General features: G+C 50.0%; 5 protein-coding genes across 6 annotated transcripts; 3 read left to right on the forward strand and 2 right to left on the reverse strand.

Annotated features, from left to right (window-relative positions):
• The first annotated feature begins 773 nt into the window (after window positions 1–773).
• On the forward strand, window positions 774–43,095 carry BCAR1 (BCAR1 scaffold protein, Cas family member). Of its 2 annotated transcripts, none has more exons than XM_077309876.1 (7): window positions 774–1,048; window positions 29,938–30,591; window positions 35,819–35,965; window positions 36,723–36,830; window positions 38,284–39,417; window positions 41,256–41,345; window positions 42,211–43,095. In XM_077309876.1, the coding sequence occupies exons 1-7, from the start codon at window positions 1,037–1,039 to the stop codon at window positions 42,727–42,729; spliced, it is 2,664 nt and encodes an 887-aa protein (XP_077165991.1). In that variant the 5' UTR covers window positions 774–1,036; the 3' UTR covers window positions 42,730–43,095. The 2 variants fall into 2 exon arrangements, with proteins under 2 accessions (XP_077165991.1, XP_077165992.1); XM_077309877.1 differs by having other exon boundaries at window positions 38,284–39,291.
• A 3,480-nt stretch (window positions 43,096–46,575) lies between these two features.
• LOC143823481 (chymotrypsinogen A-like) lies at window positions 46,576–53,589 on the reverse strand. The gene is made up of 7 exons (XM_077309855.1): window positions 53,474–53,589; window positions 53,268–53,371; window positions 52,457–52,536; window positions 50,939–51,017; window positions 49,679–49,859; window positions 46,973–47,106; window positions 46,576–46,802 (listed from the first exon to the last, which is right to left on the reverse strand). The coding sequence occupies exons 1-7, from the start codon at window positions 53,523–53,525 to the stop codon at window positions 46,641–46,643; spliced, it is 792 nt and encodes a 263-aa protein (XP_077165970.1). The 5' UTR covers window positions 53,526–53,589; the 3' UTR covers window positions 46,576–46,640.
• A 2,502-nt stretch (window positions 53,590–56,091) lies between these two features.
• On the forward strand, window positions 56,092–63,974 carry LOC143823510 (chymotrypsinogen 2-like). Its single transcript, XM_077309890.1, has 7 exons — window positions 56,092–56,151; window positions 56,579–56,682; window positions 57,527–57,606; window positions 59,280–59,358; window positions 60,926–61,106; window positions 62,451–62,584; window positions 63,765–63,974. The coding sequence occupies exons 1-7, from the start codon at window positions 56,100–56,102 to the stop codon at window positions 63,924–63,926; spliced, it is 792 nt and encodes a 263-aa protein (XP_077166005.1). The 5' UTR covers window positions 56,092–56,099; the 3' UTR covers window positions 63,927–63,974.
• A 1,378-nt stretch (window positions 63,975–65,352) lies between these two features.
• LDHD (lactate dehydrogenase D) lies at window positions 65,353–78,124 on the forward strand. Its single transcript, XM_077309785.1, has 11 exons — window positions 65,353–65,519; window positions 67,311–67,423; window positions 68,028–68,169; window positions 68,766–68,907; window positions 70,183–70,342; window positions 70,453–70,652; window positions 72,321–72,449; window positions 72,560–72,687; window positions 74,028–74,118; window positions 74,849–74,960; window positions 77,576–78,124. Exons 1-11 carry the CDS (start codon window positions 65,457–65,459, stop codon window positions 77,739–77,741), a joined length of 1,446 nt encoding a protein of 481 aa, XP_077165900.1. The 5' UTR covers window positions 65,353–65,456; the 3' UTR covers window positions 77,742–78,124.
• A 2,094-nt stretch (window positions 78,125–80,218) lies between these two features.
• Window positions 80,219–110,999, reverse strand: ZNRF1 (zinc and ring finger 1). Its single transcript, XM_077309787.1, has 5 exons — window positions 109,893–110,999; window positions 88,403–88,498; window positions 83,486–83,591; window positions 82,589–82,677; window positions 80,219–81,381 (listed from the first exon to the last, which is right to left on the reverse strand). The coding sequence occupies exons 1-4, from the start codon at window positions 110,368–110,370 to the stop codon at window positions 82,620–82,622; spliced, it is 738 nt and encodes a 245-aa protein (XP_077165902.1). The 5' UTR covers window positions 110,371–110,999; the 3' UTR covers window positions 80,219–81,381; window positions 82,589–82,619.
• Window positions 111,000–113,901: the final 2,902 nt, after the last annotated feature.

The raw sequence follows: 113,901 nt of genomic DNA on the forward strand, positions 1-113,901 counted from the left end.
TTAGTTAGCGAATCCCCTGTTTTGTTGATTGTGCAGACTCCCTATGTCCCTGTGAAAAAGGTGAACTATGGCTGACTTAAATAAATATATGCAAACCCTCTGATCAGGATGCACGTAATTAAGTAGAAGGGGGGAGTCTCTTTCCAGTACATGTGGCATGATTCATTATTTCTGCATTAGGCACTTAGTATTTCTGACACACAAAAAAGGCCCGTTCCAGCTGTGGCAAGGCCATGCCCTCCACTGTCCCCCAACAATCTAGCAGAAAAAGAGAACCTTGAAAATGGCTCAAAAGCACTTTGCATGCCTCATCTGGCCAGTCCACTCAAAGTAGCCCTGCACGATTATTTTCCATCTTGTGCAGGGCAGGTGGAAGTCACTGACTTCCTGAGTTCCTTAAAGATTTAGTTTAAAATTTAGATTTAGCTTTAGATTATCTCCCAGTTCCCTGCTTCTAACCCCCATGCACCCAGCAACTCCCCGCTGGGGGCACCTGCCTGTTTCTCCTTTGTAAAACCAGGGGGCGCGGGTGAAGAGGGGGACAGGTGCCTTCCGATGGGTACTCTGCGCATGTTCAGAGACACGTTTTCCGGCTTGCTTTCCAAGCGGCTTGCCCTCGGTTTGCAGCCGCCGGGGTTGCCCGGGTCGGCGGGAGTGGAACGAGCCCCTTCTGCCCGCCCCGGCGAGCTCAATGGGGCCGCCGTGCGCGGGGAGGGCGGGCCATCTGGCGTCAAACAACCCGCCTCTTTCCCTCCGCACGTCCCCGCGGCCGGGCCGCCATCGGTGCAGCCCCCTTCGGTGCCAGGCGGAGGCCGCCTCGTCCCTCGCTCTGCCAGCGCCGCCTCCTTTGCGCCCTCGCAGCGGCCGGGCAGCCAATGGCGGCGGCGGCTTGAGGGAGAGCGCTCCCCCCTCCCCGCCAGGGGCTGGCTCCCTCCGTCTCCGCCTGCAGCGGGGGACTCAGTCGGCGCTGCCAGCGCCAGCGGGATCATGCGTTAGAGCGCACGGCCGGGCACCGCGGCCGCGCCAGGCTGGGAAGATGAACTACCTGGTAAGCAAGTGAGCCAGCGGGCTGGCGCCGTCGGAGCAAGGGACGCGCGGCGCCGGTGTGTGTGTGTCGGGGGGATGGATGGATGGATGCCTCTTTCGGGATTCCTCCCTAGTAGCCGGCGCCAGAGGGAGGCTGGCAGAGCCGCGCCGGAGCTCCACGCTCGGCTTGGGCTGCCTCTCCGACGGCGCGGCAATGAGGCTTCGCGGAGCCCCGAGGCGGTTTGCGGGGCTGGGACCAGCGGCAGACGGGAGAAGAGGGGGGAGGGAGACGTGGCTTGGTGGGCTGGAGGGGGCGCGGAGGACGGAGCCGGCGAAGGGGAGGGGGGGCTGCGATCCGTCGCCCGTTGCCGGGGGGGGGAGGGGGGCTAACTTTCGAGGAGGCCCGGCTCTTTGGAGAGGTGGAGAGGAAAAGGAGCCGCAGCGGAGGGGATGGCCCTGGGGCGGTTCTGGATCGGAATCGGGACCGGGAGAGGAAGCGCCCAAGCTTTGCTGGCTTCTTTTTCCGCCCGGGAAATGGGATGGGCCCGGCCTGCTCTCGGACGTGGATGCGGGGGAAAGGGAGCCAGCCCCAGAGCCGGCCTCCTTTTCCTTTCCCCTCCCGTCCGGTCTCTTCTCCCGCGGCCCTGCTGGCGGGGAGAGTTTCCCGAAGGCTTCCCCCCAGCCCGGCAGCTCTGCTCTGCTCGGGGGCTGTTCGGCGTTGAAGCCAAAGGGGAGCCCCGGTGGGCATCCAGAAGGGCACCCCGGAGGGCAGCGTGAGCGGCTGGCGCGCTCTCCAGGGAAGCGCCACGTATGTGGAAGGGCTGGCTCAGGAGGAACTCTGCAGTTAATTAACCCGGAGCCACTGCTCTTTCGCCTCCCCCCCTCGTCCATTCCTCAACTTGCAGGGATGGGGGGGGGGGTTAAGAGACTGGAATCTCCCCTCCTCCCGTTGGAATCGGGTCCCCCCTCCCTGTTTTTCGCATCTGGGTGGCTGCTGGGAAGTGAATCTTTATTGATTTAAAAACATTTCTCGCCCCTAGTCTCCTTGGGCTCAAGTTGTGCTTGTGTGGGACCTCGCTGGGATGTTTGGCCTCTGTGTCTGCTCAGGATCTGTTTAGGAAGGAGTTCTTTAACTCCCCTTCCCATTCGGTTGACGTAGCTCGGGGGATGTGCGTGCAATTGTTGTTTGGCCATAACGCGGTTTGGCTCGCTGCCTTGAGTCACCTTGAGCTCTTTTCTGGGCGGCCCTTATCTGAAGGGGGCATGCCTGTGTTCTCCTTGAGGCATTCTGGAGCCTAGAGCCAGTAAGTTTGGGGGGGGGGAGAACGTGAATATAGATTCTTGACTTGAAGCTGATAGACCACGTGACCCTTCCACAACTGAGCCCAAGCCTGCCCAAAGCCAGAATTTTAAAATCCCATTCTGTTCAGTTGGTAAAACACCACCAATGGGCCCCCTTAACTTGGAGGAAGTGGGGCATGCAATCTGACAAATTACTGTGGCCTTTGACCTCCCTGCCCCATGAGAATGGCCTTGGGCCCTTTGGAATTTGCCTGACCTCATCTCCCTTTTGGCCCAAAAGAAGAGCCACTGTAGTATAGACTTTATATCAGAGGTTACTATATCAGACTAAGGCTAGAAGGGACTGGGTTCAAGTCCCCGGTCGTCTGTGAAACTCCTTTCCTTGGTGTCCATGTGTCAATTTCATTCTCTGTTTCTCTCTGCCTGGCTCCGGAGTAGTCAAACTGCCGCCCTCCAGATGTCCATGGACTACAATTCCCATGAGCCCCTGCCAGCCGCAGTTTGACTACCCCTGTGATTATTGGAAGGGTACAGGGAAGGAGGAGGGGAGAAGCATGGGTGCTACTCTGAGAGCCTGGGAGGAACGACACATGGTGTGTTTGTGCACCCAGGTCTGATATCAGAGATTCTTCAGAGTTTTTGCTAATGAGTGAGTCTCAGACAAATCTAATGGTTGGCATTTGAAGGAAATCTCTCAGTTGGACATCTTCTGCTCAGGTTAAATCATTAAGCCCCCCAGCCCGGTGACTTAGTCAAACTGCGGCCCTCCAGATGTCCATGGACTACAATTCCCATGAGCCCCCGGCAGGGGCTCATGGGAATTGCAGTCCATGGACATCTGGAGGGCCGCAGTTTGACTACCCCTGGTATAAAACAACATGCTCCCTGATGGCTTGTTCAGCCCAAGCTTGCATTTCTTCTGCAATAGGCCTGACTGGGTGTTCATTGGAGCTGACATCTTGCAACTTCGCTGGAGATTTTCAACCTTACCCTTCTCCGGGAGGCCTCCGGGTACTTGAGATTTCGCGGGCGCCGGGGCCCTCCGGACAGCATCGGTCAGTGGCGCAGTATTTGCCGAGGGAGACAAACGCTGTGATTTGTGCGTTTGAACAGCTCTTCCTGCGTCAGGGCTCTGTGGAGACGGCCAGCTGAAGCAGGGAGGGACACTCTGCCTTAGCGGCCTGATAGATTTGCCTTTCGCCGCTGTGCCAGTGACCGCTAACGGCAGGCCTTAAATCTGAGCAGAGCCATTGCTGGTCTTTGGGAGTCTCCAGGAATGGGTGTTTAGATTTTGAAAAAAAAAAAAAATTCCTGGGCACTCAGTCAGATGGAGCCTGGTGCTTCCGGAGGGACAAAAGTTATGCGCAGCTTGAATGAAAGATAAGGAGCTCTGCCATAACATTAGCCAGTGGAAAGATGGACAGAGGAACTGCTGCCTTAATGTTTACCTCACATGGAGAACATTAGCAAGCCATGCCGGTGAACCCTGTGTGTTTCATTGCTGGTTTTTATATGTACCTGTTCTATATTGCATATTGCTATATTTCGGTTTGTAACTTTTAATGTCTTCATTTTCACCGCGTATATTTTATACTTACAATATTGCTCGTCTTGCACTGTCATTAAACCGGTTGTTATTGTGACCTCACGTGGCTAGGTCCACGGAGAAGATTATAGCGCAGCAGCAGCAGCGTGGCCCGCCAAGGAATTCCGTGTCATGCGGATCCTTGCACGTGCCTTTGGCCGGCAAAAAGGTCCCTTCGTATACGAAACCCTCTTAGCTGTTTTGGTATTTCTCACCTGTTGTGTTTATGTTCAGGACTGAGGAAACGACAGCATGGGATGCTCATGGAATGGTGCTTGGGGCCTGAGTCACCAAGAAGGCCTCTCTCTTTGAGGGGCTCCAGAAGGACCAGTTTGGCAGATGGCCTTTGTCAGGGGGCTGGGCCAGGATTTTAGGTGCCTGCTGCACCTGGTAAATCCTTCGTCTCTTGCCTCCCTCCTGGCTATTGAGGTAATGCGCAAGGAGATCCTTATCCATACCATTTTATGTGTCCTATATGGCATGTGTGTTATGTAGTCAGGAGATCCTGTGATGGCCTGGTTGCCAGTCAAGAGACTTTCGGAGGTGGTTTTCCCATTGCCTGCCCCACCTCATGGCCCTGCTAGTCCCTGGAGGTCGCCCTTCCAAGTGCTGACTAGGGCCGGCCCTGCTTAACTCCCAGATCTGACAGGATTGGGCTTGCCTGGTCTGTCCAGGTTGGGTCTCAAAGAGTTCCTATATTTTACTGAGCCTGGAAGGAAGGTTCTTGTTTCAAGTGTTTTGGACCCGTGAGTAAATATTGAGGCAGTGGCTGGATCAGAAAAGGATCGCAAGCAATATACAGCATGGGGACGAAGTGGCAGAGAATCAGATTGAAAGTCTAGGATTGTCTGGACCAGGGGTAGTCAAACTGCGGCCCTCCAGATGTCCATGGACTACAATTCCCAGTAGCCCCTGCCAGCGCTGGCAGGGGCTACTGGGAATTGTAATCCATGGACATCTGGAGGGCCGCAGTTTGACTACCCCTGGCTGGACCTTCACAACTCTTCCCAGTGTGAGCCAGGTCTCCTGAACAGGCAGGGTTGCCCTCCTCCTTCCCTTGTGGTCAGGGGAAGGAGGGCTGATACCATTTCTCCTCTGGGCCTTCCTTTGTGTGTTACTCCCTCCTGCCTTTCCTGTCCTGGGTGTTTTGAATTGGCAAAGTGATCTATTTAGGCACACAGACACCCCTGAACTCATCCAAGTCCATTTGATAAACCCATGGCGGTGGCCAGACAGGAAAATGTAAATGCCTAAATTGAAGAAATCACCCTAATATTTTTCCCCCTTGATTGTGCTGGCTTGAGCAGGATTCTCTGTTTGTGGTTAGGATGGTTACAGAAATGCTTTTGAATTTCTCTCCCTGCAATCTATTTAATGCTGCCTGGTCTGCTTTTGTGGCTCTGCCAAAGCCAATCTAGTTTCCAGCATCAGCCAGCTGAGTCCTCTGAAATAAAAAGTGCCATTCTCCCCATTCCCATTGCTCAGTGTTGCTCTCCAGGGTCTCTCAGTTAAAGGCTGGCACCTGCTCCCAGAGATCCTTTAAATAGAATTGCTGGGGATAGATCCTGCGACCTTCTGCAAGTGAAACAGATCCTCAGCTACTCATCTTCAGGCTTTTGGGGGTTCTGAGAATCTCACAAAGGGAGACACGAAGGCTGCGGAGATCTCTGGCCTTCAGAAGATGGCTGCTTTTGAACATGATGTCTGTACCTCTGCCAATTGGGGAGTACACCAGTGGCCTGGGGGTCATGGTGCAAGCTGGACAGGGACCCCGGATTATTAAGCCAAGACTTCTAAAGGCGCCTGTGTTCGATGGGGGCCTCAAAACCTCGTGATGGGGATGAATTGATCCTCTGAGAATCCATGGAGGTTGGTGAGACCTTTGCATGTCAATGTATGCGGGAGAAAAATAAGAGTTTATGAATTTCTGAAATTTTGGGTATTTCTACCCTGCTTTTCTCCCCAATGGGAAGCCAAGATGGCTTATAACGTCATTCTTCCCTCCATCGTTTTATTTATGTATTTCTATTTATAATTACATTTATATCCCGCTACTCCCCTATATCCTCACAGCAACAACCTTGTGAGGTAGATTAGGCTGTGGGAGAGTGAATGGCCCAAGGTCATCCAGCAGGCTTCCGTGGCAGAATAAGAATCCAAGCCTGGTCTTCCCCATCTCTGACCATGACACTGTCCTGCATCCCTCCCAGTAAGACTATGCAGAGCGGTCGCTTGGCTTGGAGATGGAGAACCCCGGGCAGAGAGAGGGAGGGACAGAGACTGGGGGCTATGTGTGAGGGTCTTCCCCAGGTGGAGAACCTTCTCAGAGCTCCCAAGCACTGTGTCCAGCATGCCTGGAGGAAGAAAGGGATTTCTAGGCAAGTGCAGAGTTCCACCCTGAATACCCGTAGTGTAGAGAGTCCTGCCCTGGAGAATTGTCAGGGAAGGAGCTCGATAGCCGGTGAGGTCCAGCACCAGACTAGAGGTTCAAAGCCTGATTCTGCCGTAGAAGGTCGCTGGGTGTCCTGGGGCCAGCTAACCCACCTCGCAAGGTTGTTGTGAGGATCAGACCGAAACGTGTGTAAGCCACTGGGGAGAAAAGAGGGTTACAAATTAAGTGTTTAAAGAAGTGGATTCTGGAGTTCCTAGGCCGACTTGAGCCTGGGCCATTCTGGCTGATTTCTCTTTGTGGAAAGAGGCGCGCCAGCCATGCCATTCCTTCCCCCTCCCCCACTCTCCATGCAGCTCTCCCTGCCATTGGTTCCCCTGGCTCTCCTCCCTCCTTTGGCACCAGCAGGTTCACTGCACGCTGGCAGTGGAGGAGAGGCTGAGCCAGCTGAGTAATTGGATGGGCAGAGTATGCCTCGGAGGAGCCAAAGAGCAAGCAGGCTGGGCTGCTGCAAAAGGGGGGGGGGGATTAATGATTCTCTAGAAGAGGGCTGGAGCAGCAGTCAGCCACTCTCTGGGCTGGTGTGCGGGGAGGGGGGGGCTGAGGAACCAGAGCTTGGGGCCTTCCCCGCTCAGTATCTGTCTGGCTTCTGGCCAGCCTTGGTCTGTGTGTGGAGAAGGCTGGTGCTTGGCTGCCCCTGCTATGGGTGTCACTTGTCTAAAAAGAGAAGTGGGGCCGTTTAGTGCCGTGGCTGACCCGGAAGTGTGGTTTTCTGCCTGCAGCTTAATATAAGTAGACATATCTTTAGGCATACCCGCGGGGCATAGCAGTTAGCATGTCAGACTAGGATCTGGGAGTCCTGTGTTCAAATCCCTGCAGAAGCTAGCTGGATGGCCCTGGGTCCTCTCAGCTTGATCTACCTCAGCGCGGGAATGCTGTAAGCCACTTGGAGTCCCCATTGGGGAGAAAAGCAGGATGTAAACTGGATGCTACCCTGTCATCCCTCCCCCCCCCCAATTAAACCAGCTTTTCGATAGTATCAAAAACCTGCTGATCCTATTTTACTGGGGGCCAGCAGTCAAAGTCAACATATGCCTGTGCTTTTCTTAAAGCATAGTCAATTCTCCTTGAAAAGTATTACTGCCGCAGCTGCAGGAGGCCAGAGGTGAAGATGCAGTAAACGTGGAGTCAAGATTCACTGCCTGAAGCGATGTCTTGCTCTTGAACCTGCATTAAGGGGCGTGGCCGGGAATCTCCCGCTTTCATGGTGCGTGTGAGTCTTTGAAGGAAACACCTTCATTATGCACCCACACAGAGATGAGGACTGTTACCTGGGGCCGTAGGAGGTGGTTGTGGATAGCTTGAGATCCAAGGTTGAGGTGTAAAGGGAAGCAGGGCAGGATCTTTCTTGGTTGCTGCAGGAATAGAGATTCATTGTAGTGTTCAAGAAACTGGGGGGGAGATCTTTGCATTCTGCAAGAAAGATTAGACACAGACTTTGTGGCTTGGCAGGTGGATTTGAACCCAAGTCTTCCCCATCCAGCACTCCAGCATAGGCTGTTTCAACCTTTTGGCCATGAAATATTTTTCAGGCTTCGAGGAGCTGGGGCTCTCCCAGGACTCCAGAGAACCTGGTTGGGAATCCCTGCTCTAACTGCTACCCTCCAGTTGAGGCTGAATTATTTCTAGGGATGCAGGATTGCAGATTGCATGGTGACCTTCTGGCATGATCCACCCCCCCCTTCTTGCACTGCAATGGGGAGAGGCCCCCTGCCACCCCATTCATGGTATGAATGCAAAGTCAGACCAAGTGTGACTAGTGACAGCAGTGTGGGAGGGGCGACGGAGGGAACAATGCTCAGGGTTCACCCTCGTCTCCTGTCACTCCCAGCATTTTTCATGAGGGTGGCCACAAAGCACGCAAACATCTGTGCTGGGCTTCAAGCAAGTCTTAACAGGAACAGAAAGGGAGGTGCTGGTTATTAGCGGGGTCAGATGCAGTGCAGGGCAGGCAGAACCCTCCTGCTGAGGACTGGGGGTTGCTCGGGGCCTTTATTATTTCGTGTTTCCCAGCGCAGCAAAGCCAGGGGGCCACCGTGGTTAGAGCTGGAGCAGGCGGTGGCCAAGTTCCTGTTCAAGTCACCAAATTTATTCCAGTCCGTGAGTCAGAACAAGTTCCTAGGTATTCACCTTGTTTTCGTATTATTCTCCCACAGCGACTCTTCTGTTCTAATAAAGTATTTTCTGGACCAACAGAGTTTTCAATATCTCTTGTCTGCTAGTATCGATCCAACCAAAGGTTTTTTTAGCCTATTAAACAGACATAGGGGATCCAGTGGGCATCGGCTATACGGTCCCCTATACTGTTCTTGAACCGCTAGTTTCATCTCTCCTGTCCTCATTAACTGAGGGGTGGTTGTCGGGAGGATTAAAGGGAGGAGAGGAGACCCACGTAAGCTACTTGGGGGTTCCTGTTTGGTCAGAGAATGGATGAAGAAAATAAACATTGACAGTTTTCTTTCCCTGGATTCAAAGCATTGACAGTTCCAGGCTGTTTGATGTGGCTAACCCTGCCTGGAATTCATTCCCACCCCTGCAAGGCCTGGATTGTTGCAAGATGCCTCCTGGGTGTGGATTCTTTGCTAGGACTCTGATAGTGATCAGCTGCCTGCCTGCCACCCCCTCCCCCCAAAAAAAGAAAAAGAAAAAGCAGGAATAACTGCTCCATCAGGCAAGAGAAGAAGAAGAAGAATTGGTTTTTATATCCCGCTTTTTACTACCCAAAGGAGTCTCATTGTGGCTTACAGTCGCCTTCCGTTCCTCTCCCCACTACAGACACCCTGTGAGGTTGGTGGGTCTGAGAGAACCCTGACAGAACTGCTCTGTGAGAAAGCTCTAAGAAAACTGGCTATCCCAAGGTCACCCAGCTGGCTGCATGTGGAGGAGCAGGGAACCAAACATGGCTCACCGGATTAGAAGCCACCGTTCTTAATCACTATACCAAGTTGGGGTATGAGGAAGACAGGGAAAGCTTGACAGGTAAAAGGAATCTCTAGAATCCCTTTACCCTGATATTTTATTAATTTAAAACAGTTTTATGCTGCCTTTCCAACAAAATAGGGCCCTCCACAGAGGCAAACATGAAAACATTTGAACATTAAACAGTTGCAGTTCAAATAGTATGTAAAACAATTAAATAAAAACCAGAGATCAGAATCATTAACACTTATGGATTTTGGGTGGGGAGGGGGAGGAGGGTACCAAGTGAAACAAAAATGTCTTCACTTGCTGGTAGAAGACACCAAGAGAGGAAGACAAGAATTTCCTTGGTGAGGCCATTCCGAAGTTTTGGTGCTGTGACCAAGAAGGCCCTGTCTTGGGGCCTTCAGGGGACACCCAAAAGAGGGTGAAGATGACTGGGGTGGACAGGTAGATTCATAATGTGGTCCTTAAAGTGTGGTGCCTGCAAGCTCTATAGATCATGGGGTAGTCAGCCTGTGGTCCTCCAGATGTTCATGGACTACAATTCCCATGAGCCCCTGCCAGCAAACGCTGGCAGGGGCTCATGGGAATTGTAGTCCATGAACATCTGGAGGACCACAGGTTGACTACCTCTGCTCTATAGGGCTTTAAAGGTCAAGGTTAGCACATAGAATTGGGTATGAAAACCAATTGGGAGCCAGCGCAGTAGACTGACAGGCCTGGAGTGATACGGTTCTTACAGCCCATTCCAGTCAATAGTTTTTAGCACATTTCTTTGCTGCCTTTCTGGGCCAGAAGCTGTTAGAGTGAGCTAATAACACCAAAGCAGCATAAATCATTAAAAAGCTCTCAACAGCACAATTAACCAGCCAGTAATAAAAGTGATAAAGCACCCAGATCAGCAGGAATAATTTCAAACTACTAAGACCAGCTTAAAGCAGTAAAATGAAACTCAACAGCAAAGCACAGAATCAAGCAGTGAAGCAACAGTTCAGCTGCAGAAACACCAAAAGCTGAAAGAGCCCGAATCACCCCAAAAGGCGGGAAGTCATAGTTAGCCGTAAAGCAGATGTTAAGAGAGGCAGCGTGGTGTACTGGTTACTGTTAAGCTAGGATCTAGGAGACCCAGGTTTGAATCCCTGCTCTGCCATGGAAGCTTCCTGGACTAGACTACTGTCAGCCTAGCCTACCTCACAGGGTTGTTGTATGGATAAAACCGATAGGGAGAAAGGTGTAAGCCACTGGATTCTCATTGGGGAGAAGAACTAGGCATAAAGGAAGTAAATAACAATGTAAAGGTAAAAGGTAAAGGTATCCCCTGTGCAAGCACTGGGTCATGTCTGACCCATGGGGTGACGCCCTCTAGCGTTTTCATGGCAGACTCAATACGGGGTGGTTTGCCAGTGCCTTCCCCAGTCATTACCATTTACCCCCCAGCAAGCTGGGTACTCATTTTACCGACCTCGGAAGGATGGAAGGCTGATTCAACCTTGACCCAGCTGCTGGGATCGAACTCCCAGCCTCATGGGCAGAGCTTTCAGACTGCATGTCTGCTGCCTTACCACTCTGCGCCACAAGAGTCTATCCTGCCTTTTAGGGTGAGGATTAAATGGAAGACAGTAGAATGATCTTGTAAACTACTCGGGAGGAGACAAGTGGGGAATGTAACAACCCCCCCCCCAAAAGAAAGAAAATCCTTAACCAGGTGCCTGAAAAGTCACCAGAACTGGAGGGACCTGCACAAGTGGAATGGTACGATTCTTACACAAAGTGCCATACCTGGCAGGGCATAAGCTTGAGAAACCCTAAATGACTCAGTGATGTGGAAGAATTTTGCTTACATTCCAGAGCTGAAGGGGGAAGTGACCTGGTCCTATGGGAAGCCTTGTCGTTTCCTCTTTCTAAAATTCAGGGGCTGTAATTGCATTCCTGTTGGAAAGCATATTTATAACTTGTACTTCTTGGGCTGGCTTGAAGGGCAGAATTCTACACAAGGACTGGGGTGCCGGTCCGAGGACTGCATTTGAGCATTAATAGAAGGGAGCAGAGTGTGACGGACTGAATGAAATTGGGCCGTGTAGAACAGAAGTGGCAAAGTTCCCCGGCTGGGCTAGTTGGTTCAAACCGTTTTTTGCTTGCGACTGCTGTGGTTTGAGATGCACTGAGAGCCAGCATGGTGGTGTGGTTAAGAGCCTTTAAATGGGAGAAATGGGCCTGATTCCCTACTTTTCCACACACAGCCAGCTGGGTGACCCTGGGCAACTCACAGTTCTCTTAAAGCTGTTCTTGCAGAGCCATCCTCATAGAACTCTCTCAGTCCCACCTTCCTCACAGGGTGTCTGCCGTGGGGAGAGGAAAGGTAGGCGATGGTAAGTCGCTTTGGGATGCCCTTGGGTAGTAAAAAGCCGGGTACCCAAACCAGCTGTTCTTCTACTAGGGAGCACAGAGGAGCATCCATGAGTGGGGCAGGGAAGGACGGGGCCACAGCACAGTTTAAGCCAAGCGATGCTGACTGCAGCCAGAAATTGGCATCTTGTACTTGCTGTGATGGCACATGGAAAGTTGCACATGCCTCTCAGATATAGTTCAGGGTGGCAGAATGTGGAAAGGGGGAAGAGCCGAAGGTGGGGAATGGAGAGGATGTAGCTTGCTTCCCTCCACTCTCCCCCCCCCCCGCTTCCCCATGGACTGTCCTTCCCCCAAGTAGGATAAGCAGAGGCATGCTGCTGTGTGTACAGTATTGCTAGCCTGCAGCTACAAGCTGAGGAATGGCTTACGCAGCACAGCATTCATGTTGGGACAGGCTGTTGGGAAGCCGGCATGAGGTCCCGGACCAGCTGTCTTGCTGGGAGCTTTCAGCCGAGTTGGTTCACCTGGCCTCACCGGGCACGTGCCCCTGGCTCCTTTTCATCCCCTCTGGAACGACAAAAGCACAGCGAGAGCTGTTGGGCCTGTGATAGTCCGGACCATCGGCCTCAGTTGGGAAATGAAACGGGACTGCAAGAAGGTATGTCCCAAACAACTACATCTGCCACGGCTATCCTGATGTTATGGCAGGGGTTTTCTCCTGAAAACATTTGGACATATGCTGGGACTCCCAGGTGTGCCCGTTCCACTTCATGTCATGCCACTTGGCATGTGATTCCTTGCAGAATTCTGTGCTCATTTGGTTGCCCTCCACCCCCCCAAAAAAGACATCACACAGATTTTGTTCTTGTTTTTCGATTTTGCACTGGCTGACTGGCTGCATGGCTGTTTTGGGCACTGTCTCTTGCCACGTTTCCCGTCAGTTCAGTTGTTTCTTATATAATGGACTCACAAACGGAGACCATGAAGCCATTCCACTTAGCGTGGCCCACTCTTACCTAGCCATGGCTTTCCAAGATCAGCTGTTTGCCAGGATCTGCAATCAATTTTCATTTGACTGGTGATGTCAGGGAATCAAGCGTAATGCCTTTGGCACTTAAAGCATCCCCTTGTCACCCTTTTCCTTGGGTCCTTGCATGGTCTCAGCCATACACCTGCTTCTAATTTCCAGTCCTGAAGCGTCACTTGTCCCTTGACCCCTACTGGGTGTCTTCTCTTATCTCACTTGGCAGGGGCTCATGGGAATTGTAGTCTGTGGACATTGGGACAGCCACAGTTTGGCCATCCCAGATATAGGGCTTACCAGTTTTGATGTGCTGTGGCATCAAGGCATCAGGAATCCATGGCACATAGCATGCCAGCATGCTAAGGCCATAGGCGTTGGAAGTGGGAGCATTAGCATGCTTGGCAGCATGCACCCTGGCCATCGACTTCCGGAGTGCTGCTGCTACAGATATCAGAATTTGTGGTCCCCAGTTTAAACACATCCAGCATCCTCTTTAAATCTGACCAGTGGTTATCAGCACATCTTGTGGCTGAGTGAGTTAAAAATGTTCTCTGTATCCAAATACTGAATGTGGTTTGATCACTTTCAGCAGGAGAACCTTCCTCCCCTCGCACGCATTCTAGTATTAAGAGAGCGGACAGGGTACCTCCCTTGGGTCGTGTTGGTCAGCTTATCACGATGATGAAATGGCTTCGGCTGGGTCCACAATCCCCTTGGAGAGATGGCCGAAGAGGACTGGTGGCACATTCCATTTAGAGATGTGCAGCTGCTCCTCTGGAGCATATCTGCATTTGTGCCATCAAATCACAACCAACTTACAGGGACCCCAGCAGCGGGCTTTCTAGGCAAGCGAGAAACAGTGGTGGTTTGCCATAGCTTTCCTCTGCAGCACCTCTGTTTCTCTTTCTTGGAGGTCCCCCGCCGGTACTTGGATGGGAGACCACGCTGTAATGTGTCACCTGCCCCCCCCCTTCCCTGGAGCTTATCTGACCTGCTTCAAAAGCTGAATGAGGCAGCCCCCAGTTCAGGGGGTGGAAGGAGGCAGGTGCTCCCCTGTGAGCTGCCCCACAGCCGATTGCACGGCGCCCGGAATGCCTCAGATTCCAGCAGCATGTCTTGTGAATCAGTGTGGTGGTGCTGGAGGTGTTCAGACGCTCGGCTGCCTCATTTTCTGACTCACAGAGACAAATCCAGTTTGAGGGAGTGAAGTCTGGGTCTCAATGCTTGGGTCTTGCCCTCAGACTCTTAATCCCAGCCTAGGGGAGGCCAAGTGTTTGTTTGTGTTGCAAAAGTGTTTCGTGCCGGTTGGGAGGGCCAGCGGCAGAGGAAGTGAGGTGTGTTCCAGGGGCAAAGCCGGACCGTCTCTGTGGAGCTAGCAGAGGCAAGAACTGCCTGGGGGGCAGAATGAGGCGGTATTGTTTTAATCCATGGAGTGTACCACGTCAGACTTCAGGTGGGGCTCCAAAATTGTCAGTCCTCCCCATGGTTGACTGAACTCCCTGCGAGTACAAATTGGGTAGGTCGGGTGAGGCATCGGGCTCACATCTCTCTTCAGATATAGTTTTTCCAGTTGTGGGAAAACCTTTCCGTGGGGGGAGCCTTAATCCTGTGATTTCCTGCCACCTTCAGCCTGAAGTGGGTTGTGCCTCCTCGAGGTGGTGGTTTTTCAGATTTCTTCAAAATTGCCCAAGCGCACTAGGCAGAGAGCTGGACTGGACAGATCCAAGTTCAAGTCGTGCTCCTGCCTGCAACACATTTTGCAATCCTAGGTAAGTTGTGATCGGGCTTCCCCTGTTTGCCATTGGCAAAATGGAAATATCTCAGGAGGTGGTAAAGAGAAACAATTGAAAAGTCAAACACCATGCACGTGAGAGAGTAGAGTAGCTACGGGTTCCCTGACACAATCCTGTGTTTTTGTTTGCATGTGTGGCAGCCTGTGGGAGTTGCATGAGACAATTCCATGGCCTTGTTCCCAAGTTCCTGCGAACTCAAGGATAGTGTGGGTGCAGCGTAGCCATGGCTCTTCTCTGCACGTGTGCAGAATAATTCTCAAGTTACAGGCAACACTCGTGAAGCTGAACATGTGATCCAAACCCTGCATTTATTCAGGTGCTGCCTCCTGGTTTACTGTGCAAAGTGAACACCTGTTGAGTCTTTCTTACAAACAGATGCAGGCACTGTAACGGGTGAATCGGGTGCATGATGCAGTGAGGGTGTTTGAGCCCCCCAGGATCCCTGGAGCTCCTCCACCACACAGCAAGCTCTGACCTGGGCTTACGTTGGAACCAGCCTACTCAGGCATACTCTTCGTTCGCTAATTTAGGACACTTTTAGCCTGCCTTCCTCCATCTCATATGGACCCAAAGCCTCTTGAAGTTGTCAAAAGATAGTCGGTTTCACCAATATGCAAAATAACCCAATTTCACAATTGCTTCTTACATTCATGAGCTATTTCATAAGGCACAGCAGGTGGTGACATCTTTGTCTTTGCTGGGAGGGTCTCTCCCTAGGCAGGCTGGCTCTTCTATTATTATTATTATAGATTTGTTTCCCACTGCTCTCGTGAAATGGCTTGCGGTGAGTTACAAAATACTACTGATCCCTCTAGCCTTGCATTGTCTGTCTTGTCTGGCAGCGGTTTCCCAAGGTGTAGGGCCGAGAGAGGACTTTCCCTGCAGCCACAGAGCAGCAGGGGTCTGATATGTGACCAGTGGGGAGGAAGGCTTCTTGCATTCCCCTGCTTTCCCCCCCCCCCCCGAGGTGAAGCAGGAACGAGGGAATAAGTTGCCCACAGCTCCCATACTCAGCTCATTCAAAATGTGTGTATTTTGGTTCTGAGATCATCTTAGCTGAAGTAGCCTGGAATTGGGCCCTAAGGCGGGAGGGCAGGAGCATGATCCCAGAGGCTGGGATGGGAAGTGCTGGATGGTTTCCATCCAAATGGAGGTATTGAGCTTCCTTGCAAAGGATGCGGGAGGTGGAGCGATCCCTGGGGGGACATGCTGGGCTGATACACCCAGAGACAAGGTCCTGATTAGCAGCCCGATTCGTATCCTTGCCCAATTTTCAGCGATCACAGAAAGCTGGTGAAGACATTTGCGGTTGCTGGTGCCCCATAGCAACTGGGATAGCCTTGCTGGAGAGCTGGCTCTGAGGGGTCCTTCTGCTCTCTCTCTCTGGCATTCACACACCAGGCCTTGTGAGTGCGCAGGTATTTAAACATCTCCCCACACCCCTTTTTTCTCCTCTCCCTCCCTCCCTCCCCCGCCAAGCCTCGGGCCTTGCACCGCCAGCTTCCTGGGACAATCCCCGCGCTGTCTGCAGTGACTTGGACACAAAAGCACATTGTTGCGCGGGGGCCCCAGGAGCTGGTGGGTGAATGGACGGATTGCGCCAGTGCCTGCAAGCGGGCTCCAGCCGGGACCTGAATAACCACAGCTGTGTTCTAGCTTGCTGAGGAATGCGTGGCTGGAGAAGACAGGAGAAGGAGCCGACGCCTCGCCATCCATCACAGCCGAGCGTCTGCTGTCTTGGGTCCTTTGCTCACGGTTAGTCTGGTGTTTCCCAAGCTTGTGAGTCATCCATTTCCTGGACTGAGAACCCACTTGGTTCTTGCACCCAAAACAGTCTGGTCAGAGGAAGAATTCCCCCAGCCTCCGTGTAGCCCGCCCCCTCGTCCGTTTGTGTGCGAGTCATTGTTCAGGGCACAGCCGGAAGGAGGCAGGCCTTCCATTCACTCTTGTACTCCCACGGTGCTCGTTCAGAGATGGTGCGCTTGTACTCCCACGGTACTCGTGCAGATGTGCGACGGGCGGTCCCCTCGAAAGGCCTATGTTGCATGACTGCATCCCATGCAACTCAGCCAGGTAGACTTACCCACCCCCTGCCAAAGCTGGATGCAAAGTCAGGGCAGTGAATCATGCAGAGACCCATTGGGCACCCCTCTCCCACTCCCTCCTTTGCCAGGGAACTGAGTTCCCGATGTGGGTCTTACAGCACACATCTGCGGGAAGGCCCTTGTGGTGGGCATGAACATGATACAGGAGGCTCTGTAATGGATAATTAGATTTTTAATATCACTGCCTGATCTGGGGAGCCCCAGGCAAGCCCAATCCTGTCAGATCTCAGAAGCGAAGCAAGGCTGACTCTGGCCAGGATTTGGATGGGAGACCTTGAAGGATTTGAGTGGTAGTTCCTCCACCGAGCACTAGGGGTCATGACACAGAGGTAAGAAATGGCAAACCACCCCTGAACATCCCTTGCCTGGCTGCGGGACCAGGGATAGTCAACCTGTGGTCCTCCAGATGTTCGTGGACTACAATTCCCATGAGCCCCTGCCAGCAAACGCTGGCGGGGGCTCATGGGAATTGTAGTCCACTAACATCTGGAGGACTACAGGTTGACTACCCTGTGCCAGACCATCCTTAGATCTCCCGGCTGCACTCCACATGCCCTACGATAAATGGTAGCCATTTCCAAGGTGAAAAGAGTGTGGCGCATAGTCTTACTGCTCCGTTGGCTGCATGGAGCACGTCTGAACTTGAACGCAGATCCTTACCACATACATGACTTAGGAGGTGAAGCCCCCAGACTTGCCCCCACCTCTTGCTTGTTTACGACAGCCGGGGATAGACATCAGAGACTGGCTCTGACTTTTGCAATCGCTGCTATCAACACTAGCCGATACTATCTCGCGTCTCCTAGATAAGTGTGGGCGGGGTCCACGGGTGCACCAATGAATAACTTACAGTCCGTCCAGCAAGAGGCTGTGGCGGAAACACCTTTGGAATTCCCGGTGTGTAAACAAGAGTGGGTGTCTTTGCAGAACAAGCTGGAGGAGAGGACAGTGCCTTCGTTTTATCTCTTGGGAACCAGCCGGTTGCTTTTCTTCTCAAAGAGGCATGAGGAGAGAGGAGGATTTGCAGGGAGCTGTTCTAGGCCAAAGGAAAGTGGATGAGGCTTCCTGGCTGATGCTGCCCCTCCTGCAGGGTTCACAATCCATGCCTCAGTTCAAAGTCTGCAGCTGGAGTCTTGCCTGGCGGGAAAGTGGATGCTCAAAGGGGAAGGGAAGAGTGTTACATTTCCTTCTGCTTATAAATATGGTTCTGGGATTCTGCTTGGAAGAAAAGCAGCTCCAAAGGGGATTTCAGGGGGGACCCAAATTCAGATCTTCAGTCTGCTCTGGGAGCTCCTGTCTCTCGGCCTGACCTACCTCACAGGGTGGTTGTGAGGGTCAAAACTAAGGCAAGGAGACTGATGGTGTGAGCTGTTCTGGAAGAGAAAGGGGGCATCAGTATCAAAATGGAATATAATGTTAGGGCGGGAACGTTCCCCTTTAGCTATGACTATGGCTTTGGAGTCCTGTTCCAGAGCAAAATGCAGCTGGAAAGGGAATTATTGGGGGAACTGCCTGTTCACCCCTATGAATTGCAGAAGGATGGTGCCTGAGACACACTAAGGAAGTCCCAAATGCACAGTTAAAAATCTTCAGAGAGTCTTGAAAGGTTTTATCAAACTCCTAAGCCGGAGGGACCACCAATTCCTGAATCACAATCCATGGGAAGGTGACCAGTCTGGTGCTGAGTCCAGTTGGGTTGGGTTAACGGATCCTTGGGGAATAGCTGGATGCCAACAACAGATTAGGATATATACGGTAGAATCATAGGGAAGGGCCAATCATAGAGCTCAGCAGAGTGTTGTAAACTTTATCTTTCTCATTCTAAGCAGGCAGCTGCTCAATTAGAATTTAATAAGAGGTTGAGGGATTGCATTTCTTCAGCACTGTCCTGGCATTGTTGGTTAGCCTAAAACCAGCCTCCTGGTTCCAAGCGATGAAGCTGGATCATGAATATGGAAATTACTTATTGGATCCCATCTCAGTAAATCATTTTTTTTGGGGGGGGGGGAGGGGGAGAGAGCCTCGAAAGCTCCTACAAATATCAAACACAGCCTTGGCAGATAAGAGTGTCCCTTGCTATCTGAGACCTTTATTTGCAACAAGGGTGTTTCATAGGATGTTTCCCCACCATGCGGTCCAGCTTTAAGGGGATAAGCAGACTCTGGAGCAATAATGATGAATGGGGAATAAAGATCTTTTAAAGACTGAAAGGTACTTAATGAACAGAGGAAGTTTCTATATTAGATCACAGATTATTCAGGCCTCTCAGCTGCCTCAAGGACTTTTCATCAGACTACTGTGCCTGGAAGCCTATTTTCGTAACCTGAAGTGACACAGACAATCACTGTTTACCCATTGAGGAATTTGCATGGAAGAGTTCCCGAAGTAGTCTGGATGCCCGCCCTGGGGTGGGTGGGTGGGTGGAAGGATCCGGGCTGTTGGCGAGAAATTTGGGGGCAGAGGGGGGCAGCAGTCTGACTCTTCCTGCTGGGGCTGTGTTTTCCTTGCAAGAGACATTCCAAGGAGGCTTGTCGCTGCTTGCGACTCTGAACTTCCTTGGTGGTTTCCCATCCCAGTGCTGAACCCTGCTTAGCTTCAGAAAACGACAGCTTCAGAAGGTGGTCTGGATGGGATCCTATTCCTGCTGAGCTCCTCCTCCTCCTCCTCCTCTATTCCTGCTGAGCTCCCTCCCAGGCTCCCCCCCCAGATCCCCAATAATTTCTCAATCCAGGGCTGGCAAAGTGGCTTTTATAAATGACTTTTACAAAGAACCATTCCCCCCCAGACTAAAATATGACTGCTGCACAAAGACTACAGAAGCAGCAGAGGCTATATAATGTGTTGGATTTGCAGTAGACCTAACACCAGGAAAGAGAGGTGTGTTCGTAGTGTGGTGAGATACTAGGGATGTAGCCTGGGAGCCAAGGGGCAGCAGCCCCAAAAAGTTTGGGAAGCCCTGCTCTAAAGGCTGTAGGTACATTCCCCCAATAAGGCTGTTGCTGGGTGCATGGCTTGCTTCCTCTCTCCCTGCACATCCTGAACTCAGTCTGAAAAGTTCCAAGTAGGGGACTCCAGGGTCTTACCTGTCAGCTGATGTGCGGAAATGAGGACCTGATGAGGTGTGAATTGGCCCTGATGGGCAGTTGTTCTCCAGGGACTTGTGACCCTGCTAGCTGAACTGGGACTGTCTGGGGCAAGAGTAGTCAAACTGCGGCCCTCCAGATGTCCATGGACTACAATTCCCAGGGGCTGGCAGGGGCTTCTGGGAATTGTAGTCCGTGGGACATCTAGAGGGCCGCAGTTTGACTACCCTTGGTCTGGGGTTTGAACCTGAAGGCAGTGGTGTGCAAGGGATAAGTTCTGCTGAACCATGGCCCCTTCTGTGGAAAGTTGGACTTATTTTCACATTTTACCCACAGTACCAATTGAGCCCCAATTTCCTGTTTTTTCGTCTCGGTGCTTCCCCCTACCTAGTGAGCTATTGGAGAGGTGACTTAGCTCCTAGCAGCAGAACCCAAACCAGGGACTTCTGACATGTAGCTAGGCTCAGACTCTTATCCATGGCACCACAAGAATGCTAGCTGTTCTTGTGGTGGATTGATTGCGATCAATTGACTTGGTTACTCCTGTGCGGACTGTTTTGAGGACGATTTAATGTAGTATCGTCTGTCGCAGCGTGTATGTTTATCCTTCTCTTGGCTGGGGGAGGTTTCATAACAATGTGGCCATTGAATGCTACACTGTTGTGAGAGGCATTGTCTGTTGTGCTGACGCCAGATGCAAAGTGGTGGGCTTTTCTGTAGTGCAACCAGCTGTCCTGAGCGAACTTCAGCAGGGTAAGTGGCTTGCCTGCTTACCAGACTATTGGAGCACAAACTCACCCTCACTCTTTGGTTGGAAAAAGCCACCCTAGAGCTGGCTGGGGGAGAGCCTGCTATTGTGCAGCTAATTTCGCACACCTATTAATACGCTGGCTCCCTCCGCAGATTTATTTAGAAAAATGTCAAGTACTGACCCTGTAGGGCGCTACGCTGAGACAGCTCACAGGGTAAAAACAGCATTGTTGTAGGACTGCATTAAAAGTAAAACCGAAACAAGTGTTACAATTAAAACACAAAACACTCAGCTATACAAAACATTGGGTTGGATTCCCACCTAAAATTCCTGCAGCGGTTCAGGGACTGTTTTGGGCTGCGTGGGGAGGAAGGAAACAGAGGAGTCTTACTTCTTGGAAAATTTAAGAGGGAGCCAATCCAGTGTATTTTGGAGGAATCTAATATGATCCCAAGAGAGCCAGCTTGGTGTAGTGGATAGGAGTGCAGACTTCCAATCTGGCAAGCCAGGTTTGATTCCCTGATCCCCAAATGCAGTGATCGTGGGCTAATCACAGTCCTGATAGTGCTGTTCTAACCAAGCTGTAATATCAGAGCTCTCTCAGCCTCACCTACCTCACAGGGTGTCTGTTGCAGGGAGAGGAAAACGAAGGCGGTTGTAAAAGAAAAGCAGCATATAAGAATCAACTCTTCTTCATATGCTTGCCCAACACTGAAAGAATGAATAAAAACATTGTCCAGCACTGAGCCTAAGTCACAGGCCCCATAGCTGTTGCCTTCATCCATTTGGGCACTTTTGCATTGCTTATGCACTCAGCTGAAGCTGCCCGTCCACAACAGCACTGTCCATTGGAAGGGCCATGGCTCAGTGGAAGAGCATTTGCTTGGCGGGTAGAAGGTCCCAGGTTCATTCCATCTCATCGCCACTTCAAAAGGGCAAGGTTGTTGGTGATGTCGAAGATCGCTGCCTTCTGGAGACCCACTGCAGGAAGAATAGACGATGCTGACCTTGAAGGACCTTGGCTCAGTGGTAGAGCCTCTGCTTGGCATGCTGAAGATTCCAGCATCTCCAGCTTAAAGAACCATGGAGTAGCTGGTGTCAAAGACTGACACCCTGGAAAGCCCCCACCTGTCAGAATAGGCAATACTGACCTGGGTGGACAAATGACCTGATTCAGTATCAGGTAGCCTTGTAGATCCATTTTGACTGGCACAGCTCTCTCTCTCTAGGGGCTCGGGTCACCATAGAGGTCTTTCACATCGCACCACCCATTAGCTGATGCTTTTTACTGGAAATGCTGGGAGCTGAACCAGGGACCCGAGCCACACCCCCAACAGCTAATGAATGAATGAAGCTGTCATGCTGAAACAGTTCATTGGTCTAACAAGGTCAATATTGTGTACTCTGACTGACACGGCTCTCTGGGATCTCAAAATTCCTCAGGGCCTGCAAAAGGGAGCTCCTCCACCAGGCATTTGCCTGAGACCGTCAACAGGTCCCCCCTCAGACATCCCTCCATGGCTTGAACCAGTCTCCCCTCTTTGGGGGCCTTGGCTGGGTTCCGTTCCTGTTGTATTGTTTATGATCACTGAAACTGCGTTATTGAGTTGTTGTTGTTGTTGTATTTGTTTATGTTATGTATTAATTCGTTCCATGTTGTATGTAAACCGCCCTGAGCCATATGGAAGGGCGGTATACAAATCAAATAAATAAATAAATCCTACATATCACATCACATCATGCTTTAGGCTGATCCTGCAGCTTATTCTGTGATCTTCCGTCCTTTTAGCAGGAGCGGCCAGGGATCGAACCTGGGACTTCTCTGTAGAAAACAGATTCTCTTCCACAGAGCTATGATTCCTCCCCTAACTTGCGTCTATTACTCAAGAAATTGACGCTCAGCTTTCTCAAAAACGTCAGGGGGAGGGAGGGCCGGAGCGTAGAAGCCAATGGACCTTCCACTGGAAGATCCTTTTTTGGAGAGTCGGACCTGACAGGAAATGAGGCTCCTGTTTGAAGAAGAGATTTTATGGAAATGACTCACTTCACTTTTTGCAGTCGTGCTCCGCCGTCTGTCGTCCCTCCCCTCCGTGCCGCCACTGCCATGTTTGTGTTCACAAGATGATTTAGAAAGTCATTGCATGAGTCGGGAGTCTTGTGTTATAATTCCTGCTTGGGTATAAGTCCTGCTTGAGAAACCGGCCCTGAACGTGCCTTCTGTGAATGCCGCCTGGGTTTCTCTTTCTTTCAAGGGCCAAATTGCTCAGACCTTCCTTAACTCCCTCAGCCCTGCAAAGAGTTTTGACAGAGAGGTTCAGATGGAGAAGAGCAGTGTTACCGCCTCTCTTGCTCTCTCTCTCTCTCTCTCTCTCTGGCATTTGTTCTATTCATAGAGCAAGGCTGGCTGCTTTTATTTTGTTTTCTCAACGTCAAATCCACAAGACAGGTTGTTGACTCTCATAATTATGGTCCTAGTAACAGAAGCTCTTGCAGGATTCTATGTAAGGTTTTGGGGCAAAGATGTGAGTCAGCAGATGCCACGAATGAAGGCATTGTGAATGTGTTGGCATCTCTTTTGACGCTTGAGAGAGCGTCCTTTTATTTATGTATTGAAATGGCTGTCTTTCTTTCAACATGGCCAAGGCTCCTCACAGTCAAGAAATGCAGTCCAGCAATATCCCCTCCCCATTATAAATGTCAGCTTTCCTATAACCTTGGCCTTAAATAGTAGCCGCTGTATTCAAACATATTAAAATATAATTGGCTAATGGTAATAGAAACACAGGAATATGAGGCGTGTTTACCTGCATTAATGGAGAAATCAAAGATGAGACATACTGAAAGATATTTTGAAAGGCTGGGTCACCCAGGTCTCAGGAGGATTGTCTGAAATGCATGGTTTCGTGTGAAATCAAATACCGGCAAGTAGCAATTATATCAAAATGTGGGGAAAGGTCGAGCAGCAAGGAAGCGGAGAAAATGTATGGTGCCGGGTAGGGGAGGCTGTCCCCCCTCCCCAAATTAATATTTATCAGATCTTAAGGGGGAAAATGTTTTAAAGATTATGCTATGTGGTTCCATACGGGTGGACGTGCTTCTACGAGTACAATATTCCTATAGATGTATTCTAGAGATGAAATGCTTCAGGTGCGGATTCATGCCACTCGTTTTGGATGTGCCTCGTTTATATAAAAATATGGGATTCGAATTTGAAGTTGACTGGTTATGAAATCCCTTTAAATCCAACGGTGATCTTGCAGGTCAGCTCTTGATTACGTTTGCCTGGAGACCTCCTCCTCTGTGGCTCCGGGGAGGGTAGTCATTGTCCCTGCTTATTTTGTAACCCCCTGCTCCTTGGGATGCCATGGGACTTGAAGGTCTCTGCTTGGCAGGAGATACGGAGGTGCAGTTCTTTCAACAGACCGAGTATCCCCCACATTCCAATAAACCACCAGGATGCTGGCAGAAGTGCTCACCTTTGCATGCCCCCCAAAGGTCTTGGATGTTTCCCCAAATTGCCAGTTCTGGGTTGGGAAATACCTGGAGACGTTAGGGGTGGAGCTACGAATAGGCAAGATGTGCAGTGGGGAAGGGCCTCTATGGAGTATAATGCTCTGGAGTCCACCCTCCTAAGCAGTCATTTTCTCTAGGAGAACTGATCTCTATTGCAGGGAAATGAGCTGTAATACAGAATCCCCAGGTCCCACCTGGAGACTGGCATCCCTACTGCTTGAAGACACAGCATGGGTCACTTTCTGTCTTCCTGTCAAAAGGGCAGTATTCAGGGAAGAAAAGGGAGTCAGGAAATGGGTGTGTGAATGGAAAACTCTGTTTACAGTTCCACCTGGTTACAAAATCCAATCCTGTTATTGTTGGGAAACTCATTTAATATGAGGGAAAACAGAGCTTTCCTATAGAAACTGGGTAGGGGCAGCATCTCTGCCTGGCATCAGGTGGCATGACTCATTTTCTTGGGGGGGTATCGAGATTTCATTGCTTTGCATTCCTTTCCTACAAGGCACCTCTGCACCTGACACACCTTGGTCCTTTTGTGTGGTATTTCAAGATAACGCCAGGTGAGAGAGTTCAGTCAGGTCCTTTGGAGCTGCAGGAAGTCCTTTCAGCTGCTTCAGTGGATGTATTTAAAAAACAACAATAAAATATATTCTTTATCTTTAAACTAGGATTTAACTATGAACCCGTCTTTCTTCTCTGCCAGAAATAATAACAATACCTCATGTATCATTTTCGTAGCCTTTTTTGAATTTTCAGAGTGCTTCATTTGCTTTAGCACATTATACCTCTCAACAACTCTGCAAGGTGGGCCGGTGTGCTCATACCTGTGCCGCAGGTGGCCTAAGAAAATCAGTGGCTTGCCTCAAGCGCACAGAATGAACGTAGACACACTCTCCCCCAAATCCTAGTTATTCTCACTTGTTTGTTGTGACAGAGGGTCAGTAACATTGCTGTTGACAAAGCCAGTCGGCTGTGGGGAAATGAGTTCAGAAACGGGGGGGGGGGATGCTTAGGCCCCTAACGTTAACTCCATGAACCTTTTCTCTCCCACTATGGCCAGCCAACGGATCGCTACCCGTTTGAGGCCCCGCTTCCTTCTGCCTTCCGTCTCTTTCCCATGGGACATGTATTCTGCTGCCTGAGATAGTCTAGCTTTCGGATTCAGCCTTCCCCTCCGGAAGGCCTCTTTTGGTACTGCTTGGTCAGGCCGGGAAAATATTTCGCATTCTTGAGAGCCAGCTCTGCCGTACTTGGCGTTTCTCCAGCTCCGGTTTGTGTGTGTTGTGTGGCACATTGGGGAGAGGTGTTCCGTTGTCGGCTGCAAACAATGGGGTCAGTTCAGAGTTCAGGAAGAAGGGGAGCAGTGATGGTATTTATTTTATCTTTATCTCCTTATGGCCCCATCATTCCATGTGCAACAAAGATAGATGTCTGGGGGGAAACTAAGGGCATTCTGGGAAAGAGTGTCTGCCATGCAGAAGGTCCCAGGTTCGATGTCTGGCACCTACCTGGAGAGCTGCTGCCAGTCTGAATGGACAGTACTGACTTTGATGGAAGAAAGGTCTGATTCGGTAAAAGAAAGGTTCATGTGTATCTCAGGGGTTCAAGAGGTACTTATCTAACAGCACAAGGTGGTTTTTCTGATGTGGCCACATCAACAAGGTGGTTCTTAATATTTGTTAATGCGTTTGGTACTAGTTTTATCCTAAGTTTCCTCCAAAGAAGTTCAAGTGCATTGTGTCTTCACAACAGCCCTGTGAAATAGGCCAGGCAGCAAGACAATGGCTGCCCCTTGAGCACCCAATGAGTTTCATGTCAAAGAGGGCTTTAGAAATCTGTTTTTGGAGGCTGTCTTGGACATTTTAACCTAGGGTTACCAGATGTCCTCTTTTTAGAGGACGTCCATCCTCTTTTGGGGCTCTTTTTTGAAAAAAAACTGATGAAAATGTCCTATTTTTGAGTTGGAAGGTTAGGAATATTCCAAGTTAGTAGTAATTATCACAGCTTAACTAGTAGGGAATATTTAAAATAAGATTTGTCACGGTGATCACTTATTTCTCGTAGTCAGTCAGCAAATATGTCCTCTTTTTTTGTTAGGGATGCCAGCCTCCAGGATCCTCCAAAATTACAACTCATTTCCAGACTACAGAGGTCAGTTCCCCTGGAGAAAATGGATGCTTTGGGGGGGGGACCTTAGGGCATTAGACCCCCCTGAGGCCCCTGCCCTCCCCAGACTCCACCTCCAGGGGTTTCCCAACCCGGAATGGCCACCCTATCTTCCAACCCCTTCTGGTTGTGTGTGTGTGTGGGGGGGATCCTTAGTCTGAAAGCCCGCTGACCTTCCCAGAGTTGTGAATAAAACACTCTCTCCCTGACCGAACTGTAGGTCTGGTCCCCTGAGAGGAACTGCAGTCCGGGAAGCTCGAAGCAACGTAAAACTAGAAACCAGATTAAAGATGGGCAGCCTTGCGAACAAAGCCCTCTCGCGAAACGCCTGGCTGCAGAATCAAGTCCCTAATTCCCTATAATAACACTCTCTTGCAAGCGTTTTAAATGCCATCAATCTACATATTTCTCCGTATGCCGTACCAGCGTACTTCCCAACACAGTAATTTTCTGAACTAGCAAACGTGATACGTCTGGCAAGTAAGCCAGACATTTTTTTTGCTTGGCAGTCAGGTATGCTCGAGGTTCCTGTTGGGTAGAGAGAGAAAAGGAAAAAAAAAATCAGAACATTTTACCATCTGCTGCAGAGTGAGGGAAATGTCCCGCAAGGACCCTTCCCCTCCTCTGGCTCCATTACAAACATCAGTGCTGGAAAGCGGGCTGTAAATCTCGGGCCCCTGAGGCTGCCAAGGGAGGAGGAGCAAAGGGGATTCTCTGATTGACTCACAGTTCTGGCACTTCCTTTGGAGGGGGAGGGGGGTCTTGGAGCCTGCTGGGAGGAGGATGCCATTCCTCAGCAAGCAGGCAGGTTTCCCAATAAGTGGCTGGGGGTGGGGGAGAGATTAATTCCTGCCCCCCATCTGTTAGGCATTTAATACTTCACGTTAAAAAAAATGAATGCTAATATTTATGGTAATTTACTTCACATCTCCGAGTTTCAAGGAAAGCATATGATGGTAAAGATGCAATGGAAATCAGGGCCAGAGGCTTCCCAGTTCTGGTTGGGAAACACCTGGGGACTTTGGGAGTGGAGCCAGGAGTGGGCGGGATTTAGGGCACAGAAGGACCTCAGTGGAGTAGGATGCTAAGGAGTCCTCCCCCCACTCCCCAGTTCAGGGGAACTGTGCTTTTTGGCCTGGAGGTGAGCAGTAATTCCAGGGGATCCCCAGGTCCCACCTGGGGGCTAGCATCCCCATGTGCAGAGCCAGTGTGGGATCCTGGCTAGAGCATCAGAAAAGCTAATTGTGGGCCGGTCGTTCTCTGCCAGCCTAACCTACCTCACAAGTTGTTCTGAAGATGAAACGGGAAAGGGAAAACTGCCCTGAGCTGTTTGAAGGAAGAGCGGCAGGGAAATGTGTATATATGTATGTGTGTGTGTGTGTGTGTGTGTGTGTGTGTGTGTGTGTGTGTGTATATATATATATATATATATATATATATTTCCCCCCCTCCCAGCTGTTTGCCTTTGCTCCTGTTGAATGCAGTCTTCTTCGGTTTGTATTTTTTATACTGCTTGATCCTGAGTGGGCTGTGTTCTCTTGCCTTAGATGGAAAGCGTCCGGGGGGGGGGGGGTTCCTTGTTTTGATGTGAGGGGTGTGCGTGCCGGCAGCCCCTCGCCTCTCTCCCATGTTCACTGCTACGACCCTTGCCGAGTCCGTTGGTTCGAGAACAGGGCCTGTCAAATCCGCCTGCAAAAGTTACTGGTGCACGCATCTTTTTAAAAGTCATCATTGGTGGCATGAAAGGAAAGCAAGAAACTAACTTATGTAGAACCCGCTGTCTTATGTAGAGTCCCTGGAAATTTTGGGGGTGGAGGCAGGAATGGATGGGATTTGGGACAGAGAGGAATCTCAGTGGAGCGTAAAGCTATGGGGTCCCCCCTCCACAGCAGCCATTTTCTCCAGGGGAATTGTTCTCTTTAGTCTGGAGACGAGTGGTAATTCCAGAGGATCCCCAGGTCCCACCTGGGGATTGGCATCCCTTTGCTAGCTCCTTGGAGATGTTTTTAAAAAATCTGACACCAGCAGTGCCATTCAAAGCACACTTACTCCATTCTAAGCCCATTGGCTTCAGTGGGCATAGAAGGATACAATTCTCTATAGCAGGGGTAGTCAAACTGTGGCCCTCCAGATGTCCATGGACTACAATTCCCACGAGCCCCCTGCCAGCGAACGCTGGCAGGGGTCTCCTGGGAATTGTAGTCCATGGACATCTGGAGGGCCGCAGTTTGACTACCCCTGCTCTTTAGGATGGCAGTGTGAGGCTGTTCAAAAGATGAGGAAAGACTTATGAAAGATGATCACGTGTTGGTGGTTTACTTTCACTTATTAATGAAACGCAACTTCCTATTTCTTCAAGGAGGGATATACGTAAACATTGGGCCCATTTATTCCCAGTAATCACCTCTCTTCCTCCCACGATGGACTTCTTTTTCGGATGTAAAGATAAAACGTGCCTGTCATTTTAATTGGGGCAGGGGGAGTGTCGCACAGCCACCTTTAATTTGGTAGGAACAGCCCTGTCAGTGTATGTGACCTAATCGCGTATGAAATAGAGCAGGAGTGACCAAACTATGGCTCTCCAGGTGTCCATGGACTACAATTTGGCAGAGGCTCATGGGAATTGTAGTCCATGGACACCTGGAGAGCCACAGTGTGGCCACCTGTGAAATAGGGGGTGGGGGAAAATCTTTTTCTTTTTTTTCACATCCCAAAATGCATACAAGTGAGGGAGTGGAACTCTTCCCCTGACGCATACATTTTCACATGGTTGTTCATGCGCTCCATTTCAAGCATTTTTCTCCCCTCTGGGAGAACAGTTCATGGAGCAAGGAAGAACCGGAAGGAAATAGGAGGGAGAGCTTAGCTCTCCCTTCCTCCCTGCACAATTGTCAAAGCTAAAATTAAACCCCGTCCACCCACCACTTTATAAACGAGTAGTGGGCCTTGTAGTGAAACAAGCATGGCTGCCCCGTGACATCTACTTTAGCTGTTGACTTTCAGGAGTTGTATCTTGGGGACATTCCCAGATCTTGGCTTACAGATGAAGGGTCAGGTCATGCTGCGTAGCACCTGAGGTCAGCTTCTGTGGGCACAGCAGGTGCACCTAGCTACCAGAATGCCCTCCATCTTGGGGCTTGTGTGGCACCTGCCTGTCTGCCCTTGAAGTGCCAGGCCAACACATTTCCCTTTACCTGGGCCCTTTACCACTGCAAAGTCTAATTTTTCTCTTAGCTGTCGGTCTCTAGCATGAGGGATGTTTCATGGAGCTCACTTTATTTATTCACTTTCACTTCTTTATTAACTTCACTCCCCGTAGGTATCCAAGGCAGCCTCTGTTCTCTTTTTTATCCTGTCACTAACCCTGTGAGGCAGGTTAGATGGAGAAAGAGAGGATCAAGCTCATCATGCAGCCATAGGCCCTTACAAAGTGCAAAAAGACAAGCATAAGCAATAGAAACAGGTCACTAGATAATACCACATCCACTGCTATGCATACAACAGAACATCACAGGCCATCAGAATCAGCCATAGCCTTTGCTAGCAGCTCGACCAAACAGTACAACCCTATTGGAAACATAGGGATCGTTATCAGACCATAGAAGAATCACCTTCTCGGGATCTGGAATGCCAGGGGCCGTGGGGGATAATCTTTTGGTTAGGTATGACTTAAAGCACTAGAATTTCCAGCTGTGTTCCAGGTTGCCTTTGATTCAGTGGGCTGCCAGCTGCTGACACCCCCTTTCTGAAGGCTTCCACGTAACATTTGAATCCCTTCAGAGCAGCCGCCTTGCTCAGCGGCCAGTGACCGCTGCCGTCTGTCTCTCCTTCCCTCCTAACCGTCTCTCTGTCTTGGCTTTTTGCAGAACGTGTTGGCCAAGGCCCTCTACGACAATGTGGCCGAGACCCCGGACGAGCTCTCGTTCCGCAAAGGAGACATCATGACAGTGCTGGAGCGCAACACGCAGGGCCTCGAGGGCTGGTGGCTCTGCTCGCTGCATGGACGGCAAGGCATCGTCCCCGGCAACCGCCTCAAGATCCTGGTGGGGATGTATGACAAGAAGCAACTGCCCGGGACTGTCCAGGGTGCACCTCAGCCTTCGCCACAGCAGCAGCCTCCGCCACCAACCGTGGCGCAGACCTCTCTGGCCTACCCACTTCAAGGGGGGTATCTCCCCCTGTCTCCTGCATCTCAGTACACACCTATGCACCCCTCCTACCTGCCCCAAGAGGACAATGTCTATCTAGTGCCAGCACCAAACAAGACCCAGGGGGGCCTGCACCAGGGCACGGTGCCCACCGGCCCATTCCAGACCCCTCCAGGGAAACAACTGCCCGTTTACCCAAAGCAGAGCCAGCCTCAAGGCCAGGAAGTGTACCAGGTGCCGGCCAGACCTGCCAGCCCACCCCAGGAAGTTTACCAAGTCCCCCCAGCCCCTGCTGGCCTGGGGCAGGATGTCTACCAAGTGCCCCCTTCTCTGGACGGTCGGGTTTGGGACGCACCCAAGCCCCAAGGGAAGGTAATTTTGCTGAATGCTACTGGTCCTTCTTGACTTAACAAGGAGCTCTGGGGTTGTGTCTTGTACGGTTGACAAGGAGTCAGTTGAACGTGAGAGGTGCTGATAGGGAGAGGTTCATAGTTAGCAGCTTGCTTGCTCTTCAGTCGAAGCTGGGCATATAGATGGCAGCGAGGCTGTGGCAAGCATCATTTGCTGATGTTTTGCTGTTCAGGTTGCTTTGACAGGCAAAGAGCATTTGAAAAGCTGGCCCCTCTAGGTGGGAGATGTTGGTGATTTTCCAATGAAGAGAGGGCGGAAGAGGAAGAAGTAAACTGTAACCCCCGTTCCTCCTCCTGTTGTCTGGCTTTGTTTCATGATGGGTGTATCAGAAGTGTATCAGAGCACGGTGAGGCAGTCAAATAAGATAGAGATTCTCTGGTCTGTGTGGCATCTGTTAATTATGGGAACTAGCTGCCAAAGTCCTTTTCGACATCTAGGATGCACTCGGAGTGTCCCTGTAAGGGCTCATGGGAATTGTAGTCCATGGACATCTGGAGGACCACAGGTTGAGTAGCCCTTCTCCAGCAGACAGGCCGCCATCTTGTAGCTTCAAAGGCACAAGGCTACGGACAGGCAGGGTGGTGTAGCGGTTAGCGCATTCGGCTGGTGTCTTGGAGACCTAGGTTTGAATCCCAGCCCTGCTATGGAACTCGTTGAGTAATTGAGGTCAGCCACAGCGGTGCAGCCTCACCTGCCTGTCACAGAGAGATGGAGACAGGTCTCCGTCTTAGTCTGTCTGCCGCCGCAGAAAGGAGACCTGATGCAGAGGACAGGGCGTGAGCCTTGGTGAGTCGGTGCTCTCTTCTTCAGTGACTCACTCAGGCTCATCCCCTGCCCCATATTTTGTCGGCCTTTAAGGTGCTATTGGACTCTCGCTCTTTTCTGCTGCTACCTCGCACAACGAAGGAGGAGAGAACAAAGTCAGCGGCTTTGGATCCCCATTGGGGAAAACAGCAAGGTAGAAATGAGGTGAATAAATAAGGCTCTTCTCCAGAGGCCGTGTTGTTCCTGGATGATGGGGAAGGAGCTTGGAGATGCCGGTGGCAGCTGCCCCTTCCAAGACAAACCTGCCATTTGCCTCCGGCCAGTTTGTCCACTGCGGGATTCATTGTCACATCCAATATGTGTATGTCGGTGGTGGGATTGTTTGCGCCAGCATGATTTTACCATGTGCCGGGCGTTGCAGTCGGGTGTGGTGAGCCATTTTCCTGTTGTTTCCCTGGGAAAGGAAATGGCCTTCATTAGGGCGAGAGGCATCCTCCGTAGCCCATGTCAACAGTTTCCTGGCTAGGGCAAACTCTAGCTGACCTGGATCCACTAGGCTGGGCCGTCTTTTGTAGGCATTTGGACTAAACATGCCTGCACAGCAACTTCCCTCCCTAAAGGTCTGGGCCTGACACACTACCCTCTGAGGAGTCCATGTCTGCCAGAGTCTCCCTGACCCACCCTGTTGTGTGTTTGTCCTCCATTCTTTGGCTGCAGCTGCCTGACCTTGAAGTGGATTTGGAGAGAGCACGCCTGGCAGAGCAGTCGATAATTCAGAAAGAGCTGCTGCAGGCTGGCACAGGGCCAGGGCTGATCTGCCAGGTTCCTGCTTCCTGGTCACTGTTGACCTGGTTGCTTTTTTCTGCCTTTGGCACGTAAGCCAAAGGGCATCTAGAGGTGCAGGAGGGAGAAGCAAGTGGCAGTTCCGCCAGGAGACCCTGAAAATACTGAAAGTTTTGGAAGCAAAGGGAGGCCTGGATTCCCGGCCGAGGAAAAGTATTGCGTCTTAATGATCTCTTCTTGTTACTTACTCAAGGGAAATAATTCAAGTGGGTAGCCGTGCTGGCCTGAAGCAGCACAATGAAACAAAATCAGAGTCCAGTGGCACGTTTAAGACCAACAAAGATTTATTCAAGGTGTGAGCTTTTGAGTGCAAGCACTCTTCCTCAGTCTAGGGGAAATGAGCAGCATGCCTCTCCTTTTAAGACTGGACATGTGGGGCTGTGCCTCAGTGTAGCACTGGCTTGGCATGCTGAAAGGCCCAGGTTCGGTTCCCAGCATCTCCAGTGAAGTGGATCAGGTAGTAGAATAGCCTATGCCTGAAGCCTCTTGAGAGTCGCTGCCAGTCAGATTCCAGTGGGTAGCCACATTGGTCTGAATCTTATACCCAAAATTAAACTTTTTTGGTCTTAAAGGTACTCCTGGACTCAAACTTGGCTCATGTGACACAGACATTGCAATGTGCTGCTGTGATCTTGTTGTTGGAATCTGGCACACTGTAATGGCTCTGGTGCTATAGAATGTATTTCTTTTATTTATTATATATTTATACTAGATTTCAAGCCCATTTTATACTGTCATAAAATGGGCGCTAGACAGCTCCCCCCGAGAACGGCGAACGGCGTTCTCTCAGCTTCCGGAGCGCCCTCGCTGAGAGAAGGCGGCCAGGCCCACCCGCCCCCCAAGGCTCTCCCAAGCCTTCTCTCCGCCGGCTGAGAGAAGGCGGCCAGGCCCACCCGCCCAGGCCCACCCGCCCCCGAGGCTGTCCGAAGCCTTCTCCCGGCCGGCGGGAGCTCCTGAATACAGACAAGAAGAAAGACCTCATTTTTTATACACCACTTTTGACCACCCAAAGGAGTCCCAAAGTAGCTTACAAACTCCTTTCCGTCCAATCTCCAGCAGTACAGGATTTGCTTTGTGGAGACAATTATATCCAGCTGTTATCCCCACTGGGGACCCAAAGCATGTTGCCTCAGTCTCCCTTTCTCGGTTTAATCCTCACGACAACCACCCTGTGAAATAGGTTGGGCCGAGAGGGAGAGCAGAACGGTTTTCCAAATTCTAGTTCAACACTCTAACCGCTGCTGCACACAGAGGAGCAGAACCGGTAGTAATGAGTTTAAACCAGGGGTAGTCAACCTGTGGTCCTCCAGATGTCCATGGACTACAATTCCCATGAGCCCCTGCCAGCAAGCGCTGGCAGGGGCTCATGGGAATTGTAGTCCATGGACATCTGGAGGACCACAGGTTGACGCCTCCAAACTACCTGTAGAATGGTACCAGTTAGATGTCCTGAAAAACATTTCATAGTCAGAGTAGTTCAGCTGTGGAATCAACTGCTTAAGGAGGTGGTGAGTTCCCCCTTACTGATATTCTTCAAGCCGCAACTGGACAGAAATTTATGGATGCTTTGGGCTGATCCTGCATTGAGAAGGGGGGAGGACTAGGTAGCTTATAAAGCCCCTTCCAACTCTATGATTCTGTGACTTTGGGGCTCAAAAGAAGGAGGCTGTTCCCAGAGATACCCACTGTGAAGCAGTGTTGGCATGTTTTGCTGAACGCCCAAAGGAAGCCTGACCCACTGGCCTCTAGCTTGCTTTCTCCTCTGTTGCCAGAAAGCGTCCGAGGAATCTCTCTGAGAGAGGCATCTCTTGGGCTTGCCCATATCCTGTAAAATGGGGAGAGAGAAAAGACCCGGCTCTTTCCAGCAGCTGCTAGAGATCTCTGGCGCTGGCCTGGGATTATTTTGGGCATGCCAGGACAACTTGATTTTTTTTTTTTTAATTTAAAGGGGGAGTGGACAAAGTTGTTTAGCAGGAAAGAAATATATTGGCTTTTGTCTGCATTGCTAGTTTTACTAGCAAGTGTCTTTGTTTTGTAAGCCCCTGGAACCAGGTTGACCTTGCAGCACAGTTTAAGGTGCTTCGTGGGGAGCCTGCCTGTCTACAGGAGCCTGTACCAATGCAGGCACCCGTGCAGAGGGCACCTGGCCCCGGGCAAAACTTTCAAGGCTGTGATTCTGTGCTCATTCTGCATTTCGACGGCCCATTTGTGTACCACGAGCTGGGCCTTTTCTCTGCAGGGGCTCAGCAGCCAGGAAGGCTGCTCCATCTCTCCCCTTCCTCCCCTCGGGGAGGGGCCGTCCACAAGGGAAGGAGCGCTGATTGTGCTTCAGTCTCTAAGCCCCTCATTTATTCGGATCCAGAAATAGAAGATGATGTCATCGCCAGCCCTCCTTGGAGATGCAGCGCCTGCTACAAGGTGCCCCGGGTTGCTTCCAGCCGATCGCTCCCTGCTTGTGAGCGAGCAGCGCCCTCCACTGCATCGAGGGGTAACTGCAGCCATAGGCCTGGAAAAGGGGAATTTTTAAAGAAAGGAATGTTGTCTCCATGATATATTCCCAGTCTCTGTCGCTCTGGACTTGGGAAGGCAGGTCAGTGACAGTCGGACATCAATAAGCGATCAAGGGGAGTCCAGGGGTCTAGACGGTCTTTGGAGTAGGTGTTATGGATCATGCAGTGTAAAGTTTACAAGACCACAACAAAGAAAAGCTAAGCAGCAAGAGGATTTATTTAGGATACATGTTTGCAAGCATGGAGAGAAAGCTAATTGGTGCATTCTCTGAAGTCTGCATCAGTGCAGCTCATTTTTAAGACCTTGATACGTCATCATGAGGTATCCTGACGCTCACTCCCTCACTGTCCCTTTGACCAATCAGGTCGACGACGAAGGGCGTACAATCTGACCTATCACGGATGGCTATGTATCTTCTTACAATTTTCTCTCTCTTTGTTTCAAAGAATACATTTCTTTATATGGAGAGATGCTACATTCAGCAGCTATCTGCTTTTGACAAATTGAAGGTTACTTTGAGAGACAAAGAAATAACTATACACATAGTGCCACAGCAGCCAACAATGAACTCAAGATACATTCTGCCTGACCTAAAAATAAACCATAGACAGACTGTGGCTAAAGTGTGTGTATGACTAATTGTGTTCCACAAATCAATATAATCTATATCAGGTGTAGTCATCCTGTGGTCCTCCAGAAATCCATGGACTACAATTACCATGAGCCCCTGCCAGCATTTTCTGGCAGGGGCTCATGGGAATTGTAGTCCATGGACATCTGGAGGACCACAGGTTGACTACCCCTGATCTATATCACAGGGAAACCAGCCCCGCCTGAATGATCTTGGTCCCGGTGTCCTCCTTCAACCTGATCTATTTCATAGGGCCAGTACCCATTCATCCATTCATTACGATTTGGGTGACCTTTCACATGTAGGTAGAGATTGCACCGTGCTTGCTTACTTGGCCTTGAATGGGGTCCTTGAATTGGGTGGCATGGAAATGTTTTAAATAAATAAAGGCATTCCCACCTGTTTGCCTTGCAAATGTGATCTCCTTCTTTGGCACAGGTGGTCGTCCCCACGCGTGTAGGGCAGGTCTACGTCTACGACTCCCCTAAAGGAGAACAGGATGAGTACGGCTTTCCCCGCCACCTCCAAGAAATCTATGACGTGCCGCCGACACGGGGCCTGCTGGCAAACCAGGGCAGCCAAGAGGTGAGTGGTACCCCATCCCCAGGGGGCGCCCAGAGGCAGAGAAAAGGAATGCCGTGTTGGCAGAGCAGCATTGTCACTTTGGAGGGTGGCAGAAGGGGGGTGACCCTGAACCCATGTTGCTAGGCTAAGAAAGAATGTTGAGTTCTGAATTCTCCTCCATATCTAAAAACAAAAAAAACCCTGCAACTCCCTTCCTGGAAGAAAAATGACATATGGGAGGGTCTCGCTTGTCCAGTTTTTTTCCTGTCTGTTTACGCAGAGGAGTTCTCCCCCACCCCACCCCATATATTTAGTTATGAATAAAATTAATATTCAATTAAAACTTCCAAGCACTTTATTGATGTTGTGGTTAGGAGTGCCGAATTCTTATCTGGGCAGCCGAGTTTGATTCCCCGCTCCTCTTCCACATGCAGCCAGCTGGGTGACCTTGGGCTCGCCACAGCACTGATAGAGCTGTTCTGACGGAGAAGTAATATCAGGGCTTTCTCAGTCTCACCCACCTCACAGGGAAGGCGGATGTTAGCCGTCTTGAGACTTCTTTGGGTAGAGAAAAGAACCAACTTTTCTAAGACAGAAATGAAGATTCTAACCAACATCTAAAAGTGGCAAGACAGGTTAAAAAGTGCCCGCCCCCCTTTTTTTTTTGCCATGCTGATTCTCACCTGTCTAGCCCACACCACTTGGAACAGGGCCTTTGTTACAGAGCTAGTGTTCAGTAAGAACAAACACCTGTATGTCTTTCTCCTTCTTTTGCCAGGTATATGACACGCCCACCTTGGCAGCAAAAGGCCTCAACAACCGGGACCTGTCTCATTCCCAGGATATTTATGACGTGCCACCCAGTGTGGAAAAGGGCTTGCAAGTGGTAAGTGACGGGCATGGAGTTTTCATTGGCTTAGGGGGGCACTTTAGTTGGGGGAGGCAGAGAAATCTGGAGGGAGTCTGTGATTAGGATGATGGGCACAAACCTGACCACAAACCAAATTTTCACATGAAAATTCCCCAGTTTGTGCTTCCCGAACCAAGGTTCTGGAGAGTTGCCTCCCCCGAGCATTTCATGGACTTTTGTCCAGTTCGTGGATTCGGCTGGCAGCCATTTTAGGCTTACAGCAGACTAGTGTATACACCGCTGTCCACCCTAAATTGCTGCCAGTCATTTCAGCTATCGATTTTTCTCCCTCCCGCTTGGAAGCACACGTGTTTCTCTGCTGTAGTTGCACGCCAATTCCATGCACTTCTGAGCAGGGTGAAGAGAAATGGATCAGTTTGTTTCGGGAGGGTTGGATCATCTGGGTTCGAGGGGGTTTGGGTCGGAAACACCCCGAAAGCCAAACTGAAATTTTCTGGTCCATGCCCCTCCCTAACCGGGAGACCTGTAACTGTCATTCTGCAACAAAAAAGTACCGTTGGGGAAACATAAACTATACTGTAGCCCTCTGAAGATGTTATGCTGGCATTCCATTCACGCAGAAACCCACTAACCATCCGTTTCAGGGCTGTGATTCACACATTCTGTGAATAGGGCAATGAATGAATTTTCCACTCAGGTACAGCTTTCATTCCAATGAGCCAGAACCCTGATTTTCTATTGTTTTGGTTCATATAAATACAAGTTGTGACCCCATGGGAAATCCATAACTTTCCCTATTCACATGTCATAACAATTACATGCATCATGGGCCCCCTATGTTTCCTATACATGAAACATGCAGGTTTCTGCTTTGCCTCAACACCAGCATAAGGTTTTCCGAGGTCACTGAAACTGACTTTGAGAATGAATTTCTAACTCTTGAAGTCCTCACTGATCAGTGTAAAAGAGGCCTTCCACTGATGTCTTCCTCTCAGCCAGCGATATTCAGGGGTATGCTGTTTCTAAACGTGGAGCCAGTAATGAACTCTCATGGCCAACAGCCATTAATCTTCCATGAATTTGTCTAATACTCCCTTTGAAAGCCACTAGCATGCAGCAAGACTATAACATTTTTGCGGGCCAGCCAAGGCAGAATAAATTATGCAAGAATGGGAAAATATATGGAGATCTTCTTCTGCATACTAATACTTAGGTCTGGGAATCTGCCTCTTCTTTGTGTGGCGTTTGGTACATGTAATCTTGGCCTCCTAGCTAGGCCTGGTCAGCCCTGAGGCTTTCCCCTTGCTACCCCAGCTGTCCCTAAGATTGTGCAGAGCTGGTATCCTGAGTCTGCTTGGCAGCTTTTCAGCTCCCGCCATTTCCAGGAGTAGATGCTAGAGATTTTGGGAACCCGAGGGATGATATGGAACGCTTGCTGTTCAGCGCTGCCTTTGATATATCCCTACAGGTGTACGACATCCCCCCGTCAGTCAGCAAGGACGTCCCCGATGGCCCGACACGTGAGGAGACCTATGATGTCCCCCCTGTCTTCTGCAAGCCTAAGCCCTTCGACCCATCCCGACACCCGCTTATCCTAGCTCAGCCTGTAGCGCCACCAGCAGAACCTTACTTGCCTGAAGATGTCTACGATGTGCCACCAGCTGCCAACAAGGGCGTGCCCGAGGCCCAGGAGATCTATGACGTTCCCCCTGGCTTGAGAAAGCTAGCAGGCCAGGAAGTCTACGACATCCCACGAGAGCTGCCGGTGGGCAGCAAGGACGGGGAAGGCGATTACATCTACGACGTGCCGCCCCAGGTGGACCGGGAGGGCAAGACAAGTGACGGCAAGCGGCTCTCGGCCTCCAGCACGGGCAGCACCCGCAGCAACCTCTCCAACTCCTCTCTGGACATGGTGCCCGTCAAGGAGGCCCCAGACAAGGAGCTCCACCTCGATCAAGCAGTCGCCATGGAGACGCTGGCCCGGCTCCAGAACAACGTCAGCACTGCCGTCTCCTACCTCATGTCCTTCATCAGCGGCACATGGCGCAGCCCCGAGCAGATGGAGGCGCAAGCGGCCAGCATCCAGGGGGCGGCCGAGAGCATCAAGGGGGCACTCAGGGAACTGCTGGAATTTGCCCGCGGCGTCGTGAGCAACGCCGCCCAGGCCTCGGATCGCTCCCTGTACTCCAAGCTCAGCAAGCAGCTGCAGAAGATGGAGGAGGTGTACCAGGCACTGCTACGGCACAGCCAGGCGTTGGACAGCTGCGGCTGGGCACCCAGTGCCCTAGTGCCCGGCAAGCCCGGCGCCCCTGACGACCTAGAGCATTTTGTCATGTGCTCGCGGGGGGTACCCGACGACACCAAGCACCTGGCCTCCTTCCTGCATGGCAATGCCTCCCTGCTCTTCAAGCAGACCAAGGCGCCCCCTGCCTCCCTGGGGGACGGCAGCCTCGGCCACGGCGCCCCAACCGATAAGGCAAGCAGCATCCAGTCCCGGCCCCTGCCTTCTCCACCCAAGTTTCTGCCGCAGGACTCGCCCGAAGGGCAGTACGAGAACAGCGAGGGCGGCTGGATGGAAGATTATGACTACGTGCACCTGCAGGTGGGGTTGGGGAGGCAGGACGGGGAGGTGTGGCCGTATCGCGGGAGGGGAGGATGAGACCGCCCTCCGCCCCCTCCATAGTGCGGAATTACGGGGAAGCTGGACTCCCCTTGTTTGTCCCTGGTTCCCGTTCTGTTACTCCCAGGGCATTTCGCACAGCCAGGTTATTTGTTCTTACTTTGTTACGTTCCCCACTTGTCTCCTCCCGAGTAGTTTACAAGATCATTCTACTGTCTTCCATTTAATCCTCACCCTACAAGGCAGGATAGCCTCTTGTGGCGCAGAGTGGTAAGGCAGCAGGCATGCAGTCTGAAGCTCTGCTCATGAGGCTGGGAGTTCGATCCCAGCAGCCAGCTCAAGGTTGACTCAGCCTTCCATCCTCCTGAGGTTGGTAAAATGAGTACCCAGCTTGCTGGGGGGTAAACGGTAATGACTGGGGAAGGCACTGGCAAACCACCCCGTATTGTGTCTGCCATGAAAACGCTAGAGGGCGTCACCCCAAGGGCAAGATATGACTCGGTGCTTGCACAGGGAATACCTTTACCTTTACCTTATGAGGCAGGATAAGCTGAGAGAGAATGTCTGATCCGAGGTCAGCAGCGAACTTCCATGGCAGACTGGAGATATGAACCTGAGTCTCCCAGATCTTAGTCTGATCCAGCCTTTCTCAACTTTTTGACTGTGGAGGAGCCCTTGAAATAAATTTTCAGGCTTTAAGGAGCCCTGGAAGTGTTGTTGGCTGGCCTCACCTCCCTGCTAGGCCCCTGAAGTGACATAACCACCTATATTCTTCACCTTCCTTTTGCTCTCTCCCCTTGCCTTTATTACTACTCATGTAAGATGGAATGAAAGGCAGGAACAGAGAAGACAGCCCAGAGCCCTCCATACCATGCCACAACTGACTCTCCTCCCCCTTGATTTTTGCACTCATGGCCTACTCACCGAGCCCTCTGGGTAGAGGCAACCAGTTCCCTAGTTTGTTGTCCAAGTCTATGAAGGCAGATGGAGAAAGGCTGTGGACCCCCTCTGGAGTTCCCACGGACCCCTGGTTGAGAATCCTTTCTTTGACCACTACACCATGCTGCCTCCTATCTCCTAAAAGTGTGGCTTGGGTGTGATGGCCATGAGAATACCTCTTCCTTTGGACATAGGTGCTCAGTAGTGGACAGCTAATGTCCAACCGTGTGCCTTCTGCTTCTCCACTGTCAACAGTAACCCATCTCTCCATCTGAGCAGTCCAGTTATTCACTTTTGATCCCCATCCAGAGCTGGATGGCCCAGACTTCCCTGATCTCAGAAGCTAAACATGGTTGACCCCAGTTAGTACTGTGATGAGCGACCATCAAGGAAGTCCAGAGTGGCTACACAGAGGCAGGCAATGGCAAGCCACCTCTGGTCATCTCTTGGATTAAAAACCCTATGGAGATACCATAACTTGGCTCTCCTCCACCACCAGGTCTTCTGGTTGTTCCACCACCACCTGGTCTTCTGGTGCTTCTGCTTCCTTGTTCTGGGAAGCCCTTCTGAGAGGCTGAGCTTCTCAGAGGTTACTGTCTGAAAGCATTGTTCAGAAGTTTGAAGGAACTCATTTGGGTGTTGACAGCTCTTTGCTGGGGTGGCAGTTGACCCAACTGACCCAACAGGCTGTGTGCAGTCTTGGCCAAGTCTGTGCTTGTGATCTTTTGGATCTATCACCACCAAACACAGTCCTGTATAACGTGTCACATTGCAAGTGACATGTAGATAGGGTAGGGTTTCCAACTCCGGTTGTCTGGAGATCAGTTATAATTCCGGAGGACTCCAGGCCCTGCTGACTTTCTCTTGTCCTTTGAAACTAGGGGAAGGAAGAATTTGAGAAGACCCAGAAGGAACTGCTCGAGAGAGGCAACATCATCCGGCAGGGCAAAGGACAACTGGAGCAGCAGCAGGTCAGTAAGACGGACACGCGAGGTCCCAGAACTTCGCAGATGATACCCGGCTGGTCAATCCCTGCTGTGCAAACCCAGCTTCAGCCAGAAATTTGGTTAGGTGTCTCCTGAGCTTGGCTCAGTTAGGAAGGTTGTAGTGAGCACAGTTCCACCAATGACTTGTCTTTACTGCTTTGTGAATCTGCCCTCTCCTTAGGAGATGGGCCAGGGGTAGAATATGCTCAGTTGCAAACAGTGGTGTACCACTGGGTATCATTTTAGGCTATGCCTGCTGACTTAGTAAGTCCCATTGCTTTGGAGTGAGCCTGCACGGGATCGGGCTGCAAGTTAATAGGATGTCTGAATATCCCACCTGGGCCAATGTAACTTTTCTAGAGCACAAAGCCTAGTGCAGAAACATGCCTGTCATCCTCTACGGCAGGCCTCTTCCTCCTGGTTCCATAGGTCCCCTTCTCATCCCAAGGTTCTGTCCCCATGCTGGCTGGGAATGGGCATGTGTGTCAACGGCCAGTCTGCTTTCTTGGGCTCTCTGAATCTTCCACCCCTCATTTGGGCCTGGTGAAGATCTGTGGCTTGCAGTGATGCTTGGTGCTTATGCCCAGGTCTCAAGTTTGCTCTTGAGATTGCAGAGACAGCCAGGAGGCTTGGAGGGCCCAGGACTCATTGGTAGAGGATCTACTTTGCACACAGAAGGTCCCAGGTTCAGGTCCCGGCACCTCCAGTAAAAAGCCTCTGGCTGTAGGTGATAGGAAAGACCTTGAGCTGAGACCGCTAAAAGTACACAAAGCTGGCTTTGATAGGCCGTGAGTCCCTCAATGCATTCATTGCTGCTCCCCAACCAACCGCCTGCTCTTTCTGCCTGCAGCTGAAGCAGTTTGAGCGCCTGGAGCAGGAAGTCACGCGGCCAATCGACAACGACCTCTCCAACTGGACGCCGCCGCAGCACTACGCCCACATCCGTGGGGGCGGCACCGCCCTCTGCCCCTCTGACCGGCAGCTGCTGCTCTTCTACTTGGAGCAGTGTGAGGCCAACCTCACCACTCTGACCAACGCCGTGGACGCCTTCTTCACAGCCATCAGCACCAACCAGCCGCCCAAGATCTTCGTGGCGCACAGCAAGTTCGTCATCCTGAGTGCCCACAAGCTGGTCTTCATCGGGGACACTCTGTCACGCCAGGCCAAGGCCCAGGACGTGCGCCACAAAGTCACCCACTACAGCAACCTGCTCTGTGACATGCTCAAGGAGATTGTGGCAACCACTAAGATGGCCGCCCTCCAGTACCCGTCGCCTGCCGCTGCCAAGGACATGGTGGAGCGGGTCCACGATCTTGCAAACAGCACGCAGCAGTTCCGGATGGTTCTGGGGCAGCTTGCATCTATGTGAAGCCCCTTCGTCCTCCTTGAAGAGGAGGCCTGCTTACAAGCCATTCCCTGTAGATACCTTACTGGACAGCTGCCTGCAGCAGAACTGACCTTAGGTAGAGGGGTGGCTTGGTTGGCTGGCTGGCTGCTCCCTCTTCCTCCCCTTCCCCAAATCGTTCTGTTGACACAGACTCCCATGCCAGCAAGTTCCAGAGAATCTGATGCAGGCCCTAATCCTGTTCTGCTGGGAAGGAGTAACATTTATAGTCCTGATGGCAGGCAGGGGCTGGTCATAGAAGGCAAATAATTATTTTTTTTTCCTGTCTGATTCTGAAATTGTTTGGTTAATAGGCACTATTTAAATCAAATAAAGAGACATAGAATCCAAGCAGTTAGAGGGGTGATGGGGAAAGATTTGTGTTGTGCGTTTTTGTTACTGTGTGTGGTCACGAAGACTCGTGCACCACAGAGTGGATGAGGACCACTTTCCAGTTTGAGCGAAGGTCACAATGGGGTCACCTTGATGGCAGAAAGTCTCCTTCCACGGTACCTGTTTGGGCAACGATGCCCATGTACATCAATAAGGGGATCTACAGTGACAAGGTGAGGCCCCTGTACAAGCTGGGAAACAATGCTGGGCATCTGGATGTCATGAATTTAGAGGTAGTTTATTGAGGGGAATCATATCTCTCATTCGGAACCTGGCCATAGAGTGTGGATTAAGAGATCCACAAAATGGAGCTAAGGACTAGGGATGGGCATTAACCAAGACAATGTGGTTTGTTTTGGTTGGTGGTTTGTGGCATGCCACCATCGAGAGCCATGAATCATCAAGAGATGAACTAACTGTTTGGGATTGTGATGTAGAGCCCCACCCCCCACAGGTATGCTAGAGACACCAAGCTTTCAGGGGATCTCTGACTGACTCTCCTCTACCTGCCCTCCCAGGTTTAGTGAGGATTGGATTTACGGGGTCCAAATTACAGCACCACCCCTTCCAAAGATGTCCCATCCTCCATTGTCTCTAATAGAGGGGGGGAGTAAAAAAAAAAAAAAGCAAGGGCAGCAGGAGCCCAAGAGAACAGAACTGACGTCCAAGAGAATCTCTGCAGTAGAAACTTTAAGGGAGACATTCTGGCAAGCCCAGCAGAAACAAGTGGCCAGCCATGAACTGGCCAAAATTCTTCACAAACTTTGATTTGTGAGTTAGTTCCTGCCTGTCCTTACTAAGGACAGAGAGAAGAGAGTTCTCTAAAAACCTGAAAGTTTGCATAAAAACCTGGAATGTTAAAAAACATACACCAGGGCATTTAAAACCTCCAAAATTATAGTAACAACAGCTGTAGCTGTAAGAGAACAGTGCCCACTGAACTCTTATTTGATGCCTGGGAAGGGAAAGAGGCAACTGTGAAGGAGGGGATTACAGGAACAAATGAGGGGTCTCCCACAAATCCTTGCAGCTTCCACGCTTGTAATTAACAAATTTAAGTATTCATGTCAGGCTTAGATCTCAGATGGCTTGGCCATTCTGATTCACCGTCTTGTAGCATCACAGAGCCACTGGGCTTGCTGCTGTTTGCTTTTAACTTGCCAGTCCATCCCTGCATGTAACAGTACTACCAGAATGCCCAGCTTAATGGGCATTTGGGGCGACGCAGCAGACAGGATAAAATTCTCACCAAAATATGGGTAGTTGGGAGAAAGTTAGATGTGAACTTTGGGGCTGAATTCTGACTCCAATTATAGGTCCAAAGGCATATGTGAAAAAATCGTTTCGTTCTGACCTGGTGCTTGGGGGACAGTGATGGGACAAGAGAGTCACCATGTAGCCAAGAATGGAGTCCTGGGAATATGCAAGGAAAATGCATGGAGATCTTTAGAGGGTGTTGGACAGAGACCATCCTAATTACTGCACTGAGCTGGGTTTGCAGTTGGAAATCCAAACCAGTCCCAAATGGACCAATTTAGACTCAGAAACTCTTACTGAATCAAAGTGGGGTTACACCCAATTCTGCCCCGTCTCTCTACAGGATCTTCCTCCCAAAATTGGGCACAGACTGGAAAATTATGTTGCAAGGAAATGAAATGGCCTTGATTCACACAGCTCTATAATAAAGGAACAGATGCAAATTTTAAAAAGACGCTTCTGTTGTAAAGAATCGAAACAGGACTGTTTTAGAATCTACTCCAAAAATAAAGTGCAGCATTTGAACCAAAGCCTGAAAATAGCCACAAATAGGAAGTAAAGAAAGGAGCATCTTGCAGGGCCCCAAGAGCTTAAAAGGAGAGAAACCAGCCTTGTTAAGAGATTTTCAACAACTGGGTTGCTGATACATGTTAAAAAACAAGGAAAGGGCAACAATAATCCTTGTTACCTTGAAACTTGGCTAGCATGATGGCTTGGTTCCCGCTTGCTAACATGGCTATTCCTTAGGTGAGTCCACCACCTGTATCTCTGTGAGAATCTGACAAAGCCAAGTTCTTAACAGAAGACGTGCCCTGGATAGCATCTCCTGCATTAAGTTTCCCCGCTGAAAGAGATGGATTGTGTTCATAGTGTTGTTTGTCATCTCGTCAATAAGGAGAAATGGGCAGTTCCTAAGGCTGCAGGCAGCGTGTTTCCTCTCAGGAAGACTTAGCTGAGCAGGTTTTCTTCTCCACCCTCATTTTAACTAAAAGCAACTGAGAGGCTAATGAGATGGGAACCATTGTAGTTCACCCTTTACCTCATGGCATTTTGGGTATTTGTCTCTTCCACACACACACACACACACACACACACACATGGTTGCAATATTCTCTGCAGAGGGTAACTTAAAGATAGCATACGAGTATCTCATTTCCTAATACAGACCATAACAGGTTCAATTAGGAGTGGAGTTAAATTGGGAAACCCACGTGGGAAAAGGAATCCTTTTCTTCTCTGTGTTGTCCAAATTCAGTTTGTGAGGCCTGGCCATAAAGGCCTTCTGTAGTGTGGCATTCAGCTGAGAGAAGAGCTAGTGGTCAAAGCTTAACTGCTGGGAACTTGCCCTCAGCCTAAGTGCCAGCCTGGTGGTGTGGTTAAAGAGCAGTGGCCTCTAATCTGGTGAACCTAGTTCGATTCCCCGCTCCCCAGCCAGCTGAGTGACCTTGGACCAGTCTGCTCTCTCAGAGCGCTCTCAGACCCACCTGCCTCACAGGGTGTCTGTTGTGGGGAGAGGAAAGGAAGGCAATTTATGCCACTCTGAGACTCTTGGGTAGTGAAAAGTGGGATACAAAACATGAACGTTTCAGGAGACTGGCAGGTACCTTTAGGTAGGGCCATAAGATCTAGAGTTACAACTCATCTTTAGACTACAGGGATCAGTCTTTCTGGAGACAATGATCTTTTTTGGGGGGGAGTGGACGGTATGGCATTCTATACTGCTGAGATCCTTCTATCAACACCACCCCCCCGATGGCTCCATCCCAAAATCTCCAGCAATTATTTTATTATTTATTTTTATTATTAGAATTATATATCACCCATCCTGGCGAACCAGCTCTGGAGATGTCAGCCTAGCTTGGGAAATTGTAGCCCTAGCGTACAGAATTTCAAATTTCATTCTCCTTCCAAGGGATAAGGATATACCCCTTTTAGCAATGCAAAAGCCCTGAAGGGGGCCTTTGAAGGAGCAACCTCCAGGAAGGCCTCCTGAGGCCTTTCTGGCCTGACCACAAAGATGGCGGCCATGTGGGATTCTCAGGCCTTGGCTCCATGCTGTGTGGGCAAAAGGGGTGTGTGTGTGTTTGGAGGGGGGAGGATGACTGGCTAGGTTGCGCTGCAGCCCAGGTCTGTGTTTAAGCTGTGTTGTGCAGGAGGTAGCATGAAAAAGACACAATCAGGTTGTGAAGGAAAATAAGCTTTTATCAGACTCCCCGCACTCTTCTGCTGTTCCCAGCTCAGGCTGCTCAGTTCTCTGCCATGACTTTTTCGGCCCATTCACTGAGGGCACTGACACGGGCGTACACAGCAGGGGTGGTGATAGAGCAGCGGCTGCTTCCCCAGGACACGATGCCCACCAGCTTCCAGACACCTGCATTCTGGCACACGAGGGGGCCTCCGGAATCACCCTGCAAGACAACACAGTGGAAACATTGTGAGGGAGGGGGGAGTCCAAGACCATGATCCATCCTTACACTTGGAGCGCCCCCACTGGGACGAAGGTATATTTCGTGTCCATCTCTGGGAGGTGCCAGCCCTCTGCTGTCCCTCTCCAAGGGAGAAGGGTGCAAGCGCTCACCATGCACGAAGAGGAGCCGGCTGCACCCGCACAGATCATCAGGTCCGAAATGTTGCTGCCCCAGGATTCCTTGCATTGCTCATTCGAAAGCAGGGGCAGGGCAGTCTGCTGCAGCTTGTTGGGGGTTGTGAAGGCTGCAGCAAAGAGAATCGGGTCAGGACACACGGCTTCCGCTTCCGCATTTTCAGTAGCAGCAATAACAAAATGTCACTGTCCTTGGCCAAAGGCCGTTGCAATACACCAGGGGTAGTCGAACTGCAGCCCTCCAGATGTCCATGGACTACAATTCCCAGGAGCCCCTGCCAGCGAATGCTGGCAGGGGCTCCTGGGAATTGTAGTCCATGGACATCTGGAGGGCTGCAGTTTGACTACCCCTGCAATACACAAACAACCACAGAAGGAAAAAGAAAACTGGAAAATACTACAAATAACAGACACAGATGTTAAGACGATGAAGACTCTCCCCGTTTCCCACGCTCAGACACACAAGTACCCAGCTTCCAGCATGCGTGTCCAAGCAAATGGAACTCTGTCAGTATTTTCCGATTTCAGGGGCATGGAGTTAGGACTTTACTTAGGACAGCTTTTGCTCTAACCTTCCTGGCAGCCAGTGCATTCTGTTAGCGACATAAGGATCGCTGTCCAGAGGCACAAAAATTGATTTATCGTATTCTGACACGGCAGGATAATTAGGAATTATCCTCATTGAGGACTGAGGTTCAACATAAAGTGAGCAGACTAAAATTCATTTCAGAGAAATATTCCTGCAGGGGGGTGTTAAAAGAAAACAGCCCAAGCTGCACGTGCCCCCCTGTCCCCTTCCCAAGAATTCCCCCTGTCTTTAGTCCTCCCCCCCCTCCCCACGGCTGAAGACTAGCTGTTAGCAAGCAGACCAAGCATACCCCTAGGACCAGCACGCCCTGCTCGGGGTCACATCAGTGTTTGCAAAGATGACAATCCCAAATCCACATTGAGAGAATGGGAGCAGTGAACTGTTTGCTTATTCCTCTGAAGGCTCATCTTGGTAAGAACAGGAAATGCCCCGAGAAAAACAAGCCCCTAATTCCCCAAGGACTCTCCACCACCCCAACACACACGCTCCTGGCTGCCCTGTTCATAGGTCACAACGACTGCATGTACAATCCATGTACAGTGTGCACCTGATTGTTTTTTTAATACAAGTGCTGAGTCGTTCTCGCGTTATGTTCGACTCATGCACAGCTAAATGTGATACAGGCTCCACATTGCTCCAGGTATGGTCCCTAGTTTCACCTGCAAACGAACGTGTGTTGGATCTTTTCTTACAGACAGATGGATGTAAATACGTGCCAGATGTACGTGTATTCGCTGCAATATAGGGATGGGGCTTCTGGTGAATGCAAAACAAGCCTGCTGGACAACTGCATGGCAGTCACACATGCCAGGCTGTAAACTCAGTGAGGTGGAGTGAATGGATGCAGCCAGCAAATCTCAGCTATGTGAGAACAGGAGACAGAGTAGCTCTCCATGTCCCTGACACAGAGGCCATTTGGAGGACCCCTCAGTCTTTAAGCAGGTAACCCTCTTCTCCAGGGATGGCTTTCAGCACCCCTTTTCGTAGAGCTTTCAGAGTTCCAACAATTGGCCAACTGCCAACTGGCCAGCCTTGATATGAAGCCAAAATATTGAATAAGGCAGAAGAGGCTGTATCACTTCTGACTGTAATTCAAGGGGTGGGGTGTCGGTTTTCACCATCAATACAGCAAATTAACATAAGGGGTTTTGCTGCATACAAGAAGATTTTTAAATGTGGGGCAGCCTCTGACAACACGTCCTGCAATTGGACATGGTACAGTCCTGAACTCTAGCACTGAGGTCTATGTAAAGAGTAGATCAGCTCTTGGCATTCTAGAACAAGCTTAATTAAGTAGTCAGGCCAGGAGCATATAAAACAGCTTAAAGAAAGAGATGGAATCCCTTTGTTTAAAAGCTTGGGGAGATAACGAACATTTTGACCTGGCATCTAAAGGACAATAAGGTAGGTGCCAAGCAAACCTCAAGGGAGAGGGCATACCCAAAGTAAGGTGCCACCACTGAGCAGCCACTGTCTCTTATCCCCACCTGCTTCATGTCCGTAGTAAGGGACCATGAGAGCAGGGTGTTAGAGGTAGATCTTAACTGGTGGGCTGGGGAATATGAGATGCAACAGTCCCTCAGATACTCTAGTCCCAGAGCTGTTTTTTGTACTCTGCTTTTTGCTACCCGAAGGAACCTAAAAGTGGCTTACAAACACCTTCCCTTCCTCTTCCCACAACAGACACCCCATGAGGTAGGTGGGGAACTGTGACTGGCCTAAGGTCACCCAGCTGGCTGCATGTGGAGGAGCAGGGAATCAAACCCGGCTCTCCAGATCAGAGGCCACCCCTCTTAACCACTACCCCAAGCTGGCTCTTAAGGCTAAGAACATGTGCTCAGTTTGGAAACAGATGTGCAGTCAAGTACGATTTTGTAGGCCAGCCTAGATCAATGTTAGCTCCACTTCTCCATCTCCTCTGGAGGTGTCCCTCCCTCCTCCCTGCTACTTCAGAAAGCATTTTACCCTGGGATGTGCTGTGGCCAGGGTCTGCCACCTTTGGCAACCAACGCATCTCTCTCAGCCTCAAACTGGGGCCAAACAGCAACCCCCCTGGCTCTGCTGGAGGCAGGGAAGCCTGTGGCCAGACCCACCATTGTAACGTGTCTTGCCCCATCCGCTGGTGGCACAGAGGTCACCACTTTTGAACTCATCTGCAGCATCCGTCAGGCACACGGGGGACACCGTGGCGCTTATCTCGGCAGGCGTGCTCAACTTGATCAGGGCAATGTCATTGTTGATAGCCACGGGGTCCCAGTCTGGGTGGGTAAAGACCTGGTTGGAAAAGAGGCACACTGTGCATTAGTCCTGGAGACAGCGATGTGGGGAGGGGGCTTCTATTCTCCTTGCCCTGCCGCTAAGTCTTGTGTCTCAGTGTGTGTTTTTTCACACCAGGGGTGGTGCTGCACCCTTTGCCCCGTGGTGAAAGAGAGCTGTGAGCAGATTTGCGGAGGAGAGGTCCAAATCACATCTGCAAGACACAGCGAGTAAAGGGAACCTCCCTACTCAAAGGCAGCCAACCTCTGAAACCCAGCACTAGAAGGCGCTCTGTGCCCTGTTTGTTGGCCCTCCAGGACAACTGGCTGGCTGCTGTGTGAAGCAGGAGGCTAGACTAGATGGACCGCTAGTCTGAGCCAGCAAGGTGCTTCTTGTGTTCTTACACCCCTCCTTAGTTAGGAACCGGAAGGCTGAGCGACAAGAACAATTTTAAAATGCAAATATTTATTACAATAAAGTGCACAAGTTAAAAAATTAAAAACATAGATAATTCACAATTGTATACCATATATCATTTCACCACTACACATGGAACTGAGACCAAACGTGTTTCATAGATTCATAGAACTGGAAGGGATCTCCAGGGTCATCCTGTCCAACCCCCTCTACAATGCAGGAAGTCACAACTGCCTGCCCACCCACAGTGACCCCAATTTCATGCCCTAGTGACCCCTCCACCAAAGATTTCCAGAATCCAGCCTGGCCTGGAAGAAATTCACCTATTATCCCACTCTGTGTCATTGCACCCCCTAAGGTCCCAGTCCTCCACAGCAGGGCTAGTCAACCTGTGGTCCTCCAGATGTTCATGGCCTACAATTCCCATGAGCCCCTGCCAGCATTTGCTGCCAGGGGCTCATGGGAATTGTAGGCCATGGACATCTGGAGGACCACAAGTTGACTACCCCTGCTCCACAGGTTCATTTCCCAAGTCTCCAGGAATTTCCCAACCTAGATTTGGCCATCCTACCCCCATCCCCCACTGAGGCCAGGGTTGACCTGATGGTCCCAAGGAGGGATTCCTGCAACAAGCGGCTTCCTCTCTGCTGCCTAGCGAGCTACAAGACTTCCTCACCCACCTGTTGAATTCCCAGTTTTTGTATGTTCTCTGCAGAAGAGCTCCGGTCATGTTCCCCAAGCACTACGACGTTGGACTTCCTGGGGGACAAGACAAAGGCAACCACTTAGGGGCACAGTTAAGGAAACAGCCACCCCAGAGCCAGTTGCTATGGGCCCTGCACTTCCAGGGCCCCTGCATGGTGCCTCCCACCCCCACCCGCCCCAGATCAGGGCTGTAGCCTTTTTTCTCGCCCATTTTCCCTCTTTAAAGATACTTGGAGCTCTTTCTACTAGGAGTCCCTCTGCCCTCCTGCTGCAATTGTCCTTTCTAGGGCCCCAGAATCCCTAAACTGGCTCTGATGCTATGGCTCCGCAAATCCTTAAAGTGCTCATGAGCAGATCAAGGCCCTGTCGCCACTTTGCGGGCCATAGGGAGCCACGGCCACCTTCTCATGCCCTCCTGCCTGCCGCCCCTTTCAAAGCCCATTTTTAAAATGGGCTTTGATTCTAGTATATGAACATAACATCCAGGTCCACAGTATCGAACTAGCCTTGATTCTGGGAGCCAAACCACACTGGCAGTTTCTTCTGCTCCAAATCACACACAAACACACACAGACACACACAAGTTGCATCTGGCTCCTTTCTCTTCTTCCCTGTGGAGGTCCAAAGAGAAGTTGAAACTGAGTAGACACAAGAGCTGGAGACCCCAGGAAGGATAAAACAACCAGGGAACGATTCAGAACAGAAAAGCAGCCAACGGGGAAAGACTGGGTGTTCTGCCACTACTCCACTCAAAATTGCTTTTCTCCCGAAGCCAATTTCTATTCTTTCTTTTTTTTAAAGAAAGAAATCCAATCAGGACTTCCTTGCATGCATTTGTTAAGCAATGGCCAGAAACAAATTGGTTTCAGCTCAGTGCGATCCATTTTGGATGGGAGGCAGGCAATTCATCACTGACCAGCAACTGGATGCTGGTGCAGCATCAGGAAACAGAACGCTCTGGCCTAGAAGCAGACATATTGTTCAACTGAGGACCATGTTGGTGTCTCCACATGCTTTGGGGGTCTGCTACCCCTCCCCCCCTGGATAGCTCCCTTGAACGAATATGAGGCCAGTCCAGGAGGGTGAATAGGCATCTAGCCTGGCCCCCTCTCCCATTTTGCAGCTTGGGTTGTCTGGCTCTTCATGTCCCGCAGCTATCAAGCTGTTTAATGTTTCGTTGGGAACACAGACCCACCGGATGAGGCTGCAGAATGGAAGGCTGACCCTCTGGACGAGCTGTGGACCCGCTCAAGGGCAAGACTAAACATTCCCTCTGGCGGGACACAGCCCTTGAGCCCCTGTTTGTCCACCTCTGCTCTCAGCTAAGGACCCTTGTGAGAAAACTTTCAATTCACCCTTGTCCTGGTTAGACACAGCAGGCAACCCCACCTGGGGCAAAGGGCTGGCTACACTCAAAGTCCTTTCCCTTGCCGATATTTCTGGGCTTTTAAAAAAATATATGAACAGCGCAGAGGGGCAAAGTCTGTACTCACGTCACCCCGCAGTGGGCAGCGGTCACCACCCAGTTCTCGCTGACAAGAGACCCGCCGCAAAAGTGCCAGCCACTCTTCTCCTGCAAAGTAGGCCAATAGAAGGAGATGGTTAGTGTTGCCAATTTCCTGGTGGGGGCTGGAGTCCCCCTGGAATTACAGCCAATTCCCCTGGAGATCATGACAGCTCCTGAGCGGGGACTGCACAGCATTCTATCCTACTGAACTCCCTTTCCTGCTCGGAAACCCATCTTCCCCAGGCACCTGGACTCTGGGCAGGTGCATAAATATTTTGAATAAACAAAAGTGTGGGATTCAAACTATCTCCACTGGGCAACCTGACTGACCTCCTAGTCAGCTCTCTGCCATCAGAAATGGGGACGGGTCTAAGAACGGGGCAAGGGGGAAAGCAGTGCAGTCCAAAGGATCTGTATTTGGAAATAAATCCAAATTCAATGGGATTTGGTCTCTGGTGAGTGTGCTCTGGATTGCAACCGACGTCTGGCAGAGCTAGGAATGGGAGTCAGAGCCCAAGAAGAGACAAATTGTAAGGAATAAAGAGTATCAGGATCAGTGGGCAATTGAAGCGAGAGGGGCAGTGAATCATTTGTTAAAATGGAAGGGCGTAGGCTTTGAAGCCCAGATATTTAAGTACAAGTTGGCTGTTCTTGCTCTGTACCTGGAGGCATTCATTCTGTGCTTGATCAGAAGCACTACCCTTTTAAAAGCATAATTTTCCAGATCCTGGGGCTCAATTCTGTTTTTCTTCAGAAGGTCCAAACAGGATCCTGAGAAATTCCCAATCCGTTTTTACCTGCAACGAGACCTGCCAAGGCCAAGATCCGGGCACTGCCTCTTCTCCGTTGACAATGCGAGTGTAGCCGCTGATGACCGGCTCGATCGCAGGGACGCCGCAGTCTGGAAACAACACGGAATTCATTAGCCGTTCCCCCCATTTCTACACACGGACCACACAGCAGCCACTAGACAAGCTGACCAAACTCCAGCCCACAAACTTACTTTGTGCTGCACTGGCGAATACCACACAGCTGAGAAGCCACAAGATACTCATGCTGGTTCTGAAGGGGACACGTTCAGGAAAGTGGCAGGGGGCACCATCTTTTTTATACTGAATGTCCCCAGAAAAAGGGGCAGGGAGCCAGCTGCTACTTGGGAAGAAAGAGGCCTGGCCTTTGATAACGTGGTCGATAACTGGCAGGAGCTGGCCACTGTGCCCACTTGGGGGAAAGGGAAGTTATTTTTAGACAGATCCCAGCTGGAGGGTTTCCACGGTACCATCTTTTAGGGACACTGTAGAAGCCAATCAAGAGTGTAGAACCCAATGAGGAGTCAAAATGATTCACATTGGGGAGATTTGTATTGTTTTCTTTTGCCCTTCAGGGTGCCATACAAGTCTATCTTGCAGTTCTACACTTTATTTTATTTATATCTTGCTTTTCTCCCTGCCAGGGACCAAAACTATCTACATTTCTCTGTCTCCATTTTATCCTCACAACAACCCTGTGAGGTAGGTAGAGCTGCACAACAGGGACTGGCCCGAGGTCACCAGCAAGCTTCCATGGCAGAGGAGGGATTCAAACCTGGCTCCCCCACATCGCAGTCAGACACCCACGACACCATGCTAAATGTTGAGGGCCTCTGTAGCTTTATAACTGGCAAAGCTACTGCCTTTAGTTCCAGGAAACCACAAGCCTGGTACAGTAGGTATTTATGTGGACCTCGGCTGCCAGTCCACCGGGGAAGAAAACAGGCACAGAACCTGTTCAAAAGGTTCAGCTGAGCAATGGCACCAGATGCAGCTGTGACTGCAGCTGGAATCCGTGGGCACCCTGTCTCTTGGCTCTGGCAAGTTCTGCAGGGCCTGCAAGACAGAGCTCTTCTGCCAAATTTGTGTCCCCAACTAAACACGACCACAGATACATCCTAGCCTGGAACAGAGCTGCTGATGGTGACCAATCTTTGGGAAGTTTGACAAGAACTGACTCTGCCACTGACCATAGAAGCTGCAAAAGGTTTTAACTGTCTGTTTTATTTTATTATTACTATTTAATAGTTGTTGATTACATGCCGGTGGTGTAGCGATTAAGAGCAGTGGCTTCTAAACCAGCAAGCCAGGTTTGATTCCCCGCTCCTCCACATGCAGCCAGCTGGGTGACCTTGGGCATGTCACAGCCCTGATAGCGCTGTTCTCATTGAGCAGTCTCCCTCAGAGCTCTCTCAAACCCCTCTACCCCACAGGGTGTCTGTTGTGGGGAGAGGAAGGGAAGGCGACTGTACGCCGCTTTGAGACTCCAACTAGAATAGAAAAGTGGAGTATAAAAACCAACTCCTCCTCCTCCTCTTCTTCTTGTTCTTCTTGTTCTTCTTCTACTCTGACATAAGCCAGTTTCAGGAGAGTGGCATAGAAATTTAATAATTAATAATAATATTAGGCAGAGAGCAGGGCTTGTGAGGAGGACCTTAACTGGTGGGCTGGATAAGATGGGGGATGATCCTTCAAGTACCTTGATCCCAACCACCACTTTAGGGGTTTAAAGGTTTTTAAAAAATGCCTCCAACAGATGGAAAGTCAGTGCAGATCTTACAGCCCCCATGTTTTACTGCACACACACACACACACACACACACACACACACACACACACACACCTGGTACCCTATGAAATGTTGCCAACCTCCAGGTGGCACCTGGAGACCTGCTGCTATCTCCAGACAAGCATGATCAGTTCCCCTGAAGAAAATGGCTGCCTGGAAGGGTGGACTCTATGGCAGGGCTAGTCAACCTGTGGTTCTCCAGATGTCCAAGGACTACAATTCCCATGAGCTCCTGCCAGCAAATGCTGGCAGGGGCTCATGGGAATTGTAGTCCATGGACCTCTGGAGGACCACAGGTTGACTACCCCTGCTCTATGGCATTATATCCTGCTCAGGTCCCTCCTCTCCCCAAACCCCACTGCTCTCAGCCTCCACCCTCAAAATCTCCAGGTATTTCTCAATTCAAACCCCAGGGGATCACCCATGTTTGTCTAAGTTATGTGACAAATATGATTTTCAGATCATGGCCATACACTCCTTGAAGAAGGCTGCTTGAGAAAAGTATAAACCGGTTGCCTGTTGGAGAATAAGATCCTGTTATATGGGATAATTGAGCGTGCCTCAAGGACTTTTATTGTTTTGATGGAGAAAAATATCCTATTGCATGGAATGACTGCACATATCTTAAGGACTTCTGCCTTTTGTTATATTGAGGAATGTCTTATGTCCCATAGCAGAGACATAATATTGCATCTGATATAGTAACACTTACCTCTAATCGTACGATAAATAGTTGTGAGACCATATTCATTGTGTGGCCTTGTTAAAGACAATCACTTTGATGGCCCCACTTAACCTTGTTGCCCAGTGGTCAGGCCAGCCCTGGCTCCAATCCTACCCAGCTGCGACAACAAGGGGGGTAAGACTGTCCTTGTGACAGGCCACCTGGGCTACACGCTATTTTTTGCTTATCGTCAAGGTCCTTAGATAAGAGGTGGGGGAAGAAACAGATTCATTTTTCCACCCTTTGCCAGCCACATATATAAGGGCTTCTCACTCTTGCTTCATTCTTGACTCATTGAGATAACAAGATGGCCACCATCTGGTTCCTGTCCTGCCTGGCTCTCCTTGGCGCTGTCCAAGGTAAGTGCCAGGAAGGCCTGTTGAGGGTGAGGCAAGAATTATAAGTGGACAAAGAGGCAGCTTTGCCCCCATGAGCTGCTAAAAGACCTGCCAGATGGGAGAGATTGGACCCTTTTGACATAGCTGAAGAAGGAACAAGCAAACTCCCTTGAGGAATGGTATCTGTGGGGAATGGCCTCTTCAAGCTATATAAGCCAAGTCTGTGTCCTGCTTGGGTCCTGTTGGTCTCCATCCCAATATTGGTAGAAATGGATGCTGCACTTAACTATCCTTGTCTTTGCTATGAGAGCTAAGCCTGTGTTAGAAACAGGTTTTGTGGCTAATCCCAAATGCAACAAGGTTCGCATGAAGCCCAACCCGAAATTCCCCCTCATTCAGGCCAGGGGATCCTTCCAGGGTTAATCCCTTGCCCTTGCTTCCTCCTCAGGTTGTGGCGTTCCTGCCATCCAACCTGTGCTCAGTGGATATTCACGAATCGTCAATGGAGAGGATGCAGTGCCTGGATCCTGGCCCTGGCAGGTTTCTCTGCAGGTAAGAGTCCAGCACCGTTAGAGTGGAAGAGCACGGAGAAGGAGACGGGGCTGATGATCGTGAGGCTCACGGGTATCTAGCAGAACCGGTAGACTGTGGGCTCAGTTGTAGAGAGTGCCATTCAGTGCGGTTCACATCACCCTCACCCGTTGTGAGCAGGAAACCAGTTTTTTTTAGTGGGCCGTTGAGACGGCCCGACCTGTTCATTCTGCACATGCTGGATAATGCACTTTCAATGTACATTTGCAGCTGGGTTTCCCTGTGCAGAACAAGAAAATCGACTTTTAAAGTGCATTGAGAGGGCATTAACCAATGCACACAGGCTAGCCCAATCTTGTCAGATCTTAGAAGCTAAGCCCTGGCCAGCTCTGTCAGTGCCCCGATGGGAGACCAATCATACAGAAGCACAAACAGTCAACCTAATTTTACTTATTTATGCTTTAATTTATAGACTGCCCCTCCCTGCCAGCAGGCTCAAGGTGGCTTACAGCACACATTCACATTCTTTAAAAATGCAACGTTTTAAAATCTAACAGATCATAGTTCTGTTACCACCATGGCTTCGCTGGCTATTCTGTTTTAGTATTATGGTGGCAGTAATTCCTACAGTGTGTGTGTGCGTGTGTGTGTGTAAGCTGGCATAGCTGGGGGGCAGGGACATGAGATGGGGAAGGTGGAAGAGGGCCCATTGTCATTCCTTTGTTCATCCTGACCTCAGACTTAGGCCTCAATGGACCACATTTGCTGCACAGCTTGTGCACCGGACAACTGGCAAAAAGGATAACTGCCCTCAACATTCACAGGATCCTTTCCTGGTACTCACTTGCTCTCCTCCTCCTTCCAGGACAGCACTGGCTTCCATTTTTGCGGAGGTTCTCTGATCAGAGAGGACTGGGTGGTCACTGCTGCCCACTGTAATGTCAGGTAGGAAAGTTGTTTTCATTCAAAGAGTGGGACAAGGGATTTGTTCCAGAGGTGCGGAGTCTCAAGATTCTGGAGAAGTTATGCCTCAGCCCCAACCTCATGTGTGGGAAATTCTGGAGTAAGAAGGTTGCAATCTATAATCACAGAATCATAGAGTTGGAAGGTGCACACAGGCCATCGAGTCCAACCTCTGTTCAATGCAGGATCAGCCTAAAACATCTATGAGAAGCATCTGTCCAGCCAGTGCTTGAAGACTGCCAGTGAGGGGAACTCACCACCTCCTTAGGCAGATGAACTCTTCTGATTGCGCCCTCCTCTAAGTGACAACCTCTCAAATACTTAAAGAGAGGGAACATGTCCTCTCCCAGCCTCCTCTTTTCCAGGCTGGACATTCCCAAGTCCCTCCAACTTTCCTCATAGGCCTTGGTCCCCAGGCCTCAGATCAAGTTCGTTGCTCCCCTCTGCACCCTCTCTGTTTTGTCCACGTCCTTTTTGAAGTGAGGCCTCCAGAACTGCACTCCAGAACTCCAGGTGTGGTCTGAACAATGCAGTAGACAGTGGGACAATGACATCTTGTGATTTTGATGTGATACCTCTGTCAATATAGCCCAAGACTGCATACCTCAGAGCATCTCCACACTACTCAAAAGGTAGCACAATCCCCTTTACTTGTCTTTGCAGTGATGGTAGGATGGCTTCCAGATGTGGTCGCCACCAATCTGCCATCCCTCTTCATGCTTTGGCTGAGAGCAGATTTATTGCAGTTGTCAGGAGTGGGGTCTTGCAGACTAGATGTGCAGTCTCTGTGCTGGATGGATAGTCTTTCTACTACCATGTTGCCATGTTCTCACCCCTCAATGCTGTGCGCTTTGGCATGTGTTGGAAAGCATAGTTCCAGCTGTCAGTCACCAAACGGCTTGCTACAGTCTCTGTTTTATTTTTATTTTTTTTTTAATCTCCATTGCATCATTATACTCAGGTGAATTGGCACCACTTCTGTCTGTTACAACAACAGTGTAGGAGACACAGTGGAAAGTTACCGCCACAATCGAGAGAAACTGTGTCCGAAACACGACAATCTTAAGATGCAAAGAAAAAAAAACGCGCTTGCTGTCTTTTTCTTCGTTTTATTTTGCTTGTGGCAACAGCAGCTGATGTAACCTTTAATTGGAACGCAGTGCAGCCTTGAGAGAGAACAAGTATGCTCTTAGAATATCTTTAAAAGTTCATTGACTTACAACTAATGAAAATTGAATGGACTCTTTAGTGCTTATCGATTCCTACTAAGTCTTCTTTTATGGTGACCGCAACGGATGAAGGCCGTTTCGCAGAAATGATCGTTTGGGGTGTCACCACAAGCAAAATAAAATGAAGACAAACACAGCAAGCAAGTCTGTCCGTTGCTACTTCCGTGTGTCCCATTAGGCGATATTCCGATTTATCATTTGTTCTGATTAAAACATGTAGGCCTCGCCTCACTTCATGGTTCAAGGTGGCTTGCGGTATTAGAGCCACTGTCTCCTGACCCAGCCCTCGGGCAACGTGAGAATAACAGCACTGACCCCCCCTAATGCAGCTGCAGGAAGAATTACGCTGCTGCAGGGAGCGAAGGACCATCAGCATTCTCAGGCACGGAATTAACTCACCTACCCTTCTTCCCTCTCCCATTGCAGGACAACTCACCAAGTGGTGTTGGGAGAATTTGACCAAGGCTCTCCTTCAGCGGAAATTCAGGTGCTAAAGATTGCCAAGGTAATACAGGACTTCCTATCTCCAGTGTGGGGGGGTACTCTTTTAGGGTACAAACATTCTAGGTCTTCCAAGCTCAAACGCTGCCCAGTCCTCGTCTTCACAGAGCTTGCCGCAAACTTTCCACCTATGGTTGCCAATCCCAAGATGGCGGCTGGAGATCTCCCACAATTACAATTGGTTACAGAGATCAGTTCTCCTGGGGAGAAATGACTCCTCTGGAAAGTGGACTCATTTCTATGGCACTGAAGTCCCTCCCCTCTCAAAGCCTGTATTCCCCCAGCTCCACCCCCAACATCTCAAGGTATTTCCCAACCCAGAGCTGGCAACCCTAGGAGGCTGGGCATGACTGTCAGTTGCAACAATTGTGCATAGTCCTGCCTGCCTGGCTGGCTGTGAACCTCTCCTCCTGTCCCCCACCTACATCTTTCTCTTCCTGGTCTTCTGCCATACTCTCCTGGAGCGTTGAACTTGCGTTCTAGTTTCAGTACATCTGTGCTTCCTCGTTCCAAAAATAACCGGACTGTCCTTGTTATTTTAGTGGCAAATTGATGGTTTACTTGGTTAAAAAAAAAAAAAACACAACGCCACCATGCCAACTTTACATCAGATCAGCCACATGCCTCTTTTCTCCATTGCTAAATTTGCAGGCATATGCAAAGGCTGGCAGAGAAAATGTGTTCGCGTGCGTTGCAAAGGCATCTGTGCAAGCTACTGCAAAATGAACAGAATGTTCATGCTGTTCAACACAGAGATCTTGGGTTTTAAAAAGAAACTTTAAAAGGGGACGGAGAAGGGGCAGGGTTAGGATGGTCAGAGCAACAAAAGGTGTGTTTTGGTGGGGTGTCTGTCTGAAATGACTGGTGTGATCCCTAAAGAGATAGAATCATAGACTCATAGAGTTGGAAGGGACCTCCTGGGTCATCTAGTCCAACCCCCTGCACTATGCAGGACACTCACATCCCAATCGCTCATCCACTGTAACCTGCCACCCCCTTGAACCTTCACAGAATCAGAATACCCTGGTAAAGTTAAGGATCTGCTTTATGATGTTCTCAAACTAGGATAGTGTGGGAGGTTAGCTATTAGCCAGAATGTAGTAACCCTTCCTAATTTAATCCAGAATTAAGCATAGATTTCTCAGACATGTAGAAAATCAAACTGCCTTCGGGGTGGGATCTTGAGGCAACTACCTTGTACCAGACACCCTGTGAGGTAGGAGGGACTGAGAGACCTCTACGACAATTGCAGCTCCATCTTCCCTTGCCACGGGGCAAATAAGGACCTGAGTCGCTCCAGGCCTAGAACTGCCCCGGAACAGTGCTGACGTCATCCAGAAGTAGAAATTAGCCCCGTGATTGGATGAGCGCTGCACCGGGCTAGATTCCTAGTGTGGAAAGGGTCTCAGAGGGCAGCTTACCTGCAAGCAGAATCATTCCAGTTTGATCTCCATTTAACAGGAGATGAACCAGTGGCCGGATTCGACATAAGCTGGCTTTCTGTGTTCATAGATGCGATTGGTCGTCTTGCTGAGACTGGTCGACTCGAACAAAATTGCCTTCTCTGGCAGGTCTTCAAGAACCCCAAGTTTAACATCTTCACCATCAAAAATGACATCACTCTCCTGAAGCTCGACACTCCAGCCAGGCTAACGGATCGTGTGTCCCCCGTGTGTCTCCCAGAAGCCACGGACGACTTCCCTGGGGGCCTGTCGTGCGTCACGACTGGATGGGGCCTCATGCGCTACAACGGTAACACTATCCCTCTTTGGCAGGGGTAGTCAAACTGCGGCCCTCCAGATGTCCATGGACTACAATTCCCATGAGCCCCTGCCAGCGTTCGCTGGCAGGGGCTCATGGGAATTGTAGTCCATGGACATCTGGAGGGCCGCAGTTTGACTACCCCTGCCCTTTGGAAATTGACAGAGGGAACTACAGGGGGGCTTGAATCCAGGTCTCGCTCAGCTGGTCTTTTCAAACTCACACTACTATATTCCTTCAGGAATCAGATGGGTTATGGTCACTATGAGGTCTCCACTTCTGATGGACTTTAGGTCTTTGTACTCAGGACACCTCCTGGCTCTGCAAAACTGTCTTCAGAAATAGATGGATTATCCTTTGGGGATGTCTCTAGGTGGTCCAGCCTGGCGTAGTGAAGGGGTGAGCAAACTGTGGCTCTCCAGATGCCTATGGACTACAATTGCCATGAGCCTCTGCTAGCATGTGCTGGCAGGGGCTCATGATAATTGTAATCCGTAGACATCTGGAGAGGCTCAGTTTGGCCAGCCCTGTATTGGTGAAAAGTGGTGACCTTTAATCTGGAGAATTGGGTTTGATTCCCCAACCTCCTCCGCATACAGCCAGCTGGGTGACCGGGGGCCAGTCACAGTTCTCTCAGAGCTCTCTCAGTCTCACCTTCCTCACGGGGTGTTTACTGTGGGGAGAGGAAGGGAAGGCGATTGTGAGCTGCTTTGAGACAGCTTTGGGTAGTATAAAGTGGTGTTCAAAAATATTCCTTTTCTTTCTGGCCATCATCTTCCAGGCTAAGGCCGGCATGAGGTATTGCCTAATGATGAAAGAGGTGACAGGTAATTTTGGAAAGGCCTGTAATGCTTTACGGGTTCACTAAGGACATATCTACAAAAAGGTCTGATAGTCTCTCTCTCTCTCTCAATCTTAGAAATGGTAGTTTTAGAAGCTAGAGTTCTCTTGCAGAGAAACTGTGACATTCTCACTAGCAAGCCACAATTCTCGGGGAAGAGCAATGACAGTTAATAACCATAATTGTGCCATCAAGTCACAGCTGACCTATGGAGGACGCCTCTTGGGGCTGTGAAGGCAAAAGAGGAGCAGAGGCTATTGCCTTCCTCTGCATAGCAACCTAGGATTTCTTCCACCCAAGGACTAACCATGGCTGACCAGGTTTAGTTTTTGAACTCTGCCAAAGGTTATAAAATTGCTCTGTTCCTTATGGAAATCATGCCAGTGAATGAAATGTAATATTAGAAAGCTGTATTATATTTCATCTGGCATGCCACAGCTTTCGAACGCAAGACCTGTCCTTGGGAACCGTATTTGCTATCGCGTCTTTTGCAGACAAGAACACCCCGGAGAAGCTACAGCAAGTGGCCCTTCCCCTGCTGACCAATGAGCAGTGCAAGAAATACTGGGGCAACCGCATTGCTGATGTGATGGTCTGTGCAGGCGCTGCAGGAGCTTCCTCTTGCAGGGTAAGTCGCCACCTGGCATGCTCAGGATGTGCCCTCTCCATAGTTCTCCACCTTCCTCTGTGGACACTCATCAGCATAACAACTCTTGCCTGGCTCTGAGCTGGCCTCCTCCTTGCTTCCACCCATCTCTGGTTTGGCGTGGAGCTGTGGCTGTGGCCCAACATCTGCTTTGCATGCCGAAGATTCCCTGGTTCGGTCCTCGGCATCTCCAGTTAAAAGGATAAGGCAGGGCGAAGGACTGTAACCTGCCCATCAGAGCAGGCAACCATGACCCTGGCCAACCAAGGGACAGGCCAGCTGCTCCTTAAAGGGCCATGGCTCTGTGGGGGAGCATTTATTTGGCATACAGAAAGTCCCAGGTTCAATCTCCAGCACCTCCACTTGAATGGACCAGGTGGAAGGTGACATGCAAGACTTCAACCGGAGACCTTAGAAAGCTGCTGCTGGACAGAGTAGCTGTACCAGTGTAGCTGTGTTTCACAGGTCCATGTGTATTCTTTTGTTCGTCTTACTCCCTAAGTCTGTCCTTGCTTCCTTCTTTCCTTCCTTCAAAGCAGGCTCAGAGCTGTTTACAATAAAAATACATGCAGATAAAAGCAATACCCCTCCCCAGTTGTACCAGATGCCCTCTGCCAGGTTAATCAGATTGGAGGATCTAAAAACAAGAAGAGGGGGCAGCCAAGGTGACCAGATGACCCTGGTCTCAGATACAGACCTGGCGTTAAAGTGCCATCTTGTAGGTCCCTGTGAACCTTTTCAACTCAGCCAGGGCCTGGATTTCCAATGACCATTCTTGCCACTAGGCTTTGGTAGACTTGTGCTTCATTTCTGAGAGCCATTTCCTTGCAAAGGAAATCCTGAAGTCTAAGGGAAGGAGGGCAAGCAACACACATAGTGTTATTATCTGGCTCTAAGGTTAAAAGGAGATTCCAGCGTCACTTATTAAGTCCTTCTACAGCAGGGGTAGTCAAACTGCGGCCCTCCAGATGTCCATGGACTACAATTCCCATGAGCCCCTGCCAGCAGTTGCTGGCAGGGGCTCCTGGGAATTGTAGTCCATGGACATCTGGAGGGCCGCAGTTTGACTACCCGTGTTCTATAGTGTGTGGCTGCATGTATGTGAGGCAAGGGCCTTCTCACCGGACCTCCCGTGATGCTCTGTGGTGCTTCCTCTTTGCAGGGAGACTCTGGTGGGCCCTTGGTGTGCCAGAAGAACGGTGCCTGGACCTTGGCAGGGATCGTCTCCTGGGGCAGCAGCACCTGCTCAACGTCTAGCCCTGGTGTCTACGCCCGGGTCACCGAGCTCCGGGCCTGGATTGACGAGATACTTGCAAACAATTAGCTCGCTTGGACTGTGGAACGATAAAATCTGGAAAAATAAAATCTGGATCGGACATCCTTTCTCTGTGGTACTTTTTGGACTCCAAAAGCACGCACATGCACACACACACAAGATCATGCTGCTGGATTTGTGCAACTGAGTTTATAATCTAATCTTGTACATTTACTTGGAAGTAGCTCCTAATGAATTTAATAAGACTTACTGCTGAGTAAACATATATAGGACCACAATATTGGTTTGCTGGAGGGTGACAGTAGTGCAAGCCTGCAAACCTGGTCTTTGCACAGTTTGTTTTGCTTACCTACGTGCAAGTGAAATATGGCAAAAGCACAGAGTCAAGTCCTGAGCACATCCCAAGAGAATTGCTTGTGCAACTGGCCCCCAATGCGGCCCTCTCGTTAACCCAAACTGGATCCCTCAAAGGGAATCGTGGAGAATCATGAATATAGCAAACAGCTGGGTAACGCAAGGTCTTTTCTACCAATTTTTACGGAGTCCATTCCTTGGGAGAAACCCTTCCTAAATGAAGATGACAATTAAGTTTACACTCAAGGGGATTTAATTGGGGAAATACTGGGGTACATTCAAAACACACAAACAAAAACATACATAAACTACATTCTACAGGGGGGAAAGGTCAGGGAAATACCGCACCTGCCTTGGATCCAAGTAGCAAAGCCACGTGGTTGACCTCAGGGTGGAAAGAATGCCGAGTGTGGGGGGATCAACACAACACAACACAACACACACACACTGTTGGGGGTGTGCAGGAGCTGATATAGTGTTGGAAATTCCCGGGCCAGCCCAGTGACTGATAGGATGGTTAGCATATGAGGTCACTGGAGTGGGAGGTCTGGAGTAAACTCATGAAGTGCAACATTACCTTGGCTGGGTGTCATGATAGTCCAGGGGTAGTCAAACTGCGGCCCTCCAGATGTCCATGGACTACAATTCCCATGAGCCCCCTGGCAGGGGGCTCATGGGAATTGCAGTCCATGGACATCTGGAGGGCCGCAGTTTGACTACCCCTGTGATAGTCTAATGGCCTTTGGCTGGGAAGGGAAGGTTTTCCATAATGTGCACGTTTAGCTGTCAGTTTGGCAAGCAGGGCGTAGAAGTTAAGGTTCTAGTCCAGCTCAAACCAGATGCGGGGCAACAGTGGGCGGACTTCTGCACCCCAATGGGTCCCTTGCAACGGGACGGGGGCCTCCCGCGGAGCACGCAGAGCTCTGCACCTGGGGGAAGAGCCTGGCTTTCTTCTTCCGTGCCACGCCAGAACGAGAAACGCTCCCAGGGGACGCTCGGCCCGCTTGCTTGGGGTTTGAAGGGGGAGAGCGTGCCGCTAGGCATGCACAGAGCGCGGCTGGCGGGCGGGGAGGGGCTTGATCCGGGAAGTACGCACGCGCGCTTCGCTTCTCGCCAGGCACCGGCGCTTTCCTCCGAGTCGGTCCACCTTAAGCGACGGGGCGGCTCCGCCTCCCTCCTTCCCCGGAGAGCCGCCGTCCCCGTGCCCTTTGCCTGCGGGCGGCCATGGCTCTGCTGCGGAGGACGCTGGGCTTAGCCGCCAGGCCTTACTCGCAAGGAGCCGCGAAGGTAGAGGCGGCGGGAGACGCAGGCGAGGCGGGGCGAGGCGGGAGGAACTGCCCGGGGGCGCATCGTGCGTCGGCCGAGCCCCTTGCAGCAGAATCCAGGAGTCGCCCTTCTAGCCAAGCCTCCCTGTTCAGGCGCAGGGTACCTGAGGCTGGGAGGCGTTGCAGTGGGGCGAACCAGGGGGTCGTCTGGGCAGCATACTTAGGCCCCTGTGGCAGGAGGCTGGAATAGGCATGCCAGCCTCCCGGTGGAAGCTGGAGATCCCCCGGAATTACAGCTCTTCTCCAGACTGAAGAGCTCAGTTCCCCCGGAGGAAATGGCTGCTTTGGAGGGTGGGCTTCATAGCATTATGCTCCACTGGCGTCCCTCCCCGCCCCAAATCCCGCCCACTCTTGGTTCCCCTCCTCGAACGTATTTTCCAAACTAGAGCTGGCAACCGTAGCCTGAACTGGAAGTTTTGGTGTGATCCTGCAGAGCATGGTTTTGTACAAAGCTCCTGGCAGCAGTGATTGACCACAGAACTGGCCACTGGAAGTAGAGACACTTTTTGGGGCAAAAAGGGATTTCCAAGATCCTTTGCCATGTTCAGGATGGTGGGGGCTCTGCCCAAGCAGTGTAGTGTTACAGCCTTGGATGGGGATCTGGGAGAGCCAGATTCGAAACCCCACTGAGTAATCTTGGGACAATCACTTTCGGCCTAGCCTACCTCGCAGAGGTGCTGTGAAGGTAAAGTTGAAGAGAATGGTGTAAACTGCACCTCCTTGCTGCCAGTTTGGAAGGGGATGCCTTAACATAGATCCAAAGAAAATTATGGAGGAACAGAAGTTAGCCACCTTCTGAAGGCTGACTTTGGACATTTTTAGACAGAATTTAGCCTTTATTTCCTAAATGAGGACTGCTGGGTTGGTTTACACGAGGACTTGGAATAAACAGGTGGTGGTGGGGGGGCATGTTTGGGTCCCTTGGTCCGATCTAATAGATTACTTTCATTGAAGAAGAAGAAGAGCTGTTTTTGTATCCCACTTTTTACTCCCTGAAGGACTCTTAAAGTGGCTCACAATTTCCTACCCTTCCTCTCCTCACAAGAGATACCCTGAGAGATAGGTGGGGCAGAGAGAGCTCTGAGAGAACTGTGATTGGCCCAAGGCCACCCAGCTGGCCGCATGGGAAGGAGAATCAAACCTGGTTCTGCAGATCAAAGGCAGCCGCTCTTGACCTCTACACCAAACTGAAACGAATATGCCTGCTGCAGATCAGTTGATCCACTGAACTATCTGTCTAGCATCCTTTAGCTTGGCAATGCTGCCAATTTGAACTACAGAGTATGCATGCAAAACATCCACCAAGGCAAAACACTTGTTTTGCCCCTGGGCTTGGCAGGGTGGGCATCTCATGTTTCAGAGAGCTGGGAGCCCTCCGGGGTTCAGTTTAGGAAAATAGGAATGCTCATAGCCAAGCAGCAACATACAGGTCATTCGCATGGACTCTGGGGCCATAGGCATGTCAAAGAATTCAACGAACACCAAAATATATACTATCATTTTTAGGTATTGTCTGCTCTCAGTTTTATGTTGGAGGCATGTATTGTTCCTATGCAAATTAGTTGTGAGACCCAATTCCTGGGGAGCCTTGTGCCAGAGGGTGGCAAGTATTTACAGGAGCACCCAATAAAAACACAGATTATATGATACTTTTGCGCAAAGATCAGCTTGCCCTGTGCACAGTCCCAGGTGTTCTTTTGCAAGCCCTGCTCTCCATAATATTCTCTCATCCACCTTTTACCTTATCCTGCAGGACTGGCTCACGGAGGATTTCCTTGACGCCCTGAGAGCTGTGGTAGGGAGCACCAACGTGTCCACGGCCACAGTGGTCCGTGAGCAACATGGCCGTGATGAGTCCGTGCACAGGTACTTCGGGTGGGAATTTTGGGGGCTTTCATTCCCCCGTTTTCGTGAAGAAAGGGTAGCCGCCATTTTGAGCCTATGGGTAGCTTTAGAATTCTGACAGACGGCGTGTATGTATGAGCACAGCCACAAAATGACTGCTGTGGCAGGCACAGCTACCAACCCATGGAAGAAGCCCAAGCAGAGAGGAGGATAATTTTTAAAAAATACCCTGGGAAAGAGCAGTGAGAAGGAGAATGAAACCAACGTGGGGGGAGCAGCTGCCCCTGCAATATTTTTAGAAATATGCACAGCCAACAAGATCGCCAATGGCCAGTCAGGCTTTCTAAAAACACTTGTTGGACTCACAGGCACCCTGCTGGCTCCCTCGAGGAGCTGTGATGGGAGAAGCATGCAGTGAGAAATGTGGGAGGTCAGGCAGGAAAGGAGTGTAAGTTCAGGTCACCCACCTGCATGCACCTTTAATGTTAAATGCACACATCCCTGCTTTGTATGTGTTCCTCCCCGTGTGTAATCCTGCCCTGGATGCTCTCCCCCTCCCTAGTCAGTCATCTCCCTTGCTCCTAAGACAATTGTATCTTGCTCTGCCTCTCCCCCCGTGTCTTAGGTGCCGCCCGCCGGATGCCGTGGTGTGGCCGCAGAACGTGGAACAGGCCAGCTTGCTAGCCACGGCCTGCTACAGCAGGGGAGTCCCCATCATCCCCTTTGGCACGGGCACAGGCCTGGAGGGGGGCGTGAGTGCTGTGCAGGTAGGGCAGCTGGCCAGTGAGAAGGAGAGAAGGTTGGCCTCCAGTGGCTAGTAGGGAAGGGGGTCCCTTCTAGGGGCTAGAACGGAGGAAGATTGAAAAAGCCCCGAGCAAATCCAGGCCTGTGTCAAGTCGGTTTTAGTGTGCTCAATCTTGGCATGGGAATATGGCAAGACCCAGAAATTCTCTGTAGCTATCGTCAGTGAGGGACCACAAACAGATCCTGCACTTTTGGGCCTAGAGGGGAAACAGTCCAGGTTTGATGGTGACGCTTCCTGATGGGCTTCAGCCCCAGCACCTATTTCTTTTGGTGCTAGAAGGAGCTACTGCTCTCCTGCAAGAAGCTGACAGGAGAACACACGACTGATGCTGGCATTTTGGCTCCTTGGTGCAAAAAGTTTGCAAAATTCCACTTTTAACTACCGCCTGCCCTCTTGAGAGTCCTGCTGAGTCAGGAGATGCAAAAATGGGCTCCTGTGCAGAAGTGGCAGGGGGAGTAATTGGGAGGCTTCTGGGTAAAAAAAGTCCTGCATGCATCAGACCTTCCTCTCTTGTCCACTTTGTTTTGGGCTAATCATTTTACCCTTTCTGTGGGACAGGGCGGTGTGTGCTTTAACCTGACCCGAATGGACCAGATCTCTGCGCTGAACACGGAAGACTTCACTGTTGCTGTGGAGCCGGGGGTGACCCGGAAGACCCTGAACAACTTTCTGCGAGACAGTGGCCTCTGGTTTCCTGTCGGTACGGCTGGCTTGGAGATGGGTGGTGGCCCGAATGCAGCTCTGTGGGCAAGGCAGGAGAGGGGGGGGGGGTTCCTGTACAGGCTGCCAAGACACTGCAGCTCTGGTTTTGTCTGGAATCAAAGGGTGGGTGAAAATCAAAATGGCAACCTGGAAACAGGACAGCTGTGCATCAAGGACCAATTTGGAGCAGCTGCATCTTGCTTTACCTGTCCCCAATGCAGATGGCACAGTTCTTCATTTAGGTACTTATACCTCAGTTTTGATCCCTGGTGGGGACCTGAAGCTTTTTACAACACTGGTCTCCATTTTATCCTCACAACAGCCCTGCACATTTAGTTAAACTGCTAGAGTGACTGGGCAAAGGCTGCCCAGAAATCTCCCGTGGCAGATTGGGCACTAGGGTTGCCAGCAGGTGAGACGGTTCAGTTCCCCAGAGAAAATGGCAACTTTAGAGGGTGGAAAGTAACTGGGCCATTTGTTCTGCTTTCCTTAAGAAAAGTGCTGCAGGACCCATAGATTGTAGGCAAGATCTCCAGGGCCGGCCACCCCCATTCTTAGCAGCCTGTGCTGGGTTTACAGTTTGCACTGTACCCGAGGAGGGAAGAGAGGAGGTGCAGCCTGATCCTGTCTGATCTTGAAAGCTAAGCAGGGTCAGTGCTTGGGCGAGAGACCTCCAACGAAGACGCTGCAGAGGAAGGCCACGGCAATCCGCTGTTGTGTCTCCTGTGCCTTGAAAGCGCTTGTGCTGGGGTCACCATAAGATGGTCCCAACTTATGTACGGAGTATGCCGACCCACCTGGTCAGCACGCCTGAGTTGGGGCGCCAAGAATAAAGGATGGGTCATGCTGATGGGTCTAACATCTGGTCTCGTGTGATCCATTTCTAGCACCCTTTTGAAAAGTGTCATACTCTGGCCTAGGCTTGGTTGCTACCTGTAGGTTGTCACTATGGGGAACCTCCATATTCGGAGACCTCCAAATACCAGTGGCAAGGAGGGAACATAAGGGCAGGACTCGGTTTCTATGCCGTTTGTTAGTACCTGGTTGGCGGCCAGTGAGTGAGCTAAATGGACCTCCTGGTCTTGTCCAGGAGGGCATTTGTTATGTCCTTGTGATCTTCCCTGTGAGGCCTGAGCTTTGTGGAGTTTTCTGGCTCAGTTCTAGATGCTGCTGGCCGGACCAGAGAGATTTCTGCCACTCAGTTGGCTGTGTGGAAGGACTGGGGGGTGGGGGCTTTTGTTGCTGTCTCAGTGAGTTGCTTCTCCTTCTCCAGACCCTGGGGCTGACGCCTCTCTCTGCGGCATGGCAGCCACTGGTGCATCCGGCACCAACGCCGTTCGCTATGGTACCATGCGCCACAACGTGCTGAACTTGCAGGTGGTGCTTCCTGACGGGAGGGTGCTCCACACGGCTGGGCAGAACCGGAGGCCGAGGTATGTTCCCCAGCTGCCTTCTGGAAGCTACGTCACACAGCATGAATATTATTTTGCCCGTCACTGAGGAAAGGCATTCTAGTTCTCTGAAATTCACTTCTCCCTTCCAGGAAGAGTGCAGCTGGTTACCAACTCACAGGCCTCTTTGTAGGCTCGGAGGGGACCTTGGGTCTGATCACCCAGGCCACCCTACGCCTCCATGGCATCCCCGAGGCCACAGTGGCGGCCACCTGTGCCTTTCCCAGCGTGCAAGCTGCCGTGGACAGCACTGTGCAGGTTCTGCAAGCTGGGATCCCCATCGCTCGCATTGGTAAGACCAGGGGCTGTCTAGGTGGGCAGAGCAGGTGGGGCGTGGTGGAGAAAGATCGTGGCAGATTGCATGCTCAGCAAGCCAAGAAACCTGGGATGCCTCTTCTGTCTGCGATGCCTCTTTTGCCAGTCTGTCTCACAACAGAGGATGCTATAGTCATGTGACAGGAAGAGGGGGAGCCAGAGAAGTCAGGAAGAAAATTTCTAGGCCACTGCTCTGGGGAATCCAAGTTTATAACCTTCCTGCTGGTGAGAGGTAGGGAACTCGATACTGCAAGGACAGGGTTGCCAGCTCCAGGTTGGGAAATTCCTGGGGATTTTGGGGGTGGAGCCTGAGGAGGGTGGGGTTTGGGGTGGTATGATGCCAGAGTCCAACTTCCAAAGTGGCCATTTTTCCAGGTGAACTGATCCCTGTCACCTGGAGATCAGCTGTAATAGCAGATCCCCAGCCTGGAGGTTGGCCACTCTACTGGGCTGGGCTCGACTTTATGGTGAGTGGAGAAGAGAGAGAATGCAAAAGAGAGGAGGGTGTCTCTAAACCGACTGCTCTTCTAGCTTGTTTCCTCTTCGTGCATGCTGTCTGTCCATGAATACAAGAAGGCCGTTCCCAAAATACCCCCCCGCAAAATATATATATATATATATATCCCTTTGTGATCCAGGAGGGAAAGCTCCACAATCTGATTGAGCGTCCCAACCCATTGGTTGAAGACCAGAGTCTTACATGGTGTGCAAGACCAGAAAATCCCTTTTGCAAAAAGCCCCCTTTGTAGAAGGAAACTTCTTTCAGGGCTTAGCTATCTTATCTGTACAGGCTAAAAGCGAATTGCTATTGGTTGAGCTGCTGTTGTGACGGAATGTTCATCAACATTCTAATTTCTGAGGGATAGAAGGAAGCAAAGCAGGAGGTCACTTGGGTAGAAAAAGCCTCAAAGGGGGAGGACGGTGTACAGGCACTCTGGGGGTGCTTCTATAGCACTACTCCTATCAACATGGTGTGGTTGTTAACAGAATTGGACTAGTGTCTGGGAGACCAGGGTTCAAATCCCCAATTCTGCCATGGAAGCTCCCTTGGAGACCTTGGGCCTGTCACACACTCTCATCTTAACCCACCTCACAAGGTTGTTGTGGGGATAAAATAGAAGAGGGGAGAATGATGGAAGCCACTTAGGGGAGAAAGGCAGAGTGCAAATAAACAAATAAAATGCACATTTTTAAGCACTGCGAGAGCAGATTTGGAAGAGATGCTGTGAGGTCTGTTCATGGTGGTAACAGCATTAGCTGATGTTTGCAGGCCTGCATCCTGAGATCAGTACAACATGAAGGGAAAGAACAGCATGAAGCATAATTGTCTCCCTGCACTATTTTCCTGGCCTGAACAGCCCCATGAAACTGCAGTTGGATGAATATATGTTGGATAAATATATAGGTCTTAATATGCCCAATGGGGCAGGTAGCTGGGGGGGGGGGCATTTGTCAGAAAATTAGCATTGTGGGAAAGAGGAAAGTGCCAAAAACAGCAGAAAAGTTCAGATTCAAAAACCCGCTTCTGGTATTTTACAGACTAGGCGGTGGAACGCAATAAAACGTTTTGCTGCCTTTTTGCTCCACGTTCTGCCGAGACCCGTGTGCTGAGTCACAGCCCCTCTCCCTGTTCCCACTGCTCCAGAATTCCTAGACGAAGTCATGATGGTTGCCTGCAACCGCTACAGCGGCCTCAGCTACCCGGAATTGCCCACCCTCTTCTTGGAGTTTCACGGCAGCGAGCAGAGCGTGGAAGAGCAAGTGCAGGCGACAGGTAAGCCCTGTGGAGGAAGGGCGCAGGCCCCCAACTAGGCAGGGAACACAGGAGTGTGGGAGGAAGCAACTGCACGGAAATGCGGCACTGATGTGAGGCTTCCTCTCCAGGAGAGATCGCCCAGCTGAACGGCGGGTCAGAGTTTTTGTGGGCCCGGGAGCAGGAAGCCCGGAACCAGCTGTGGAATGCCCGACACAACGCCTGGTATGCCGCCCTGGCCCTTCGCCCAGGCAAGAAGGTGAGAGAGAGAGGGGGAGGTCTGGAGGGGCACTCCCCATGCAGGATACAGATGTGAATCTGCCTCGTGCCGAATCAGACCGTTGCTCCATCAAGATCTGGGTTATCAACGCAGACTGAGAGCAAATCTCTCAGCTGGAGGCCTCTGAGGTCACTTACAAGCTGATCCTTTTAAGTGGAGATGGGGGGGGGGTGGATTAGAGCAGGGATCTTTGCATTGCAAGGAGAGGCTCTTTCACTGAGCTACGACTTCTTCCATGCACCTGAGGAGTTGAGCTGGGACGGATGTAAGCCCATCTTGAAAGGCACCCACATTGAAGCGCACCTTCTCTTTTGCCGTAGTGCTTGCAAGATGCTTAGTAAAATGCTTGTTTATTGAGGGCAAGCGATCATACATGACTTGTAGGCTTTCTCCTCGCCCCCTTCAAACTTCTCTGATTATACAGCTTGGCTCCTTTACTACAGTGCTAGGGCTCTCCGTACTGTGCAGGGCCCCTAGATTTTATTTATTTTTCTTTCTTTATTAGATTTTTAGACCGCCCTCCTGGCAAGACGGCATTGCAGCAATAACATCTGCTTTGGGTGCAGAAGGTCCCAGGTTCAGTTCCTGGTCTCTCCAGCTAAATGGGCCCCAATAGCAGATGACGTGAAAGGGAAAACTGCTGCCCTCCACAGCAAACAGGACTGACTCCACAGAGAGTCAGTTTGGTGTAGTGGTTAGGAGTGCAGACTTCTGATCTGGTGAGCCGGGTTGGATTCCCCACTCCCCCACATGCAGCCAGCTGGGTGACCTTGGGCTCGCCACGGTGCTGATAAAGCTGTTCTGACCTAGCAGTAATACCAGAGCTCTCTCAGCCTCACCTCCTAGGATATCTGTTGTGGGGAGAGGAAAGGGAAGGCAATTATAAGCTGCTTTGAGACTCCTTCAGGTAGAGAAAAGTGGCAAAGAAGAACCAACTCTTCTTCTTCTCGGTACATCTGGGGTCGGACTCTGCATAAGGCAACCTTGTGGGTGGGATGTGGGGTCGTGTGTGGCTTCTTGCCCTTGCTACACATATTTGACTGGGTTTTGTAGATTACTAAGTGGCAGGTAGGTTGATGAATCGTTTAGCCTTGGTACTGAGAGTTGGTGGAGAGAGAGGTCTTTTTTTGGGTGGTGGGGTGAGGAATGTCCTCTTGAAAGGGCTAGTGAATGCTGGAAGAGACTAATTTTAAAAACAACCCCCCCCCCCCAATGATTCTTTCCTCCCTATTTGGATAGGCAAAAAAATAGGGTGATCTCAAGCTGTGGCAGGCTGAGGATGTTTATGCTCCCCTCCCCCTTTCCTCTTACTCCGTTAGGGTTATTCCACTGATGTGTGCGTTCCCATCTCTCGCCTCCCTGCTATTCTGGTGGAGACCAAGCGAGATCTTCTGGCCTCCAGACTCACAGGTGGGCAGTCCTGGTTGGTGGCAGGGTGTGTGTGTGTGTGTGTGTGGAGAGAAGTTCACTGCCATGTCGCCCTTGTTCCTTGAGAGATTGGAAAGACGACATGGGAAGTTGGGCTGTTTATCCTCCCATCCAACAATGCTCAAGTTTCACCTTGTGATTTATCAGGAGGCAGAGACAGGGGAGGGGAGCCCTGCTGGTTCCAAAGCGCGAGCCCGATGACCAGGATCCCCAGTCGCTTTTTGTTCCATTCTTTGACCATCATCTTACGTGCATTTCTCTCACTCTCCTCTTTCCTTGGAAAACAAACTGTGTTTCTCAGAAGTACCTCTGGTGGGAAGGCTGGGATAGAAAAAAACAAAACAAAAAACAGCCAGTCCTTTCTTAGGAGGCTGAGTGCATGCACACCAGTGAATTTCTGTGTCAGCGTTCAAAGCCAGATTTAAAAAAAGGGGGGGGATGTTTCAGGCTGTCCATGTCGAGAGGGGGCTCTAATGCAAATGCCTTGAGGGTTGTGGCTTTCTGGGCATGCTTCTCTGACCTTCTGGGAAGAAGGGAGCGGTAACAAGCACGAGACTACAATATTTGCATAATATCAGTCTTTTTAGGTGCTCATCGTGCCCCAAGTGGGAGGAAGGGATTCATACGGTGTAGAAGTTCGTCCTCTGTTCCATTTACAAGCAATCACTAAGGTTTATGAAAGAATAAGTTCTTTACTGCCTTGTGCCTCTAGGCCCGATCGTCGGCCACGTCGGAGACGGCAACTTCCACTGCCTCCTGATTTTTGATCCCGAAGATCCAGATGAAAGTGGGAGAGTGGAGGAATTTGCTACGCGGCTAGCCAGGTGGGGGCATGACTTCTCCCCACAGGGCGGGGGTAGGCTCTCCCCACTTGCCTGGGGAAGGTAAACTGGAAGGATCCTTGCTTCCAAAGGAGGAAGGGCTCCCAGCTTCCTGCTATCAAGGTCACTTATGGTTAAGGTGACCAAATTTTAACATTGGTAAAGCAGGACACCATTGACCTTGATTAAAAATTTGGTCTACATGGAGCAACAAAAAATTTCATACAACGCATAGAACGCAAAAATAGTATTGTAATATATATTTTTTAATTTCAACATAAGTACAATTTGCCAGGTTCCCCCAGATGTCCCTCCAAAAGTGGGACAATCTGGTCACCTTACCTATGGTGCAGGAAGGGGTTTCTGGAGGAGGGGGTTGTTGATGGTCTGGAGTTCACCAAGGCAGTTTCCATGTGGAGGTTTCTCCCCACCTTTGTTTCCTTAGAGTAGCCACACACTGTCATCCTCTGATTTTCCACTCAGCAGGTTTTTCTGACCCTGGCCTGCTGTCCCTCCAACTTTACTGTGCTGTTTTCCAAGAGCGTTCCCATCTGAACGGAAACTTTTGGATTTTTGAAGGTCTCACCGTTGTTGGCACGGTCGCCCTTCAGCCGTTTCCCCACACCACCGCTAGAGGGCTTTAGAAAAAGTCAAGAATTGCTAGATTACTATAGCAGTGACTGTTCAAAACAGAAAACAGGAAAACCTCCCATGACACTGCAGGGAACGAATGCCCGAAAAATGGCTGCTGATGGAGGAAAAGTGGCAACCCACCGCCCCTGCTAAATCTGTGCGGAGGCTTCATTTCTAGCGTGAATGCGTGGGCGTTCACCGTGGAGTGAATCCTTGCCTGCTGGGGTGCAGCTTGTGAAAGGGATTTCAGCCAGGGCATGGAGATTCGACAACACGGGCAAGAGACTCATTGCTGACCTTGGCAAGGCAGGGTCAAAGGAGACGACTTCAGCAGAGCCGTTCAGCAGCCTTCTCCTGTTGCCTGGAGAGCCAGAACGGAGTCGTACCCCAAGGAGCTCCTTGCGAGGAAATCCAGTTCAAAGTTCCTCTGCCCCCCTGCCTCCACCTGACGGTTTCTGGGGGATCTGGGGCCAGTCACACACACACAGACACAAGCTTGTTTCGAGGATAGCAGGAGAGCCAAGACCCATTTAGGCCACCCTGAGCTTCCAGGAAAAGGGGTGGTATAAACGTCCCCAGATAGATTCAGGAAAGAAATGACGTCTGTGTTCACGTAGGAAGGTGCCCTCTCTGAATCCGACTGCTCTCTGCACACATTGAAAGAAAAGGTTTAATACGGCCTAGGCTGGCCTGATATCGGAAGGTAAGCAGGGCCGGCCACAAGGAAATCCAGGGTCGCTGTGCTGAGGCAGACGTCTCTCTGAATGTCTCTCGCCTTGAAAACCCGATGAGGTCCATGCAAGCTGTAACTTGATGGCACTTTTCACCTCCACATCACCTTTAGCATCACTTGCTTCAATTTTCAAAACTATTATAGTCTGCAGGGGTGTACCTTATCCTAAGGGTTTGATGACAGTGAGACGTTGGCGTTGCTGCAGCCACACCACATAGAGAAACAAAACTGTCTTATCCCGAGTCACACTGCTGGTTCATCCAGGTCGGTCCTGTCTACTGGCAGCAGCTCTCCAGGGCAGGGTTTCCCAAGGCCTGTGGCCTTTCCCCTCCTGCCTTAACAGACTTGCCCACAAGCTGGGAAACCAGCCGCTTCTGCTGCCCCCTCTCCTGAGCATGGGTTCCTTTGTTATTTCTGCGCTTGGGAGGGGGCGGAGCCTGTGCTCACATGGCAGGGAGGCGTGGCCAGCTGACACTACCTCTGGGGCTCCTCAAAGCCCGAAACAATTATTTCAGGGGCTTCTCTATGGGCAAAAGTTTGAAAAAGGCTGCTCCAGAGAGTGGTCTTTCCCATCGCCGACCACTTGAACCTTTGAGCTGGAGATGCTGAAGGATTGAACCATTTGGCATACCAACCTGGTGCTTCACCACTGAGCCACAGCCCCGGTCCTCGATGACTGGGTGGGAATAGGAGCCTGTCTTCCTAGCAGCCTTGTTCTCCTCAGGCCATGACTCCAGAATTTTCAAATTCTGAAGTTGGGCGATTTAGAATGACCTTACGGCACTTGCGGGCTTGAGACAATTTAGAAGATTAGGAGGAACGGCGTTTCAAAAATATCTAACCCAAATTTCCCTGTACGGGGCCAGTGTACTTGCTGTGCGCCTGACTGCGGATGCTGGGCGTACGTGTTGATCCAATATTGGTGGGATTTTGCCTTTTCGCCTGTCTTCCCAGGCGCTTCCTCTGATTCCCTTGTTGGTCTTTCCTGGGACCCTTGCTCTATATCAGTAGGGCTTTTACCCTTTTACCACTGGGCTCTTCCATTTTGTTTTTAGACCAGGGGTAGTCAAACTGCAGCCCTCCAGATATCCATGGACTACATTTCCCATGAGCCCCTGCCAGCATTCGCTGGCAGGGGCTCATGGGAACTGTCGTCCATGGACATCTGGAGGGCCGCAGTTTGACTACCCCTGTTTTAGACCCTTGCTGTGAAGCAGCAAGGCTCTGACGTTTTGTTTCTCTTCTCCCCTAGGCGTGCATTGGCCATGGACGGCACCTGTACAGGGGAGCATGGTGTGGGCTTGGGCAAGCGGCAGCTGCTGCGGGAGGAGGTTGGCGATCTGGCCCTCTCGACCATGCGGCAGATCAAGGCCACGCTAGACCCGAAGAACCTCATGAACCCTGGGAAGGTCTTGTGACGCCTCTGACAACACTGGCTGCCTCGATAGGAAAAATACGCACCTTTCAAGACATGCGCTCCTTTTCCCAAGGACAAATCTGCTGGCTTCCTGCCTTGCGTGGTGCCAGCACTGCAAAATTAAACCGTTTTGGCTTCCTTACTTTTGCCTTCTCCCAAGAAACTGTGGTCAATGTAACTCTTAAAGGAAGAGGACTCCAGGTCTTTACCGCCAGTTGTCCCAGCTGCGAACACCTACCAGTTCCCCTCCTAAATTTTTACCCTTAAATTAACTTTTGGCTGAGGACTGAATGGCCAAGAGTCAGCTGACAGTCCTCCATCTTAACATCTGTACCGGAATCCGGAATTCAAATAAAGAGGTGGGGGCCTGAAAATTGCCTGAAACATTCATGTTTCTCTCTCTCTCTCTCATGAATGCACAGGGGTGGAATCTTGGCAAAGCATTTACGGCTCAAAAAACCTAACGACAGATTACATTGTTCCCCCAGGAGAGGACCCTGATTGGGTGGAGAAAAGAAGCTTAGGTCTTTCCCACGTCCCGTTCTCCTAACCTGACATTTATTCCATAACCTGCCTTCCTCCATGAAGGGGACCCAAAAGAGCTTCCATCCTCCTCCTCCATTTCAATCCTCACAACCCTGTGAGGTGGGATAGACTGAGTTGTGCCTGGCCCAAAGTCACCCGGGGAGCTCCCAGGGGCACAAGCAGAGATGCAGGCCTGGGCCTTCCAGAAACTAGTCCATAGTGATTCTAACCACGATGCCACACAGGCTTTCCAGTGTGTGCTCTCTTTCATGTGGTGGACTGAGCGTGGACTAATGAGCTGCAAAGCAAACAGCTGCCTGCCCCTCCGTGTCAAGGAACTGGGGCAGGAGGGGTGAGGTCTAAGCCCCCTCTCTCCACACACGACAATTCTGCCTCTTCCCCTTTGTGCCTGGCAGGTCCTTAAAAGCTGCCTCGCGGTGGCCGGGAAAGCCAAAGAAACGCATCTGCTTCACGTACGGTAGTAAGAAGAGTGGGAAATCTTGATCAGAAGTGCTTGCCACTCAAGTGGCTCTTGATTTCACTCTTCCCACGAAAGCTTTCATCGAGCCTTTCTAAGTGCGGAAGGGGCTCTCCCTCTTTGTGAGGAGCTAGCGCATGGAAATGCTGGAACGCCTGGGTTATGGGCTATGCCTAGCTCGCAAACCTCGCCACCGTGCAGATCGTGCTCCCCCCCCCCATCCAGTGGTGGTGTGTCCGTCTTCACGCCTCCAGCCTTTGCATTATGCCATCGCAAAAGCTAACCCCCACTGATGTGGGTAGCCTTCGATCATGAAGGTGGGCAAAGGTTAGAGGGACGCAGTGGCTCTCCAGGGCTTGGGGTGGAGGTCTTTCACACCACCTGATGTCAAATCCTTTTGACTGGGACCTTCCACACGCCAAGCAAAGGCTTTGATCCTGACACATGGCTCCTCCCTACACTGCACTTTTGTGCAAAGATGGGACTGGCCTATAAGGTCCCTCCTTAGTTGAGCAACCTTAGCAAAGCAAACCTTACAGTATTTTTCTGAACGATAAGAGTGACTTCCTTTAAAAACAAAACAGGCTTCTGGGTTAGGAAACCCTGAAGCGGGAGGAGCAGCCATTCTAAGCCATCCCCTCAATGTGCCTCTTAAAAGCATGCATGTCCCAAACCCAGATCACGCAGGCAGTGTTCAGAAAGACGCTAAGCGATTCCTTCGTTTTTAAGGAGGACGCGCCTTCTATGGGAGAAGACACAATTTCCTGGGCTTGCATTGGATTGGTTTCTCCCCCTCACGATCACAAGAGAGAAGCTGGAGTCAGGCTCCAGCCTAGCCCATGATTCAGGGCATCGGGGGAGAGAAGGGAAGCACAGCACGGGTTAGTGGCTTAGCAGTTCCATTATCCCCACCTGTCTGTGTCCTGTCCACATCACTGCCATGGTCCTAGAATTCTCCCAGAGGGCCAGTGGGGTGGAGCAGTTAAAAGCAGCAGCCTCTAATCTGGAGAGCTGGGTTTGATTCCCCACTCCTCTACATGCAGCCATCTGGGTGATCTGGGGCCAGTCACAGTCCTGTTACAGCTGTTCTCACAGAGCTCCGAGCCCCACTGATCTCACAAGATGTCTGTTGTGGGGAGAGGAAGGGAAAGCAATCGTAAGCCGCTTGGGACTTCTTTGGGTAGTGAAAAGTGGGGCATAAGAGCATACTCTTCTTCCTCCCCCTCAGTACTGCAGAACCCCCTTTTTTTTGGGGGGGGTGTAAGAGTGACTGACACACAAGCGGCCCTTTCTGATGACACACTGTTTGACTGGAGCCGTTTAAAACCTTCCCATTCCAAAGCAGCCTCCTTGCAGCCTTGCTCAGTCTGAAGGGGGCACATCCAGGTGTGAACCCTAGAAAAGAAAACATCATGCGGGACATGTTCTGCCCGTTCTTTCCCCAACGCCCTGGACAACCAAGATGACAACCAAAATAAAATAACAGTGACTATTTTATTGAACATTATTTAATACCATATCAAAACACCTTGACTAATAGGGGAAGCTTCCCTTCCCAAGCTTTAAAGTTTGTTTGTTTTTTTTGTAATTTTTGCAAGTTTTGTCTTTTTTAACTATATAAATACAGATACCTTTTCCCTGCTGGAGGAGGGCTGCCGGCAGGGGCTTTTCCCATGGCTGAGACATTCTCCACTTCGTGCTCAAACGTGGATCGGGGGGGAGGGGGGGTTGGGATGGGGGGGGGGGGACGTGTATGTCTCTGTGCCACTTCACAATTCGGGTTCATTTTCCACACAGGGCGGAGAGAGAGAGGTTCAGGCATCTTCGCAAGACACTGGTGAATGGCCAGAGCCCTTCCGGGTGTCCTCGTAACTGCCCTGGAGTGGAAAGTTCCAACTGAGACTTGCTAAGGGGGGGAGGGAACCCCAGGGGACTTTTGGCAATGAGGTGTAGCGTCCCCAGGAAAAGGCAAAGGGGGGGGGGCAGGAGGAAGAGATTCAGCTGCTCAGATGCCGAATGGCTCCGGCAGGGAGGCCGAGAGGATGCAGTCTTGTAAACATCACCAGGAACACACATCAGTTGACACGAAATGGCTGTTTTTTTTTTGTAAACACTTGAAAGACAAACCTACAACGCCTTCAAAAAACAAGACAGGAAAATGCCCTTTCCTCCTCAGGGTGTGGGTGGGACCGGGGGGGGGGTGAAGTGGGTGGGTGGGTGGTCTCACTTCTGGGTTCCAAGGAAAAAGAAGAAGAAGAAAAAAACAATTTCACCTTTTCAGTGCAAAAAGTGTGACCCGCACGTAGCAGGAGGACAAAAGTTCCTTCTCAAAACGGTGGTGACCCTCTCTCGTGCTCTGCTTGGCTGGCAGCCGGATCTGGACCAAACATCACGGTGCCTCTGGGGAGGGGGGGTCCGCAGGATCCTGGACGTGGGGGGGCCTTCTCCTGCCCTGCCCCGGTTAAAAGCCACTAGTATGTGGCTCTGCAAAGGTAGCAGCTTCTCCTTGGGGTCTTGTCTGCCCTTTTAAAGTTGAGAAGTAACACAAGCCCCCCCCCCCCAACACTGTCGTCCCGCAGGGTTCCAGAGCGGCTTTGGAGGAGGGGGTGGAGAGGAAGGGGCAAATGGAGGGGATTACCTGCCAAGAAGAAGAGATCACTGTGTCAGCAGCAGGCACACAGACAGGGGAGGTTCCGCAGACATAAAAAGCACCTGTATGCTATAGTTTCCTGGCATTTCCCCAGCTTCCGTCTCCCACAGCGACTGTTCTTCCCATCCCCACACCCCACTGGAGTGGTTTTCAGGTTTTCTTTTTAAATAAATTAACACAGTCAGTTACCATTAAAACAACAACAACAACCTGAAAACTTCAACTCTCTCTCTCTGCTCAAAACCTCATGGGATGCAGGGAAGAGGAGGAAGAAATGCCCATCAAGAGAACAGGGGAAATGAAGCCAGTGGGGGTGAGACTGATGGCCAAATAGCCAAATTAGGATTCTTTTGCCCATCCCCAATGAATCACAAGGAGAGAAAACCCTTTTTATATTTTTACTGCCGGAGAAATTTAGACACAGGGGAGTTCCCAGCTCTGTGTGAGGAACAATACAATGACATGAGGTTATAACTTCCAATTAGAGGCGGGAAAGGTGATACCTTTTCAGGTTAAGTCAATAACCTGGGGTCTCTCCCCCCCCCCTTTGCACATCCCCCAGGGGACCACCAGGAAAGATCCAAGGCCCAGACTTTCCTGTCTGCATTAGGAGTCTCCAACTAATATGAGCCCGTGGGCAATATCTGGCGGATGCAACCATAAAATGGCTGCTCCAGGAGGCGGTGCCAACTAAGCACAGGGGCTCAAGTGCAGGGGAGAAGAGGAGTAATTAAAAAATAAACTGGGAAAGAGAGGTAGCCAACGTTGTGGAGGCCTGTGCCCCTGAAACTATTATTATACCTTACAAATCCAAGCCAATACATAGAGGCAAATCGGAAGGCCTATTGGACAAGAGTGTCATCTGGCCCCGCCCACTTCTTAAAAACACTTGGCGGGCACCAATAAAAGTGCCGGTGAGCACCATGATGTAGACCCACCAACACAGTTTTTTCATCACCTGCCAGCATGTGTAGATGGGCGTGCATTGAGGTAGGCAGTGCCAACATCAATGCCCGTAAACAGAGGCCTATTTCCTTGCAAAAACAACACCACTTGCCTGTTTGCCGCACAACAGGGGTGGCCGAATTGTGGATCTCGGGATGTCCAGGGACTACAATTCCCACGAGCCCCTGCCAGCATGGCCACCCCTGCTGTATAAGACGGCTTACAAGACTGAACCCTATAAATGGCTCACCTGGGGAGAAGATCTGCAAGCGTTGCTAGGGTCAATCTGAAGGGTGCTCCGGGCATGATCTGTTCACTTCAAACCAGGAATCTATACAGCTGCAAAAGAGGAGGTGGGCGTCAGGTAAGGATCCATCGCTACATGGCACCGTGGTCAGTGCAGGCTGTTTGAAAGGGAGCCAGAGCTGAACCCCTACTCGGCCATTGTCATTTTTGGATGGGCGTGAGCTTGCGTAATTTCCTCGCGGTTGCCCCAGCTACCAATATGGAGCGATGGCAGCAGGGCTTCCGGATGGCAAGGTTTCCCCAAATTTTCCTTGCCCCCGTTCTCCTGAGGAAATCATTTCCTCTCTGCTATTGGAGGACTTAAAAAAAAAATTAGCAGCACTTGATAGATCATTAAAACATCAGCACTGTAACAATCCGCAGAAGACACTGAACAGGAAAGGCATAATCCTGCAACAAAAGAGGCTAGAATAGGTGGGTTGTTACAGCTGATTTTTATAGGACAAAAACCTCCAGGGCAGGGAAAACTTCCCCAATGAGGCAGGACCCGGGAGATCCAAATTTCCCCGTCCACATGGATGCTTCCCTTGTAACTCTGCTACAAGTTTTCACAAAATGTCGAATCAAAGCAGATTTAGGAACAATCTCCAAAAGATGGCCAGACCGCCAGGTAGGTGTGTGGAAGCAGGGGGGAGGTGGGGCCCACTTTCCCAAAGGGCAAACACCTCATGTGACTAGGAAAAGCATTATCGTCCCATACCTTCTGGGAAGGAAGAAGTACCCAGGAGAGTCCTACAAACCCTAGTGGAGGGGCCTGAAGGAAGAGCTCGGGCTTTGGGGGAGCCTCAAGCAAGCCAAGTCAACCAGCAATGCTCCAGAAAGGGTGGCGCTCACACTGTACCTCTTGTGGTAAATGCACAGGCAGGGAAGCCGAGCTATCGTGTCCCCCTGCAGGAGTTCTTCCAGGCAGATGACACACTCGCCTGCATCCTTTGTTAGCACATCGTCTGCAAGGAGACAAAGAGAAAAGGCAGATGGGTAACGAGGTGCAGCCGGCAAGCAGGAACAAAGGCTTGCATCCCTATGCTGCCTTGGCACTATTCCACCTTGGGGGGGGGGTGGAGAGAAACTCAGGACCATGAACAAAGCAGAGGCCTGCCTCCTTACGGGCTTGCAGAAGATCTAGCAATGCAAGTCCCTGGCCTTTTCACCCAACTTTGGTCTCACAGAGGTCTGGCATGCCCCTGGCTCCTAGGTAGTAAGCAGGAACGGAAGACGCTTTTAGAAAGGGAGCAGGATTGGAGTTTATTTTGCTGTTTCCCCAAAATGTTTTATTGTTTGTACTGCACTGTCGTCTACATTTGCAATTCCAGTTTTTGTGCCATTTATATTGTATCGTCTCTGATACGTTTTTTTGGCCTAGTTTGTAATTTTCATCAACCTGGTCCCATTGCACTGTTTGCTTGATGTCTCAAACCGTTTGACTGCACTGTCTTACACTGCCTAATCCAGCTCTGTGTCTCAGTAGTTAAGTAAATAAATAAAAAATCAAGTTACTCTGCAGCCAGACTTGGAAACAGACCAGGTACTGTTCTGCAAACCACAGCCCATGACCCTTCCCTGTCTGATGTCCAAAGGGGTGCAGGTCTGGAAGCCAGTATTAACCACAGAGTGAAAACTATCTCATGTTTGCATTAGAAAGCATCCGTGTCTTCCTATTCCCATGCTGAATTTGCTGGCTGCCAAGTCCGCATGCTTCTATTAATTTGAGTGGCCGGTAGCGAGAGGTTCAGCCAGACAGGGGATGTGACCAGCTTCTAAATCCAGCAAGCTGCATCATCACACCTGTGAGCCCTTCTCTGGCTTCTGCTAGTTCAACTGAGAAAGCCATGAGATGCTTTAGGATGGAAGGATGCAACCAGTGTGATGCAGGCAAAGAAAAGCGTTCTTTATACAGACATTCCCTGTTAAGGTAGCTGCATAGTCACAGGGGCACAGGTGCAAGCTACTGAGTAAGTGTGATGAGCCCACTTAAAATCTGAACTGCAGATTTAACGGCGGCTTCTAATCTGGAGAGCCAGGTTTGATTCCCTGCTCCTAGACATGCAGCCAGCTGGATGACTTTGGTCCAGTCACAGTCCTATTCAAGCTGTTCTCAGAATAGTTCTATCAGAGCTCCCTCAGCCCCGCCTATCTCACAGGGTGTCTGTTGTGGGGAGAGGAAGGGAAGGCAATTGTAAGCCGCTTTGAGACTCCTTCGGGTAGTGAAAAGCGGGGTATAAAAAAGAACTTTTCTTCTTCTAAAGTGGCCACTTCATTGAGAAAAGGAACTACCCTTACGGAAGACTCTTGGCTTGTATAAAAAGAAATCTCTTTCCTCCCGCAAAGGAAAATTTAGCTCAAAGTCAAACACAACTCTGGCCATTGGTGTAACTCGGAATGGATGTGTTGAAAGTCGTAAGAGGAAATGGGAGAAATAGCAAACACCCCTCCTGCCAAATAAGCATGGATTGACATGCAGGCATGGAGAGTGGTGTCCAAGCCTTCGCTAACAAAAGCAGGCAATGGCTACAAGGCAGCTTCTGCAGCCAGGCCTCTTTTTAAAGGGAAAAGCAAGGTATACATTTCGAAATTACTTCCATACAAGCTGACCAGCTTGGAAACTACTGGTGAGTGGGTGTGTGGGGTGTATATGTGTGTGTGTTTCTCTATCTCTCTCTCTTTTTGTGTGCTTGGATGCCAACAGGCCTCCTCACACATTTATTGTTCTGTACTGTGTTTTTATAGTGTGTTTTAATTAAGCAGTTTTTTAAATAGCTGTTGTGGATTGCCCGGGTCCGCTTTGCAGGAATGGGCAGTATAGAAATTATCAATCAATCAGTCATATGTTCACAGTTTCCTGACGGTTCCTTTGTTTTCTCAAATTAGAAGGAAAGATGGGCTGAGCGATAGCAGAGAAACAACAAACAGACAACAATCATGGGATCATAGCGTTGGAAGGGCCCTCCAGGGTCATCTAGTCCAACCCCCTGCACAATGCAGGAACTCACATCTATCTGCCCACCTATGGTGACCCCAATTTTATGCTCAAGTGATCCCTCCACCAAATATCCCCGGAATCCAACCTGGGCTGGAGGAAATTCACCTACCATCCCACAGTGGCGATCAGCATGAAGAAGCTTGGCGGGGGTGGGTGTTGCTATTGCTTGGCATACAAACCACGGGAAAATCTCCATGCAGAAAAGCCACAATGCAAAATTAAGGCAGCTTGATTATGGCGTAACACAAAGCCTGAACTGGGAGGGAGGGCAGAGCCACACACCCTGGTTTGCAGCTGGCTGGCCGAAACGTGGTTTGAGAAGTGGGTTTGCAAACCCTGGTTCCTGCTAAGCGCCATGGGGCAGAAATGACAAGATGTTTGCAGCCACCGTGGCACTCCCTGAGGCCCCAGCCCAGACATTCGAGCACTGAGCTGATGGAGAACTAAAGCAGGCCTATACCATGGCATGCCAGTATGACTGAAAGATCAAGCCATGGGTGGGGGGGGGGGGCTAGCGCAAACCGCTGCTCTGCAGGCTGTCCGATTTGTAAATCTAGACCAGGGATAGTCAAACTGCGGCCCTCCAGATGTCCATGGACTACAATTCCCAGGAGCCCCTGCCAGCATTCGCTGGCAGGGGCTCCTGGGAATTGTAGTCCATGGACATCTGGAGGGCCGCAGTTTGACTACCCCTGATCTAGACGCTATCCTGGAGTGTTTGTCCCGTCTGCACTGGCTTTGAATGTATTATCCCCTCCCTCCCTGTGTTTACAACATACTGCGTAGCAAGCATTTATGTTCTGAAGTGCATCGCCTCCTGTTTGTGAAGACCTGTCATGGGAGATGGACGTTATTGTTCGCCCCTCTGCAAAAGACCTAAATGTACTGCCGGCTCCGTAAACGTGGTGGCGATAGCTTAAGCACACACACAGGCACGGCTCTCTGAAACAATGAGGCTGCTTTTCCCCACTACCACCTCCCCCGGTGAAGTTTGCAGTCTTAAATTAAATTGCCAGCTGCATCCAGGACGCCAACAGGGCTTGCAATAATTCCAGGTGCGTTAAAATGTAATCGGTTAAATCCTTCAGTGGGTTAGAAGCCAGCGTGTGGTCTGGAGGGACCTTTTGTTGGGTGACAGCCCTGAACAAATCTGATACCCGGACTCTTCTAAACGGTCTCTCTGCACCAGCCAAGGAGGCTGTAGGACAAACTCCCTGCGAGAGGCAGCGGGAGGAGAAGCTGGCGCAGGGAAAAGCCTGCGTCCCATTCCCACTTCTGCCTCAAGTCGACGCTATGAAAATCCTCCCTTCCCTTCACAGCTCCAAAAATAGACAGAGAAGGTGATGGCAACTGGGGGGGGGGGAGACACAGAAAGAGAGAAGAGAAAAAGGAGAGTTGCTAAGCACCGAGGCTTTGCTGGCACGAATCTCTCCCCGCCCCCCAGCATGTCTGACCTGGCACAACCCTGAAATCTGTGGATGGGTGCCAAGGATGCCATGGGGTGTGGAGAGTGATGGGGGGACCCTGCTAGGAGGGGCGAAAGAAGCCCTGCCTTTAATATTCCAGTCTCCGGCATCTCTGGCACGACACGCAAGGCCCTGTTGAGCAGGGCAGACGGAGGAATTTCTGGGTGGGGGGAGGAGGTGGAGGAGGAGCTGCCCTCCCCCGATCGCAGACTGCTGCCTGGCAGGCTGGGGAAGGCCCAGCTGTGCGGTGCCGAATTGACCGGCTCCTCCTCCTGACCTGATTTCTTGGCTTGCAGGCTCGAGAGCTGCCCAGTGCTGTCTCTGCCAGTGCAGCCTGGGCGGATCCCGAGGAGCGTCAGGGGCGCAGTGGGACTGATGCGGCCTGGCACTGACAGCCAGGGCAAGCGTCACTCAATCGGGCGCGTTGTTGATGGGGACTGACTTTCTCACGCTGGTGGACCGGGGTGGGGGTGGGGGGAAGGACAGCAACACAGGGATGGCAACACAGGCTTGGCACGAGATGGAGGCAGCAACCCCCCTGAGCAAGGCAGGAGGGCTCCGGCTGTGGGCACAGGGCAGAAGTAGCCACACACGTTCCAGGGGCTGCTGCTACTGCACCCCTCTGGCTCCTACTGTATGTGCATTCCACAGACATCATCACACGCATTCCAGCCATGCACAGAACTTAGCACCCAAACGGGAGGTTATGTTTCCTGGAAAACTTTGCTTTTGCAGGGGAGGGGGAGGGAAAATAAAAACTCTAATTTCTAGATCTTATGACCCTTGGCTCCTGAGAAAGGCACGGCAAGCGACTGTTTTCCGAATTTCGTGCTTGCAAATTACATAAAACTGCCTTCGCGAGCACGGATTTATCAGAGTCGAAAAGTTTATCGTCTCTTGGCGAACGATTCCCCCAGCACTCACAGCAGGTTTGACTAACAGATGCCAAGGTCTGGAGAAATCCGACACAGTCTATAACCATCCTGATGGGGACCGGAACATGAAAGGCGGGGAGAGAGATGAACCAGCTGGGGAAACATGCTGGCCTCAGCCCAGGCAGACCGAGCACCCCAGGAAGGCTCTCTAGAACAGGGGTAGTCAAACTGCGGCCCTCCAGATGTCCATGGACTACAATTCCCATGAGCCCCTGTCAGCATGCTGGCAGGGGCTCATGGGAATTGTAGTCCATGGACATCTGGAGGGCCGCAGTTTGACTACCCCTGCTCTAGAAGTTACTGCTCAAAAAAAGCAGCAGACTCCCTGGCGCTGACATCTTGCCAGACAAGACCCCCAAAAGAGAAGACCCACTTACCGTTGTAGGAGAGGCGGGGCTTGCTCAGACACATGATAAAGTGCATTTCCGTTTCATCGGAAGCTACGGATTTGGAGCAAATGGGACACTTGAAACCTGGAGAGGGAAAGATTGGGGGACGGAGCGTTAAAAACGACTAGGCACCAGCTCTACTCCAACACCAACCGCGGAAGAGTCTTGCTCGAAGAGAACCTGAGGCCAGAGCCGTACTCTGGACCATGAGCATGTTGAAACCGAGGAGAGGCCTTGACTGGCTGATGACACTCTCTAAAACCCAGGGTACATCTGATGGCTCCGGACAATACCAGCAGTGGATGTTTGTACACTGGAGCCAGCTTGGGGCAGTGGTTAGGAACACCAACTTCTAATCTGGCAAGCCAGGTTTGATTCCCTGCTCCTCCACATGCAGCCAGCTGGGTGACCTTGGGCTCGCCACAGCACTGATAAAGCTGTTCTGACCGAGTAGTAATATCAGGGCTCTCTCAGCCTCACCCACATCACAGGGTGTCTGTTGTGGGGAAAGGCCACTTTGAGACTCCTTTGGGTAGAGAAAAGCGGCATATAGGAAGAAGAAGAATTGGTTCTTATACGCCGCTTATCTCCCCACCTCTATTTTACCCTTGTGACGGCACTGTGAGGTGGGCTGGGTTGTGTGACGGGCCCTAGCTCCAACAGCAAGCTTCTGGGGCTACGTGTTCTTCCCTAATTTGTTCCTCAATTTGAAGAGCAAGCAACTGCAGAAGAATGACCGGAATCCCCCACCTCAGAACATGTCATTTCCTTGACGGAAGTAACATCTTTTTCTACAGTTTCTTGCTCTTAAAACAAACAAACAAACAAAACTCTGCTACTTTTGGAAGTTCCAGAACTAAACATCCGGAAGAAGTTCCTGAAAGTTAGAGCGGTTCCTCAGCGGAACAGGCTTCCTCGGGAGGGGGTGGGTTCTCCTTCTGTGGACGTTTCTAAGCAGAGGCTAGAGAGCCAAGTGACAGAAATGCTGATTCTGTGAACTTAGGCAGGTTGTGAGTGGGTGGGCAGAAGGGATTGTGTTGGTTCCTGGCTCTTCCTGGCATGCCCAGGGAAATGCTGATCACCACTTTGAGGCCAGGAGGCGATTTTCTCCCGGACTGGCCAGGGATTCTGGTTTTGGGGGGGGGGGGGGAGACATAATCTGGGCATGGAATTGGGGTCACTGATGGTGGGCAGGAAGTTGTGAATTTCCTGCATTCTGCAAGGGGTTGGACTAGGTGACCCTGCAAGCCCCTTCCAACTTTATGATTCCCTTGGCAGTCGGGCTCCTCAGCTCAGGTGTGCCTGCATCAGACCACCAAATCTATTTACAGAGCTGATCTGAATCACACAAAGAGTCAACTCTCTTAGAAGACAGAGCCCACCCCTTCCTGCAAGTTCATACAGGCCCTTCTTTAAATACAGCCAAAGTCTCCTCTTTCCAAAAAGAGGCATCTCTGCCCAGGTGTGGCACACAGATGCTTTCTCGGGTATGAAAAATACCTCAGCATCTTGCTATTATAAAACCCATGAGAAGCAAGCATGCATGAAATCAGGACACGGAAGCAACTTACTCAGAAAGCAACTTCAACCCACTACAGCTTGCTAATTCCAGGGTGCCCACAAATTGCTACACACACATAACGAGAGAGGCATGGCCTGTCCGTCTCAGCAAGGGCTCCCCATAGAGCTGCGGGCTCTTTAAGCAGTGGTCCTTCCCAGCCAAGATTCGACCGGCTGCTCCCGATGTGCAAGACATGTGAGACAGTGAAATGTCATCCTCGAGGGAGGCTAGGATGACAGAATGTTTTGCCCAGAGCTACTTAAATTAGCTTCACGGTGAAATTTGAAGATCCCCTCAGCCAAATGCAACATTTAGTTACTGCATCAAAGTCCAGCATATTTTTATGCCTTCTTTCCCCTCCATGTAGCTCAGGTCACCTGATGTGAAGATCAAATGGAGACCACACTACCCCTGCGTGGCTGGTGAGGATGAGAGAGACAGAAGGGGTGTTTAGCTGGCTCAAGGTCATCGGGTAAGCTACAGGGGTGGACTGGGAGCCTTTGTCCACTTTGGAGAATTGCAGCTCTCGTGATCGAGTAGCCGTTGCCTCTCTCCACGAGTGGGGAAAAGATGGTCATTTGCTTCACAAAGGGGTGGGCAAGGTCAGAAGTCCACAGGAATAAATGCCACTCCAGCACATGGAATGAAACAGGCAGCTCACCCCAGTGAGTATTTTTTAAAAAACCCTTCTCTTCCCTTGACGCAACCTTCCCCCAAATTATATCTTCTGCAGAGATATGTGCAGGGCGATGCACCTGCTGAAATTCCAAAGTTATGCATGTCTGTGTGTGTATGTGGGGACGGACTCACATGCAGAATGTTGTACTGAGGGCAGCACTTGGCTTTCAGAGAAGCTTGTTCCAGTCTCTCTTTTTGAAAGCAAGTTTCTAGACCGGAAGGGCTGCAAGGATACGCTTTAGGAAGTGCATGAACAACATTCAGCTCCCTCCAACCCAAAATACAATGTTATAATACATTCTGCAAAATGGAAAATGTTTATCAATACAAATTGAGAAAACTATGCAAATGCATCCATTTTGCATGAGGTATACAGCTCTTCTTAGTTGAACAGGCAGTTTTTTAGGCAGAGTATCCACAGGTCCTGGCAAACCACCCTGTATTGAGTCTGCCATGAAAACGCTGGAGGGCGTCACCCCAAGGGTCAGACATGACCCGGTGCTTGCACCTTTACCTTTACTTTATCCACAGGTTCACCGTCTGAATATTTCGGTAGCGGAATCGGCTGCCTAGGGTGGTGAGCGCTCCCTCATTGGCAGTGTTTAAGCAGCAGTTGGATAGATCCTTCTCTTGGATGCTTTGGGTTGATTCTGCCTTGAGCAGGGTGTTGGACTAGATGGCCTGTATGGCCCCTTCCAACTCTATGATTCTAGGCCTGTTCATCTGGGTCTGCTCAGCTCCTCTCTGCTCAAGGATGTGCTGGGATGTCAGCGTTCCATGCATGAGCCAGAGAGCTGAGCTGATGAAATACGACAACGAAACCCAGCAAGGACATAAACGGCAGCACATTTACATAAAGGAAAGTGCCAGATGTGCAGACAAGAGGATGGGGGCGACAATAAAGTCACTTGTGGCGCAAACAGCCCTATGACTGAGACTGACCTCTTTGGGGTAGACAATTAAGATGATAAATTATGCCCAGTTAAAATAATCAGGATTTATTAATAGCATTTCTTGGACTAAGCTAGTCAGACTGAAAAGGACCCTAACAGCTTCAGGGGTCTGAAGTAGGCTGCACAGTGTAAACAGGTCTATGACAGAGGGACATGATAAGAAAGGGAGGCTGGCCAGAAGCCACAATAGAACAGGGAACAATGGGCTTCAGAGTTTAGAGCAAGGAATATCATGGAGATTCAAGTCTCAAAGGGCATTATTTGCCCCACAGAGCTTAAACTGTGCCATTCCCTTGTGCAAGGAACTGCTGATTATTCAGCAGCCTTCTCAAAGACAATATCCCAGATCCTTTGGCAGAAGCCACGGCAATGAATCGGGCATACAGCCATCTAAATTTGTATTGTTGTCGATAGGCCAATTTCAGATCAAAATGTCACTGGGTGGGGGAAATGGAAAGAAAGCAAGGACAGAAAGAGATGGGCCACTGGAGAGAAAAGTCCAGCTGGGCACTTGGATAAATACATACCATGAAAATGTGCATGCACGCACACACTTACTTCAACAACAGCAGCTTAATAGGGACCACTTCTATTGTGTGCACCGATGCCAATTCACTTGGCTAGTAGAATGCCCGTTTAATCCTTTCGTTTAAAGCCACAACATTTGGCATTTGGATTTGCAATACACACATGTCTTGGAAACATTCCTGACATTTCTGTGGCTCTGTACTCCCCCGTCCCCATACTCTGCTTCTGGAGGAAAGGGATGATCAATTTTCAACCATCCCTCCTCCCAACATTGATCAGATATGAAAACAATCTATGCAAAACGTACAGCCTTTCCCAAACCCATCTGAACAAACACTGCTGCACATCAACAGATAAACAGAAAGTTGCAGAGGTTAATTGACTCTTCTTGGCTGAGAGAAAGAGGATGGCAGAGCCAGCCTAGAATCCCTTATTGGAAACACGGCGGTTCCCAGTTCTGTCAGCGTCATGCGCCACCCCACCATTTGCGCGCACACAAAGGCAATCTTGCTCTCTTGTCTGTATTCGAGTGCCACGTTCACACGGTTACTGCAGCTTCACAGGTTTCACTTCTACAGTTCAGCTCGTGTACAAAGAATGTGGCTCTCTCTCTCATTCACACCCCTCTATCTTGAAGGACGAACGTAGGATCTGGGAGGATCTACAGGTATAGCAGATGTTCCAGGCAGCAGTTTGCACAAGGTCGGCATCTGAAAATGTCTTGAGTAGGCCCCAAAACAGGAACTCGGGAGGAACAGTTTAAGACACACACACAAACCTTTGTGGATGCATACCTAGCTCTACCGATGACATGTTTTGTCAGTGACACGGTTAGACTCTTACAAGAATTGGGGCCGGGCTCTTCAAAAGTGTGTGTCTACCACAACGGGACGGACTGCAGTTTCACCATGAGCAATCAGAGAGGGCTTGGCAAGGAATTTGGGGAAACAGCCAAAGAAAGCTCTGGAATACCCCTCCCGAGTAAGGAATACATTGATATATAAAGTGCACACAATACACAGGTGTGAATGCAGAATACACTTATTGGCTTCAGCTTTTTCTCCAGCGTGGACGCAAAGCACCTTACACCATCAGGGATATCAGTCCCTGCCCACCCCCCCAGCAGGGGATGGAGGGGTAATGTTGCCAAAGCCAGATTGGGAAACGCTTGGATATTTGGAGATGGATCCTTGGGAGAACCAGGACCTCAGTGGGGGACAGAGTCACAAAGTCCACCCCCCAAAGCACCCATTTCTCCCCAGGGAACTGATCTCTGTAGTTTGGAGATAGGCTGTAATTCTGGGGTATCCCCAGATCCCACCTGGAGGCTGGCATCCCTATTCTCCTTACCTACATATTGTCCTCACAACAACCCTGCGAGGCAGGTTGAGCTGAGTCTTTGTGACCAGTCCCAAGTCACCCGCCCCATTTCCCATGGCAGAGTTTGGGGAGCTGAACTGGGCCTCTCAGGTCTTAGTCTGACATTAACCAGTACACTACACTACCTGCTCACCTGCTTCTGGACAATCCCCATATGAGCCCTGTGTGTGGCTGGGCAAAGATCTTGTGAGCTTATGTTCGGTTTTAACATCTCACTGAGACTTTAGCTTCATGGTGCTGAGCTTCATGGTGCTGTAAACCAAGAGTTCAACCTCACTGGCACTCCATCTTGCCTGCTAGAGAGTCTACCACCATGCCTTTAACAACGACAGGCCCGGAGCCTACTGCTGAGGCATCTGCCTGTCCCCCATCTGAAAAAGTCAATGCCCCCAAACAGACTCCCAGAGCAGGGACTTGCTATGGCTTTGGGACCAAGGAAACATGAAAATAAACAGCACCTGGAGATTCCTATCAGAAACTGAGCACTTGTTGTTATTGTAAGGTGCGAAGTCATGTCCGACCCATCGCGACCCCATGGACAATGATCCTCCAGGCCTTCCTGTCCTGAGCACTAACATAGGGCAAACAGTAGCTTCCCTTGACTGCTGTCCTCATCCATTACTACAGATGTACACACTAGAATAAACTGCACACAAGAGTACAATACTTGGGTCTTGGCCCTCTCTTCCACAAGTATTGAATGAAACCGCTGATGGATTATGACATGAACATCCCAGGGCAGAACTCCCCTGGGAACCCTATCCTGTGTTCAATGTTTATTTACTTCATTTGTATCTCTTCTTTCTCCACAGTGGAGACCCAAAATGAGTTACACTATGCTCTTTAACTCCATTTTACCTCCACAACAACAACCCTGTGAGGTACAGGAGGCTGAGAGCAACTGATAAAAGGTCCACCAGAAAGCTACCATGGCAGTGTAGGGATCTGAACCGGGATCTTCCAGATCTTGGCCTAACGCTCTGACCGCTATCCCACTGGAGTTACTCTTTCTGCAGCAACATAACAAAGTACGCAAGGGAATTCAGCACTCTTTCATTACAGGATACCATCGCACAAGGAGACTTTAAGATAAATATTAAAATACCACCTCACCAAGGGTTGTTCCAGCTCTGGAACATCAAGGAAATTCTGTGTTCCAATTTAAAATACCCCCAGGTTTGAATGAGAGGGATATATTAATCTGGTGGGATTTTTATCCCACCCTTCCTCCGATGAGCTCAGGATTGTTAGCATGGTTCTATCTCCATTTTAGTCTTACGACGACCCTTAAAGGTGGCATGGGCAACAAAAAAGGGACTGGCCCAAGGTAATTCTGTCAGTTTCAAGGCAAAAGGGAATCTGAATTAGGTCTGCAAGCACTCTAATGGCTCTGTGGGGCTATCACCCACTAAAGAAGTTTTAGTTGGTTGATAGAATCAGATTATATTAAAATTGTTCTGCACATTTAAAAAAAACTCAATATAAGGTCATCTTTTGAGATGCTGAAGACTTTTCAAACTTAATAAACAAAGACTGTTAGAAAAACAAACTGAATTTTTTTTTTCCATTCCCACTTCTCGGCATGCCAAAATCAAGACAAGTTGCGAAACAAAATCCCTAACTTTCCACCCTAGGAATTAAAACTTCCTTTTAAAGCCCAAATGGAAAAACCTTCAGATGCTCCACTCTACCCATTCAAGGTTGGCACTCTCATGAAAGAACTCAGGAACCGCCCCTGATTGACATGCTAGGTCCAAGCTAGATTTGCGCTATTTATGGCCAAAAATGAAATAATGGCCTAGATTTCTCCTCCTGTGCCCCTCAAAATCAAAAACTGAAAAGCCAGGGTGGCAGCTAGGCACCCACCTCCTTGTATTTAATGGAAAAGAAGGGTAATTCCGTTCAAGGAACCACTTCTCTTTCAGTCTGAACATGAGTGGCGGAATATACGTATTTCGGTTATTCCCACACAGAATTTACACATATTACGCAAAGAGTTGTCAAAATGCTCCAGTAGTTGTCATTCTATGCCCTTGAATTCTATTATCATACAACTTTCAAGGGGAAAATCCTGTCAGGAGTTGTCAGCTTGGGCCTCATAATTCCCTCTTAACTTGGGAGGCTGAGGAAAGGCTCGGGCCTGCTTTTCTGTCAGACAGGTGGAGGTGGCATATTTTGGAATGCTATTAAAGAGTTCCAAATTGGCAGCTATTTTGCCACATTATCATATTACCACCCCTGGGGAGTAGCAGGAAGGCTGCATTTAGGTTTTCTGCCAGAGGCCGCAAAATGTCTTTGGCAGTCTCCAGGCACAACATTTCCCCCCAAGGTTTGGAGAGCTCCCACCTCAGGACATATGATGCCAGGGAAGCCATAAAAATCACGCTGGCAGGACGAAACCACAACGCTCAGAGACTCTGCCATGCCACTGCCACATCAAAAAGCCACCTCGTGAAATCGGCTTGACGTTCTTCCTCCTGCGTGTTTCCATCAAGAGCTCATATGTTAGCTACAGTAATTCTAACCTTTAGCAAACTCCGTTTATTGCAGGAAAAGGTGCTGCTTTTGAGGGACACACATTTCCTTCGGGAGAACAGTGCTGCTCTATGAAAAACGTAAAAACAAATACTGTAGAGTGATAAATCTACTCTTCTTGGGAAGCCGTCCGTCAAGAAGAGGAAAGACTGCGCTGCAGTGAGGTTTGACCTGTGTTGCGAATCTGTTTTTCACATGCCTTTAAATGCCAAGAAAATGAGCAGCCTTTTTGGTTGGGGGCAGATTTGTGAGGGGCTCCCTGTTGTAATGCCTCATTAATGTCAGCACCCTTGTTAAAGGAGATGGCGGAACCTATCTGAGCCAGAGCTCACACTCTGTAGGTACCCACAGCACAGAATCAACGCAACTTCCTGACAAACCCACAAGCACAGGAACAGCACTTTGTTGGCAGACATGAATTTCACCTGCGCCACTAAGAAAGAGCATGCTGCAACTCAGACATGGGGCAAAGCAGTCTACTATTTTGGGTAGCTTCATCACTTCTCTTCCCACCCAAGAGGAGACAAAGCCCTAAAGCCACACTCTTCTACAAAATGATCACCTCCCCATCTGTGATGAAGCCTTTCCATATGACAGCTATAAAGACCTAGGCAAAAGATACACCCACCGAGCAGGCATCCCAAAAGACCTTCCATCCAAGGCCCAGCTCTACTACAGAAGAGTCTCACGAGGCCAGATTCAAAGGCTACTCCAGTAGCCTTCAAACTTTGTTATAGAAGTTCTGCTTGAGCAAAAGTAACCTTTTTCTCAGAGGAATCAGAAACAGCAGCTACTCCTGACCACCCACTAGCTCTGTGCAAAGGTAGCACCAGGGAGGGGAGGCAGCTAAGAAGGACAAATGGGGCCCTTACCATCCTTGGGCCTGGCTAATCTACTGATCGGCTTCAGTACTAGAAGGACGCATGAATATTGTATATTCAAACAGGGCAGGAAAGCCTTAGTCCTTCAAAAGTTCCCAGCACAGTATGCAAGGGTGTTAATCTTTTTTTAATGGGGTCCACACCGACAATGACCCACAGCTAGGACATGGGTGAACCTTCTCCCATGCATACTCACTCAGTCACTTGCATGCACAGCCCTCAGCGTTTGCCTGGAGTCTGTACCTGTGTTGGGGACAGCAGCCAAAAAGAGCGGTGCAAGGGAAACGGCCATCACACCTTCAGTTCCTGGTCTTTGCCAGCTGAGCACTTCCTGACTCCTGGGGGGGGGGGACGCACACACACACCATTCAGCCCTGCAGAATGGAGTCCGGGCCACGTAGCACGAGAGGCTAGCACTCCTTCCTTTACATGTCACCAGCCCTTCTGACTTTGCACTCGGGGAATCCCCTGGACAAGTCAGAAGGCGACTTACCCACCTCCCACTCTCCTAGAATGTGCAGAGAGGCTCTTTTTGAGGTGCGGACAGGTGGGAGCTGGCCCACGAGGCCCGGGGACTGTGAAAGCGGATTCCAATGGAAGGAGGCAGCAAGAGGCTTAAGAAGACGAGAAGAATTCAGCAATGCTCTCGTCTGAGGCAGAAGTTCAAACTGCGGCTGTACATTTGTCACAAGTGCAGACGAAGGATACGGACATATACGCAGTCCCTTAAGATCCTCACCTCATGTAAACAGAAGGGCTGGAGGGGGATGGGATCAGGGAAACAGCAAAAGAAAAAGCTGGAAAGCTGTTTCTGATGGACATCCCCAGGTGACGGAGCCCGGCTGGAATGCTGGCCTAGCGCCCAGACACAGGATCTTGGCATGCCCAGGCAGAGTTTATTTAGATTTCGAGGCTCGCACATACACAGAGCCCTTGGCGATGCTGACCTTTCCCTGGCCTCTGTGGACCAGCTAAGCAACAGTGTAGTGCTCAAGACTGGGGCAGGAGACTGGCTTTGTGGTCTATTTATCTTCACTTATGCCCCACCTTTCCACCCAAAGGGGTCCCAACGCAGTTTACATTGCTCTCTTTTCCTCCATATTGCTGGGTCAATGAAATTCTAGCTTTACATACTGACTGCTTGTTGGCTGGCGGGGGGGGGGGGGGGGGAACAGGGTTCCACTTTGAACCCGGAATATATAAACAAGCCTCCATTTCCCCCTTAAGAGCTTGAGGGCCATGCCCTGCACACCAAATGTTTTGAGGAAGGCATTCAGTTGCCAAGCTGCACTGTGCTTTGGTGGCTGCTTTAATTCTGCCAAAGAGGTTTTAGTCTCCATGAGATAGCGTAAAGCAATTGTCCCTCACACGTGGTGTGCCTTGAGTATGCCCATGTGCCAAGAAAGGCGAAAGAGAAGTCCTTTATTTAATTAATAAAACTTTTGCTCCCTTAAAAATTTATACTCTTCTTCTCTCCCTACGGTGGAGACAGAATTCCCTCTCTGTCCCGTTATATCATCCGTATCACCTCCTTGTAAGACAAAGAGTGACTGATTCAAGATCGCCTAATTAGCTTCCCTGGCAAAGTGCCGATTCAAATTTGGACCTTCCAGGTTTTGGACCAGCACACTAACCGTTACACCGTGCTGGCTCTGCTTCCTCCACCCTGTCAATCGTTGGGAGAATTTCTCTGTTTTTCCTACAGTGTCAGAAATGGTCATTTCAGCATACGTAAACCTGAGCTTTGGCCAGATTCAGTGGATGGGTTTTATTCATGCTTAGAGACATGCTGATCATACAGTCTGAAGCCAGCTCTGCAAAGCAAAGACAGAGCGTAAAGTCAGGGTCATCTTCCCAAATCGGAAACCGTCGCAGAGCAGACCTTGATAATTAACACTGGATCACAGATCATTGCCCACTGCCCAGCATGCTGTTAACATCCGCTTGTCGGCAGTAAGTCTCATTAAAGGAAACTGGAGAGTAATTAAACGGTATTAGACTCTGGCAACTGGACCGTGGCTACCTCCACAGGTGTTTAATTCACCCTTGTCCCTAATTCACCCTTACCCCCCAATTGCGGTAACATAAACCCTGTGCCCTTTTATCCCCACCCCCACTCCACTTGATACCTCATGGTGATACTAAATTTGACTGTGGGCCTTTCGGGGTCAGGGATCTATGACCGCAGACCCTGGCTTAATGCTGTCTCTCTAATCCTGATCTTGTTCCAGTCCAAAGTCAACCCATTAGCGGAAAAGATGATCCAGGAAATTATAGACATGTCTCCTTTTATAATGAGGAAAATGCTAAGCACACCAACGAATAAGTAATTTGCAAGCCCAGAGGGATTTCGGCAATGAACATGGTTTTATAATAGGCTAATTATGCTGTTTTGCTCTTTGAAAAAGCAACTGGATAAGCCAACAAGGTGGGGGGGGGGGCGAGCACCCCTGACAATATAATTCACCTAGGGAGACCGACACACTCCCCCCCCCCCCCCACAAAGACATTCCTTTAAGATTAGTTTAAATTCTGTTGTGTGGTTTTATTGACCCAAGGAGTCTGGGGGCAGGGGGAGAGAGTGGAAAAAGAAGAGAAGCAACAGTGCATTTACCAAAAGAACACATTAGAGGGCATGGGGAAGGGGGCGGGGAGATTCCGTTTAATCAATAAATTGAGTTTCAAGACAAATTAAGGTTCAATTTCCTGGATCCTTGACTCCGCGAGTCTTATATTGGATTGTGAACTGTTGAGATGTGCAGATACAAACCAGACTTTGCCCATTAAGAAAATGTTGCATACATCACACAAAACAAAAAAACCTCAACACTGTTTATTCTCACAGTCATCTCTGTCCCAGTTCCAAAAAACAGGGCCTTTTCTGCCAAATAAAGCAGTCCTGGAAACACATTGATAGCCAGTGCACTGTAGTGGTTACTGTGCTAGATCACAGTTCCACAGTCCCTACCTAAACTGGGCACCACAGGAACTGAGGAATGTTCACTGTCACACAAAGCTCAGACCTCACACTTGGCCCGTGTACTGTAATGCGTGAAGAAGACCTGGAGTTTTGTGAGCCCTGCATTCTAGGTATGATGCAGCCCCCATGCCTTTTTGCCATGAAAAGACATCACAGTGTTTTTCTATCTTTTTTCCATGGAGGAGCCCCTGAAGTATATTTTCAGGCTGCAAGGCAGCCCAGAAGTTATGTCAGCTGGCCACACCTCCCTGCTGTGCCCCCTTAAAGAACCATGGCACTGGAAATGACATCATCACCCACATTAACAGGCAGGCTCATGGAGTACTGGGGGGGGGGGGGCAGGATGCATTTAAGGTACGAGAAGGCATGCAGGCTCCGCCCCCTCCCAGGTGCAGAAACCATGAGAGATCTCATGCTTGGGGGTGGGGGGCGCGATGGAAGTGGCTGGCTCCATAGTTTGTCGCTGAGTCCATTAAGGAAGGAGGGGGAAAGCTTCAGACCTCTTCTGGAACTCCCATGGATTAGAAATCCCTGTTCTAAGGTATCTGGAACTTTGCACCACACAGGACAAGAGATGTCAGCTCGGACCTCTTGCACTGGTTAGCTGCAGAGGTGGGAGAGCAAGAGAAGGCATTTCAAGTTTTGGGGAAGGGGGAGCAAAAATGAGGACCAAGAAGAACAAGGTTTTGGCCACCCCAGTTTCTCAAATCAGCCCCAAGTCTTGTGAAGCCACGCAACACCGATTATATGGTGAGACAAGGTACCTCAACATGGTTTGGGAGGCCACCCACAGATTCTGCCCTCATTCATTGCCACCACTCCCCTAGACGCCCCCGCGTGCCCACATTTAGTTACCAAATTCCTCTGGCAGAGAAGGCTCCTAACAAACATCTCAGCTTCTCAGGGATCAATACCCTTGAAAGAAGGTTAGAACTGGGTCTTCCCCAGCTGTCCTGTCCAGAACCACTGCCTAAGAACCTGTCCCCAAGACTCAAGAGAAGACCCCAACCACCACACATCCAAACATGCCATGGTGATGCCATGTAAACATTTGCTGCTACAAGCCCCAGGCAGGCCTTAGACTTTTTCACCTTCAAAACGGAAAACTTTTACTTTTAGAAAGAATCAGGGGCAGTCGTCACCCAGTCAGATCTAACGCTTGTAGGAATCAGGGCCTGTTGGGAAGTACCTTTGCTTTGTCCTGTCCAAAATATAGCCTCTCCCGAGTTATCTCTTCCTTTGGTGTGCTTGCCGCAAAGGCGAATTACTGGCCAGTGCCTTTGAAATCAGGACCCTCCAACCCAAAGGGCAGTTTTGCAACTGTTTTAAAGATAGCCTGCATTTTAAGAGAGGAATTAACGTATACACTTGTTAGTGGTGTTTGTTTTTTGTTTTGTTTTGCAAATTAGGGAGGCTTGCCCGAGCCTAGGAAAAGGCAAGGCTGCCTTTTGAACTAGTGTTACACCTGAAAGCATGCCCCATGAGAGAACAAAGCCAGGGACAAGCTGGCCTCCTGCAGCAGGTGAAGGACTCAGTTGCAACTTCTCGTTCAGTAGGAGGCCTGCCATCATCCGAGGTGAAGGCTGTGGGTTACTTGGGTATTTCTAAACAAGCTCACCACTGGAAATATTCTTTGTATAGCACTACTGTCCCAGGTGAGGTAAACAAGTTCATAACAGCAGCCTGCTTCATCTCCGGCGGACTGCCCACTTCCTTTCCCACAGGAGCTTGTTATAACCGAGCACATGGCTGCTGTTTCCTGAAGAATGAGCATGCTGAAAACAGAGCCCCAAGAAGCAGCCCTGCCGCTTGAAGGGATTCAGCTCCAGTTTACCAGCAATTTCCTCGAGACATGCCTACTATCCCACGTAAAACACAAGGAAGTACATAGCAACAGCAACACCGTGGAGGTCTCATATCCAGCCTATTCTCCACCAGCTGCAATGGTTACCAGTTGAATTCCGGATCAGACTAAAGGTTCTGGTTATTACCTTCAAGGCCATACGCGATCAGGGCCCAGTGTACCTGAGGGACCGCCTCCCCGCCTATGCCCCCAAAAGAGCTTTGCGCTCTACTACCACCAACCAGCTAAGGATCCCTGGCCCTAAAGAAGTCCATCTGGTCTCGACCAGGGCCAGAGCATTCTCTGTTCTGGCCCCTACCTGGTGGAACGAGCTCCCAGAAGAGATCAGGGCCCTGACGGAGCTTAAACAGTTCCGCAGGGCCTGCAAAAAGGAGCTCCTCCACCAGGCATTTGGCTGAGACCAGACGTAATCAACAGTGACCAAGGGTCCCTGCTCCCCCCCCACCCCCCTTCAGAATTCAATAAATAAACCACCCCCCTCAGAATCCCATCAATAAGCCCTGGACCTGTTTGTAGTACTATATTGTTATACCGTTATATTGTGCTGTTATTTTGGTTACAATTATTAGTTATCAGTTATACATGTTACAGACTGTTTTATGTATCGTTCTCTGTTATGATGTAAACCGCCCTGAGCCTCCGGGGAGGGCGGTATATAAGTATGATAGATAGATAGATAGATAGATAGATAGATAAATAAATAAATAAATAAATAAATAAATAAATAAATAAATAAATAAATAAATAAATAAATAAATAGCGCTTGAGACTCCTTCGGGTAGAGAAAAGCGGCATATAAGATTCTTCTGATTGGTGCCCACTGGCTCAAAAAGGCTGGGGACCCCACCTCTATGGGGAATACTATAGAAATATCACAGCAGGGCACTATTTGCCACAGCAGGGAAGCTCAAGGGATGCTAAGCCTCCAATGGGGCAAACGGCAGCTCCCAGGGGAAATTCCAGGTTAAGAAAAGTGTGTGTGTGTGGGGTAGTGGCGGCGGCTGAAGCACCTGCAGACATGATTTGAATTGGGTGTGTGCACACCTGGGATTAACTTCCCAGCACAGACCTTAATGGAAAAAAAATTCTGCCCACACGGACCTGGGAAAGACCACAAGGCGCATTTAGGCCTTCAAGTTAGCCACGGTGAAATTGTGAAATTTTGATTTCCAATAATATTTTTTGTGCATGTGGTATTCGAAAACTAAAGACCCTGATTTGTAGATGGTCGGAGAACTTTTCTAAATGGTTTTTTTTTTGTTATTGTATGTTTTTGGTTATTGGGGGAGGTGTTTTTATTATTATTTGTTATTGGGGCTTTATAGCAGTGGTGTTGGTGGTAGTGTTTCATAGGTTTTGTGTCTTTTTCGTGGTTGTGAAAAACTTTCAATAAAAAAATGTTTCAAGTTAGCCACAGTGAAAGCAGCAGTCTATACAGCACAAGGAACTAAGGGGCAGAAATCTAGTGGATTCCTTGAGCCAATGCCAACCTAAACCTGAACTGTTGCTCCATTCTTACTTCTGCTGTAAAGTGTACAGGGACTTTCACAACGGAACTTGATAGACTTTGATGTTTCCAAATTTGAGACCTACCTTGAACTGTATGCTGCAACCTAAACCAGCCTTCATTTCTGCCATCTTCTTTCTTTTGCACTAATCTCCCTCTCTGTGACGTACCTATAATGCTTGCCCACCGGCTGTTCTATCATACTACAAAACCATGAAAATTCTAGTACCCCGAGCTATTGTGGGGGAGACAGTTCTCCAACAACACACTTGGCATTCACACCAAGCCATACTAGACAAAAAGTGATGTGCATTTTCCGGGAACATTTGAATCAGGAAATTTCCTGATGCAAAATTTTTAAAAGTATTTAAATATTTAAATAACGTTAGCCAAACAAGGCAAATACACAAGAACCAGGGATTGCCCCAGCTTCATATCACCCACTTAGCACATCTAACTTGATTGATTTGCAGGACAACAGCCCTGGCAACTATAGATGAACAGTTTATACTTACATATGCGGGGTTGAAGATTTTCCATGCAAAAATATAGCATTTCATTTTGGAAGAATTCCACCCTCCATCACTGATTACAAGGCAATCCACCTTGAATTGATAGAGAATAGAATTTGGGGATTTGAACTGCAAATTCAAGGTGCCTTAACTACAGAATGTCACCTGGGGCTCTGAAACTCTGAAAAGGGGAGTGAGGTAGAAAGAGAGAGAATACCACAACACTTGAACTATAAAAGCAATATAAATTGTGTAGTGTCGATACACTGCCAATTCTTTTTCATTTCCAATTTTGTGCTTTTCTTGAAAAATAAATCCAATGGTGCGCTTTCATGCCACCATCTGCATCCCAATCCAACCATGGAGCCTACGACTTAGGGTACCAGCACTAGATATGCAAAGTCAATGGCATCTTTCAGTTTAAAGCAAACACATAGATAGTTCGTGTGTACATAAATGTATACAAAAATACAACATGTAAATCAAATTCTAAGTCCTGTTTATTGTCCAATCCTTGGAAGCTAAAGGACAAATTCTCTATAATGGATGCAGAAGAGGATTCTGGTATAACAAAGCCTGTTTCATGACTTTCTGCAGCAGCATTAACTAGATTAAAAACAGCACCATTAAAGATATGAATAATCATATCATACTACCTTATTATACATAGCATATATACATAAATGAAGCTCACCCACATGTCAGGACATAAGCTCTCAATGGCACCTGGTTCACTGTGGCTTGTGTCTCACCTTTTAACCTATAACCAAGAAAGCCACCCCAGCGGTCCACCAGGCCCCCCAAAAATTTGCTGGATAAACAAGCCTTAAGCCCCCTACTTTTGAGTTAAATATTCTAGCCCACAATTTCTTCTGACAGACAAAAAATTAGTTAAATATTCTAGCCCACAATTTCTTCTGACAGACAAAAAATGGAAAAAAAGACCATGATTCAGAGTCAACAGATGCTAGCACAGCTGTACTTATTCCACAAGACAAACCCATCCAGAGGATCGCACAACCAAACAGATGCCAAGAAATTGTCACATGGGGAAAAAATTAGGAAGAAAAGCGCAGAGAGGTAATCAACAGAGCACCCAACCTCGTGCCCTGGGAACAGCTTTTGGCGTCCATTGCTAAGGAAGCAACAAGCACAGGGACTCTTGGAAAAACAGATCACCCTCTTGGATAGCTGCTCATCACGTGGATATTCTCTGCAGGCCCATTTTAGACATAAAGAGTTGCTTGAGGTTGTAAGCAGTAGCATGTTCAGATGCTTGTAAACAGCCACTTCCTCAGTCCTCTGCAACCAAGAATCTTATCCAAGCAAAGGTACTGTCTAAAACCTGGGTCTGCTCCCCTCCATACTACTGTTGTTTCTGGTCACAAGCAGGACAACACATTCATGCATGGGTAAATAAAGCTAGCAAGAGGTTTTCGTGGGTTTAGTACCTTTTTATGAATTTACGAGCCACCCTAGTTGGGAGAATTTCTTACAGCAGCCTATCTTACAGCAATACAAGTGCAACTTAATCTTGGACGATCAACTGGGGGATGCCGCTGTGGACTCCTGCTCTGTTGAGGATGACCTGGGGCCAGCCACCCTCTCAGTTTAAGCTACCTCAGCATAACCCACCTTGCAGGATTGTTGTGAAGATAAAGCAGAGGTGAACCTCGGGTGCCCCACTTGTTAGCCCACTGTTCCAGGCAAGCTACCACGGAACGTAATAGCAGTATTCAAGAGTGCCAAGTCCCAGTAGGCCCGATGCTGAACCGGGGCACCTTGGGTGGGCTATAACTGCAAACACTCATAACACCGCACTGCATAACAAAAAGCCTTATGATTTCTTGGAGGCTCCTCAAGAGCCTGCGGTCTGGACTCAGAAATCCTGTGCCTTATATGTCACTGCCGCAAATCCGAACAGCAGCCAGAGGCGCACAGACGGGCACTGAGTACTCTGACCTTCACGCTGCTCCTGCATTCCACCCTTTGGAAAGAAAGAATTTTCCCTTCCAGCAACACCCAGAATGTTGCCATACGAGATATAGCTAAGCCTCTGGTTGGTGAGAGATGCACCATGTGATGAAATGCATTCACTGGCAAATTAACCTAATTATCGCTGCCAACCAATTAAACATCCATGACTTATCAGACCATCTTCTACACATATAGGACTTCTTGGATTCGTACAATGACTCCCCCCCTCCAAACAATATATAATTTGTCTGAGCTACTCAGCCACATGCCTTTATTGGAAATGTACAATATATTAATCAAACTCTTTGTAGCCATGTTGCATGGGAGATAAAGAAAAAACACACAGGCAACAGAGGTGGCAAATTAGCATTCAAGATGCTAAAAGCATGGATTTCTTGAGCTTCACTCAAATGTTCTTTACAAGTAAAAAGCAAAAGTTTTTTCAAAGGGTTTAATAGTGACAAGAGGATTAGTCTTGACCCCCCCCCCAGCTGAACAGAAGTTAGCTGCTAGATGTTAAGTGGGTACAAACCGCCTAGCCTCACAGGAGGCACTATGTGACTCCTCCCCTAGAACTAAAAACAGCAAAACTGGACTACACAGCAGAAATTCTTGTAAGGTCCAGAAATAAGACACAAAACCAGTAATGATGTTTAACAGGGCTGGGGACAGACCAATATACCCTGGATTTCTTTATTGAATACCTCACCTTTCTCCTCAACAGGGATGCCAAGATAGAATCATAGAGTTCAAAGGGGCTATACAGGCCATCTAGTCCGACCCGCTGCTCAATGCAGGATTAGCCTAAAGCAGGGGTAGTCAAACTGCGGCCCTCCAGCGAATGCTGGCAGGGGGCTCCTGGGAATTGTAGTCTATGGACATCTGGATGGCCGCAATTTGACTACCCCTGGCCTAAAGCATCCATGATAAGTATATGTCCAGTCGCTGCCAATGAGGAGGGGGAGCTCACCACCTCCTTAGTCAGCCTATTCCACTACTCTGCTTATGTCATTCTCCTCTTCTCCATTTTATGCTCAAAACATAGGTTAGGCTGAGAGTGTGTGACCGTCCCAAGCTTCCATGGCAGACTGAGGATTTGAACCTGGAGTCTCTCAGATCCTAGTTCAATACTGATCAATAGAGCACGCTGTGCAGATACTTTGACATTTTCTTCAAGCAAGGCAAGTATCAGCGAGTTTAATAAAGAAGAGAGAGGTCCAAGTGGTATCCTCTGTTCCACGCTGGAACTTTGTGGGTTATAACATTGCCTTTTTCCAAACTGCGGTTTGTTTATATTCCCTTCAACAGCGTGGAAGGAAAGTTTGGGCTATAATTATCTCCAAATTTATTTATGTGGGAGTAAGACTCATTGAATTCTATGACACTTCCAAGTAAATATGCATAAGACGGGGCTGCAAATCCCTTTGTCTCCTCCTCTACCCACCTCAAATAATATTCTTCTCTCTGCTTCTTCTAGAAATATCTACCTAGACATTGGCTGGGGAAACCTTTTAGCCTTTACTGGAAACAGCAGTTTCCAGACTCCCCACCCAAATTCTCTGAACAAGACATGAGTTCTAAAATGCATGGCACCTTCATAAGAGGTATACAGTCCCTTCAAAATAAAAGTGATACTGTTTCTAGAACTTACAAAAGCAGCGCCCTACCAGACTGTTACCTTCCAAAATCCTGTGATACCATGGGAAGAATCTCCTCCTGCAAGGTTTTTTGGTTCGTTCCTTTCCGTCATCTAAATAATGACACTATGTGCCATGAAATATTGACACTCAGATGTCATGAGAAATAAAAAGGCTTCAGCCCAGAAACGTTCCATTTTTGCATTTATAAGTCATGACCTAGTTGTTCCTGCAAATCTATCAGCTCCAGCCAAATACTGTTACCTACTTCTTCTTCCAAACAACTAAGGAAAGGAAACTTGATACTCTTCCCCTCACAACAATCTAGTGGGGTAGACTAGCTGTGAGTACACAACAGAACCTGGTGAACCTGAGAGCTGATTTGAACCTCTGTGAACACAGCCAGAATTTGATCCATCAAAACCAGGGCCTTGAATGTTACTTCTAAGCCAGATTCATAAGAACACATATATGCACCTTGACCCTAAAAATAAGAGGGAAAGATGTTCCACACTTCTCAAAATGCTAACAGAAACCATTGTTGTCAAGTACCAATGCTCTTGGATCAGGGTCCATATTCTAATGTGTCTATGGGCATATCCAGAGTGAGACTCCCCCCCCCCCCCACTCCCACTAAGAATACAAAACAAGGCCTCCCTAATAAATCAATTTCAGGGGCTTTGGTTTCTATGTAGGATGGAAAGATACACAAGCAAACCTGAGCCCTGGGACTTGTGAGACTGCAGAAATATTTCTGCAGTATTAATTTTACTGTAACATACTAAGTTAGAATCTTGCAGTACCTAAAAGACAAACAAAATTTTACTCCAGCACAAGATTGTGTGTATTTGGACTTCCTTCCATGAGGTCAAGGCAGATGCACAAAAGCTGGGGGTGGAATACAATGTCGGTAAGTACTGGTGGTTTTTTTTTTTTTTTTTTTTTTTTTTTTTGCAGAACTTCTCTGACAGAAGTGCCACAGCACTCAGGGCATTCATCCTTAAAAGGCATTCCACTACCACACCCCACCTTTTACCTCTAACCATGGTTATGCACATGAAGCTGCCCTGGACTGAGTCAACCTGCTGGTCCATTATGTGCAGTACTGTTGTTCTTATTGGCTAGTAACTACTTCTGGGGGATGATTTTAACTCTTTAATGCCAGTAACTGAATCTGGGACTTTCTAGACATAAAGTTTGTGCATAACCACTAATCCACAGCTCCACCTCAAGAATAAGCAGTTCATGTGACTCCAGGAAAATAGGTTCCAGCTGAAGATGCCTCATACTGTGTTGGATCATTCGTTTATACTGCCTGTAGGTCTCCAGGATCCCAGATCCTTCACAGCTCTAGAGACTGAACCTGGGACTTTCTTTGTAGAAAAATAATGCTTTAACACTGAGCCACAGCCCTAAGAGCAGCCAATACTGACCTAGCAGATACGTTAAAACAAAAACCTGTGTTACGCCTGCCATTAATGATGTGGCTCAGTTGCAGAGCATCTGCAGGGCATGTACGAGTTCCCAGGTTCAATTCCTGGAATCTCCAGGTAAAAGGAAGATGTATTAAGTGATATGTATTAAGAGACTTCTTCTCAAGAACCTGGAATGCTGCTTTGGACAGGCATTCTCCTGCTGATCCCTCCTTGCCTCTTGGTCTGGCAGGAGAAACAAGAAGCAAATGTGACATGCGTGCATTCACATGTCTAACAAGGTCAATATTTAACCTCCCAGACACATTGAAGCTACCCTATAGGGAAGCCAGACTCTTGGCCTATCAAGGTTTATTCTGACAGGCTCTCTTTCTCCCCCTACACACCTGATCCTTTTAACTAGACATGCCAAAGACTGAACATGCAACACGGGTGCTCTGCTAGTGAGCTGCATAGCTAACACCAGAGAACAACTTATATTGCAACTAAGATCTGGATTCTGTAAAAAAACAAACAAACAAAAAACACTTTGCATACTTTCATCCCACCATTCCTCCAACCAATTCAAATTGGGGTACAGCATTTTCCTTTCTCCATGTTAACTCACAGCAATGCACAGGCTATGTAGTATACCTGATCCAGCATCAAATAAGAACCCAGAAGTCCCAGGGTTTCGGGATGCCAGGAACTTTGGGTGCAGGACCAAGGTTGGTCGGGATGTTGGCCTTGTCACATTTGCTTCTTATTTCTCCTGCCAGACCGACAGGCAAGGCATGAGAATGTCTGTCCAAAGCAGGCACTTGCCATCCCAACACCAGGTTCACCCCAATAAGTTTTCAGTAACCCACCAGTAAGTTTTAGGCAAGCCATTCTGGTTTGCTAATCTACCTTGCAGAGCTGTTATGAGGATAAAATGGAGGTGGTGCAAAATCAGGACAGGATATATGCTAAACAGATACGGGAGAAAATGCAAAACGTGGAGCTCTTATTTGCTTTTTAAGGCACAGGCCCTTAACTCCCACCCCGCCCCACCGCGAGCAGCCCAAACTCACCGCTGTGCGAGCTAAACCACCGGGGTCCGAGGTGCAAAGGCAGCGCATCGGCCAGCGAGGCCCTGGAGCCCAGGTAGAGCATCCCGTCTCTGTGGTGACCGCCTCCCGTCTCCTGGTAACCGTTGCCATGGGCGTAAGGGGTGGAGTCCGCGCCCGACCCGCTGCCGCCGCCGCCAGGGCCCCGCTCCGAGTCTCCGGCGGCGGTGGCGGCGGCGGGCGAAGCGGCCGTGTAGAGCCCGAAGGGGACGCTGCCGGGCGCCGCCGGCTCCATGCCGAGCCCCACGCCCACGCCGGCCACCGAGCTGACGGAGCGGCTGCGCAAGCCCATGGTGGCCCCGCCGCCGCCGCCGCCCGCGCCCCGGTACTGCCCGAAGTGGGGGGCTCCTCCGGGCGGCGGCACCGCGCTGTCGTCGCTCGACACGCCGCCCCGCGAGCGCCCCGCGGCCGTCGCGGCCCCCGTGCTCTGCTTGCCGCCCATGCCGAGCGGGGAGGTGGCGCGGAGCCGACGACTAGGCGCTACGGGCGCCCCCGGAGCCGGGCATCCTCGTCTCGCCGGCGCCGTCGGCGCTGCTGCCGCTGCTGCTGCAGCCCCTCCTCCGCTTCCTTCTCCCCCAGCCGCCGCCGCCGCCGCGCCCCAACGGGCGGCCTGCCGCGCCTCCCGGGCTCATCCACGGCGGCAAGGCGGCAAGGCCAGCGCCGCCCCGCCTTCGGGGCCCGCCCTACGGAAGGGAGAAGCGGCGGCGGCGGCCGCCGCGGCTTTGCTCGCGTCCTCTAGCGCTGCTCCGCATCCAGGCGGCGGCCAGGCCCGGCCTCTTGCAGCAGCGGCGGCACCTCCGTCAAGGCGCGCTCTCTAGCCGCCCATGGAGCCAGAGGCGAGCCCCGTCCCTGCGCCCAGGCCCAGGCTCCGGCTCGCCGCTTGCAGCCGCCTGGCTTTAGGAGCTGCCTTTTGTCCGAGCGGCAGCCAGCTGGGGCTCCCACCTCGCCGTCGGTCCGGCCAGCCTTCCGGACGGCTGCCGGGGAAGACAATAGAGCCGCGCACGGCGCCTGCGCCACACGGCCTCCCCGCCCCCTCTTCTGCCGCCGCCGCCGCCGCCACGGGGTTGCGTCAAGGGCTGGCCTAGTGGAGCCGGGGGTCGGCTTGGACGGGGCGCCAGGTGGCCTGGCGGCGCCCAGAGCTCTGCGTCTCCCGGACCGGTGGCTACCTTGCAACGCATAGAGGCGCCAGAGGGTAGCCAGCCACGTCGCCCTTGAAATCCCACCCCATGGTGCACGCTTTCAAGGGTTGGTTTGAAGGAGCACAACAACAATATTGGAGTCCAGTAGCTCTTTTAAGACCAACAAGGGTTGACTCAAGGCATGAGTGAGCTTGCGTGGCCATGCGCGTCTGCTCAATGCATGGCCTTTAAAGCTAGATTGGTGGAGGAGAGGTCCATCCAGGGTTGCTTGCGGCTGTAACTACAGGTAATCTCCAAACCCCTGAATACCAGTTGCCAGGAAGAGGCACCGTCAGGGAAAGGCCTTGGCCTCCGATGCCCGGTTTGTTGGCCCTAGGACAACCGGTTGGTCACCCTGAAAAAATGATGCTGGACTAAATGGACCATGGGTCTGAACCAGCAGGGCTTATCTTACGTTACAGTGCAATTCTATGCAGAGTGAGTTCATTCTTAAGCGTCTAGGTTTTAATGGCTTCAGAGTGGAGTAACTGCAACAATAATAAATAGGTGTCCAGTGGCTTGTTAACAAAATAAATGCTAATTGTTAAAGTGCTTCTGGACTCCTGTTTTGTTTTTCTGCAAAGAATTCTGGGGTTACCGTGCAACTAGCAGTAGGAAAAAGCAGGAGTCCAGTAGCCAAATTTGTGGTGGGCGATGAGTTCTTTTCTACTGGCACAGACTGATGAAAATGGCCACCCATCTTGATCTTTTATATGCTTCTAAGCCTAAGGACAACAGGACCTGATGCAGAAACTTCAGTGTGTTTAGAAGGCCAGTAATTTTGCGATGTAAGTCCATTACAGCAAAAAAATAAACAGGATTCTTGTGGCACATTAGTAATTTAAAATATTGGGGCGGTGGTATAGAAATTTAATATAGTAATCATTCTACCATAAGATTTCATACACTTGCATCTGTTTCTTCTGACGCATTGAATAATTCCTAACTAGAATGACATATTGAAGAGGTAAGAGGAAACCCCCAGCAAGGTCAGGTCTAGGGGATGCTAGAAGTACACGGTGAAATGGAAAGTTAATGTCAAATTAAGAAAACTACATTGAGGGGTTCAAGTTGATATGCATTTGGATTTTCAGTGTGTTATTGCATTTAGAGCATTGGACTCTAATCCCTGCTGTGCTGTGGAAATTTGCCAACAACACACTCTCAGCCTAGCCTACCTCGCAAAGCTGATTTAAAATGGAAGCAAAACCACTACTGGCCTTCACCTGGCAAGAATGGCTGGGTACATTTGAATTAAATTTAAGGATATGATGACCTGATGTTGAAAGGCGGTTGCTACTGAGGCAACAATTTCATTTGTACCAGGTGGAATTCGAGAATCTGCCTTCAGGTCTAAATCAATACTCAAATATGCGAAGTAACAAAAAAAAACCTGTAGCTCATGTTTAGTGAACCCACTATGGCAGACGCACAAATTGCTTGCCTGAGGGCAGATGTTTTCGTTGCATCCTATCTAGGCCTGTCCTCAAAACTCAATTGCTTGGCACATGAAAGCTGATGTGGCTCAAGTTTGTGGTTCTCAGAAAGAGAGGCCTTCAGCCATCTCCCGAAACAGTTTTCTTGATCCCAAATTACCCCAATGACTGATTTCAGTGGCCTTAGAAAACTTATCCTGCTTAAGATCCCACTGCAGGGCCAGAGCAAGCCCTGCAGGGCCAAGTACCCACCAGCATATTCACAAGGAGCATTGTCCATACCTAGACAGATGAAAATGTTCGCTGGAAGCTCTGCCTACAAATGATGGCAGGGGGGGAATCCACCTTTCGCCTGTTTTACAAACGCTCTTGTTTCACGCTCCTTATTCATTCCCATACCCAGGAGGGCTCTCAAAATAGCCACTGACATACATAACAGCACAAAGAGAGGGAGCTGATGTAGCTATTTGGGAAGCTCATAGGACATGCCAGAGACAGGAATGCTAACCTCCCTGCCCTGAGTCACCTTGGGTATATGTCACCACCAGATCCTAGGTTTACTCAAACCACAAAGGATGGCAATCCCCCCACCTCCGCTCTGTACCTGTGCACAAAAAGTGCCACAGCTGTTCCCAGGAACACAACCTCCATTTCATGTGCATGGATCAGTTTGTGTGTCCTCCATGCCGATGTGACATCTTGTGTTTTTTCTTCTTCTTTGCATAGTATATAATTAATTTTGTGGCGCTGGGCCTATGAAAGAATTCATGAGATGCGTGGCCAGAGATTAAACTTTCGCAAAGGTCATGTTCTGTCAGGCAAGGGTTGAACTAGCTGCAGTAACTGGTGCAATGTAAGCTGAGATGTGGGTCATGGGGATGTCAGGCTTCTCCCTTGTGAATGCAGCCTGTGGCAGATCCTTTCTCTGCATGCCAGATCTCTGCACAGATCGGTGCTCTGGGATTGCCACAACTGAATCAAGCATAAACAAGCCAAGGCTCTGCCTCAGCGGTCTGAATTTGTGGATGCAGTGTTACACCCTATGGCAACTTCAGTCACTCTCTCAGGCCTTTCTTGCTCTTAGGGATGGGAACTGTACAGGGGACATCTTCAAGGCTTAACATCTGAACTACAGCTTCAGTTTAGCAGAGTTTGAGCTGAGCTGAGCTGAGAAAATGTCACACTGCATACTGCTGGGTCAGAGGCAGAGCCAGGCCTGAACACAGGGCTAGATTTTCCTATAGACTAACTAGGCTTCAACCTAGGGCCTCAACATCAAGAAGGGCCTATATTCCACATTTTTTTATAAAGGTCAGTACCAATCACAACATGTTTCATTTAAGATATTGATATATATCA

This window comes from Paroedura picta, chromosome 14 (assembly GCF_049243985.1).
Source record: "Paroedura picta isolate Pp20150507F chromosome 14, Ppicta_v3.0, whole genome shotgun sequence".
Taxonomy (NCBI): Eukaryota; Metazoa; Chordata; class Lepidosauria; order Squamata; family Gekkonidae; genus Paroedura; species Paroedura picta.

Bases quoted from the DNA above. Each gene is read 5' to 3' on its own strand.
- LOC143823510 (XM_077309890.1), top strand. From the start codon at position 56,100: ATGGCCACCATCTGGTTCCTGTCCTGCCTGGCTCTCCTTGGCGCTGTC. The intron at 56,683-57,526 runs GTAAGAGTCCAG...TCCTCCTTCCAG, and splicing joins CCTGGCAGGTTTCTCTGCAG to GACAGCACTGGCTTCCATTT. The intron at 62,585-63,764 runs GTAAGTCGCCAC...TCCTCTTTGCAG, and splicing joins CAGGAGCTTCCTCTTGCAGG to GGAGACTCTGGTGGGCCCTT.
- LOC143823481 (XM_077309855.1), bottom strand. From the start codon at position 53,525: ATGAGTATCTTGTGGCTTCTCAGCTGTGTGGTATTCGCCAGTGCAGCA. The intron at 49,860-50,938 runs GTGGGTGAGGAA...TTTTCCAACCAG, and splicing joins AAAAACTGGGAATTCAACAG to GTCTTTACCCACCCAGACTG. The intron at 46,803-46,972 runs GTGAGCGCTTGC...GTTGTCTTGCAG, and splicing joins CCGGCTCCTCTTCGTGCATG to GGTGATTCCGGAGGCCCCCT.
- LDHD (XM_077309785.1), top strand. From the start codon at position 65,457: ATGGCTCTGCTGCGGAGGACGCTGGGCTTAGCCGCCAGGCCTTACTCG. The intron at 70,343-70,452 runs GTATGTTCCCCA...TCTCCCTTCCAG, and splicing joins GGGCAGAACCGGAGGCCGAG to GAAGAGTGCAGCTGGTTACC. The intron at 72,450-72,559 runs GTAAGCCCTGTG...CTTCCTCTCCAG, and splicing joins AGAGCAAGTGCAGGCGACAG to GAGAGATCGCCCAGCTGAAC.
- ZNRF1 (XM_077309787.1), bottom strand. From the start codon at position 110,370: ATGGGCGGCAAGCAGAGCACGGGGGCCGCGACGGCCGCGGGGCGCTCG. The intron at 88,499-109,892 runs GTGAGTTTGGGC...TTCCCTCTCCAG, and splicing joins GTGGTTTAGCTCGCACAGCG to GTTTCAAGTGTCCCATTTGC. The intron at 83,592-88,402 runs GTAAGTGGGTCT...GTCTCCTTGCAG, and splicing joins GCCCCGCCTCTCCTACAACG to ACGATGTGCTAACAAAGGAT.
- BCAR1 (XM_077309876.1), top strand. The intron at 36,831-38,283 runs GTAAGTGACGGG...ATATCCCTACAG, and splicing joins TGGAAAAGGGCTTGCAAGTG to GTGTACGACATCCCCCCGTC. The intron at 41,346-42,210 runs GTCAGTAAGACG...TTCTGCCTGCAG, and splicing joins GACAACTGGAGCAGCAGCAG to CTGAAGCAGTTTGAGCGCCT.